Raw genomic sequence first — 144,179 nt, forward strand, 5'->3', positions numbered from 1 at the left:
TCACACGGATATGTGAGTTTTCTGAGATGCTTCCATTCTCATCAGCTATCCAGTACATGGCCATGTCACAGAGCTTGGAGGTGGTACATATCTTGGAAACAAAACCATGAGGCTATTCTGGAGAGTGTCCAGTATTCAGGATGAAAAGAGGAACTTAGGAAGATAATAGGTGTTTCCCATCCATAAGGCAAGCAGCTCTTTATTCTTTAATTTGGCAAGATGAATGCTGGGAAGTTTTCTACTAGACAGGACACAACCATTGATAAATTCGCTTTTCAAATATCTACAAAAAAAAAAAGTATTGAGTGGGATACACAGACATAGAAACACTCGTGTTGTCAAACAACTTTCTAGAAACATTCCAGGGCAAACAAATAATCCGCCTTTCCTACCTATTCTCAGAACATGAGACAAAACCACAAACTCACACCGACACCCACAACGGCACCTCCTTCCCACAAGTATGTCTGTGACTATCCTGAGTGTCCTCTGACTGGTGGGCCATACTATGTTCCCCCAAAATGGCCCATCCTATCTGAGACCTGGTCTTCTTTGCCAACTCTTTGAAGTTGTCAGGAGCCATGGTTGAGCCACTACCTGCTTCGTCAGAAAAGGCCCCTCTTCAGAGCTCTCCTAGCATTTGGCCATCATCACATAAGTAGGTACCAAGAAAGACTGACTCTGTCCTTGGTAAATCCAAACAAGTGAGACCACTGGGACTGTGACTGGGACTGGCTCTGGGTGCCTGACTTCCTGGATCCCAAGTTCAGAGAGTTCCATCAACAAGGAAGTGTGGTAGGTCACTTCCTTCACGAATTGAATGAGGTCACTGCCTTGGCAACCACTTTGTCCTAACAGTTGCTTCCATGGTTCCCATGAGATGGAATCTGCCCATACTTCCTGTGACACTTTCACAAGTTAAAATGGTATATCAACCATAGGCACCCAGGAACAGCTCTCCACACAGGCCTGGTTTGGTCTATTTAATCTACATTAAGAAGAGAGAGGCTTTCATACACATCCCTTCATTTTGACCAAGTTGTTTTACATGGAAGTTGACTTTTGCTCTCTCAGGTCTTTCATAGGTGTCTACATCTTCTTCAGGGATCATTTCTGCATGGAACTTTGAGGTACTCATCAGTTTGAAGATCCCCTATATTCCTGTATTGTAAGACCAACAATGTCCTTGTTCTTCTGTTAAGTTAGATTGAGGAAATATTGCATGGTTAAGGTTAATAACAGGTTCGATTTGGATTAGGAATCATTCTGCGGGATGAATAATGGTATTGGGAACCTGCGATATTTACAAGAATATACAGGTGAAATATAAGTATGAAAACAGAAATCTAGGTAATATTTGAAGTCCAGAAGGACATTGGGTGGCCTGGACACCCTTCCTTTGATCCAGGAGTGATCAAATAGCCCTGCCGCTAAAACTTCCCTGCTTCTCCAATTTGAGGCCTACTGACTGTCAGGTATAGATTCTTTATGATTTGGAGTCATGAGAAAACCCAAGCACCTATTGGCTAGCCTCTGCTGGGCTTTGAGGAACTCATTTGACCCAAAGGATACCTATTCTCACTTGATGGAAGTCAGGAACTGAAAAGGTTTTTCGAACGTTGGAGGAAAAGACCACCAAGAGACTGTCTCATGCCACAGCAAATGGTTTATTGGGGGTCCAGCAGGCTGGGGCTCAAAGCTTACTTCAGAGGAGCAAAGAACAAAGAGCTCCGAAAACAACTTGAGAAGAGATTATATACAATCTTTAGAGAGTGCAGGGACTTTATATACATCATAGCCTCCTTTAGCAAATTATCATATACTGCAGGAAAATCAAATAACAACTCTAAAACATGATTAGCACATTCATTGATGGGAACAGTTCGGGCAGGGGGTGATTGGTCAGGCCTGAGAAGGGGTATACATTTAAACTGATTGGTTGAAGCCCTGAGATGTATACGTGCTGAGATGCACGGTTTCTGGGAAGGGGTTGTTAAGTAACTAGGTGGTCAGGGAAGATTTCAACACATCTAATGGGCAGTTCCGGGAATTGTCTTAACTGACACAGGAATTTCAGGTTCTGAGCGCAGCTTGTAAACTTTATAAAACCTGTTTCTAAACGTCTCAATTTTAATTTCTTTAATTCTTTCATTTCCCACTCCTTTTCCTGACTACATTTAATCTTAAAAGTAATGAATCATAAATATTGTGGGGTCTCACATTCTATTTCCTCCAATGAAGTGTATTTCTGTCTGATTACCATGAGTTTTACCTGCCCAATCTGAGGCTGGAAAAAGGAAACTATGCGGTTAAGCAAACGAGGTCCCACAGTTAGCAACACCATAAGCATGATCAAGGGTCCAGCTAAGGCTGATAGGAGTGTAGTTAACCAGGGGGACTGGGTATATCATGACTCAAACCACACTTGTTGAATCTCCCTTTCTCTCTGGCGCTCTTCAAGGCATTTTCTCAACTTACTCATGGATTCTTTTACAACTCCAGTATGGTCAGCATAAAAACAGCATTCTTGTCTCAGTATAAAACAGAGGCCCGCCTCCCTCATGAAATGGAGGTCTAATCCTCGCCTGTTCTGTAAAACAACTTTTGAGAGACAGGTTAAGGATTCCTGCAAAACTGTGATGGTGGTCTCTAATGTCTTCAAGTCTTGATTTATTGCTGTTTCTAATCGGGCCATTTGTTGTGACCCATGGATCATATCAGCTGTTCCCATACCCACTCCTGCAGCAGCTCCTATCTCCAATAGGATGGCTAGAGTAAGGGACACTGGCTCCTGGAAAAATCGGGTTCTTTGTCTCCCTAGTAGACCTTCAATTAGAATGATTCTGCAACATGATAGAGCACCCTGGGGAGTATCTGCACCATTACACAATAATTTACAGAGCTGTCAAATACCTGGGCTGAAATGCAAGGAGTTCTGAATGTGTGGAGATCAGTACCATAAAGGTTCCTTTAATTAGTTCTCAGGGAATGGAGTCAGCTGTACTCTGGACTGGGGAAGTAGGCAAAGATGAAAACTGGGAAGTATGAGATGGTAGAGAGGTTTTGGTAGATCTAGGCATTGGAGGTTTAGGAGGCTTAATTCCTGACTTGAGGGAATTGGGCCCTATTGCTGTGTAATTTTCTTCCTTTTTTGGCCAGATGGTGAAACAGAGACCAAAGTCATAACCAGGGCCATTAATATAGAATCGCATTCCCCAAGTATTTCCCATAGGCCTTGTTGTTCTGAAGTAGCACCTTCCTTTTGAAGTGAAAGTTATATTGAGAGGGTAACACAGACTATTTTTTCCACAGCGAGTTGTTGACACCACTTGGATAGCGGCACATTTATTGGGATCAATCCAGGTGTCATTTCATCCTACCCGAATCATACTGTCTGGGGAGTTTGGGTTCCACAATGCAGCTCCCGTGTGTTCACAACTCCAAGATCTAAAATAAAAGTCACAGGGTCTTCCAGAGGTTTGGGCCTGTGTGCGACTTCAGAAATCAGCTGGGCACACTTAATAAAAAAGACTGGCTAGTTTACACCTGAGCTGGGGGAGATGACATTCATAATTCATGGCTTATCTTGGTCTATGTTGCCCTGGTTTGGGTTTGAGTGGGATCTGTGTGGGGTCCACTATGTCAGGGAGATCCCAGTCAGAGAGGCCTATGGCAAGATGACAAATGTCCGGGTGGAGAGATGGCCATAAGGGGGCTGTATGTGAAATAGGCCACACTACTTGCCCAGTAGGATTTATAACTTGCCATTGTTGCTGAACAGGCTGATGGGGATTAGGGCTGCTTGTGGTCAGGGGAAGAATCTATAGCCCTACCCACACCACGGACATGCAACTTGAGAGGGTTACCAGTCTGTTCCAGTTTCCAGCCAGAGTCTGGACAGGGCACAGGATTGAGATGGGAGGCATGTATCCAGGAAGTGATCCCATCCACTTTCACCACTGTAGGTGTTATAAGCAGTACCTGGTATGATCACTTCCAGCTGTGTTCCAGGGATGACACCTGATGCTGTCTCACGTAGACGAAGTCTCTCACTTGATATCGATGTGGGGTTTCCTCGTCTCCAGGCTGATAAGCAGTGGCCAACTGTTTCCACAGGTATCGCTGGGTGCTGGGTTTGTTCAAGGGCTTTGAGTCTGTCAAGCAAGGGGGTGTGAAAGGAATCATTAATCTCAGAGTTGGGGTTAGGTCCCTTACTGGAGGAGGGGCACCATAGAGAATTTCATAAGGGGTGAGGTTACACAAAGAGGCAGAGGGGGTATTTCTGGCACGAAAAAGTGCATGAGGTAGGAGCATAGTCCAATTTTTTATACCGGTCTCCAAGCTTAATTTCGTTAAGGTCTCTTTGATGGTTCTATTCATCATTTCTACCCGTCCTGAGCTCTGTGGTCTATAAGCACAATATAACTTCCAATTATTCCCCAGGGTCCTGGAAAATTCCTGACTTACCTGGGCCACGGATGCCGGTCCGTAATCAGACCCTATTACCATAGGCAGGCCGAACCTTGGAAAAATGTCTTCTAGGATCTTTTTGGCCACCATCTGAGCTGTTTGTTTCTTCATGGGGAAGGCTTCGACCCATCCTAAAAAAGTATCAACAATGACTAGGAGATATTTAAGTCCATACCTTGCTGGCTTAATTTCAGTAAAGTCCACTTCCCAGAATTGTCCTGGTCTTGTTCCTCATAAGCGCTTCCCTGCAGGAAGCTTGGATGGGAAAGTATTAACTAATTGGCAGACTTGAAAAGGTCTAGTCACCTGCTCAGCTATTTCTTTCCTCTGTGAGTCAGTCAATAATAAGTCCTTTCTTTGGTCCTTTAAGAGTGCCTATAACTTCTTTGAGCCTAAGTGGTTGAGCTGGTGTACGTCGTTGACATAAAGTGGGCTTTTTGAAATTGTAAACTTGGCTCTGTAGGGTCCCAGAGTTCTGTATCTGTCTCCTCAGATGATAAGTTGCCTGAATGTTCTGGGGCGGGCAAGTCTCCTGATTGTTGTTCCCCCCGGTGTGGAAAAAGTTAACAGAGTCACTCCGTTTAGGGCTGCCAATAAAGCTTCCTCATCTGCCCTTCTGTTTCCAACAGCCATGGGGTCATTTCCTTTCTGGTGCCCTGGACAGTGCACTATTGCTATTTCTTTATGGGCCTGCACTGCTGAGAGAAGGTGGAGGATCTCATCTTTATTCTTTATTTCTTCCTTGGCAGAGGTCAATAGCCCCCATTGTTGGTAAATAGTCCCGTGCATATGAACAATGGCAAATGAATAGTGGCTATCAGTGTATATGGTGGCTCTTTTGCCTGTTGCTAGTTCCAATGCTTTCATAAGGGCAATCAGTTCTGCTTTTTGGACTGATGACCTTTCTGGGAGAACAGAGGATCAAATAAAATTAGTTTTGCTAACTGCTGCTGCTCCAGCCCGCTGCTTACCATCTTGGAGGAAGCTGCTCTCGTCCGTAAACCATACGACTTCAGGGCGAGGCAGTGGCTGATCCTTCAAGTCTCGTCGTATACTGGTTTCCTTGCCAGTATGTGTTGACACTCATGAGTGACGGGTCCTGATGATTCTTCTGGCAGCAGTGTAGCCGGGTTGAGTGGAGCAGGGCGTCCCAGCGTTATTCTGTCTTTGTCAAGCAAGAGGCTCTGGTAGTGGTTAATTCTGGAGTTTGATAGCCACCTATCTGGAGGCTGACAGATGATGCTCTCCAGGGAATGGGGGGCTATAATGTTTAGCTTCTGTCCCAACGTTCATTTATGAGCATCTTCTATCAGAAAGGCTGACGCTGCTATGGCACTTAAGCAATGGGGCCACCCGCTAGCCACTGGGTCTAGTTTTTTTGATAAATATGCTACCGGCTTTTTCCAAGTTCCCAAAGACTGAGTGAGCACTCCCCGTGCTATTCCTTTCTTTTCCTCGATGTAGAGAGTGAAGGGTTTTCTACATCTGGTAGTGCTAAGGCCGGAGCAGATAGCAGCACCTTTTTTTGACATTATCAAAAGCTTGTTGGTGCTCAGGGGTCCATGGAAGTGGGCATCCCCCTTTATCAGCGTGTAAAAAGGGGCAGCCAGAGATGCAAACCCAGGAATCCATAACCTGCAAAAGCTGGCAGTCCCAAGAAACTCTCTGAGTTGTCTCTTATTTGATGGGGGCAGTATCTGCACAACAGTTTCTTTTCTAGGCTCAGGGAGCCATCGTTTGCCACCCCTAAGAGAATAACCCAGGAAGATTACTTCTTGCTGACAAATTTGGGCCTTTTGGCAGAAGCCCTATATCCAAGCCGAGCAAGCTCGGATAATAGTGCTTGGGTCCCAGACTCATAGGTCTCCTTGGTGTCGGCTGCTAGTAGAAGATCATCCACATATTGCAGTAGGGTGACTTTAGGGTGTGCAGTTTTGAAGTCATTGATGTCCCTGTGGAGGGCTTCATCAAAGAAAGTGGGGGATTTTTTGAACCCCTGTGGGAGTCTAGTCCAGATTAGTTGGCCAGATGTTCCAGGTTCTGGGTCTATCCACTCGAAAGCAAACAGCAACTGACAGTCCTTATGTAGAGGTGAGCAGATGTAAGCATCTTTTAAGTCCTGCACAGTGTACCATTTCCGCTCCAGATTCAGAGTACTAAGCAAATTATATGGATTGGGTACTGTGGGGTGAATGTCCTGCACTCTGTTGTTGATCTCTCTTAGGTCTTGAACAGGAAGGTAGTCCCCAGTTTCTGGCTTTCTTACTGGTACCGGGGGGTATTCCAGGCTGATTGACAGGGCCTTAAGACCCCAAGAGCCAGGTATTTATGAATATGGGGCCTTATCCCTTCCTTAGCTTCTTTGCTTAGAGGATATTGTTTAACACTAATTGGAGAGGCAGAGGCTTTTAATTCTCTACTATTGGAGGTTGTTTATGACTAGACCTAACCCAGCAGTTACTGCCCAGGCATTAAGATAATCTTTTATCCATTTCTGGGGTAGTTTGCCTGTTTGATCAGTCCTAGGGGGTGCAAAGAGTTGATGTTCATCTTCTACGGACTTAGTGAAAGACGTGACTATGGGAGTTTATACTGAAGGCTTTAGAAACTCAACTTGGGGAACATCAGGGTTAAAGGTAATTCTAGTCCGGAGTTTGGTAAGCAGATTCCTGCCCATCAATGGGGCCGGGCATTCTGGGATTACTAGGAAAGAGTGGTGGACTTTTTCCCTCTCCGAGGTCCATATTCATCTTAGTTGTCCAAGCCCGATATCTACTGCCATTAGCCCCTTGAACTAGGGACCATTTAATTGATAGGGGGCCCAGTGGGGTCTTAAGGGCTGAGTGTACTGCTCCTGTAATCACTTCAAAGTTCACTGTGTTCCCCTCAACTTCAAATGTTACTCTGAGCTCGAGGAGGGGATCTGAGCCCCGACTTTCCTAGTCCTCTTCTAGAGTCAGCATCGCGGCCTGGCATGGCTGCTTTTTGGGGGGGCACTCTTTGGCGCAGTGTCCTTTTTCTTCACAATATGCACATTGATCTGAGGCCAGGGGCAGCCTTTGGCATGGGCCCAGGTATCCCTTTCTGTCTCCCTGCTTTTTAACTTCTGACCTATTTGCTGCTGTGACCAGAACCTTAGGCAATGCTTTACTCTGCCATTTGCTCCTTTCATCCTCCTTTTGTTCCCTTCCCTTCTCTCTCCTCTATTCTCTTTCCTCCTCAGTTTCTCTCTTATAATATACTTTCTCAGCTTCTCTGACTAAATCTCTTAAGGTCAATATCTTGTAATCCATCTAGACGTTGTAACTTTCTCTTAATATCTAGGGCAGTCTGCTCGATAAAGGCAATTGCACAGGTGCCTTTTGGTCCTCTGCCTGAGGATCAAAAGGAGTATATTTCCTATATGCTTTCATAATTCTCTGCAGAAACATAGAAGGAGACTCATTAGGCCCTTGGATAATCTCTCCTACCTTGGCCAAATTTGTTGGCCCTTTGGCGGCTGCTCGGAGACCCACTATTAGAGAATGGCGAAAAGTGGACAGATGCTACCTACATTCAAAGGTGTTGGGGTCCCAGTTGGTTCGGTTCATGGGCCCATAGGGATGGAAAGGGAGCATCATAGGGGCTTCCGAGTTTTCTATTATCCATCTCCTGCGGATTCCTATAGGTGGCCCAGCTTCCTCCAGGGGAGCAGGGGCTGCTGCTGCTGCGGGGAAGTCCCCTGGAGGGCTTGGGTCTGGCCCAATTGCCTCTAGCGGCGGAGAGGCTGAGTCAGCGCCGGGAGGATCATCAAGAACGTGTTGTTGGTTAGGGAGCAAGGGTAGAGGATAAGCAGGGGGAGGAGTGTCCTGTGACTCAGGGAGAATGGAGGGAAGAGGGGGAGGAGTGGAAGTTTTAAATGATAGGATCATGGTGGAAGGGTTATATGGCTATTTATCTGGGTGTACACGTGGCCCTGGCTGAAAGACATTATCTCTGACTTTTCGGGTTAGAGGGAAGTGGACGGATCCTTCTGGGGGCCATCCGACTCCGAGGATGGGCCATTCCGAAGCACAGAGAGTCTGCCAGGTCCGGCATTTTACTGAAAGAGAAAGATTTTGGGTACTTGAGCGGACATCAGTCCAATGATCAAGGTTAAGGGACAGAGGCATGGAAGTGCTTTGTCCCATAATGTCCCATAATGGGAGTTACTCAAACAGGGACAGTGAATACACAAATGCGACACAGACAAAGACATACAGTAAACGTTTAACATGAGTCCAAGACAAAGATTAGAACTGAGTAACTGGCAAAACCTGATGGGTTAGACAATAAAGACAGACAGTAAACTCAACATGAGTTTCTGACAATGAACAAAACTGAGTAGCCGGCAAAACCTGATGGGCTGGAAAACCGAATCCTGAAGCAAAATATAACCGATTTGAGGAAACTACTATTCCTCGATTTCCTGAGTCCTCTGGAGTGTCCCCCAGGGACGTGGCCTGTGGCTCTGTGACACATCTGTCAACCACCGTCGCAGAGAGCTAATGTTCTTCACCGACAGCCACTTTGCCAAGCCCTAACCTGAAACGCGAAACCAGAAAGAGGCACCTTACTTACCCCAAGAGGAGTCCATTGGGGTCTTTTGTTCGTCACTGCTGGATATCTCAGCTAGAGCCTCCAGATGAAAAGGTGGGCTGTACGTTGGAAGAAAAGACTACCAGGAGAATATCTCATGCAACAGCAAAGGGTTTATTGGGGGTCCAGCATGCTGGGGATCAGAGCTCATTTCCGAGGAGCAAAGAACAAAGAGCCCCAAGAACAACTTGAGCAGATTTTACATACATTCTTTAGAGAGGGCAGGGACTTTACATACATCATAGCTTCCTTTAGCAAATCACCATATACCGTGGGAAAATCAAATAACAACTCTAAAACATGATTAGCACATTCATTGGCGGGAACAGGTCAGGGAGGGGGTGATTGGTCAACCCTGAGAAGGGGTATACATTTAAACTGATTGGTTGAAGCCCTGAGATGTATACGTGCTGAGCTGCACGTTTTCTGGGAAGAGGTTGTTAAGTAACTAGGTGGTCAGGGAAGATTTCAACACACATCTAATGGGCAGTTCCGGGAATTGTCTTAACTGCCACAGGAATTTCAGGTTCTGAGTGCAGCTAGGAAACTTTACAAAACTTGGTTCTTTACGTTACAATTTCAATTTCTTTTATTCTTTCAGAACCTTACAAAGGAACGCGAGAGACTTCATCCACAATGACTGCAATTTTGGCCATTTTGGTTTAGGAAGCAGACATGGGATCTTTCTTTAGATCCATATGGTGCTGATAATCAAAGCCACAGCCTCACACAGGGCCAAGAGGCTGATTAAGACACATCCCTTTCCAAAGCAATTACTTCTCTGAGGTCAGTTACAGAACTCAGTCTCTGAGGGAAATCACACCAGAGTTCAAACCCAGGTGGACCCAGTCATCTCTTCCAAACGCCACACAAATGACCACAATTAAAACCAAAACATTCCCCAAGATCCTCATCTTCTTCAATATATACATTCATCATAACCTCTGGCTGGATGTTTCCATGAATGGCACAGCCTAAGAGAGTTTCCAAAATAAGCTCTCTTGTCCCTCATTTGCCTAACCTCAGAGTGGCCTGGACACCCTTCCAGTGAACCAGGATTGATCACATAGGTCTGCTGTTAATACTGCTCTGCTTCTCCAATTTGAGGCCTACTGACTGTCAGGTATAGTTTCCTTATGTGATTTGGAGTCATGAGGATACCCAATCATCTCTGCAGGGCTTGAAAGAACTCATTTGTCCCAAAGGATCTCTATTCTCACTTGATGGAGGTCAGGAACCTAAAAGAGGAAGGTGAGAGACTTCATACACCATGACTGATATTTTTGCCATTTTGGTTTTGGATGCACACATTGGATTTTTCTTTAGATCGAACAGGCGCTGAGAATCTAAGCCACTACCTCACACAGGGCCAAGAGGCTGATTCAGACACATCCCTTTCCAAAGCATTAAAGCAAACAGCCACAGGTGATGCCCATTCATTACCATTTGAAAACAGTTTTCTTCAGGATTCACAAAGGGGTGGCCTGAGGCAAAGACCTTCATGAAATTCATGGCAACAAGCAAATAGGTTAGCAAAAGGCCCAAATCAGGGTTTCTCCACTGAGACTTTCCTGGTCACCCTGATACCTGATTTTTCTGAGATGCTCGCATTCCCTTCAGCTAGCCAGAACATGGCCATGTCACAGAGCTTGGAGGTGGTATATATCTTGGACACAAAACCATGAGCCTATTCTGGAGAGTGGTCAGAATTCAGGAAGAAAACAGGAATTTAGGAAGATAGTAGGTGTTGCCCATTGATAAGGAAACCTGCAGTCCATTCCTAAAATGGGCAGGATGAATGCTGGGAAGCTTTCTACTAGACAGGACACATCCATTGATGCATTTTTTTTTCTAATGTCTTCAACCACGGACACAATGAGATACACAGACATAGAAACACTCACCTTGTCCAACGACTTTCTAGAAACAGTCCACTCCAAACCAAACATACTGACTTTCCTACCTATTCTGAGAACATGAGACAAATCCACAAACTCACACCCACATTCACAAAGGCACCTCCTTCTACCAAGTAAGTCTGTGACTTTCCAGAGTGTCCTCTGACTGGTGTACCATACTATGTTCCCCCGAAATGGCCTGTCCTGTCTCAGATCTGGTCTCCTTGTCCAACTCTGTGAAGTTGTCAGGAGCCTGGGCTGACCACTACCTGCTTTCTCAGAAAAGGCCCGTCTTCAGAGCTCTACTTGCATTTGGCCATCCTCAAATCATTAGGTATCAAGAAAGACAGACTCTGTCCTTGGTAAATCCAAACAAGTGAGCCAACTGGGACTGGGACTGGGACTGGCTCTGTGTGCCTGGCTTCCTGGATAACAAGTTCAGAGATTTTCATCACCAAAGATGTGACGAAGGCCAATTCTTTCAGGAACGGAATGAGGTCACTGCCTTTGCAACCACTTTGTCCTAACAGTTGCTTCCAAGGGTCACTTGAGATGGAGGCCGCCCCTACTTCCTGTGACACTTTCACAAGTTAGAATGGTATATCAACCATAGGGACCAAGGAGAAGCTCTCCACACAGGACTGGTTTGGTCCATCTTCTTTATATTAAGAGGAGAGAGGCTGATTCAGACACATTGTTTCATCCTGACAAGGTTGTTTGCCATGGAAGATGACTTTTGCTCTCTCAGGTCCTTTATATCTGCCTATATCTTCTCCTGGGATCATTTCTGCATCAACTTTGAGGTTCTCAGCAATTGGAAGATCATCTACATGCCTGTATTGTAAGACCAACTCTGTCTCTGCTCTTCTGTAAAGTTAGATTGAGGGAACAGTGTATGGTTAGGGTTAATACCATATACTATTTAGGTTAGGAATCATTAGACAGTCTGTTGGTTGTCTCTTCCTCCAACGCTAGAATGACTTTTTCATTGGTACAATCATAAGTGTGACCTTTGCTTTTTGTGTCCAGAAAATTACTGTGATAAAATGTATATGTAGATCAGGAGACATGAGTATTTCTTCCACTATTTCTTGTAGCAATAGTTTGAAGACATGTAAATTAGTATTGGGGTACAAATAGGTGTACCCTGTGTCTATGAATATAGAGATAATGCATGAGTAGACCATACTGTGAATAAATAATATAACTGGTTACAACTTTAAAAAATGGATTGAATTGATATCTGAAAATATACAGGAAATCTTATATTGATATACATACATTCATTTCAGCGAATTATACATCTAATGGTAATATTAGGGTTATGGTTTATCATGAAGAGTGTGTGAGTTTTGCTTCAAAAGTGATTATGGAAGTCGAAAATAATGTGTTTGAAAAGAAGTCTCATGAAAAGACCAGTCAAGAAACATGGAGAAATATATGTGTTCTGAAGCAGGAAGTGATTGAAAGCGAAACAAATGCGTATAAATTTACTAACTTCTGGATGAAATATATATCCTATGATGTGCATAAATTAAAGAAATAGTAATGAACCAGTGTTGAATAAAAATTAACATCAAAATATACATCATGTCCCATAGGAATCTACTTGCATTAATGTTAAACTGGGTCAGTTAATGGAGAAATATTAAGATTTGTATGCACCATTCACTGAAGTTAGTTTTCAGAACTAGGAAAAAATATGTATTTCAGGTGAATGAATATTTCTGAGAATAATCTTATGAAAAGTTTACTATAAATCCACATACATGAACATGAATGAATGTATAATATGATGCATATATTTCATATTTTGAAAAATCTGGAGAGTGTATATATATATATATATATATATATATATATATATATATATATATATATATACAAAACACAAACAAAGACATTAAAAAGTAGCAATATATATGCCAATCAAAATTCATCGTGAAATATATATCATCTACAGATCCAAAAATATTAATTTTACTGAACATGGATTTATGTATAATGTTGTTCTACTAGGAAGCTCACTCATAGTTCGAATTTTCAGTTCCAAAAGCATTTAGGAGGAGTTATCTCTTCTCACACTTTGTATCTGCCAAGTTAGCCACCTCATAGGAATGTACGTGTGATACCAGGTAGGATTCTATATGTGCATATGAAAATACATGTTCTGAATAGCCTACAGAGAAAGGGAAACAGAAATTCACATATTTGTTAACTTTCAAAACACATGGAGAACTATTTCAACAAAAAATTGACAAGATTTATAACTCCTACCTTATATCATGCAAAAGGCAAGACCAAATATACACCGTGCCTCCTCTGACTGCTTGTATTTCTTTTCTATTTGGGTTATTTTTCTCCATCATATTAGGATTTGTAGTCAGAGTCTAATAGGGTATGGGTTAGTGTCAGGGATTCAGTATTTCAAATGAAAAATTTGAAAATGAATCCAGTGTCTATGTAAATATGTGCTACACAAAAATCTTTCCACTCTCATCCAGAACAATTCCTTGACAAAACCTTTGCCCTAAGTAAGACACAATTAGAGGAGAAGAGTTAGAAAATCTGTGAATACATATCTGGAATTGAATATGCTCAGGAGTTCACAACCTTGGAAGTGGTAGAGGTGCTTCCAAAAGTAAAGGACACCGTAAACACTCCACAAACATGGAGGTTTACTGGCCTAGAGACTTTTTGAAAAACTGCCTGTGAGGTTGGGCACTTGAAACATATGCTGTTGTCAGGAGTTTTAGCTTCCTTTCTAGTGAGACCATCAAAGCTGGGTCTGCATCAATGAGACCTGGAGGACATGGTTTCTTCTTTTCCAATGAACATGAGGCAGCAGTGCTGAATTCTCTTTGTAGGTAAACTGTGGCCAGTGGGGGCTAAATGTCTCCCCATGTTTTCTGTGAAACCATATGGTCATCCTCCATTTTCGTGGTGTTTCTTGCTGTTGCACTGAGAGTTTTGCATTTGCTTCACGATGTGCAAGGTTTTCAACTGGGACACAGTGCGGGAGGGAGTTCTGTAATGTGTGGAGGGTCAGGGTCTGCAGGAGAATACAAGAACAAGACTTTTATCCCACATAGCTTGCCTCCTTCACCATAGCAACCTGATTCTGAACAATTTACTGAAACCTCTCCATATAACAAGATGCCTTTACATATAAGGGTCTGCTGGCTTCACCATGTCAGTCACAAGCCATTTGGAAGCCAATGGCAGATCCACATGGCCACCCCACAGATGTTTTATCACACACCTGCCCACCATTGCTCTAGGCCCACTACTCAGCAGGATGCAACTTTCTGGCATCTCTGTTAAACACCATTTTTATGAAAACCAGTCAATCAAGGCACTGTCTGGTATAGTCATTGTTGGCAAAAGTATAAACAGCAGCCATAACCTAGAGAAAAATTCCCAACATGGTGCCTACGGACTTCTTCTTCCTACCTTCTTCTTTTCTGCAGTGACGCAAAAAGTTCCCGCCCGTGTGAACTCTCCCGCCTCCTCCAATTTCAAATCTCGCTGGCGGAGAACCTTAGCCCCAATGAGAATTAATTCCTGGGCTCCGGAGCTGATATCTGAAAGAACTTGCCAACAAATGGGTTGCCTGCCATTTATCTAAGCTCTTCCATCTCCCCCTTAGTTCTATATAAGCACACAGCTTTTTGCAATAAAATTGGAATTCTGGTGAAGTGTCTTTGCGTGGGGAGTTCTTTCATTCTGTTGCCCCGTGAGAGGATACGGGTGAGCTCTTTCCAACAAAAGCCCTGTACCCCACTCAGCCGAGACACTCTGCCCTAGTCCGCTCTTTTCAGACCTGGTTTTCTGCACTCACCACTGATCTGATGTAGGTAATCCTCCCCTGACTCCAGCTCGCCAACTCCCTTCGGGCTGCCACTGGTTTTGTGACCGTGATCCTCCTGCACACTCCAGACGCCCGGTAGGGGAGAGGGAATTCCTCTCACTAAGACCTTTACTAGTCGCAGTGGGCCCTCTAGTGTTCCGTTTCCCTTTGGGGCTTGAGGCTTCTGAGTTTACACGAGAGGCTCTGTGGTTCTTCCTGCTCCACTGCCGCTGCTGCTGCTGGCTAGAGTTGCTGTTTCCTGTGGGGCTGCTGTGTCTGGCTGAAGCTGCCTCTATGCTCAGGGAAAACTGAACTCCCAGCCTGGAACTGCATTCTGCCGGAGCCGGAGTTCTGTTTTCATTACTGACTTCTTCTGCTGCGGTTGAAAACTTTCCTGACGTTAGGTTGCCCTTGGCTCCAATCCCTTTTGGTCTCACAGATCGCACTTCACTGGTGACGACCAGGTAGTGCCCTCTGTATTTCCTCGTGATGGCTGGTCATTTTGGGGATGCCCACCTGACGCCCGTTTGCCCTGAGCTTCCTGGAAGCTGTTCAAGCCCGGGTTTTCTCTTTGTCTCTCTCGCTTACTCTTATTCTCTCTCTCTCTCTCTCTCTCTCTCTCTCTCTCTCTCTCTCTCTCTCTCTCTTCCATCTCTCCCTGTGACTATGGGCACCTCTTTGTCTGTACCTGAAGCCTCACCTCTCAAATGTTTAATAAATAATCTGACCACACTCTCCCTCACACCAGACATCAACCCAAACTTCTAATCAAATGCTGTACCCAAGATTGGCCTACATATCCACTGGATAATGGCAATCATTGGCTACCAGAAGGCTCCTTAGATTCAAACCTACTCCGGGACCTTTTTAACTACTGCCAGCATCTGAAAAAGTGGAGGGAGATTCCCTGCATTGAAGGTTTTAGCCTTCACACACAGAACCCTGCTTTCTGCTCCTTTTGCCCTCCCTCTCAGGTCCTCTTTGCTTGCAAACCCCTCTCTTCCCCTACTTCTATTCCTGACTTCACAGATTCTTCCTCATTTGACCTAGCAGATGAACCGCCACCTTATCCCCTAGCCCCATCTACCCCTTCTCTCCCGCTATACCTTCCTCTTCCTCTGCCTGATTCCATGGATCCTCAGCCTTCCATATCATTCCCCTCCCCTCCGCCATCTTCTGCCTGCTCCACCTCTTTCTCCTCCACAAAGACACTCCCTTCCTCTCCCTCTCCTTCCTGTCCACCGCCGGCCTCTTTCAGTCCTCCTGTTACCAGGTCTAAGGGACTCCTTCCCACCCCCAAGACAATCGCACCCCTTCGTGAGGTAGCTGGTCCCGAGGGTGTTATCAGAGTCCACGTGCCCTTCTCCATGTCGGACATTACTCAGCTAGAGAGGAAGTTAGGCTCTCTCACCACTGCCCCACCACTTACATTCGGGAGTTTCAATGGGTCCTGCAAGCATATAGCCTCACTCATCATGACATCTACATCCTCTTGGCCAATACCCTTCTCCCTGAGGAAAGGCAATGGGTCTGGAAGCTAGCCCAAGCCCATGCTGATGAAAATCATAGGACCAATCCTAAGAACCTCACAGGCCCTCATGCTGTCCCAGAGCAGGATCCCCTATGGGATTACAACACCCCTGAAGGCTTACAGTTTCGTGACCTTTTTACATTCTGCCTCTTGGCGGGCCTGAAAAAGGCCACCTGCAAGGCTGTTAACTTTCAAAACGTGCAGGAGGTCATTCAAAGGAAGGAGGAAACACCTTCAGAATTCCTGGATAGACTAACCAAGGCCCTTCTACAGTACACAATCCTCAACCCAGAATCCCCTGATGGCTGTCATGTCTTAATGACATATTTTCTGGCCCAAAGCTACCCCGACATTAAAGCCAAGCTTAAAAAGCTTGAACAGGGCCCTGCTACTCCTCAGACCGAAATCCTCACTGTCGCTTTCAAGGTTTTTCATGGTAGAGAGGATGAAAGTGAACGCCGTAGGCAGAGGGCTGAAAATGCCAAATTCCAAATGTTGGCCCAGGTCATTTAGAGAAGGCCCATCAACACGCCGTCCCAATAAGACACCCCCAGAAGCTTGCTTCAAATGTGGTTAGGAGGGACATTGGGCCAGGGATTGTTCTACGCCGAGGACACCCTCCAACCCCTGCCCAAAAATGCCATAAAGGTGACACTGGAGGGCAGACTGCCCAACAACCTGGAAGGGAGGTTGGTCAGCCGCCCAGCAACCCCAGCCTCTCCTGGGCTTGGCAGAGGAGGATTGATAGAGGCCTGGGCCTCCTCTCCCGACTATTACCATCAAAAAGCAAGAGCCTAGGATCACCTTCCTGGTGGATGGAAGCTTCATATTCTTCCTCTTGGATACTGGTGAGTCATACCACACCCTCAAAAACTCCTATTGTCGGGGTAGGAGGTAAACAGATTTTCCCTCAAAAAGCTTCCCCCCTTATCATGTTATATGCAGGGATCCCTTTTGTCCTTCACACACTCCTTTCTTGTTATGAGCCATTGCCCCATTTCCCTTCTGGGAAGGGGCATACTCTCACTATTAAAAGTCACCATTCACATATCACCCCACACCTCTCCTACCTCTCATTTCCTCATGATGTTCCTAGGGGCAGAAAAACCTCCTTCATGCACTCTCCCATGACTATCTAAACCAGTTAATCCTGAGGTTTGGGACACAACTACACCCTTTATGGCTAAATGCAGTCCTATTCATATTGTCTTACGGTACTCTTCAAGATATATTAGTCAACCACAATATCCACTCAAAACCACAGCCCTCCTCGGATTAGAACCCATCATCCAGGATTTATTATGAAAGGGGTATCTCAGGCCTACACACTCTCCATTCAACACCCCCATTCTGGCAGTTAAGAAACCTAACGGGTCCTACAGGCTTGTTCAAGACCTTCACGTTGTCAACTCCTCTGTGGTCCCCATCCACCCGCTAGATCCCAACCCTTACACCTGCCTCTCTCAGATCCCTGCCACTACTACCCACTTCTCGGTCCTAGATTTAAAAGATGCACTCTTTTCTACTCCCTTGTCATCAGAATCTCAGGATATTTTTGCTTTTACGTGGACTTACCCTCACACCCGCCATTCTCGTCAGCTTACCTGGACTGTCCTCCCACAGGGATTCAGGGATAGGCCCTATCTCTTTGGCCAAGTTCTTTCCTAGGACCTCACATCCTTTCACCCGACCTGTCTTGACTCTACTCTCCTTCAATATGTCGATGACCTTCTTCTATGTAGTCCCTCTTGGGAACACTCTCAATTCCACAATGCCCAGCTTCTTAATTTCCTAGCATACAAGGGGGATATAGGGTGTCTCCCCATAAGGCCCATGTTTCCCAGTTTTCTGTCACCTATCTTGTTTTTTGCCTTACAACCAGGAAAAAGGAAATAACACTGGATAGGATGCAACTCCTCTCTGATCTTCCAGTGCCCTATACAAAAGCCGAAATACTATCATTCCTAGGACTAGCAGGTTATTTTAGGGCCTGGATCCCAAATTATTCTCTTCTAGCCAAACCCTTGTATGACATAGCGAAGGGACCCCCTAGTGAATCTCTTGCCTCCTCCCCCAACTACTACTTCTGTAGGCTTCAGCAACTCCTCTTAAAGGCACCTGCCTTTCACCTTCCTGATCTTTCAAGACCATTTCATCTATATGTCCATGAAAAAAAAGAGCAAGCACTTGGGTCTTAGGTCAAAACTATGGGTCTACATTTGCACCTGTGGCATATATGTCCAATAAAGTAGACCCTACAATCCGTGGGTGGGCCCCTTGCTTAAGAGCTCTGGCTGCTGGACAAATTTTACACAAAGAAGCCTCTAAATTGACTTTGGGGGCCCCTTGAACTATCCACTCCCAGTATCACTTGAAGGATTTTTTAGCTTATAAGGGCCTTCAAACCCTTCCTTCATCCAGAGTTCTGTCGCTCCTCATTTCCTTTCTGGAAAACCCTAATATTACTTTCCTCCCCTGCTCTGCACTGAACCCTGCCTCACTGCTCCCAATGACTCCCACGTCTAACACACCAATTCATAATTGCTTGGAAAACTTAGATGATTTCCTCCCCTGTCATTCTTCCATTTCTGAGGGACCACTCACCAATCCTTACCTTATCTGGTTCACTAACAGCAGTTTCTTTAGGCCGAATGGCACTCATTACTCTGGATACACTGTAGTTTCAGCCACTGAGATTATAGAGGCCAAAGCTCTGCCTTCAGGAACTGCCAACCAGCAGACTGAACTTATAGCAGCCACTCGTGCCTGCCTTCTAGCACAAGGCAAATCCCTCACCCTTTATAATGACTCAAAATATGTCTTCCATATCTTATTATCCCATGCTACAATATGAAAGGAGCGAGGACTACTTACCACCAAAGGTAATGCAATCACTAATTGGGCTCTTATAGCCAATCTGATAGAGGCCTCCCACTTACCCACCCAGTTGGGAGTTGTCCATTGTAGGTCTCATCAGAAGGACGGCTCTCTCATCACTGAGGGCAATGCCAAAGCTTACCAGCCAGCACGAATGGCTGCCACCACTTCCAATTATGGCCCCCCCAGGGGACATATAATGGCCACTTTAGACATCTCATCTAAAGCCAGTACTTCTTCCAGAAAGAACAAGGATCTTTTCAAGTTCCTTCATACTCTATTCCATTCAAATTCTCAGTCTTTGACCCTCTTTTTATAGAGCTTCTTCTCCCTCACCCCCCTCTGACAAAGGCATGCTACAGAATATAGCTTCTAATTGTCAGATCTGTCAGCGGACCAACCCTCATACTCCTTTAAGGCCCAAACCTTTCCCTTCCCACCAAGCCCGGGGACACATTCCCACTGCTGACTGGCAGGTAGACTTCACCAACATGCCCACAGTACGGCACACTAAATACCTCCTTGTCTTTGTGGACACTTTCTCTGTTTGGGTTGGGGCATTTCCCACTTCCAATAAAAAGGCTTACACTGTAGCTTCAATCTTTCTTACAGACATCATCCGCAGGTTTGGTATCCACACTTCCCTATAATATGACAATGGCCCTGAGTTTATTTCTAGGATCACACAAAAGGTGTCTCAAGCCCTGTCCTTCAAGTGGCATTTCCACTGTCCATATCACTCCCAGGCTTCAGGGAAAGTGGAAAGGGTAAATCTTACTCTAAAGGAAGTCCTTACAAAATTGACAATGGAATTAAACTTGGACTGGGTCAAACTCTTTCCCTTAGCTTTGCTTCGAATCAGAGCTCTACCTAAGAAACCATCTTTACTGTCTCCCTTTGAGATAAGGTATAACAGACCTCTTATACCCCCTGGGTTGGTCATTTCACAAGGACCTCTCACCTGAGATTTTTCTTTGCCTCTCTTGTTTCATCTTCACTTGGAACTCTGGAAATATCAGGACTGGCTTCTTCCGGACCCAGTCTCTGCTCCAAACACTCCTCCCTTAACAGCTGGGAGTCTAATCTATTATAATAGCCCAGAGGAGAAAGGGACTCTTGCCGCAAAATGGGAAGGGCCCTATCCTGTCATTCTCTGTACCCCCACCGCCACCAAGCTCTCCTTACCATACAACCGTCTCACCCCTTGGATTCACATATCTAGGTTGAAGCCATATCACCAGGAGGCCCCACCTGCTGACGACAGGACCACCCCAGAGGAACTCTACGAATCACCTCCTGAACCTCCCCTTTACTCCTGCTGTCCACACCCATCTCACCCATTTAAGTTGCGGCTAACACAGTGTTCCCCGCAGAACAATTCCTCTTAAAGAAGGCACAATGAGATTTCTCAACACCCTAGTCTTCTCTAACTGGTTGTTTTTTGTGCTCTGCTTATTTTCTGTGCTCTGTCGGGACTGCTCTTTACACTCCTCTCCTACCATGTATTTTTTCACTCTTCGGGAACAATACTCAGAACATGGCATGCAGAAGGTCCACGCAGTGGATGCAACTACTTGCTTCATCCACAACTGCACCTCAATTTCCCTAAAATTGTCACCTTCAAGGACCTTCGTCCCTGGTAGCTGGAACTGGCCTTTCATTTGCTTCCTTTTTGATCAAACAAAAGACTATTGTCATTGGTGGCCTGAGACATATAATGGGTGCCCCTATAGGTAATGCAGGTTCCATGGTGAACGTGGTAGCTCTTCTTACCACTCACTTGGTTACCCTGAAGTGTGGACTTCTAGTTACATAAAGTGGCATAAAGGGTCTTCATCTGATAACAATGGATGGTATACTTTAGATATACCTGACCCCAAGGCCAAACGTTGGGACTATGTTGAGTTTGGTGTCTATGCTTGGACAACCTCAGCCAGACCCACAATGTGGATGACTGTTGGCCGCACCCTGAGTACACCACCTAAGGCAACCATCCAGGTAGTCGAACACAATAAGGAATCAGAATCAAAACTTCGAGATCTTATCCATAGCTCATCCAAAGAGGATTCAGAGCCTTCACCCCCCTCAGGTCCCCCTCCCACATGGTTCAATTTGCTACACCAAACTCTTTGATTATTAAACTCCACCCCTCTTTCTGTGCCTACTTCTCAGTTCTTTCTCTGTGCTTCACTTAATCGTCCACTTCTAGCAGCGGTCCCATTAGCGGCAGGAAATATTTCAGCAAAAACCTACAATTTCTCTAAGAAAGGACAACTCCTACATGTGACACGTATCCCACAATGGGAAAGTTATTTCACCAATATTTTATTTCCTTTCATCTGTTTCCACCTGACAATAATGAATCCTTTACCCATTTGTTCCTTGAGCTATAGCACCCCATCGAGCCCTGCGTTTATGAAACCTGGATATTTTCTCTGGTGTAATGGATCTTTAAGTACCTCAATGACCAATGTCTCTGGCACCTGTTTCTTGGTTACTGTAGTTCCTCAGCTGTCTTTGTATACTCCCACCAAATTCCGATAGTTGGCCCTACCTTCCCGCACCCGTAGGGCAGTCTTTCTGCCGGTTCTGGTAGGCCTCACATTAACAAACTCAGTGGCGAGTCTTGGACTCTCTGGTGAAGCTATAGGTCATGCTCTATGGGCATCCAATAACCTGCAACAAAAACTGCATGAAGCACTCGATACCACAGCTGAGTCTCTGGGCTCCTTGCAGTGGTGGTTACTTCATTGGCACAAGTGGCTTTACAGAACCGAAGGGCAATTGATCTTCTTACTGCAGGGAAAAGGGCCTACATGCCTGTTCCTCAGAGAGGAATGTTGCTATTATATTAATGAATCTGGGCTAATAGAAAAAAATGCTGTTAAATTGCAGGTATTATTGACCCAATTGCTAAAACCTACCTCCTCCAATTCCATAATGGGATTCTTCCAATCCTCTCTTGCCATGTACTTACTACCTATCTTGGGGCCCCTTATTGGGATGCTCCTTTATTGTGCTCTCTTGCCCTGCATAATGAAGTTCCGTCAAAGCCAACTTGAAAAAAAATTTCTAATCAAACATTCAACTAGCTTTTGCTTAGGCACGCCAGCCTCTGATGACCGATGAACCCCCAACATCTCTAAGAGAACAGTTCATTCAGTGCTGAAGCTCACTACCAGGCACGATGGAATGCAACAGACATCACATGGCAAGAGACAACGAGCTTGGAGAAGCCCTTAATCTGCCATCCTAGATTATTGAGTCTTTATGTCGTTCTAAGCTTCCTCATGGCCCTTGGCCTCTTCTCTGTCAGTCGCCCAACATGGCACTTCTGCCAAAAATTGACTTTTGCTTTAATTTTTATCTTCATTCTGTTTTTATTCGCTCTGATCTTCTTCAGGTGCTGATGATGCCATGTCCAGGCAACGCTTCCAGTATTTCCTAGAGTCTCTGTTACAGGACCAGTGGCTGATACCAACAAACTCCTCCATCCAGGACTGGTTCCATGCCATTGACAACTTGTGGCTTCAGGGAACTTTCATAGATTTCAACCCTACAGAAGTAGCTGTCTATAGCCTTTGGGTTTTCGTTCTGGCTACCATGATATACCCAGACCTGCCACCCCGAGCATTCCTCCACTTCCCTTTCTAGGCCCCTTCAGCACCTTCAAACAGCAGGAAGGAGCTGGATCTGACCAACAGTGCCACACTTCCTAAGAAAACAAAAAGGGAGGAATGATGGAAAAAGTATAAATGGCAGCCATTCCCCAGAGTAAAAACCCCAACATGGTGCCTAAGGACTTTTTCTTCCTACCTTCTTCTTTTCTGCAGTGACGCAAAAAGTTCCCGCCTGTGTGAACTCTCCCACTGGCGCCAATTTCAAATCTCGCTGGCGGGGAACCTTAGCCCCAATTAGAACTAATTCCTGGGCTCCGGAGCTGATATCTGAAAGAACTTGCCAATAAATGGGTTGCCTGCCATTTATCTAAGCCCTACCATCTCCCCCTGAGTTCTATATAAGCACACAGCTAATTGCAATAAAATTGGAATTCTCCCGGCGAAGTGTCTTTGCGTGGGGAATTCTTTCACTCCTGATCAGCAGCAGGACATCCAAAGGTTCTCCAGTGCCACCTGGTCATGGGAATTTTGGAAATTTGATCATATTTCTTTAGTCATTTTTGAAGGATGAAGTTGGAGGCACTGTGGGTTTTAATTCATGCAGGAATCATTATAGGGTGAGGAAGCTCATTTCAATGAAATCTTTGGAGAACTCTCACAGACAAGGCTTCCCAAAGAGTGGCCAAAGGTCACATGAAGCCAGGATCATTGAGGTCTGCAATATGAGGTCCATGTGTGTTTAGACTCTCAACTATGGCTGACAAGTCTTTCAGAATAAAATCATGTGATATCCAGGCTGAGATTCCCAGTGCTCTGTGGAAAGCCACCATGGGCCTCAATCTCAGTTTCTAAGTGCGATTCTCATGCATGGCCTTCTAAAATACCAACACATTTCATGGCAATTCTTCTCTGAGGTCAGTTCCAGAACTCAGTCTCTAAGGGGAATCACACCAGAATTCAAGCCCAGGTGGACCCAGTCATCTCTTCAAACAGCCACACAAATGACCACAATTAAAACCATAACACTCACACATGGTCATCATCTTCTTCCATATAGACACTCATCATAACTTCTGGCTGGAGTTTTCCATGAGGGGTGCAGCCCAAGACAGTGTAACACGTAAGCTCCATTGCCGCTCATTTGCCTAAAGTCAGAGTGGCCTGGACACCCTCCTGTGAACAAGGAGTGATCAAATAGGCCTGCTGTTAATACTGCTCTGCATCTCCAATTTGAGGCCTACCGCATGTCAGGTATAGATTCTTAATATAATTGGGAGTCATGAAAAAACCCAAAAACCTATGGACTAGGCTCTGCAGGGCTTCGAAGAAATCATTTGACCCAAAGGATCCCTATTCTCACTTGATGGGGGTCAGGAACATTACAAATGAAGGCGAGAGACTTCATTCACAATAACTGCTCTTTTGGCCATTTTGGTTTTGGATGCACACATGGGATCTTTCTTTGGATCCATCAGGTGCTGAGAATCTAAGCCACAGCCTCACACAGGGCCAAGAGGCTGATTCAGACACATACCTTTCCAAAGCAATTAAGCAAAAAGCCACAGGTTATGCCCATTCATTTTCATTTGAAAACTGTTTTCTTCAGGCTTCAAAAAGGGGTGGCCTGAGGCAAAGATCTTCCTGACATTCAGGGCAACAGAACAATTGGTAAGAAAAAGGCCCAAAGCAGGGTTTCTCCACTGAGACTTTCCTGGTCACACTGATATCTGTGTTATCTGAGATGCTTGCAATTCCCTTCAGCTATCCTGTACATGGCCATATCACAGAGCTTGGAGGTGGTACATATTTTGGACACAAAACCATGAGCCAATTCTGGAGAGTGGTGAGAATTCAGGAAGAAATCAGGAACTTAGGAAGATAGCAGGTGTTGCCCATGAATAAGGCAAGCCACAGTCCATTCATAAATTGGGCAGGGTGAATGTTGGGAAGCTTTCTACGAGACAGGACACATCAATAGTTGCATTCTTTTTTCTAATGTCTACATCCACGGGTACAGTGAGATACACAGACATAGAAACACTCACTTTGTCAAATGACTTACTAGCAGCAGTCCACTCCATATCAAACAAACCGTCTTTCCTACATATTATCAGATCATGAGACAAAACCACAGAATTACACCCACACCCACAAAGGCACCTCCTTCCCCCATGAAACTCTGTGACTATCCGGAGTGTCCTCTCATTGTTGGTCCATACTATGTTCCCCCGAAATGGCCTGTCTTTTCTCAGATTTGTTCTCCTTTCCTAACTCTGTGAAGGTGTCAGGAGCCAGTGGTGAACCACTACCTGCTTTTTCAGGAAAGGTCACTATTCAGAGCTCTCCTGGTATTTGGCCATCCTCATATTTATAGGTACCAAGAAAGACTGACACTCTCCTTGGTAAATGCAAACAAGTGAGCCCACTGGGACTGCGACTGGAATGGCTCCGCATGCCTAACTTCCTGGATCCCAAGTTCAGAGAGTTCCATCACCAAGGAAGTGAGGTAGGTTCCTTCTTCTGGAACTGAATGAGGTCACTGCCTTGGCAACAACTTTGTTCTAATAGATGCTTTCAAGGGTCCCATGATATGGAGGCTGCCCCTACTTCCTGTGACAATTTTACAAGTAAGAATTGTATATAAACCATGGGCACCCGGGAACATCTCTCCATCTAGGACTGGTTTGGTCCATCTTCTCTACATTAAGAAGAGAGAGGCTGATTCATACACATCCCTTCATGCTGACCAGGCTGTTTTACAGAGAAGGTGACTTTTCTCTCTCAGGTCTTTCAGAGCTGCCTTCATCTTCTCAAGAGATCATTTCTGCATGGACCTGTGACGTTCTCAAGAGGTGGAAGATCCCCTACATTCCTGTATTGTAAGACCAACTCTGTCCCTGCTCTTCTGTAAAGTTAGATTGAGGGAACAGTGTATGGTTAGGGTTAATAACGTGTTTAATTTGGGTTAGGAATCTTTCTGAAGGACAAATAATGGTATTGGGAAACTATGATATTTAAAAGAATATATAGGTGAAATATAAGTATTAAACCAGAAATCTAGGGAAGATATGAAGCCCAGAAGGGCATTGGGCCCTTAATTGGTATACCTATCTTTGAATTATTTTCTGCATAAATGTCTCAGATAAATCAATATACAATGGCATAGGACCTTGTACCTTGGATGATTGAATTTCGAAAAGAACATCCACTCAAAATGGGATAGTCGGTAGGATTAGGAAGATAGTCGGTAGGTTTAGAAAGAAGAGTGAGTATAGGATTTAGACCAATAGTTCTTAAGCAATAGGGTTTCAGGTAGACAGTGAATGTAAATGTCAGCACAAGTGAAGAGTCAGTCACAATAATGAACGGGGGAAAACATGTAGGAAAGCAGATATAAACCAAGACATTACTAAATCAGGCAAAGTATACAGTGAGGGATAGGATTAGACATTTTCAGGAGGCTTGAGGTTGAATATATAATCTTAGGAAGAAACAAATATGTAGTCACCAATAAGATTGACATTTGGAAGCATTAGGCAACCTGGACAAGGAAGTTTTTAGTAATCCATGCTCACTTCCCATTTAGGCTTTGGTACAATCTTAAGGGTGACCTTTGCTTTTTTTGTCCAGAATATTATTGTGATAAAATGTATATGTAGATCAGGTGACATGAGTATTTCTTCCACCATTTTTTTGAGGAATACTTTGAAGACGTATAAATTAGTATTGAGGGTAGAAAGAGGTGTACCCTTTGTGTATGAATATAGAGATAATGCATGAATAGACCTTACAGTTAATAAATAATATAACTGGTTCCACTTTAAATAACGGATTGAATTGATAACTGAAAAAATATAAGAGATCATATATTGATATAGAATCATTCATAACAACTAGTTATACGTCTAATTGTAATATTAAAGTTATGGTTTATCATGAAGAGTGTATGAGTTTTGCTTCAAAAGCGATTATGCAAATCAAAAATAATGTGATTGGAAAGAAGTCTCATGAAAAGACCAGTCAAAAAACATGGAGGAATACATGTTTTTTGAAGCAGAAAGTGATTAAAAGTGAAATAAAAGCCTATAAATTTGTGAACTTGTAGATTAAATATACATCCTACAATGTGCATAAACTGAAGAAATAGTAATGTACCAGTGTTGTATAAAAATGAAATTCAAAATACATATCATGTCCCATAGGAATATACTTGCATTGATGGTAAACTCGGTCAGTTACTGTAGAAATATTAGGAGTTATATGTACCCTTCAATGAAGTTAGTTTTCAGTACTAGGAAACAAATATGCATTTCAGGTGAATGAATATTTTTTGAGAATCATCTTGTGAAAATTTGATTATAAATCCACATACATGAACATGAATAAATTTATGGAGTGTATAATAAGACACATATATTTAATTTTTTGAAATATCTGGAGAGTATGTATATATATATATATACAATACCCACACATAGAATATAAAAAGTGGCAATACATATGCCAATCGAATTACACCGTGAAATATATATCATCCACAGATCCAAAAATATTCATTTTACTGAATATGGATTGATGTATAACTTTTTTCAACTAAGAAGCTCACCCATAGTTTGAATTTTCAGTTCCAACAGCGTTTAGGAAGAGTGATCTCTTCTCACACTTTGTATCTGCCAAGTCATGTAACTCACAAGAATGTACGTGTGATACCAGGTAAGATTCTATATGTGCATATAAATATACATGTGCTTAATAGACTAGAGAGAAAGGGAGACAGGAATTCACATATTTGTTAACTTTAAAAACACATGTAGATCTATTTCAAAAAAAAATTGACTAGATTTATAACTCCTACACTATATAATGCAAAAGGCAAGTCCAAGCGTACAACATGCCTCCCCTGAACTGCTTGTATTTCTATTCTGTTTTTTTTTTTTTCTCCATCATATTAGGATTAGTATTCAGAATCTAGTATGGTATGTGTTAGTGTCAGGGATTCAGTATTTCAAATGTAAAATAGGAAAATGTATCCAATGTGTATGCAAATATGTGCTAAAACAAAATCTTCCCACTCTCATCCAGAACAATTCCTTGACATTACCTTTTCCCCAAGTAAGACACAATTAGAGGAGAACAGTTAGAAAATCTGTGAATACATATCTGGAATGGAATATGCTCAGGAGTTCATAACCTTGGAAGTGGTTGAGGAGTTTCCAAAAGTATGGGACAGGGTAAACATTCTACAAATATGGAGATCTGCTGGCCTAAAGACGTTTTGAGAAACTGCCTCTGAGGTTGGGCACGTGAAATATATGTTGTTGTCAGGAGTTTTAGTTTTTTTTCTAGTGAGACCATTAAAGCTTTGTCTGCATCTATGTGACCTGGAGGACATGGTTTCTTCTTTTCAAATGAACATGAGGCAGCAGTGCTAAATTCTCTCTTTGAAGGTAAACTGTGGCCACTGGTGGCTAAGTGTCATCCCTTGTGGACTGTGAAGCCTTCGGGTCATCCTCCACTTTTCGTGGTGTTCCTCGCTGCTGCACTGGGACTTTGGCATTTGCTTCATGAAACACAAGGAGTTCAACTGGGACACAGTGCTGGAGGCAATTCTGTGACATGTGGTGGGTCAGGGTCTGCAGGAGAATGCACCAAACAGGCTTCTATCCCACATAGCTTGCCTCCTTGTCCTTAGCAACATGATTCTGAACATTGCCCAGAAACATCTCCATATAACAAGATGACTTTACATGGAAGGGTCTGCTGGCTGCACCATGTCAGTCACAAGCTATTTGGAAGCCAATGGCAGATCCACATGGGCCCACCACAGATGTTTTATCACACACCTGCCCACCACTGCTCTACGCCCACTACTAAGAAGGTGCCAACTTCCTGGCATCTCTGTTCAACACATTTTCATGAAACCAAGTCAATCAAGGCACTGTCTGGTACACTCATGATCAGCAACAGGAAATCCAAATGTTATCCAGTGCCACCTGGTCATAGGAATTTCAAAAATTTCATGGTATTTATCTAGGCATTTTTCAAGGATGAAGTTGGAGGCACTGAGTGATTCAACTCATTTAGGAACCATTAAATGGTGAGGAAGCTCATTTCAAAGAAAGCTCTGGAGAACTCTCACAGGAAAGGCCTCCCAGAGAGTGGCCAAAAGGTCACATGAAGCCAGGCCAATTGAGGTCTACAATGTGACGTCCATGGGTGTTGGCACTCTCAACTATGGATGCCACACCTTTCAGAATAAAATCATGTGATATCCTGGCTGAGAATCCCAGGGCTCTGTGGAAAGCAACCCTGGGCCTAGATCTCACTTTCCAAGGGTGATTCTCATGGGTGTACTCCTAAAATCCCAACAAAATTTATGGCAAAACTTCTCTGAATTCAGTTCCAGAACTCATTCTCTAAGGGAAATAACACCAGAGTTCAAGCCCAGGTGGACCCAGTAATCTCTTCCAACCGCCACAAAAATGAACACAATTCAAACCAAAACGGTCCCACATGGCCCTCATCTTCTTTCATATTGACACTAATCATAACCTCTGGCTGGAGTTTTCCATGAGGGGAGGAGTCCATGAGAGTGTCCAAAATAACTCCTTTGACCCTTATTGGCCTAAAGTCAGGATGGTCTGGACACCCTTCATGTGAACCAGGAGTGATCAAATATGCTAGACGTTAATATTGCTATGCTTCTCCAATTTGAGTAAACCTGAATGTTAGATATATTTTTTTTGCGATTTGGAGTCATAAGGAAACACAAGAACCTCTTCAGGTCTTTGAAGAACCCTTTTGACCCAAGGGATCCCTATTCTCACTTGATGGAGTTCAAGAACCTTACAGAGGAAGGCAAGAGACTTCATCCACAGTGACTGCTCTTTAGGCCATTTTGGTTTTGCATGCACACATGGGATCTCTCTTTACATCCATCAGGTGCTGAGAATCTAAGCCACAGCCTCACACAGGGCCAGGACTCTGACTCAGACACATCCCTTTCCAAAGCAATTAAGCAAAGAGCCACAGGTAATGCCCACTCATTTCCATTTCAAAGTTGTTTTCTTCAGGCTTCATAAAGGGGTGGCCTGAGGCAAAGACCTTGCTGACATTCAGGGCAACAGAACAATAGGTACGAAAAAGGCCCAAAGCAGGGTTTCTCCACTGAGACTTTTCTGGTCACACTGATATCTGAGTTTTCTGAGATGCTCACCATTCCTATCAGCTATCCAGTACATTGCCATGTCATAGAGCTTGGAGGTGGTACATATCTTGGACACAAAACCATGAGCCTATTCTGGAGAGTGGCAAGAATTCTGGAAGAAAACAGGAAATTAGGAAGACAGCAGGTGTTGCCCATCGATAAGCCATGCCCTAGTCCATTCATAAATTGGGCAGGATTAATGCTGGGAAGCTCTCTACAAGACAGGACACATCCATTGATGCATTCTCTTTTCTCATGTATACAACCACAGACACAGTGAGATACACAGACATAGAAACACTAGCCTTGTCAAACGACTTACTAGAAATATTTCACTCCAAACAAAAAAACACCGCCTTTCCTTCCTATTCTCAGAACATGAGACAAAACCACAAACCCACACCCACAACCACAAAGTCACCTCCTTCCCCCAAGAATGTCTGTGACTATCCAGAGTGACCTCTGACTGGTGGGCCATACACAGTTCCCCCAAAATTGCCTGTCCTGTCTCAGATTTGGTCTCCTTGGTCACCTGTTTGAAGTGGTCAGGAAACACTCCTGAGCCACTACCTGCTTTCTCAGGAACAGCCGCCATTCAGAGCTTTTCTGGCATTTGGCCATCCTCACATCATTAGGTACCAAGAAAGACTGAATCTGTCCTCGGTAAATCCAAACAACTGAGACCACTGGGACTGGGACTGGGACTGGCTCTGGTTGCCTGGCTTCCTGGATCCCAAGTTCAGAGAGTTCCATCACCAAGGAAGTGAGGTGAGGTCACTCCCTTCAGGAACTGAATGAAGTCACTGCCTTAGCAACCACTTTGTCCTAACAGTTGCTTCCAATGATCCCATGAGTGGGAGGCTGCCCCTACTTCCTGTGACACTTTCACAAGTTAGAATGTTATACCAACCATAGGCACCCGGGAACAGCTCTCCACTCAGGCCTGGTTTGGTCCATCTTCTCTACATTAAGAAGAGAGAGGCTGATTCATACAAAACCCTTCATCCTGACGAGGATGTTTCTAATGGAAAATGACTTTTGCTCTCTCAGATCCTTCATAGCTGCCTACATCTTCTCCAGGGATCATTTCTGCATGGACCTTTGAAGTTCTCAGCAGGTGGAAGATCCCCTACATTCCTCTATTTTAAGAACAACTCAGTCCCTGCTGTTCTGTAAAGTTAGATTTAGGCAACAATATATGGTAATGGTTAAAAACCCTTTTGATTTGGTTTAGGAATCATTCTGCTGGATGAATAATGGTATTGGGAAAATGCGATATTTATAAGAATATAGAGGTGAAATATATGTATGAAATCAGAAATCTAGGTAAGATTTGAAGCCCAGAAGGGCATTGGGCCCTTGTTTGGGATACGTAGGTTTGAATTACGTTCTGCACAAATGTCTCAGATAAATTGATATAAAATGACACAGAACCTTGTACCTTGGATGATTGAATGTAGAAGAGAACATTCACTCAAACAGGGATAGTTTGTAGGATCTGGAAGATAGTCAGTAGGTTTCCGGAGAAGAGTCAGTATAGGATTTCGACCAAATGTTTTTTAGCAATAGGGTTTCGGTCAGAGAGTGAATGTAAATATCAGTACATGTGAATAGTCAGTCACAATGATGAACTGGGAAAAATATGTAGGAAAGCAAATATCAATAGAGAAATCAGGGAATCAGGCAAAGTATAAAGTGAGTGATAGGATTAGACATTTTCAACAGGGTTGAGTTTGAATATATAATCTTAGGAAGAAACAAATATGTAGTCACCAATAGGATTGACATTTGAGAGCATTAGGCAACCTGGACATGGATGTTTTCAGTAATCCTTGTTCACTTTCCATTCAGGCTTTTGTGCAATCATAAGGATGAACTTTGCCTTTTGTGTCCAGAATATTAATCTGTTAATATGTATATATAGCTCAGATAAAATGAGTATTTCTTTTACCATTTCTGGGAGCAAAATTTTTGAAGATGTATAAATTAGTATTGGGGGTAAAAGAGGTGTACCCTGTGTCTATGAATATAGAGATAATGCATGAATAGACCATACTGTGAATAAATAATATACCTGTTTCCACATTAAATAACAGATTGAATTGATATATAAAAATATATAAGAAATCTTATATTGATATACAATCATTCATTCCAACCAGTTATATATCTAATTGTAATTATAGAGTTATGGTTTCTCATGAATTCTGTGTGAATTTTGCTTCAAAAATAATCATGGAAATCGAAAATAATGTGTTTGGAAAATAGTATCATGAAAAGACAAGTCAAGAAACATGGAGGAATACATGTGTTCTGAAGCAGGTTGTGATTGAAAGTGAAACAAATGTGTATAAATTTGCTAACTTGTGGATGAAATATGTTTCCTATGATGTGCATAAACTGAAGAAATAGTAATGTACTAGTGTTGAAAAAAATTAACCTCAAAATACACATCAGGTCCCATAGGGATCTACTTGCATTGCTGTTAAACTGGGTCAGTTACTGTAGAAATTTTAGAATTTTTATGCATTATTCACTGATTTTAGTTGTCAGTACTAGGAAACAAATATGTATTTCATGTGTATGAATATTTCTGAGAATAATCTTTTGAAAATTTCATTATTAATCCACACATATGAATATGAATGAATTTGGGGAGTGTATAATAAGACACATATTTCATAATGTGAAAAATCTGGAGAGTGTATATATATATACATGCACACACACACACAGAGACATTAAAATAGCAGTATATATGCCAATCGACATTCACCATGAAATATATACTATCCACACATACATAAATATATATATGAATGTATATGGATTTATGTATAAGGTTGTTCAACTAGGAAGCTCACCGATAGGTTTAATTTTCAGTTCCAACAGCGTTTAGGAGTAGTGATCTCTTACAATTTGTAACTGCCAAGTCAGCCACCCCACAAGAATGTACGTGTGGTACCAGCTAGTATTCTATATGAGCATTTAAAAATTGATGTGCTGAATAGGTACAGAGAAAGGGAGACAGGAATTCACATTTTTGTTAACTTTAAAAAACACATGGAGAGCAATTTCAACAAAAAAATTGAATAGATTTATAACTCCTACTGTATATAATGCAAAAGGAAAGTCCAACTCTACACCATGACTCCTCTGAACTTCTTGTATTTCTATTCTGTTTGGGTTATTTTTATCCATCTTATTAGGATTAGTAGTCAGAGTCTAGTAGGGTAGGGGATAGTGTCAGTAATTCAGTATTTAGATTGGAAAATTGGAAAATGAATTCAATGTGTATGTAAATATGTGCTACACAAAAATCTTCCCACTCTTATCCAGGACATTGCCTTGACATTACTTTCGTCCGAAGAAAGACCCAATTAAAAGAGAAGAGTTAGAAAATCTGTGAATACATATTTGGAATGGAAAATGTTCAGGAGTTCACAACCTTGGAGTTGGTAGAGGACTTTCCAAAAGTAAGGAAAGGGTAAACACTCCACAAACATGGAGCTCTGATGGCCTATATAGTTCTTGAGAAACTGCCTCTGAGTTTGGGCAATTGAAATATATGTTCTTGTCAGGAGCTTTAGCTTCTTTGTAGTGAGACCATCAAAGCTAGGTATGCATCTATGTGACCTGGAGAAAATGGTTTCTTATTTTCCAATGAACATGAGGCAGCAGTGCTTAATTCTCTCATTGTAGGTAAACTGCGGGCTAAGTGTCTCCCCATATGGACTGTGAAGCCATTTGGTCATCCTCCAGTATTCCTGGTGTTTCTTGTTGCTGCTCTGGGAGTTTGGTATTTGCTTCACGAATTACAAGGAGATCAACAGGGACACAGAGCTGGAGGGAGTTCTGTCACATGTGGTGATTCATGGTCTGCAGGAGAATGCACCAACAAGGCTTCTATCCCACATATCTTGCCCCCTTGACCGTAGCAAACTGATTCAGAACATTGCCCTGAAAACTCTCCATATAACAAGATGCCTTTACATAGAATTGTCTGCTGGCTTCACCATGTCAGTCACAAGCCATTGGGAAGCCAATGGCAGATCCACATTGCCCCATTACAGATGTTTTATCACACACCTGCACACCACTGCTCTAGGCCCACTATTCATTAGGCTCCAACATACTGGCATCTCTGTTCTACACCATTTTCATGAAACCCAGTCAATCAAGGCACTGTCTGGTACACTCCTGATCAGCAATAGGTCATCCAATGGTTCTCCAGTGCCACTTGGTCATGAAAATTTCAAAAATATCATGGTATTTATCTAGCCATTTTTCATGGATGAAGTTGAAGGCGCTGTGGGTTTCAATTCATTCAGGAACCATGAAATGGTGAGGAAGTTCATTTCAATGAAAGCTCTGGAGAACTCTCACAGGCAAAGCTTCCCAAAGAGTGGCCAAATGGTCACATGAAGCCAGGCCCATTGAGGTCTACAATTGAGGTCCATGTGTTTTTTGACACAAAAAAGAGTTCAAGCCCAAGTGGACAAACTCATCTCTTCCAACTGCAACACAATTGACCACATTTGAAAGAAAACACTCCCACATGGCCCTCATCTTCTTCCATATAGACACTCATCATAACTTCTGGTTCGAGGTTTCCATGAGGGGTCACCCCAAGACAGTGTCCAAAATAATCTCCCTTGACCTTCATTTACCTAAAGTCAGGGAGGCCTGGATACCCTTCCTTTGAACCAGGAGTGATCAAATAGGCCTGCCCTTAATACTGCTCTGCTTCTCCAACTTGAGGCTTACTGACTGTCCTGTATAGACTCTTTGTGTGAATTTGAGTCATGAGAAAACCCAAGCACCATAGTCTAGCCTCTGCAGGGCTTTTAAAAACTCATTTGACCCAAAGGATTCCAATGCTCACTTGATGGAGGTCAGGAACCAAAGAGCGGAAGGCAAGAGTCTTCATGCACAATTACTGATCTTTTTGCCATTTTGGTTTTAGATGCACACATGGGATATTTGTTTAGATCCATCAAGTGCTGAGAATCTAAACCACAGCCTCACACAGGGCCAAGAGGCTGATTCAGACTCATCCCTTTCCAAAGCAATTAAGCAAAGAGCCATAGGTGATGCTCATTCATTTCCATTTGAAAACTATTTTTTTCAGGCTTCAAAAAGGGGTAGCATGAGGCAAAGACCTTCCTGACATTCAGGGCAACAGAACAATAGGTAAGCAAAAGGCCCAAAGCAGGGTTTCTCCACTGAGACTTTCCTGTCACATTGATATCTGAGTTTTCTGAGATGTTCGCCATTCCCTTCAGCTATCCAGTACATGGCCATGTCACAGTGTTTGGATTTGGTACATATCATGGACAGAAATCCATGAGCCTATTGTGGAGATTGGCCAGAATTCAGAAAGAAAACAGGATCTTAGGAAGATAGCAGGTGTTGCCCATCCATAAGGCAAGCCACAGTCCATTCATAAATTGGGCAGGATGAATGATGGGAAGCTTTCTACAAGACAGGACACATCCATTGATGCATTTTCTTTGCTATGGTCTACAACCACGGACAAAGTGGGATACACAGACATAGAAACACTCGCTTTGTCAAAAGACTTACTGGAAACAGTTCACTCCAAACCAAACAAACCGCCTTTCCTACCTATTCTCATAACATAAGACAAAACCGCAAACTCACACCCACAGCCAAAAAGGCATCTCCTTAAATCAAGTAGGTCTGTGACTATCAGGAGTGTCTTCTGACTGATGGGCCATACTATGTTCCTGTAAAATGGCCTTTCCTGTCTCAAATCGGGTCTTCATGGCCAACTCTGTGAAGTTGTATGGAGCCATGGGTGAGCCACTACCTGCTTTCTCAGGAAAGGCACCTCTTCTGAGATCTCTTGGTGTTTGGCCATCCTCACATCAGTAGGTACCAAGAAAGACTGACACTATACTTTGTAAAAACAAACAAGGAGGCCACTGGGACTGGGACTGGGATTTTCTCTGCGTACCTAGCTTCCTGGATCCCAAGTTCAGAGAGTTCCATCACCAAGGAAGTGATGTAGGTCACTTCCTTCAGGAACTGAATGAAGTCACTGCCTTGGCAACCACATTGTCTTAACAGTTGCTTCCAAGTGTCCCATGAGATGGAGACTGCCCCTACTTCCTTGACACTTTCCCAAGTTAAAAAGGTATATCAACCATAGGCACCCGGGTACACCTCTCCACACATATCAGGTTTCATCCATCTTCTCTACATTAAGAAGTGAGAGGATGATTCAGACACATCCCTTCATCCTGACCAGGGTGTTTGCCATGGAAGATAAATTTTGCTCTCTCAGGTCCTTCATTGCTGCCTACATCTTCTTCAGTGATTTTTTTCTGCATGGACCTTTGAGGTTCTCAGCAGGTGTAAGATCCCCTACATTCCTCTATTGTAAGAGCAACTCTGTCCCTGCTCTTCTGTAAAGTTAGATTGAGGTAACTGTGTATGGTTAGGGTTAATAATAGGTTAGATTTGGGTTAGGGATCATTCTGCAAGATGAATAATGGTATTGGGAACCTGTAATATTTATAAGAATATAGACGTGAAATATAAGTATGAAAACAGAAATCTAGGTAAGATTTGAAGCCCAGAAGAGCATTGGGGCCTTGATTGGGATACTTAGCGTTGAATCAATTTCTGCACAGATGTCTCAGATAAATCCATATACAATGGCATAAGACTTTGTACCTTGGATGATTGAATGTGAAAGAGAACATCCAGTCCAAAAGGGATAGTCATTTGGATTAGGAAGATAGTCGGTAGGTTTAGAAAGAAGCGTGAGGATAGGATTTGGACCAAAAGTTCTTTACCAATAGGGTTTTGGTTAGAGAGTGATTGTAAATGTCAGAACTTGTGAAGAGTCATTCACAATGTTGAACTGGGGAAATTATGTAGGAAAGCAGATATCAATAGAGACATTAGGAAATCAGGCAAAGTATAAAGTGAGTGATAGGATTAGACATTTTCAACAGGGTTGAGTTTGAATATATAATCGTAGGAAGAAACAAATATGTAGTCACCAATAGGATTGACAGGTGTGAATATTTGGCAACCTTAATATGGATGTTTTTAGTAATCCATGCTCACTTTTCATTTAGGCTTTGATACAATCTTAAGTGTGACCTTTGCTTTTTGTGTGCAGAATATTAATGTGATAAAACTTATATGTAGATCAGGTGTCATGAGTATTTCTTCCACCATTTCTGGGAGCAATATTTTGAAGATATATAAATTAGTATTGGGGGTACAAATAGGTGTACACTGTGTCTATGAATATAGAGATAATGGATGAATAGTCCATACTGTGAATAAATAATATAACTGGTTCCAATTTTAAATATGGTTTGACAAAATTAGAGGAGAAGAGTTAGACAATCTTTGAATACATATCTGGAATGAAAAATGCTCAGGAGTTCACAACCTGGGAGGTGGTAGAAAAGTTTCCAAAAGTAACGAGCAGGGTAAAAACTCCACCAACAATAAACTCTGAGAGCCTAAATACTTCTGTTGAAACTCTATCTGAAGTTGGGCATTTGAAATATATGTTGTTGTCATGAGCTTTAGCTTCCTTTATACTGAGACCATCAAAGTTGGGTCTGCATCTATGTGACCAGGAGGACATAGTTTCTTATTTTCCAATGAAGATAATGCAGCAGTGCTGAATTTTCTCTTTGTAGGTAAACTGTTGTCACTGTGTGCTAAGTGCCTCCCCATGTGGACTGGGTAGCCATTTGGTCATTCTCCACTTTTCGTGGTGTTTCTTGCTGCTGCACTGGGAGTTTTGTATTTGCTTCATGAAATACAATGAGTTCAAGTGGGACACAGTGCTGGAGGGAGTTCTGTCACGTGTGGTGGGTCAGGTTCTGCAGGAAAATGTACCAACCAGGCTTCTAGCCCACATTGCTTGCCCCCTTGACCATAGCAAACTGATTCTGAACATTGCCCTGAAACCTCTACATATAAAAAGATGCCTCTACATACAATGGTCTGCTGCCTGCACCATGTCAGTCACAAGCCATTTGGAAGCCAATGGAAGATCCACATATCTTTACCACAGATGTTTTATTGCACACCTGCACACTACTGCTCTTGGCCCACTACTCAGCAGGCTCCAACTTACTGGCATCTCTGTTCTACATCATTTTCATGAAACCTAGTCAATCAAGGCACTATTTGGTACACTGCTGATAAGCAACAGGACATCCAAAGGTTCTCCAGTGCCAGCTGGTCATGGGAATTTCAAAAATGTCATGGTATTTATCTAGTCATTTTTCAAGGATGAAGTTGGAGGCACTGTGGGTTCCAATTATTCAGGAACCATTAAGTGGTGAGTATGCTTATTTCAATGAAAGGTCTGGAGAACTCGCACTAGCAATGCTTCCCAAAGAGTGGCAAAAAGGTCACATGAACCCAGGCCCATTGAGGTCTACAATGTGAGGTCCATTTGTGTTTTGACTCTCAACTATGGCTGCCAAGACTTTCAGAAAAAAATCTTGTGATATCCTGCCTGAGATAACCGTGCTCTGTGGAAAGTCACCCTGGGCCTAAACCTCAGGCTCTAATTGAGACTGTCATGAGTGGCCTTCTATAATCCCAACACAATTCATGGCAATACTTCTCTGAGGTTAGTTCCATAACTCAGTCTCTAAGGGAAATCACACTAGATTTCAAACCCAGGTGGACCTAGTCATCCCTTCCAACGGCCAAACAAATGACCACAATTAAACCAAAACACTTTCACATGGCCCTCATCTTCCATGTAGACACTCATTATAACCTCTGGCTGGAGGTGTCCATGAGAGGCACAGTCAAAGACAGTGTCAAAACTAAGCTCGTTGCCACTCACTTGTCTAAAGTGGGGCTGGCCTGGACACCCTTCCTGTGAACCAGGAGTGATCAAATAGGCCTGCCCTTAATACTGCTCCACTTCTCCAATTTGAGGCCTACTGACTGTCAGGTATTGATTCTTTATGTGAATTGGAGTCATGAGAAAACCCAAGCACCTATGGGCAAGCCTCTGCAGGACTTGAAGAACTCAGTTGACCCAAAGGATCCCTCTTCTCACTTGATGGAGGTCAGAAACCAAACAGAGGATGGGAAGAGACTTCATCCAAAATGACTGACTTTTTGCCATTTTGGTTTTGGATGCACACATGGGATCTTTATTTAGATCCATCAGGTGCTTAGAATATATTCCACAGCCTCACACAGGCCAAGAGGGTGATTCAGACACATCCCTCTCCAAAGCATTTAAGCAAAGAGCCACAGGTTATGCCCATTCATATCCATTTGAAAACTGTTTTCTTCCGGCTTCACAAGCAGGTAGCCTGTGGCAAAGACCTTCCTGACATTCAGGGCAATAGTACGATATTTAAGCAAAAGGCCCAAAGCAGGGTTTCTCCACTGAGACTTTCCTGTTCACAACAATATCAGTATATTCTGAGATGCTCTTTTTCTCTTCAGCTATTTAATACATGGGGTTGTCACAGAGCTTAGAGGTGGTACAAATTTTGGACAAGAAACCATTAGCCTATTCTGGAGAGTGGCCAGAATTCAGGAAGAAAACAGGAACATTGGAAAGTAGTAGGTGTTGCCCATTCATAAGGCAACCCGCAGTCCATTCATAAATTGGGCAGGATGAATGCTTGGAGGCTTTCTACTCGACAGGACACATCAATAGATGCATTCTCTTTTCTAATGTCTACAATCACGGACACAGTGGGATACACAGACATAGAATCACTCACCTTGTCAAACAACTGTCTAGAAACAGTCCACTCTAAACCAAACAAACCACCTTTCCTACCTATTATCAGAACATGAGACAAAAAGACAAACTCACACCCACATTCACAAAGGCACCTCCTTTTCCCAAGTAGGTCTGTGACTATCCCGAGTGTCCTCTGACTGGTGGGCCATACTATGTTCCCCCGAAATGGCATGTCCTGTGTCAGATCTGGTCACCTTGGACAACTTTGTGAAGTTGTCAAGAGCCAGCGGTGAGCCACTACCTGCTCTCTAAGGAAACGCCCCTCTTCAGAGCTCTCCTGGCATTTGGCCATCCTCACATCAGTAAATCTCAAGAAAGACTGAGTCTGTCCTTGGTAAATCAAAATAAGTTCTACCACTGGGTATGGGACTGGGACTGGCTTTGGGTGCCTGGCTTCCTGGATTCCAAGTTCAGAGAGTTCCATCACCAAGGAAGTGAGGTGAGGTCACATCCTTCAGGAACTGGATGAGGTCACTGATTTGGCAACCACTTTGTCCTAACAGTTGCTTCCAAGTTTCTGATGAGATGGAGGCTGCCCCTACTTCCTGTGAAACTTTCACAAGTTAGAATGGTATATCAACCATAGGCACGCAGAAGCAGCTCTCAACACACGCCTGGTTTGGTCCATCTTCTCTACATTAAGAAGAGAGAGGCTGATACAGACACATCCCTTCATCCTGACCAGGTTGTTTGCCATGGAAGATGACTTTTGCTCTCTCAGGTCCTTCATAGCAGCCTACATATTCTCCAGGGATCATTTCTGCATGCACCATTGAGGTTCTCAGAAGGTGGAAGATCCTCGATATTCCTGTATTTTAAGACCAACTCTGTTCCCGCTCTTCTGTAAAATTAGATTGAGGGAACAGTGTATGGTTATGTTTAATTACAGGTTCGATTTGGGTTAGAATGGAAACTACACAGTTGAGCAAACAGGGTTCTACAGTTAGCAATAATATGAGGATTATTAATGGACCGGCCAGGACGGATAAAAGCGTAGTTAACCAGGAGAATTGTGTGAACCAAGACACAAACCCTCCTTTTTGGGCCACTTTCTCTCGTTGATGCTCTTCAAGGCGTTTTCTTAATTTTCTCATAGATTCTTTTACAACTCCAGGATTGTGGTCATAAAAACAACATTCTTCCTTCAATGCAAGCACAAAGGCCCCCTTCTCTCATGAAGAGGAGTTCCAACACTCGCCTGCTCTGTAAAACAACTTCAGAGAGACATAGGTTACAGATTCCTGTAAAGCTGTGATGGATGTTTTTAATATCTTATGTTTTGGTCTATCGCTGCTTCTAATTGTGTCATTTGTTTTGTCCCATGGGCAAGGGCAGTTGTTCCTGTGCCCACCCCTGAAGCAACTATTGTTAATAATAGGATGGCTAAAGTGAGGGATACAGGTTCCAGGGGGAACCGGGTTGTATGCCCCCCTATTTGAACTTTAAATGAACCTGCATCATGATAGAGCACTCTGGAAAACATCTGCATCATTACATAATTAATCACATCTGTTGACAATTTTATGAAAACATAAACAATGTAAAAGTGTATAGAATTATACTGTTGTAGGGACGGACAAGGCAAGGCTCCTAAGATAGCACCGAAGACAGAAAAACAGTCTTATTTGGTTGCATCCGGATTTACAGGGCATTGCCTCTGTTGTAATCAATTAATCCCCTGAACCCCAAGTTTCGGTAGTTTTAGAATTTGTACCCAACATGTAAGGGAAGGGGCTCAGAAGTCCACAGTCTGCAGAAGTTCACAAAAAGCAGTTTTTGTTTCTGTTTTTTTTTTCTTTCCTCGGTTCTTGGCAAGTTAACTGTTCAAGGACACCTAGGAAGGAAACAGCTTTTTCTCTCTTTTTTTCTCCCTGACAGCTGTCACCACGGAGCCCAGTTGGTAAATTTTTAATCTTAGAAATGTAGCCATCTCTGTGAAGTCCCAGCTCAAGGCCAGAGGCCTTGTTCACATATTTTGTGAAAAACTAGTAAGGGGGTGTCTAGCTTAGGAGTGGTGATTCTTCCAGCCAGTGGCCAAGTAGAACAGGACAACACGAAAAGAGGAAGTTTATCTACATTGAACTCATTCAGAGGGACTCTTTTGCTGAAAGACCTAAAATAAGCCTTGGTGAAGACTTCTGGAGAAGGTCATTTAAGACTTTTCTCTGGGCCTGGTACAGAGGGGAAAGATGGGGTAGTCGAGGCTGAGAGCAGCTCAGTGGATCTGAGAATGATGAAGGAGAGATGTAAAAGAGTAATGGGAAGAGCGTTTGGGATTTTCCTAGAAACAAAAACTTGAGCAGTAGAATGGGTAGAGCAGAGGGGAAGACGGGAGTGAGTATCCCACAAAGCCTGTGAGAGACTTCAAATTTTTAGTAACCTGTTTTCAGTGATCACAAAGCAACTTTAAAGGCCATTTTCATTACATCTTGGATAGTGGTCTGAGGGCTCTTCTCAGCTGGTTTGATCTTTGGGTTTGCTTGTTAGATTACCTGGTGAGACCCAGTGCGGGCACTGTCAAGAGAAGAGAAGAGTGAGTGGGTCGAGGGGTGCCTCAGTACCTGCTACCTCAGCAAGGAGGCAATGGTCTGAGATCTGGCAGAGATTTGGGTTTCTGTTCTAGTAATTGGAGGGGAGAAATCAGGTTGCTGAGGTGGGAATGACAGCAGAGAATCTGGAGCATAAGGCTGAGGGTGAGGAACTATTGGAAAAGCATTGTACAGGATGTGAGAGAAGGAGGGAAAAGGACTCCACATAGGAAAATTTCCTTCCACCCTTTTGAGCACTTGATGAAGTTAAAAAGGTCACGCAGAATTTGAGGATCTAGAGACCCCTCTGTGGGCCATAGTTTTTGGTTGTCTAATTGGTAATATGGCCAATGCTGTGTTCTGAATTTGATGACCAGTTTGGTTCCACTAGGCAGCCCCTGTATGCTCACATCTCCATGACTTACAGAAGAAGTCGGCTTTTCCCACACACAGCCCTGGCTGTTTGTGGCTTTGATAGTTGGCCAGGCAAACATAGTAATCTAGGCTAGCCAACCTGAATCTGGCTCGCGTGTCCCTGCATCCATAATGTTTGTTTCCATTATCTATGGTAGGGAAGGGATTTAATTGAATATTAGTGGGATTCTCTTCATCAAGGATATCCCAATAGGAACGACGTATAGCCAGCTGAAAACTGTCTTGGTGGAGAGATGGCCACCAGGTCCCTAAGGGAGATGTATGCAAGATGGACCATACTTCTTGTCTAGTAGGATTTGTGATCAGCCATCGCTGCTGAACGGGCTGATGAATGTTAGGACTACTGGTGGCCAAGAGGAGAGTCTATAGACTTATCCACATGGCGAATACCTAATTTGAAATGGTTACCAGTCTTTTCCAGTTTCCAACCCGAATCTGGACACGGCGCAGGCTTGAGATGAGAGGCATGAATCCAGGAAGTGATTCCGTCTTCTTTTACCACTGAAAGAGTTTGAAGTAGCACCTGGTATGTTCCTTTCCAGTGGGGTTCCAGGGATGACACTTGATGTCGTCTTATGTAGATCAAGTTTTTTACTTGATATTGATGTGGAGTCCTCTCGTCCCCAGGTTGGTAGGCAGTGGCCAGCTGTTTACACAGGTATTGCTGAGTTCTTCCAAGAGCTTTAAGTCTGTCAAGCAAGGGGGTGTGGAAGGGATCGTTAGGCCTTAGAGTTGGGGTTAGGTCCCTTACTGGAGGAGCAGCACCATAAAGAATTTCATACAGAGTGAGTTTACACAAAGAAACAGAGGGAGTATTTCTCGCATGAAACAGTGCATCAGGCAGGAGAATAGTTCAATCATTTATGCTGGTCTCTAAGCTTAAATTTGTTAAGGTCTCTTTAATGGTTCTATTTATTTTTCTACCTGTCCTGAGCTCTGAGGTGTATAAGCACAATCTAACTTCCAATTAATCCTCAGGGTCCTGGTTAACCCCTGACTTACCTGGGCCATGAACACTGGTCCATTATCAGACCCTATTACTTTAGGCAGACCGTATCTTGGAAAAATATCTTTCAGGATCTTCTTGAAAACTATTTGCGCCATTGTTTGTTTGTTTTTTGTTTTTGTTTTTGTTTTTTTGTGTGTGTTGGGGGGGAAGGCTTCAATCCCTCCTGAAAATATATCTACAAAGACTAGGATATATTTAAGTCCATACCTTGCTGGCTTAATTTCAGAAAGTCCACTTCCCAGAATTGTCCTTGTTTGGTTCCTCATAGGTGCTTTCCTGCAGGAAGCTTGGAAGGGTAAGCATTAACCAATTGACAGACCCAACAGGCTTTTGTTACCCGTTCAGATATTTCCTTTCACTGTGAGTCAATTAGTGGAAAACTCTGTTCTTGATCCTTCAGGAAAGCCTGTAGTTTCTTTGAACCAAGGTGAGTGAGTTGATGTACAATTGTAACGAAGTGCAGGGCTTTCTGAAATTGAAGGCTGGGCTCAGTGAAGTTGAGGCGTTCAGTGTCAGTGTCCTTTGATGTTATCAAAAACTTCCTGGTGCTCAGGGGTCCATTGGAAATGGGGATCTCCCTTTAACAGCGGGTATGAAGGAGCAACTAAGGACCCAAACACAGGTATCCATAACCTGCAAAAGCCATCAGTCCCATGAAACTCTCTGAGTTGTCTCCTGTTAGATGGGGGTGGTATCTGCAAAACGGTTTGTTTTCTGGGCTCAGTTAGCCATCGTTTACTGCCCCTAAGGGAATAGCCCAGGAAGATGACTTCATGCTAGCAAATTTGGGCCTTTTTGGCAGAAGCTCTATACCTGAGTTTAGCAAGGTTGGATAATAGTGCTTGGGACCCAGACTAACAGTTTTTCTTGGTGTTGGCTGCCAGTAGCTTGTCATCCACGTATTGAAGCAGTGTGACTTTGAGGTGCATAGTTCTGAAGTTGTTGAGATCTCTGCAGAGGGCTTCATCAAAGAGAGTGGGGGAGTTTTTGAAGCCCTGTGGGTGTCTAGTCCAAGTTAGTTGACCAGACGTTCTGGTTTCTGGGTCTACCCACTCAAAAGCAAACAGCAACTGACTATCTTTATTCAGAGGCAAGCAAAAGAAAGCATCTTTTACGTCCAGAACAGTATACCATTTCCTCTCAGGGTTCAGAGTGCTAAGCAGATTGTCCGGATTAGGTACCATGTGTTGAATGTCCTGCACTCTGTTGTTGATCTCTCTTAGGTCTTTAACGGGGCGATAGTCCCCAGTTCCTGGATTTTTTTTTTTCTGGTAGCAGGGAAGTGTTCATGGCCGATTGACAGGGCCTTAGGACCCTAAGGCCAGATATTTCTGAATATGGGGCCTTATCCATTTTTACCTTTTTTTTTTTCTTAGAGGATATTGTTTGACATTGATTGGTGAGTCTGAGGTTTTTAACTCCACTGTTATTGGAGGTTTTTTCACGGCCAGGCCTAAACCAGCAGTTTTTGTCCAGGTATCTGGGTAATCTATTATTCATTTCTGGGGTAGCTTGCCTGTTTGATCAGCTTGGGGGGTGTGAAGAGTTGATGTTCATCTTCTACTAACATAGTTAAAGCTGTGAGTATAAGACTTTTTACTGAAGGATTTTGAAATTTCATTTCGGGGACTTCAGGGTTAAAAGTTATTTTGGCCCAGAGCATGGTGAGCAGATCTCTGCCCATTAATGGGTCCAGGCATTCTGGGATAACAAGGAAGAAGTGATGGATTTTTCCTTTCCCCAGGTCCAATGTACTCTTAGTTGTCTAAGCCCGATATTTACTGCCATTAGCCCTTTGAACTACAGACCTTTTATTTGATAGAGGGCCCAATGGGGCCTCAAGGGCTGAGTATACTGCTTCTGTATTCACTTCAAAGTTTACTGGGGTCCTCTATACTTCAAAAGTTACCCTGAGTTAGGGGAAAAGATCTGAGCCCCGACTTTCTTAGTCATCCTCCAGAGTCAGAATGTCTGGCTGGTGTGGCGAAGTAGAAAGATCCTCCTGAGGGCCATCCGACTCCAAAGGTGAATCATTCTGAGACACAGAATCTGCCAGGTCTGGCGTTTTACTGAAAAAGAAAGATTTTGAGCCCTTAAGCAGACTTTGGTCCAATGATCAAGGATCAGGGACAGAGGCATTGAAGTGCTCTGTCCCATTAAGAAAGATACACAGACAGTGAAAGCAAGGATACACGACACAGACAAGACAAGACAATTAAGACAGGGAATGGACATCCAATACTGAAACCAGGACTGAGTAGCTGGCAAAACTCGATGGGCTGCAATACCGAATCCAAAACAAAATGTCACTGAGTCGAGGAGACTATTGTTCCTCGAGTTCCCGAGTCCATTCCCCAGGGACATGGCTTAAGGCTCTATGACATATCTGTCAGCCACCGTTGGAGAGAGCTCACACTCGTCACCAATAGCAATTTTGCCAAGCCCTAACCTGAAAACTGAAACCAGAAAGAGGGGCCTTATTTAACCCAGAGAAGCTTATTGGGGGTCTTTCGTCTGTGGCTGCTGGATCTCGCTGGGGCCACCAGATGTAAAGATCGGGCGAGCGTTGGAGGAGGAGACAACCAAGAGACTGTCTCATGCAACAGCAAAGGGTTAATTGCGGGTCTGGCATGCAAGGGCTCAGTGCTCACTTGAATAGAGCAGAGAGCCCTGAGAACAGCTTGAGAAGTGCTTATATACTTTCCTTGGAGAGGGCAGGGAGGGAAGTTTATTGATGGGTCAGGGTGAGTGGGCGGTTTGCCTGCAAATGGGTGATGGAGTACATTCTGCAGTTTGGCAGTTGGGGAAAACACATTCTGGGACCAAGAATAGCAAACAGTTCTCAAGATTTCAACAGTGTTTTCTTAATCATACAGAAAAACAGCAAGTGACAAGTACCTGTTTTAATAAGCTTTCAATATAAGTATGAAAACAGAAATCTAGGTAAGATTTGAAGCCCAGAAGTTCATTGGGCCCTTGATTGGTATACTTATCATTGAATTACGTTCTGCACAAATGTCCCAGAAATATCGATATACAATGGCATAGGACCTTTAACCTTCTCTGAGGTCAGTTCCAGAACACAGTCTCTAAGTGGAATCACATCAGAGTTCAAGCCAAGTTGGACCCAGTTATCTCTTCCAAAAGCCACACAAATGACCACAATTAAAACCAAAACACCACACATGGCACTAATCTTCTTCCATATAGACACTCATCATAACCTCTGGCTGGAGGTTTCCATGAGTGGTGCAGCCCAAGACAGTGTCCAAAATGACCTCACTTGCCCCTCATTTGCCTAAAGTTAGGGTGGCCTGGACATCCTTCCTGTGAGCCAGGAGTGATCAAATAGGCCTGTTGTTAATACTTCTCTGCTTCTCCAACTTTAGGTCTATTGACTGTGGGGTTTAGATTCTTTAAGTGAATGTGAGTCATGAAAAAACCAAGCACCTATGGCCTAGCCTCTGCAGGGCTTTGAAGACCTCATTTGACCCAAAGGATCCCTATTCTCACTTGATGGAGTTAAGAACCCTACAGTGGAAGGCGAGAGATTTCATCCACAATGACTGCTCTTTTGGCCATTTTGGTTCTGGAGGCACACATGGGATCTGTCTTTGGATCCATCAGGTGGTGAGGATCTAAGCCATCGCCTTACACAGGGCCAAGAGGCTGATTCAGACACATCTCTTTCCAAAGCAATTAAGCAAAGAGCCACAGGTGATGCCCTTTTATTTCCGTTTGAAAATTGATTTCTTCAGGCTTCCCAAAGTGTGGGGCAGAGGCAAAGACATTCCTGACGTTCGGGGCAACAGAAAAATAGGTAAGCAAAGGCCCAAGGCAAGGTTTCTCCACTGAGACTTTCTTGGTCACACTTATATCTGAGTTTTCTGAAATGCTCCCATTCCCTTCAGCTATCCAGTAAATGGACATGTCACAGAGGTTGGAGGTGGTACATATCTTCGACAAAAATCCATGAGCCTATTCTGGAGAGTGGCCAGAATTCAGAAAGAAAACAGGAACTAAGTAAGATAGTAGGTGTTGCCCATTCACGGGTCAAGCGCAGTCCATTCTTAAATTGGGCAAGATGAATTCTGGGAAGCTTTCTTCTAGACAGGAGATACCCATTGATGCATTCTCTTTTCTAATGTCTACAACCACGGACACAGTGGGATAAATAGACTTAGAAACACTCGCATTGTCAAAAAACTTACTAGAAACACTCCACTCCAAACCATACAAACCGACTTTCCTACCTATTCTCAGAACATGAGACAAAACCACAAACCCACACCCACACCCACAAAGGCACCTCCTATTCCCCAAGTACATCTGTGACTATCTGAAATGTCCTCTTACTGGTGGGCCATACTATGTTCCCCCAAAGTGGCCTGTCCTGTTTCAGATCTGGTCTCCTTGGCCAATTCTGTGGAGTTGGCAGGAGCCAGCAATGAGACACTACATGTTTTTACAGGAAAGGCCCCTCTTCAGAGCTTTTATGACATTTGTCCATCCTCACATCAGTAGATACCAAGACTGACTCTGTCCTTGGTAAATCCAAACAAGTGAGACCACTGGGACTGGAAATGGGACTGGCAATGGGTGCCTGGATTCCTGGATCCCAAGTTCAGAGAGTTTCATCACCAAGGAAGTGAGTTGAGGTTACTTTCTTCAGGAATTGAATGACGTCACTGCCTTGGCATTCACTTTGTCCTAACAGATGCTTCCAAGGGTCGCAATGAGAAGGAGGCTACCCCTACTTCCTGTGACACTTTCAGAAGTTAGTATGGTATATCAACCATAGGCACCCGGGAGCAGCTCTCCACACAAGCCTGGTTTGGTCCAATTTCTCTACATTAAGAAGAGAGCGGCTGATTCAGACACAACCCTTCATCCTGACCAGGTTGTTTGCCATGGAATATGACTTTTGCTCTCTGAAGTCCTTCATAGATGCCTACACCTTCTCAAGGTATCATTTCTGCATGGACCTTTGAGGTTCTCAGCAGGTGGAAATTCCCCTACATTCCTGTATTGTAAGACCAACTCTTTCCCTGCTCTACTGTAAAGTCATATTGAGGGAAGAGTGTATGGTTAGGTTTAAAAACATGTTCGATTTGGGTTAGAAATCATTCTGCAGGACGATTAGTGGTATTGGGAACCTGTGATATTTATAAGAATATAGAGGTGAAATATAAGTATGAAAACAGAAATCTAGGTAAGATTTGAAGGTCAGAAGGGCATTGGGCCCTTGATTGAGATACGTAGCTTTGAATTACATTCTGCACACTTGTCTCAGATAAATCTATATAGAATGGCATAGGACCTTGTACCTTGGATGATTGATTGTAGAAGAGAACATCCACTGAAACAGGGATAGTCCGTAGGATTAGGAAGATAGTTGGTATGTTTAGGAAGAAGAGTGAGTATATAATTTGGACCAAAAGTTTTTTAGCAATAGGGTCTTGGTTAGAGAGTGAAGGTAAATATCAGCACATGTGAAGAGGTAGTCACAATAAAGAACTGAGTAAAATATGTAGGAAAGCAGATATCAATAGAGACATTATGAAATCAGGCAAATATAAAGTGAGTGATAGAATTAGACATTTTCAACAGTGTTGAGAATGAATGTGTAATCTTTGGAAAAAACAAATATGTAGTCACCAATAGGAATGACATTTGAAAACATGAGGTAACCCTGACATGGATATTTTTAGGAATCCATATTCACTTTCCATTTATGCTTTGGTAAAATCATAAGTTTGACCTTTGCATTTTGTGTCCAGAATATTACTGTGATAAAAAGTATATGTAGATCAGGTAACGTGTGTATTTCTTCCACTATTTCTGGGAGCCATATTTCAAGACTTATTAATTAGTATTCGGGTACAAAGAAGTGTACCCTGTGTCTATTTATATAGAGATAATGCATGAATAGACAAAACTGTGAATAAATAATATAACTGGTTCCACTTTAAATAATGGATTGAATTGATATCTGAAAATATACGAGAAATCATATATTTTCATAAAATCATTCATTCCAACCAGTTATATATCTAATGGTAATATTAGGGTTATGGTTTATCATGAAGTGTGTGAGAGCTTTGCTTTTAAATTAATTATGGAAATCGAAAATAATGTGTTTAGAAAGAAGTCTCGTGAAAAGACCAGTCAAGAAACATGGAGGAATACATGAGTTCTGAAGCAGGAAGTGATTTAAAGTGAAACAAATGCCTATAAATTTGCTAACTTGTGGATGAAATATATATCCTGTGATGTGCATTAACTGAAGAAATAGTAATATACCAGTGTTGAATAAAAATGAACGTCAAAATACACATCATGTCCCATAAGAATCTACTTGCATTAATGTTAAACACGGTCAGTTACTGTAGAAATATTAGGATTTGTATTCACCATTCACGGAAATTAGTTGTGAGTACTAGGAAAGAAATATGTATTTCAGGTTGATGAATATTTCTTAGAATAATCTTGGGAAAAGTTGTTTATAAAGCCACATACAAGAATATGGATGAATTTAGGGTGTGTACATTAAGACCCATATGTTTCATATTTTGAAAAATCTGGAGAGAATATATATATATATATATATATATATATATATATATATATATATATATATATACACACACACACACACACACACACACACACACACAGACATTAAAATGTAGCTATATATATGCCAATCGTAATTCTGCATGAAATATATATCGTCCACAGATACAAAAATATTCAGTTTACAGAACATGGAAAATCCCAAAGAGTGGCCAAAAGTCACAAGAAGCCAGGCCCATTGAGGTCTACAATGTGAGGTCCATGTGTGGTTTGACTCTCATCTATGGCTGCCAATTCTTTCAGAATAAAATCATGTGATATCCTGGCTGAGATTCCCAGTGCTCTGTAGAAAGACAACCTGGGCCAAGATCTCATTTTCCAAGGGCGACTCTCAAGCATGGCCTTCTAAAATTCCAAAGCAATCCCTAAAATACTTCTCTGATGTTAGTTCCAGAACTCAGTCTCTAAGGGGAATCAAACCAGAGTTGAAGCCCTGGTGGACCCAGTCATCTCTTCCAACCACCACACAAATGACCACAATTAAAACCAAAACACTCCCACATGGCCCTCATCTTCTTCCATAAAGACACTCATCATAACTTCTGGCTGGAGGATTCCATGAGAGGCGCAGCACAAGACAGTGTCCAAAATAATCTCCCTTTCCTCTCATTTGCCTAAAGTCACGGTGGCCTGTACACCCTTCCCGAGAATCAGGAGTGATCAAATAGGCCTGCCGTTAATACTGCTCCAATTCTCCAATTTGAGGCCTACTGACTGTGGGGTTTAGATTCTTTATTTGAATTGGATTCATAAGAAAACCCAAGAACCTATGGGCTAGCATCTGCAGGGCTTTGAAGAACTTATTTGACCCAATGGATCACTATTCTCACTTGATGGAAGTCTGGAACCTTACAGAGGAATGTGAGAGACTTCATCCACAATGACTGATTTTTGGCCATTTTTATTTTGGATGCACACATGGGATCTTTCTTTAGATCCATCAGGTGCTGAGAATCTAAGCCACAGGCTCACACAGGGTCAAGAGGCTGATTCAGACACATCCTTTTCCAAAGCAATTAAGCAAAGAGCCACAGGTGATGCCCTTTTTATTTCCGTTTGACAACTGATTTCTTCAGGCTTCCCAAGGTGTGGGGCAGAGGCAAAGACATTCCTGACGTTCAGGGCAACAGAAAAATAGGTAAGCAAAAGGCCAAAAGCAGGGTTTCTCCACTGAGACATTCCTGGTCACACTGATATCTGAGTTTTCTGAGATGCTCACAATTCCCTTCAGCTATCCAGTATATGGCCTTGTCACAGAGCTTGGAAGTGGTATATATCTTTTACACAAAACCATGAGCCTATTCAGGAGAGTGGACAGAATTCAGGAAGAAAACAGCAACTTAGGAAGATAGCAGATGTTGCCCATCAATCAGGCAAGCCACCATCCATTAATAAAATGTGCAGGATGAATGCTGGGAAGCTTTCTACTAGACAGGAAATATGCATTGATGCATTCTCTTTTCTAATGTCTACAACCACGGACAAAGTGAGATACACAGACATAGAAACACTCGCCTTTTCAAAAGAATTACTAGAAACTGTCCACTCCAAACTAAACAAACTGACTTTCCTACCTATTTTCAGAACATGAGAAAAAACCACAAACTCACATCCTCACCCACAAAGGCACCTCATTCCCCAATTAGGTCTGGGACTCTCTGAAGTGTCCTCTGACTGGTGGGCCATACTATGTTCCCCCGAAATGGCCTGTCCTGTCTCAGATCTGGTCTTCTTGTCCAACACTGCGAAGTTGTCAGGACCCAGCGGTGAACCACTACCTGCTTTTTCAGGAAAGCCCCCTCTTCAGAGTTTTCCAGGCATTTTGCCATCCTCACATCAGTAGTTAGCAAGAAAGAATGACTCTCTCATTGTTAAATCCAAACAAGTAAAACTACTGGGACTGGGACTGGGACTGGCTCTTGGTGCCTGTCTTCCTGGATTCAAAGTTCAGAGGGTTCCATCATTAAGGAAGTGAGGTGAGGTCACTTCCTTCAGGAACTGAATGAGGTCACTGCCTTGGCAACCACTTTGTCCTAACAGCTGCTTCCAAGGGTCTCATGAGATTGAGGCTGCCCCTACTTCCTCTGACACTTTCACAAGATATAGAGGTATATCAACCATAATCACCCGGGAACAGCTCTCCACACATGCCTGGTTTGGTCCATCTTCTCTAGATTAAGCAGAGAGAGGCTGATTCAGACACAACCTTTCATCCTTATCAGGTTGTTTGCCATGGAAGATTGCTTTTGCTTTCTCACGACCTTCATAGCTGCCTACATCTACTCCAGAGATAATTTCTGCATGGATCTTTGAGGTTGTTAGTAGGTGGAAGATCCCCTACCTTCCTCTATTTTAAGACCAACTCTGTCCCTGCTCTTCTGTAAAGTTAGATTGAGGGAACAGTGTATGGTTAGGGTTAATAACATGTTCGATTTGGATTAGGAATCATTCTGCTGGATCAATTATGGTATTGGGAACCTGCGATATTTATAAGAACATAGAGGTGAAATATATGTATGAAAACAGAAACCTAAGTAAGATTTGAAGCCCAGAAGGGCATTGGCCCCTGAATTGGAATACTTATCTTTGAATTATATTCTGCAGCAATGTTTCAGATAAATCGATATACAATGGCATAGGACCTTGTACCTTGGATGATTGAATGTCAAAGATAACATCAAATCAAACAGGGAGACTCGGTAGAAATACGAAGATAGTCTATAGGTTTAGAAAGAAGAGTGAGTATAGGATTTGAAACAAAAGTTCTTTAGCCATAGGGTTTTGGTTAGATAGTGAATGTAAATGTCAGCTCATGTGAAGTGTCAGTCATAATGATGAAATGGGGAAAATATGTAGGAAAGCAGACATCATTCGAGACATTACGAAATCAGGCAAATTATAAATTGAGATATTGGATTAGATATTTTCAACAGGGTTGAGTTTGAATATATTATCTTAGGAAGAAACCAATATGTTGTCAAAAATAGGAATGACTTTTTAGAGCATTCGGCAACATGGACATGGATATTTTTAGTAATCCATGTTCACTTTCCATTTAGGGTTTCGTACAATCAGAAGTGTGACCTTTGCACTTTGTGTCCAGAATATTACGGTGATAAAATGTATATGTTGATCAGGTGACATGAGTATTTCGTCCAACATTTCTGGGAGAAATATTTTGAAAACATATAAATTATATTGGGTTTACAAAGAGGTGTACCCTGTGTTTATGAATATAGACATAATGTATGAATAGACCATACTCTGAATAAATAATATTACTGGTTCCACTTTAAATGATGGATTGAATTGATATCTGAAAATATATAAGAAATCTTATATTGATATACAATCATTCATTCCAACCAGTCATACATCTAATGGTAATATTAGGGTTATAGTTTATCATAAACAGTGTGTGAGTTTTGCTTCAATGTGATTATGGAAATAGAAAATAATGTGTTGGAAAGGAGTCTCATGAAAAGACCAGTCAAGAAACATGGAGGAATGCATGTGTTCTGAAGCAGGAAGTGATTGAAAGTGAATCAAATGCCTATAATTTTGCGAACTTGTGGATGAAATATATATCCAATGATGTGCATAAACTGAAGAAATAGTAACGTACCAGTATTGTGAAAAAATGAACGTCAAAATACATATCATGACAAATAGGAATCTACTTGCATTGATGTTAAACTGGGTCGATTACTGTAGAAAGATTAGGATTTGAATGCACCGTTCACTGAAGTTAGTTTTCAATACTAGGAAACAAATGTGTATTTCAGGTGGATGATAATTTAAGAGAATAAACTTGTGAAAAGTTGATTATAAAACCACATACATGTATATCAATGAATTTAGGGAGTGTATAATAAGACACATATATTTTATGTTAAAAAATCTGGACACATACACACACACACACATACACACACAGACATTAAAAAGTAGCAATATATATGCCAATCAAAATTCATCGTGAAATATATATCATCCACAGATGCAAAAATATTTATTTTACTGAACATGGTTTTATGTATAATGTTGTTCTACTAGGAAGCTCACCCATAGTTTGAATTTTCAGTTCCAACAGCGTTTAATCAGCCAAATCTCAAAACTATACGTGTGATAACATGTAGGATTCTATATGTGCATATAGAAATACATGTGCTGAATAGGCTACAGAGAAAGGGAGACAGGAATTCACATATTTGTTAAGTATAAAAACACATGGAGAACTATTTTAATAAAAAATTGATTAGATTTATTACACCATTCCTTTATCATGCAAAAGGCAAATCCAACTAAACACCATGCCTTCTCTGAACTGCTTGTATTTCTATTCTGTTTAGGTTATTTTTCTCCATCATATTAGGATTAGTATTCAGAGTCTAGTAGGGTATGGGTTAGTGTCAGGGATTCAGTATTTCGAATGGAAAATTAGATAATGAATTCAATGTGTATGCAAATATGTGGTACACAAAAATCTTCCCACTCTCATCCAGAACAATGCCTTGACATTACCTTCATTCTAAGTAAGACACAATTAGAGGATAAGAGTTAGAAAATCAGTGAATACTTATCTGGAATGGAAAATTCTCAGGAGTTAACCACCTTGTAGGTGGTAATGGGGTTTCCAAAAGTAAGGGACATGGTTGATAGATCCAACCTTATATTTAATTAAATTTGGGAGCCATCTTGCCACAAAGACATGAAAAGATAATTTTGGCTTCACTATAAATTACTGTAAAATTTGAACCTGCTTGGAATGCCTGCCTGTGCCTTGAACTCACCCATGCCTGGCTCTGTGACCAGATAGCAGCCTTCTCTGAAACTTTAGTGACACCTCATAAATATTGCACTTCTCTGGCCAGACAACGACCCTCTCTGAGGCTCTAATGGTCCTCATAATTTCTGATGTTGGGGCCAGAAAAAAAAATGTAAACTACCATTAGTGTGATGCTTGTCAAAGATTTGGTATCTGTAAAACCCCTTGTGTGTAACTTCCTGGAATATAAAGCTGGGCTCTAAGAAACGTGGGGTTGCTGTCTTGTTCCCGCCATTTTGGAAGGGAGACAGCCTGGCCAGTTGAAATAATTAGCTTGCATTAATTTTATTTTAATCGGAGTGTGTGGTCTTGTGTCCTGGTCTAACATTTTGTCGTTTCCCAGCGAGATGACACTGCCCAAGCATATCACAAGACCAGACTGCTGGAAATTCTAAAGCTGGCCTTCCATCCAGGGCTCCAGGCTGGAGAGCCACGTTCCAAGACCTTGGAGTGAGCCTTTGGTCCGGGGAGCACTACAGTGAACCACCGAACTAAAACTGTTAGGAAGCACCTGGTGGAGGACGTCTCCATATGTAAGTGGTGACTTTATAACATGTAATATTCGGTTAAGGGAGATCTATTCTGATGACAGAGAGGTGGCCTCGGGAGGCTCACATATACTCCTGTCCGGGACAGTAAGGAGAATCGTTCTTTCCTCTGTTCTGTTCTGTAGGGAATTGCTCTGGAAGGATAGAGAGGTGCCGACGGGCACACACGCACTTGTACCCCTGAGCTTTACCAATACATTGCATTGCTCCTCAGATTTTCTGTTTTGGTGCAGGGTTTCTGGTTTTTTTTTTCTTTTTTTTTTTTGTGTGTGTGTGTGTGTTGTTCTGTGTTCTATATGTTTTTTTTGTTTGTTTGTTCGTTTTTGTGCATTTTGTTGTGTGATTTCTGTGGTAAAAACTTAAGGATATTGGATGTGGAAATGGGTAAAAAAGCAAGTAAGCCTGACACCCATTTGGACTGTGCTTAAAGAAACTGTGATGAACTTTACCACCCTTGGTTAAACAGGATGAGATAAGCCCCTAGCTGGCTGACTGGAGCACACCCACTGCAGAGGGCAATGCCTGCTGGGGATCTTAGAACTGAGTATCTCCCAGGTTAACAACTGAAACTACTTTAAAACCCCTTGTCCCTGCATATCAGGAGAGTCACAAACTTTGGGAAGAGTCCCCTGTGTTTCTCCTTTGTTAGCAAAGCAATAAAACCCCATTTTGCTTTTTCTAAAAACACTGTCCTCATTATTAAATTGGCATTAATTGGCTTCAAGATCAGGACCCGAACTTTAAGTTACAAATTTTGATATACCACCTCCCCCTCCACCCTGGACCTTTTTGAGACCTGACTACTGAAATGTTAGGAGATGGATCCTGCTTGGGTGGAACCGAACCAGAGAAGCTAATCCTGTAAGTAAAAGGAGGGACTGAGGGACTCGCAGCAGCTGCCAAAGCCCTGTTGCTTCAGGGAATTCCCTCCTTCCTTACCTGAACTGTAAGGATTATGCCACCTCTGTCTTCTTATAAAAGAGAAAAAGAAAAAGGGGACACTATATGCAGTAAAGTCACCATGTAGACCCTTGATTTTACATTTCAGGTTGCCCCTCTGTGAAAACATCTCGTTCCCTTGTGGAGACATCTATATTGCCACTGGTGTAGGAGATTTTTCTCTTATCTGCTCTGTTTGAAAGGCTTCTGTCTGTCAGCCATAGTCTGGAGCTCCTTTCTGTCTGTCTTGTGTCTTTGTTTCTGGCCCTTTAAGATATGTGCAATAATGTGTTGATATTATAAATTGTTTCTTGGGAATGATCTTAGCTGAATGTGTGTTTAAATTATGATGTTCTATTGTAACAATCGTATCTGAATGGGTTTTTGAAGCATTGCACAATCTTGCAGTTAAAAGTCAGGATTAGGTAATTGTTTAGTTTATGATTTCAGATAATTCATTCCAGAGAATTTAATAATTAGGATGGAAAACTAAAGAACTCTACTTCCAAGTTGGCAAGTAACTTTCCAATCATTCAGGCTTTTTTTTTCACCAATTTTGAATTGGGTAGCCTGAGAAAATATCACTGTATGTATCAGTGCATTAATTTGGACAAGGATAGTAAATCATAATATGGTTTCTGTTGACAAAAAAGATGTAAAGATATAAAATTTTGTGAGTTGTATCTTAAACATATATCATAATTTTCAACATCCTAACCTGAAAATTATGGTTAAAATGACTTAGGCCTGAGGTGTCTGCTCAGAATAGCAGTTTTTTCCTGCTCTTTCCAGACCTCAGACAGGACTTAGATTGAAATGCAAATGAAAGAAGCCTGCAAGCTGAGTAGCAGACTGATCTGGGGCCTAAGGAAGAAAAAAATGTAAATGATATGGTATTTACAAATTACTGGCCAGTCATTTTTTCTAGGACTTTTACTTTTTTTCCTTAGATTCTGTTTTTTTTTTTTTTTGAGCTCATGATTTTGATCCTGCAGACCTAGGTTAATGTTTATCTGATCAGATCTATCTTTCACCAACTGTGGAGTTTTTGATACATTGCAATGGAGATTTTACGTTCGCAAAGCTACAAGGCCTTTACTATTATTATGTGTTGTATGTCTATATATACGTATTATGTGTTATGTGTTGTATGTCTATATATACGTATGTCCGTATATGATACATGTGATACACAAATTAACATAAAAAAAGGAGCGCTCATAAAAACATATTTTAAAAAGTGGATCCAAAGATCTTCAATTCAAGTCATTTAAATGGTTAAATTGAAATTTGAAAAACAGATAAAAATAAATGTCTTTAAATTTAAGCTTAAGAGTTTTTCTAGGTGTTCAAAAATCTAATAAAATATTAATGTCTATAAAATGTCTAATATGACTTGGTTCTAGGACGTTTCCTTCAACCAAAAAAATGGTTTACACTGTTCAATACATTTGTCTAATATTTTGATAAATTAGTAAAGTAAATATGATATGGGATTACTCATTCATGAGTACTTTTGTTTGATATCTGATTGATTAACTAAGGTCTTTATAAGTTTGTACTAAAGTATGTATAAGATTGTAAAAATCATCATGTGTTAAAGAGACAAAAATTTCTTAAAACATAAGTTTACCAATAACATTGTGTTTATTAAGTTTTATTTTTTCTAGAGCAAGCAACCATAAAAATTAAACAAATGATTAAATAAGAACTGTTGTTTTAGAGCACTGTACTGCCATTTCTTTAAAAGCTTAACTGGGATGATGTAGAAACATCCATGTAATTGTGATGCTATTAATGTGCTTATATCTTCCTGGTATATAAGTCTGTAAGGTAGAAACTTAAAAGAGCATTATATCAAGCTGCTATTCTGAAGTTGTATGGTAAAAATATATATTGGGCATTCATTTACCTGTTACCAATAAGACATGCATAGTTTTATGTTACTTTTTACATTGGGAACAATTTAAATATATTTTTAATTTAATGAGAGCCTAATCTATGTAAAGGTTAAGTACATTCAGCCTTTCTTTAATTCATGTTTTAAATGTGATATCATATTATGTTAGCTAATGTTCATGTGACCTCAAACAATTTATGTAAACTTTGTAAAATGATATTTAAAAAAAAAAAATTCCGCTTTAGAACTAAAACACTTGAGATTTATAAAGAGCCCTGCCTTACCTGAGATAAGGCTCTGTGTTCCAACTTACTACATGTTAGAATAACTATAAAAGCAGTAGGTCAGATTTTATTTCATTTAAAGTTATGTTCAAAAGCTGTTTTTTTTTTCTGTCAAGATTACTAGGATCTCAAACAGGGGATTTAATATATAACTCAGCCAAAAAATTCAGGGTAGGCATTACACGAACTAACTATTTTTACTTTTGTTAATTTTATTTTGAAATTTTCTTATAAGTGATCTAAAGATTCCCTGCTATTGTTTTACAAATGTGTTGCTTTAAGAACACAACATGGGTTTATTCAAGATAATAAGTCATCACCTACAATACAGACAGAATAATACAGATCCCAATTTATTTAAAAAAATAAATAATTATAAAGTTATAGACATTAAAGCCCAGTACTCTTAATGTAAGGTGTTGAAATTTATTTGTTGGATGTTTAAGATTAGGATTTAAAATTAAAGTTAAATGAAAGGGCCAAGAAAACCAATATTTGGCTATTGCCCTCTGAGTCAGTCTAAATCCAGGGAACAGGGTACTTCTCTAAAGAGCTTTGCAACTCTGAGCCACATAACCTCCTGATCAGGGAGATAAAAGAGACCACTGGAGTACAGAAAGCCAATCAGTGCATTTGCTACGAAGAGGAGAGTCATCAGAGAAGGGAGACATCCCTGATGCTTCCAAGGGAAGCCACACGGTCAAGCAAGACCTGGACCCACCTAGCGCAAATGACACTAGCAGAACTGAGAAGCTGCTCTCAAGATTTCCCAAAAATGACTCCCATAAAAGCTCAGCTGACTGTTAACAATAGATAGAAACAAAAGTCAGTTTGACTGCTTCATCTTAAACACTTAGCAAAGACAGTAAATACCAAAATACAGCCATTCCTGTGCATTTTAAATAATAATAATAATAATAATAATATTTTAAGGTATACACTTTATGTTAGCCTCCCAAAATAAGTAAGACTGGAGGTTAAAAAGAAGGATTCTCAGACAAGAATGCCTGATAACCATAAAAAGAGACTATCAAGAGGAGCTTCCAGAGGCCGAAGGTTTTAGTTTAAGGCCTACAGATATTCCTAACCTACACAGGTAGGCTTGGTGTTTGCTAGTACGATTATCCAGCCCTGAGTAACAGAATTAAAAGTTTCTCTATTAGGGAGATAATACTAGTAAAAGGATTTTGCAAGATCAGTGACAATAAATTATTAAACTGTAACTTATGGGGAAGGACAACTGTAACACTAAGTGTTAAATATTAAGTTGACAGTCCTGATAACTGGGGATATTAAAGACTGGTGAGGGAACTTCTATACAGTGACATGTTCCAGCTGCTTCAACATTTATTCAGTACTCATGGTTTTTGTTTCTGTCATAGAAGAATCCATCCTCAGATGCCTTTACAACCTGTTCTTTCCCAACCAGACTTCAAAACAAACTGACTTCTAAAAGGCAACTCATGTCCTTTAACTGAATTCCAAAAGGCAACTCATGTCCCTCATGCCATGCCCCCTCACATCACCCTCTCTCAGCTCAGAAGAAGCCAAAATGTGTGATGCCTCTCTTCTAACAGCAATTAAGCCAAAAGTAAATAGACTATCAATTTAAGTAAATAATTAAGTCAGGTACAATCAGGAATTCAGTTTTGGGTGAGTTTTAAAAATTTGGAGACTGTTACCTGAATGATTAAAATTTCCTCAGTGCTCTTCCTCTACCCTGTCAAAGATTTGAAAGGGACACATTAGAAAAGGGGGGAATGATAGACCCAACCTGATCTTTTATTAAAATTGGTAGCCATCTTGCCACAAAGCCATGCAAAGATAGTTTTGGCTTAACTATAAATTACTGAAATTCTGAACCTGCTTGGAATGCCAGCCAGTGCCTTAAACTCACCCATTCCTTACTCTCTGACCAGATATCAGCCCTCTCTGAAACGTTAGTGACACCTCATAAATATTGGCCTTCCCTGGCCAGAAAACGACCCTCTCTGAGGCTCTAATGGTTCTCATAAATTCTGATGTTGGGGACAGCAAAAAAAAATCTAAACTACCATTAGTGTGATGCTTGTCAGAGATCTGTTATCTGTAACCCCGCTTTTGTGTAACTTTCTGGGCTATAAAGCTGGGCTGTAGGAAAAGTGGGGTTGCTGTATTGTTACCACCATTTTGGGAGGGAGACTCAGCCCGACCAGTGGAAATAATAAGCTTGCTTTAATTTGATTTTAATTGGAGTCAGTTGTCTTTTCTAGCGTCCTAGTCTAACAGGTAAACACTCCACAAACATGGAGCTCTGCCGGCCTAAAGACTCCTTAAGAAACTGCCTCTGAGGTTAGGCACTTGAAATATATGTTGTTATCAGGAGCTTTAGCTTCCTTTCTATTGAGAGCATCAAAGCTGTGTCTGCATCTATGTGACCTGGAGGACATGGTTTCTTATTTTCCAAAGGACATGAAGCAGCAGTGCTGAATTCACTCCTTGTAGGTAAACTGTGGCCACTTAAGGATAAGTGTCTCCCTGTGTGGACTTTGAAGCCATTTGGTCATCCCCCACTTTTCGTGTTGTTTCTTGCACTGGGAGTTTGGTATTTGCTTCACGAAATACAATGAATTCAACTGGGACCCAGTGCTGGAGGGAGTTCTGTCACGTGTGGTGGGTCAGGGTCTGCAGGAGAATGTAACAACCAGGATTCAATCCCATATAGATTTCCCCCTTGACCATAACAAACTGATTCTGAACATTGCCTTGAAAATCTCCATATAAAAAGATGCCTTTATATGGAGAGGTTTCAGACATATAAGATTCTGCTGGATGCACCATGTCAGTCACTAGCCATTTGCAAGCCAAAGTCAGATCCACATAGCCACAACACAGATGTTTTGTCACACACCTGCACACCACCTCTCTAGTTCCACTCTTCAGCAAGCTCCAACTTACTGGTATTTCTGTTCTACACCATTTTCATGAAACCAAGTCAATCAAGGCACTGTCTGGTACACTCATGATCAGACACAGGACATCAAAAAGTTCTCCAGTGCCACCTAGTAATGGGAATGTCAATAATTTTATGGTATTTATCTAGCCAATTTTCAAGGATCAAGTTGGAGGCATTGTGGGTTTCAATTCATTTAGGAACCATTAAACAGTGAGGAAGCTCATTTCAATGAAAGTTCTGGAGAACTCTCACAGCCAATTCTTTGCAAAGAGTGGCCAAAAGTTCACACGAAGCCAGGCCCATTGAGGTCTACAATGTAAGGTTCATGTGTGTTTTGACTCTCAAAAATGACTGCCAAGTCTTTCAGAATAAAATCATGTGATATCCTGGCTAAGATTCCCAGTGATCTGTGGAAAGCAACCCTGGGCCTAGATATCAGTTTCCAAGGGAGACTGTCAGGAGTGGCCTCGTAAAATCCCAACACAATTCATGGCAATTCTTCTCTGAGGTCAATTCCAGAACTCAGTCTCAAAGAGGATCACACCAGAGTTTAAACCCAGGTGGACCCAGTCATCTCTTTTCCAACCACCACACAAATGACCACAATTGAAACCAAAAAGATCCCACATGACCCTCATCTTCTGCCATATAGACACTCATAATAACCTCTGGCTGGAGGTTTCCATGAGGGGCACAGCCCAAGACAGTGTCCAAAATTAGCTTCCTTATGCCTCATATGCCTAAAGTCAGGGTGGCCTGGACACCCTTCCTGAGACCAAGAGTGATCAAATAGGCCTGCCCATAATACTGCTCTGCTTCTCCATTTTGAGGCTTACTGACTGTCGGGTATAGATTCTTTGTGTGAATTGGAGTCATGAGAAAATCCAAGCACCTATGCCCTAGCCTCTGCAGGGCTTGGAAGAACTTATTTGACCCAAAGAATATCTATTCGAACTTGATAGAGGTCAGGACCTTACAAAGGAGGGCAAGAGACTTCATCCACATTGACTCTTCTTTTGGCCATTTTGGTTTTGGATTTACACATGAGATCTTTCTGTAGATCCATCAGGTGCTGAGAATCAAAGCAACAGACTTACACAGGGCCAATGGGCTGATTCAGACACATCCCTTTCCAAGCAATTAAGCAAAGAGCCACAGGTGATGCCAATTCATTTCCTTTTGAAAACTGTTTTCTTCAGGCTTCACAAAGGGCTGGCCTGAGTCAAAGACTTTCCTGACATTTAGGGCAACAGAACAATAGGTAAGCAAAAGGCCCAAATCAGGGTTTCTCCAGTAGACTTTCCTGGTCACACTGATATCTGAGTTTTCTGAGATGCTCCGATTCCCTTCAGCTATCGAGTACATGGGCATATCACAGAGATTTGAGGTGGTACATATCTTGGACACAAAACCATCAGCCTATTCTGGAGAGTGGCCAGAATTCAGGAAGAAAACAGGAGCTTTGGAAGATAGTAGGTGTTTCCCATTTGTAAGGCAAGTCACAGTCCATTCATCAATTGGGCAGGATGAATGCTGGGAAGCTTTCTTCTAGACAGGATGCATCCATTGATGCATTTTATTTTTTAATGCCTACAACCATGGACACAGTGGGATACTAGACATAGAAACACTTGCCTTGTCAAACGACTTATAAGAAACAGTCCATTTTAAACCAAACAATCCACCTTTCCTACCTATTCTCAGAACATGAGAAAAAACCACAAACTAACACCCACACCCACAAAGGCACCTCCTTCTCCAAAGCAGGTCTGTGAGTACCCGGAGTGTCTTCTGACAGGTGAGACTTATTATGTTCCCCCAAAATAGCCTGTCTTGTTTCAGATCTGGTCTCCTTGTCCACCCTGTGAAGTTGTCAGGAGCCAGTGATGAACCACTACCTGCTTTTTCAGGAAAGCCCCCTCTTCAGAGCTCTCCTGGCATTTGGCAATACTCATCGCAGTAGGTACCAAGAAAGACTGATTCTGTCCTTAGTAGAACCAAAAAAGTGTGACCACTGGGACTGGGACTGGGACTGGGACTGGCACTGGGTGCCTGGCTTCCTGGATCCCATGTTCAGAGAGTACCATAACCAAGGAAGTGAAGTAGTTCACTTTCTTCAGGAACTGAATGAGGTCACTGCCTTGGCAACCACTTTGTCCAAACACTTGCTTCCAAGTGTCCCATGAGATGGAGGCTGCCCCTAATTCCTGTGACACTTTCACAAGTTAGAATTTTATATCAACCACAGGCACCTGAACAGAGCTCTCCAAACTGGCCTGGTTTGGTCCATCTTTTCTACATTAAGAAGATAGAAGCTGGCTCAGACACATCCCTTCATCCAGTACAGGATGTTTGCCATGGAAGATGACTTTTGCTCTCTCAGGTCCTTCATAGCTGCCTACATCTTCTCCAGGGATCATTCTGCATGGACCTTTGAGGTTCTCAGCAGGTGGAAGATTCCCTACATTCCTGTATTGTAAGACTAACTCTGTCACAGCTATTCTGTAAAGTTAGATTGAGGGAACTTTGTATGGTTAGGGATAATAACATGTTCAATTTGGGGTAGGAAACATTTTGTGGAATAAAAAATGGTAATTGAATAAAGAAACCATAGAGATCAATAATACAATAAATAACTTAGATTTAATTGATATATACAGAATATACCACCCAACATCAAGCGGATACACTTTCTTCTCAGCAGCACATGGATCCTTCTCAAAAATAGACCATATATTATGTCACAGGGCAAAGCTTAGCAATTACAAAGGAGTTGAGATACTACCATGCATTTTATCTGATCATAATGGAATGAAATTGGAAATCAATAATAAAATGAGAAAGGAAAAACCCTACATCACATGGAGATTAAACAATATGCTACTGAATGAACAAAGGGTTAAAGAAGACATCAAAGAGGAAATTAAAAAATTCTTAGAGGTAAACAAAAACTCAGAAACAACATATCAAAATCTTTGGGACACTATGAAAGCAGTACTAAGAGGAAAATTCATTTCATGGAGTTCATTCCTTAAAAGAAGGAAAAGCCAACAAATAAATGACCTCATACTACACCTCAAAGCCTTAGAAAAAGAAGAACAAATCAGCAGCAAATACAGTAGAAGGCAAGAAATAATTAAAATTATAGCAGAAATAAATGAAATCGAAACAAAGAAACAATCAAAAAAATTGACAAAACTAAAATTGGTTCTTTGAAAAAATAAATAAGATTGATAGACCACTAGCCACACTAACAAAGAGAAGAAGAGAGAGAACCCAAATTACTAGCTTACGGGATGAAAAAGGCAACATCACAACAGACAATTCAGAAATACAGACGATAATTAGAAATTATTTTGAAACCCTATACTCTAATAAAATAGAAGATAGTGAAGGCATAGATAAATTCCTTGAGACATATGAACTACCCAGATTGAATCAGGAAGATATACACAACCTAAACAGATCAATATCAAGGGAGGAAATAGAAGAAGCCATCAAAAGACTACCAACCAAGAAAAGCCCAGGACCAGATGGATATACAGCAGAGTTTTACAAAACATTTAAAGAGGAACTAATACCAATACTCCATAATCTATTTCAGGAGATAGAAAAAGAGGGAGAACTCCCAAATTCATTCTATGAGGCCAATATCACCCTGATTCCCAAACCAGAGAAGGACACCTCAAAGAAAGAAAACTACAGACCAATATCCCTAATGAATTTAGATGCAAAAATCCTCAATAAAATTCTGGCAAATCGTATACAAAAACATATCAAAAAGATTGTGCACCATGATCAAGTAGGATTCATCCCTGGGATGCAAGGCTGGTTCAATATACGGAAATCAATAAACGTTATTCACCACATCAATACACTTAAAGATAAGAACCATATGATCATGTTGGTGGACACAGAAAAAGCATTCGACAAAGTACAGCATCCCTTTATGTTAAAAACATTAGAAAAACTAGGGATAACAGGAACTTACCTCAAAATTATAAAAGCTACATATGCTAAGCCTCAGGCTTGAATCATTCTAAATGGAAAAAAAATGAAGGCATTCTCTTTAAAATCAGGAACAAGACAGGGATGCCCTCTCTCACCACTTCTATTCAATATAGTTCTCGAAACACTGGCCAGAGCAATTAGACAGACGAAAGAAATTAAAGGCATTAAAATAGGAAAAGAAGAACTTAAATTATCACTATTTGCGGATGATATTATCCTATACCTAGAAGACACAAAAGGGTCTACAAAGAAACTACTAGAGCTAATAAATGAATTCAGCAAAGTGGCTGGATATAAAACCAACACGCATAAATCAAAGGCATTCCTATATATCAGCGACAAATCTTCTGAACTGGAAATGAGGACATCTACCCCATTCACAATATCCTGAAAAAAAATAAAATAAAATACTTGGGAATCAACCTAACAAAAGAGGTGAAAGATTTATACAATGAAAACTACAGAACCCTAAAGAGAGAAATAGAAGAAGATCTCAGAAGATGGAAAAATATACCCTGTTCATGGATAGGCAGAACTAACATCATCAAAATGGCAATATTACCAAAAGTTATCTATAGGTTCAATGCAATGCCAATCAAAATCCCAACGGCATTTCTTGTAGAAATAGATAAAGCAATCATGAAATTCATATGGAAAAATAAAAGACCCAGAAGAGCAAAAGCAATTCTAAGCAGGAAGTGTGAATCAGGAGGTGTACCGATACCAGATTTCAAACTGTACTACAAAGCAATAGTAACAAAAACAGCATGGTACTGGTACCAAAACAGGCGGGTGGACCAATGGTATAGAATAGAGGACACAGAAACCAATCCACAAAATTACAACTATCTTATATTCAATAAAGGGGCTAAAAGCATGCAATGGAGGAAGGATAGCATCTTCAACAAATGGTGCTGGGAAAACTGGAAATCCATATGCAATAAAATGAAACTGAATCCCCTCCTCTCGCCATGCACTAAAGTTAACTCAAAATGGATCAAGGACCTTGATATCAAATCAGAGACTATGCGTCTGATAGATGAAAAGGTTGGCTCCGATCTACATATTGTGGGGTCGGGCTCCAAATTCCTTAATAGGACACCCATAGCACAAGAGTTAAAAACAAGAATCAACAAATGGGACTTACTTAAACTAAAAAGTTTTTTCACAGCAAGAGAAACAATAAGAGAGGTAAATAGGGAGCCTACATCATGGGAACAAATTTTTACTCCTAACACTTCAGATAAAGCCCTAATATCAAGAGTATACAAAGAACTCAAAAAATTAAACAATAAGAAAACAAATAACCCAATCAACAAATGGGCCAAAGACCTGAACAGATACTTCTCAGAGGAGGACATACAATCAATCAACAAGTACATGAAACAATGCTCACCATCTCTAGCAGTCAGAGAAATGCAAATCAAAACCACCCTAAGATACCATCTCACTCCAGTAAGATTGGCAGCCATTATGAAGTCGAACAATAACAAGTGCTGGCGAAGATGTGGGGAAAAGGGTACTCTTATACATTGCTGGTGGGACTGCAAAATGGTGAGGCCAATATGGAAAGCAGTATGGAGATTCCTGGGAAAGCTGGGAATGGAACCACCATTTGACCCAGCTATTGCCCTTATCGGACTATTCCCTGAAGACCTCAAAAGAGCGTACTACAGGGATACTGCCACATCGATGTTCATAGCAGCACAATTCACAATAGCTAGACTGTGGAACCAACCCCGATGGCCCTCAATAGATGAATGGATAAAAAAAATGTGGCATTTATACACAATGGAGTACTACGCAGCACTAAGAAATGACAAAATCATGGAATTTGCAGGGAAATGGATGGCACTAGAGCAGATTATGCTAAGTGAAGCTAGCCAATCCCTAAAAAACAAATGCCAAATGTCTTCTTTGATATAATGAGAGCAACCAAGAACAGAGCAGGGAGGAAGAGCAGGAGGAAAAGATTAGCATTAAGCAGAGTCATGAAGTGGGAGGGAAAGGGAGAGAAAAGGGAAATTGCTTGGAAATGGAAGGAGACCCTCATTGTTATACAAAATTACATATAAGAGTTTGTGAGGGCAATGGGAAAAAATAGGGAGAGAAATGAATTACAGTAGATGGGGTAGAGAGAGAAGATGGGAGGGGAGGGGAGGGGGGATAGTAGAGGATAGGAAAGGTAGCAGAATACAACAGTTACTATTATGGTATTATGTAAAAATGTGGATGTGTAACCGATGTGATTCTGAAATCTTTGTAATGTTTTGAATAACCAATAAAAAAATAAAATAAAAAAAAAGAAATTAAAAAAAATGGTATTGGGAACCTGCGATATTTACAAGAATATACAGGTGAAATATAAGTATGAAAACAGAAATCTAGGTAAGATTTGAAGCCCAGAAGGGCATTGGGCCCTTGATTAGGATACTTAGCTTTGAAATACATTCTGCACAGATATCTCAGATAAATATATATTGAATGGCATAGGACATTGTACCTTGGATGATTGAATGTCGAAGAGAACATCCATTCAATAAGGGATTGTCAGTAGGATAAAGAAGATATTCGGTAGGTATAGAAAGAAGAGTGAGTATATGATTTGGACCAAAAGTTTTTTAGCAATAGGGTTTCGCATAGAGAGTGAATGTAAATGTCAGCTCATGTGAAGGGTCAGTCACAATTATGAACTGGGGAAAATATGTAGGAAAGCAGATAACAATATAGAGTATAGGAAATCAAACAATGTATAAAGTGAGCGATAGGATTAGACATTTTCAACAGGCTTGTGGTTGAATATATAATCTTAGAAAGAAAGAATTTTGTAGTCACCAATAGGCTTGACATTTGAGCACATTAGGCAACCTGTACATGGATGTTTTAAGTAATCTATGCTCACTTTCCTTTAAGGCATTGGTACAATCATAAGAGTGAACTTTGCTTTTTGTGTCCAGAATATTACTGTGATAAAATGTATATGTAGATCAGGGGACATGAGTATTTCTTCCACCATTGCTGGGATCAATATTTTGAAACCATGTAAAGTAGTTTGGGGGTACAAATAGGTGTACCCTGTGTCTATGTATATAGAGATAATGTTTGAATAGACCATACTGTGAGTAAATAATGTAACTGTTTCGAACTTTAAATAATGGATTGAATTGATATCTTAAAATATACACAAAATGTTATATTGATTTACAATCATTCATTCCAACCAGTTATATATCTAATAGTAATATTAGGGTTATGGTTTGTCATAAGAGTGTATGAGTTTTGCTTCAAACGTGATTATGGAAATCGAAAATAATGCGTTTGGAAAGAAGTCTCATGGAAAGCCAAGTCAAAAAACCTGGAGAATACATGTGTTCTGATACAGGAAATGATTGAAAGTGAACAAATGCCTATTAATTTATGAACTTGTGAATGAAATATATATCCTATGATGTGCATAAACTGAAGAAATATTTATGTACCAGTTTTGAATGAAAATGAGAGTCAAAACACATATCATGTCTCATAGGTGTCTACTTGCATTGATGTTAAATTAGGTCAGTTACTATAGAAATATTAGGATTTCTTTGCACCATTCACTGAAGATAGTTTTCAGTACGAGGAAACAAATAGGTATTTCAGGTGGATGACTATTTCTGAGACTAATCTTGTGAAAAGTTGATTATATATTCGCATATATGAACATGAATGAATTTAGGGAGTGTAAATAAGACACATATATTTCTTATTTTGAAAAAAATACACACACACACACACACACACACACACACATACACACACACTCACAGACATTAAATCGTAGCAATATATATGCCAATCGAAATACTTCATGAAATATATATCATCCAGAGATCCAAAAATATTCATTTTACTTAATATGGATTAATGTATAATGTTTTTCTACTAGGAAGATCACCCATTGGTTGAATTTTAAGTTGCAACATGGTTTAGGAGAAGTGATCTCTTCTCACAATTTGTATCTGCCAATTCAACCACCTCACAAGAATGTACATGTGATACCAGGTAGGATTCTATATATGCATATAAAAAATACATGTGCTGAATAGGCTACAGAGAAAGGGAGACAGGAATTCACTTATTTGTTAACTTTAAAAGCACATGGAGAATTAATTCAACAAAAATTGACTTGATTTATAACTCCTACCGTACATAATGCAAAATGCAACTCCAAGTATAAACCATGCCTCCTCTGAACTGCTTGTATTTCTATTCTGTTTGGGTCAGTTTTCTCCGTCATATTAGAATTAGTAGTCAGAGTCTAGTAGCGTATGGGTTAGTGTCATGGATTCAGTATTCTGAATGGAAAATTGGAAAATTAATCCTATGTTTATGCAAATATGTGCTACACAAAAATCTTCCCACTCTCATCCAGAACATTGCCATGACATTACCTTCGCCCCAAGTAAGAAACAATTTGAGGAGAAGAGTTAGAAATTCTGTGAATACAAATCTGGAATGGAATATGCTCAGGAGTTCACAAACTTGGAGTTGGTAGAGGAGTTTCCAAAAGTAAGGGACAAGGTAAACCCTCCGCAAACATGGAGATCTTCTGGCCACTGAGGGCTAAATGTCTCCCCGTGTGCACTGTGTAGCCATTTAGTCATCCTCCACTTTTCGTAGTGTTTTTTGCTGCTGCACTGGGAGTTTGGTGTTTGCTTCATGAAATACAAAGAGTTCAACTGGGACACAGAGCTAGAGGGAGTTCTGTCACGTGTGGTGTGTAAGGGTCAGCAAGATAATGCACCAACCAGGCTTCTATCCCATATAGCTTGCCCCCTTGACCATAGCAACCTGATTCTGAATATTTCCCTGAAACCTCTCCATATAAAAAGATACATTTACATATAAGGGTATGCCGGATGCACCATGTCAGTCACAAGCATTTTGGAAGCCAATGGCAGATCCATATGGCTCCACCACAGATTTTATACCACACACCTTCCTACCACTGCTCTAGGCCCACTTTTCAGCAGGCTCCAACTTACGGGCATCTCTGTTCTACACCATTTTCATGAAACCGAGACAATCAAGGCAATGTCTGATATACTCATGATTAGCAACAGGACATCCAAAGGTTCTCCAGTGCCACCTGGTCATGGGAATTTCAAAAATTTCATGGTAATTATCTAGCCACTTTTCAGGATGAAGTTGGAGGCACTGTGGGTTTCAATTCATTCAGGAACCATTAAATTCTGAGGAAGCTCATTTCAATGAAAGCTCTGGAGAATTCTCACAGGCAAGGCTTTCAAAACAGTGGCCAAAAGATCACATGAAATCAGGCCCATTGAGTCTAAAATGTTAGGTCCATGTGTGTTTTGATTCTCAACTATGGCTGCCAAGTGTTTCAGCATAAAATTATGTGTTATCCAGGCTGAGATTCCCAGTGATCTGTGGAAAGCCACCCTGGGCATTGATCTCATTTTACAAGGGCGACTCTCATGCGTGGCCTCCTAAAATCCCAACACAATTCATTGCAATGCATCTCTGAGGTCAGTTCCAGAACTCAGTCTCTAAGAGGAATCACACCAGAGTTCAAGCCCAGGTTGACCCAGTCATCTCTTAAAATCACCACACTCATGACCACAATTAAAACCAAAAAACTCCCACGTGGCGGTCATCTTTTTCCATAGAGACACTCATCATAACCTCTGGCTGGAGGTTTCCATGAGGGGCGCAGCCCAAGACAGTGTCCAAAATAAGCTCCCTTGCCCCTCATGTGCCTAACATCAGGGTGGCCTGGACACCCTTCCTGTGATCCAGGAGTGATCAAATATGCCTGCCCATAATACTGGTCTGCTTCTCCAATTTGAGGCTTACTGACTATCGGGAATAGATTCTTTGTTTGAATTGGAGTCATGAGAAAACCCAAGCACCTATGGGTTAGCTTCTGCAGGGCTTTGAAAAACACATTTTACCCAAAGGATCTCTATTGTCACTTGATGGAGGTCAGGAACCTTATAGAAGAAGGGGAGAGACTTCATCCACAATGACTGCTATTTTGGCCATTTTGGTTTTGGATGCACACATGGGATCTTTCTTTATATGCATCAGGTGCTGAGATTCTAAGCCACAGGCTCACACAGGGCCAAGAGGCTGATTCAGACACATCCCATTCCAAAGCAATTAAGCAAAGAGCCACAGGTGATGTCCATTTGTTTCCATTTGAAAACTGTTTTCTTCAGGCTTCACAAAAAGGTCGCCTGAGTCAATGACCTTCCTGACTTTCAGGGCAACAGAACATTAGGTAATCAAAAGGCCCAAAGCAGGGTTTCTCCACTGAGACTTTCCTGGTCACACTGATATCTGAGTTTTCTGAGATGCTAGCCATTGCCGTCAGCTATCCAGTACATGGCGATGTCACAGAGCTTGGAGGTGGTACATATCTTGGACACAAAACCATGCGCCTATTCTGGAAAGTGGCCAAAATTCAGGAAGAAAACAGAAACTTAGGAAGTTAGTAGGTGTTGCCCATCCATAAGGCAAGCTGCAGTCCATTCATAAATTGGGCAGGATGAGTGCTGAGAAGTTTTCTACTAGACAGGACACATCCATTGATGCATTCTCTTTTTTAATGTCTACAAGCACGGACACAGTGGGATACACACACATAGAAATATTGCATTGTGAAATGACTTACTAGATACAGTCCTCTCCAAATCAAACAAACCGCATTTCCTACTTATTCTCAGAACATGAGACAAAACCACAAACTCACACCCACAACCACAAAGCACCTCCTTCCCCCAAGTAGGTCTTTGATTATCCGGAGTTTTCTCTGACTGGTCAGCCATACTATGTTCTCCCGAAATGGCCTGTCCTGTCTCAGATCTGGTGTCTTTGCCAACTCTTTGAACTAGTCATTAGCAAGTGGTTAACACTACCTGCTTTCTCAGGAAACAACCCTCTTCTGAGCTTTCCTGGCATTTGGCCATCCTCACTTCAGTAGGTACCAAGAAAGACTGACTCTGTCCTTAGTAAATCCAAACAAGTAAAACCACTGGGACTGGGACTGGGACTGGCTCTGGGTGCCTTGATTTCTAGATCCAACGTTCAGAGAGTTCCATCACCAAGAAAGTGAGGTGAGGTCACTTCTTCCAGGAACTTAATGAGGTCACTGCCTTGGGAACCACTTTGTTCTAACAGTTGCTTCTAAGTGTCCCATGAGATGGAGGCTGCCCAAATTCCTGTGACATTTTCACAAGTTAGAATGGTATATCAACCATAGGCACCCGGGAACAGTGCTCCACACAGGCCTGGATTGGTCTATCATCTCTACAGTAAGAAGAGAGAGGCTAATTCAGACACAACCCATCATCCTGACCAGGTTGTTTGCCATGGAAGATGACTTTTGCTCTCTCAGGTCGTTCATACTTGTCTACATGTTTTCCAGGGAAAATTTCTGCATGGACCTTTGAGGTTCTCAGTAGGTGGAAGAACCCCTACATTCCTGTATTGTAAGACCAACTCTGTTCCAGCTCTTCTGTTAAGTTAGATTGAGGGAACTGTGTATGGTTAGGGTTAATAACATGTTTGATTTGGGTTAGGAATCATTCTGTGGGATGAATAATGGTATTGGGCACCTATGATATTTATATGAATATATAGGTGAAATATAAGTATGAAAACAGAAATCTAGGTAATATTTGAAGCCCAGAAAGGCATTGGGCCCTTGATTGGGATACTTAGCTTTGAATTTTGTTCTGCACAGATTTCTCAGATAAATCGATATACAATGGCATAGGTCAGTGTACATTGGATGATTGAATGTCTAAGAGAACATCCAGTCAAAAAGGGATAGTCATTTGGATTAGGAGGACAGTCTGTAGGTTTCAGAAGAAGAGTGAGTACAGGATTTGGACCGAAAGTTCTTTAGCAATAGGGTCTCGGTTAGAGAGTGAATGTCAATGTCAGCACTTGTGAACGGGCAGTAACAATGATAAACTGTGGAAAATATGTAGGAAAGCAGATATCCATAGAGATATTGGGAAATCAGGCAAACTATAAAGTGAGTGGTAGGATTAGACATTTTCAACAGGGTTGAGGTTGAATATATAATCTTAAGAGGAAACAAATATATAGTCACAAATAGGATTGACTTTTGAGAGCATTAGGCAACCTGGACATGGATATTTTTAGTAATCCATGTTTACTTTCCATTTAGGCTTCAGTAGAATCATAAGTGTGACCATTGCATTTTGTGTCCAGAATATTACTGTGATAAAATGTATATGTAGATCAGGTGACATGAGTATTTCTTTCATCATTTCTGGGAGCAATATTTTGAAGACGTATGAATTATTATTGGGGGTACAAAGAGCTGTACCTTGTGTCAATGAATATGGAGATAATGCATGAATAGACCATACTGGGAATAAATTATATAACTGGTTCCACTTTAAATAATCAATTAAATTGTTATTTGAAAATATATAAGAAATCATGTTTTGATATACTGTCATTCATTTCAACCAGTTATACATCTAATGTTATTATTATGTTTATCGTTAATCATGAAGGGTGTGTGAGTTTTGCTTCAACAGTGATTATGGAAATCGAAAATAATGTGTTTGGAAAGAAGTTTCATGAAAAGACCAGTCAAGAAACCTGGAGGAATACATGTGTTCTGAAGCAGGATTTGATTGAAAGTGAAACAAATGCCTATTAATTTGTGAACTTGTGGATGATGTATATATCCTATGATGTGGATAAACTGAAGTAATAGTAATGTACTAGTGTCGAATAAAAATGAGGCTGAAAATACAAATCATGTCCGATAGGAATCTAACTGCATTGATGTTAAACTGGGTCAGTTACTGTAGAAATATTAGGATTTGAATGCACCATTCACTGATGTTATTTCTCAGTACTAGGAAACAAATAAGTATTTCAGGTGGATGAATATTTCTGAGAATAATCTTGTGAAAATTTGATTATAAATCCACATACATGAACATTAATGAAGTTTGGGACTGTATATAAGACACATATTTTTCATATTTTGAAAAATCTGGAGACTATGCGCACACACACACACACACACACATACACAGAACACCCACAGAGACATTAAAATGTAGCAATACATATGCCAATGGAAATTCATCATGAAATATATATCATCCACAGATGCAAAAATATATATCTTACAGAACATGGATTAATGTATAATTTTGCTCTACTAGGAAGCTCACCCATAGATTGAATATTCAGTTCCAACAGAGTTCAGGATGAGTGATCTCTTCTCTCAATTTCTATTTGCCGATTAAACCACCTCACAAAAATGTACGTGTGATACCAGTTAGCATTCTATATGTGCATATAAAAATACATGTGTTGAATAAGCTTCAGAGAAAGGGAGACAGAAATACACATGTTTTTAAATTTGAAAACACGTGGAGAATTATTTAATTAAAAATTGACTAAATGTATAACATCTAAAGTTTATCATGGAAAAGGCAAGTCCAAATATACACCATGCCTCCTTTGAACCGCTTGTATTTCTATTCTGTTTGGGTTAAGACACAATTAGAGTAAAAGAGTTAGAAAATTTGTGAATACATATCAGGAATGGAAAATGCTCAGGAGTTCACAAACTTGGAAATGGTTGAGGGGTTTCCAAAAGCAAATGACAGGGTAAACACTCCAGAAACACAGATCTCTTCTGGACTAAAAACTTTTTGAGAAATTGCCTCTGAGGTTGGGCACTTGAAATATATGTTGTTGTCAGAAGTTTGAGCTTTCTTTGTAGTGAGACCATCAAAGCTGGATCTGCATCTATGTGACGTGGAGGACATGGTTTCATATTTTCCAATGAACATGAGGCAGCAGTGCTGAATTATCTCTTTGTAGCTAAACTGTGGCCACTGTGGGCTAAGTGTCTTCCCGTGTGGACTGTGAAGCCATTTGGTCATCCTGCACTTTTCGTGGTGTTTCTTGCTGCTGCACTTGGAGTTTGGTATTTGCTTCACGACATACAAGGAGTGCAACTGGGACAAAGTGCTGGAGGGAGTTCTGTAAATTGTGGTGAGTCAGGTTCTGCAGGAAAATGCACCATCCAGGCTTCTATCCCTCATAGCTTGCCCCATTGCCCCCTTTTCCATAGCAACCTGATTCTGAACATTCCCCTTAAACCTCTCTATATAACAAGATTCCTCTACATAGAAGGGTCTGCTGGCTGCACCATGTCAATCACAAGCTATTTGGAAGCCAATGGCATATCCACATGGCCCCACCATAGATGTTTTGTCACACACCTGCCCACAATAGCTCTAGACGCACTACTCAGCAGGCTCGAAATTACTGGCATCTCTGTTCCACACCAAGAACCTCACCCCCCCACACTGGTGCATAGGCCTATCCACAAGTATGGCTGTATGCTGGATTGGTAGTCAGTGAAGGGTATGATCCAATTGCAGTGGTATCAACCTAAGACAGGAGGCTGACGCCTAGAGGTCAGTTTATCCCATGATGGGTAAGATCCATATGTTGAATTGGACAACCTACCAGGTACGGTCCTTAAGCCACATTGCTTGTTGTTTAATTAATCAGAAGGGGGGAGATGCTGAGGGCCATTGCTAAGTAAGAATGACGCATGGCATGACCCAGGTCATTTGCAGTGTCATTGCGTGTAAGGTGACCTTGTTCAAGGACCAGGGCGGATTCAGGTTTAGGGTGTATCCTGCTGGGATTAGGGAGAATCCCGCTCCTTGGGTTTAGGGCGGTTCCAGGATTAAGGTGTACCCTGCTGGGAATAGGGTTTATCCTGCTGCCTCAGGGATGCCCGCTCCTTGAGTTCCTCTTGAGTTCTCGTGGGATTCACAGAGGTTTTGGGATTCAGAACATGATTTGGGCCCAGAACGTGAATTCCCCCAGAACGTGTTTGTAGGTTGCCAGTGTGAGTTTGGGAATAAAGAATTGCTGTTTGAATCTTCAGGCTGTGAGTGGCTCGTGATTTTGTGCCCAGCTAGTCTGCGGCAGCCCATAGATAATGCAAGTCTCTGTGCATTCATAAATTGTGCAGGATGAATGCTGGGAAACTTTCTACTAGACTGGACACATCCTTTGATGCATTCTTTTTTTTAATGTCTACAACCACGGACACAGTGGGATACACAGATATAGAAACACTCGCCTTGTCAAATCACTTATTAGGAACAGTTCACTCCAATCCAAACAAACCGCCTTTCCTACCTATTCTCAGAACATGAGACAAATCCACAAACACACACCCACACCCACAAAGGCACCTCCATACCCAAAGTAAGTCTCTGACTATCGGGTGTGTCCTCTGACTGGTGGGCCATACAATGTTCCCCTGAAATGGCCAGTCCTGTCTCAGATCTGGTTTCCTTGGCCAACTATGTGAAGTTTTGAGGAGCCAGGAGTGAGCCACTACCTGCTCTCTCAGGAAAGGCCACTCTTCTAAGCTTTTCTGGCATTTGCCCATCCTCACATCAGTAGGTACCAAAAAAGACTGATTCTGTCCTTGGTAAATCCAAGAAGTGAGACCACTGGGACTGGGACTGGGACTAGATTTGAGTGCCTGGCTTCCAGGATCGCAAGTTCAAAGAGTTCCATCACCAAGGATGTGAAGTGAGGTCACTTCGTTCAGGAACTGAATGAGAATACTTCCTTGGCAACCACGTTGTCCTAACAGTTGCTTCCAAGGGTCCCATGAAATGGAGGCTGCCCCTTCTTCCCGTGACACTTTCACAATTTAGAATGGTATATAAACCATTGGTAACCAGGAACATCTCTCCACACAGGCCTGGTTTGGTCCTTCTTCTCTACATAAAGAAGAGAGAGGCTGATTCAGACACATCCCTTCATGCTGACCAGGTTGTTTGCAATGGAAGATGACTTTTGCTCTCTCGGTTCCTTCATAGTTGCCTACAGCTTCTCCAGGGATCATTTTTGCATGGACCTTTGAGTTTCTCAGCTGTTGGAAGATCCCTTACATTGCTGTATTGTAAGACCAACTCTATCCCTGCTCTTCTGTAAAGTTAGATTGAGGGAACAGTGTATGGTTACGGTTAATTACAGGTTTGATTTGGATTAGGAATCACTCTGCTGGATGAATAATGTTATTGGAAAACTGCGATATTTACAAGAATATATAGGTGAAATATAAGTATGAAAACACAAATATAGGTAAGATTTGAAGCGCAGAAGCGAATTGGGCCCTTGATTGCGATACTTAGCTTTGATTTTTTTTCTTCACAGATGTCTCAGATAAATTGATATACAATTGCATAGGACCTTGTACCTTGGATGATTGATTTTCAAAGAGAACTTCCAGTCAAAAAGGGATAGTCAGTAAGATTAGGAAGATAGTTGGTGGTTTATTAAGGAGACTGAGTATAGGATTTGGACCAAAATTTCTTTAGCTATAGGGTTTCGGGTATAGAGTGAATGTAAATGTCAGCACATGTGAAGAGTCAGTCACAATGATGAACTGGGAAAAATATGTAGGAAAGCAGATATCAATAGAGACATTAAGAAATCTGGCAAAGTATAGTCGGTAGTGAAATGTTAATAAAATAGGTACTTGTCACTTCCTGTTATTCTGTATGCTTAATAAAACACTTTTGAAATCTTGAGAACTGTTTGCTAATCTTGTTTGCAGAATGTGCTGTCCCCAACTGCCAAACTGCAGAATGTACTCCCTCACCCATTTGCACGCAAACCGCTCACTCTCCCGGACCCATCAATAAACTTCCCTTGCTGCCCTTTTCAAGGAAAGTATATAAGCTCTGCTTAAGCTGTTCTCAGGGTTCTCTGCTCTATTCAAATGAGCTCTGAGCCCCAGCATGCTGGATCCCCAATAAACCCTTTGCTTTTGCATGAGACAGTGTCTTGGTTGTCTCTTCCACCAACGCTCACCCTCCCTTTACATATTTAGGTTCCACCGAGATCTGGCAGTGGCGGATGAGAGACCCCAACGGGCTCCTCTCGGGGTAAGTAGGGCGCCTCTTTCTGGTTTCAGGTTTCATGTTAGGGCTTTGTAAAATGGCTGTCGATGAAGAGCATGAGTTCTCTCCGATGGTGGCTGACAAACGTGTCACCAGAGCCACAGGCCACGTCCCTGGGGGACGCCACAGAGGACTCGGAAAATTGAAAAACAATAGTCTCCTCGACTCAGTGATATTTTGTTTCAGATTCAGTATTGCCAGCCCATCGGATTTTGCCGGCTACTGAGTCCTGGTCTCAGTGTTGGACGTCCATTGCATGTCTTTATTGTCTTTTCTTGTCTGTGTCGTGTGTCGTTGCTTTTACTGTTTGTGTATCTTTCATTATGGGACAGATCACTTCAATTCCTCTCTCCCTGACCCTTGATCACTGGACCAAAGTCCTCTTAAGGGCTCAGAATCTTTCTTTTTCAGTAAAACGCTGGACCTGGCAGACTCTCTGTGCCTCAGAATGGCGCATCTTTGGATTTGGATGGCCCCTAGAAGGATCTTTCTACTTCCCACTATTTTAAAAAGTCAGAGATATTGTCTTTCAGAGAGGGCCACATAGCCATCCGGATCAACAGCCATATCACTTAACTTGGCAGGACCTCTGCAAATCTTCTCTTTCATGGGTATAGCCTTTCCTTGCCCCTGCTCCCGCTCCTACTCCTTCTCCCACGATCTCTCAAGCCCTCTGCTTCTCCTTCTCCTCCACCCTCTGTTCTTCCTGAGTCACAAGATTTGACTCTACTGGACTCTCGTCCCCCTTCTTATCCTCTGCCCTCTTCCCCGAACCCCCAACACACTCGAAGTGATTCCCCTGCTGCTGACTCAGCCTCTCCGCCATTGGAGGAAGCTAAGCCAGCCCAGCGCCCTCCAGAAAACTCCCCTGTGGCACTCACAGCCCCTCCTCCCCTGGAGGAAACTGGCCCGGCTAAAGGAACTCACTGTCGGCAAATGATTGAAAACCCTGGAACTCCCGTGTTGCTCCCCCTCCATCCCTATGCTCCTGCCTTATGCACTGTTTCATGCAAGAAATACTCCCTCTGTTTCATTGTGTAACCTCACCCCCTATGAAATTCTCTATGTTGCCCCTCCTCCAGTAAGGGTCCTACCCCAACTCTAAGACCTAACGATCCCTTCCACACCCCCTTGCTTGACAGACTTAAAGCTCTTGAAAGAACGAAGGGATACCTGTGAAAACAGATGGCCACTGCCTACCAACCTGGGGAGCTGCTCTCAGCCCTGCCTTCCCAGACTTCCCCCCTGTGTACCAGGCCCACAGAAAAGTCTTAACTGACCTTCTCCAGAAGTCTTCATGATGGCTGACATTAGGACTTTCAGCAAAAGAGTCCCTATAAAAGAGTTCACTGTAGATAAACTTCCTCTTTTCCTGTTGCCCTGGTCTACTTGGCAACTGGCTAATAAATTCAGCACTCCTGATCTAGACACACCCTTAGTATTTTTTCACAAAATATGTGAAAAATGGCCTCTGGCCTTAGCTGGAGCTTCACGGAGATGGCTACATTTCTAAGATAAATAAGTTACAAACTGGGCTGCATAGAAACAGCTGGCAGGGGAAAAAAAAGAAAGGGAAGCAAAAGCTCTCCCCCACCCAGGTGTCCTTTAAAAGTTGACATGCCCCGAACTGAGAAAAAAACAGAAACAAAAACTGCTTTTTGTGACCTTCTGCAAAAACTGCTTTTTGTGACCTTCTGCAGACTGTGAACTTCTAAGCGCCTTCCCTTACATGTTGGGTACAAAATTCTGAAACTACCTAAACTTGGGTTTCAGGAAATTAATTGATTACAACAGAAGCAATGCCCTCTGAATCTGGTTGCAACCAAATAAGACAGTTTCTGTGTCTTTGGTGCTATATTAGGTGCCTTGCCTTGTCCGTCCCTACAACAGTATAATTCTATATACTTAAACATTGTTTATGTTTTCATGAAATGGTCAACAAATGTGATTAATTGTGTAATGGTGCAGTTGTTTCCCAGAGTGCTCTATCATGATGCAGGTTCATTTGAAGATCAAAGAGGGGGGCATAAAACCCGGTTCCACTGGGATCATATATCCCTCACCTTAGCCATTCTATTACGAATAGGAGTTGCTGTAGGGTTGGGCACAGGAACCACTGCCCTAGTCGATGGGACACAACAAATGACACAATTAGAAGCAGCAATAGATCAAAACTTAAAGATTTTAGAAACCTCCATCACAGCTTTCCAAGAATATTTAACCTCTGTCTCTGAAGTTGTTTTACAGAACAGTCGAGGGTTGGACCTCCTCTTCATGAGAGAAGAGGGCCTTTATGCTGCATTGAGGGAAGAATGTTGTTTTTATGTCGACAATACTGGAGTTGTAAAAAAAACTATGAGTAAATTAAAAAGACGCCTTGAAGAGCGTCAACGAGAGAGAGAGAGGCCCCAAAAGGGTGGTTTGAGTCTTGGATTACACAGTCCCCCTCTTTAACTACGTTTTTATCAACCCTGGCCGGTCCAATAAAAATTCCCATATTATTGCTAACAATAAAACCCTGTTTCTTCAACCGTGTAATTTCTTTTCTCCAAACAAAACTGGACAAGTTAAACTTATGGTAATACCCCACTACCAGACATAGAATGTGACACCCCCCCAACGGTCACTTTTATGATTAAAAGTAGCCAGAAGAAGAAGTGGGGAATGAAAGGCTGATAAAATATGTACTTGTCACTTTCTGTTTTTCTGTATGCTTAAAAAAAACACTGTTGCAAACTGTTTGCTAAACTTGTTCCCAGAATGTGCTGTCCCCAACTGCCAAACTGCAGAATGTACTCCCTCACCTGTTTGAATGCAAACAGCACACTTGCCCTGACCCATCAATAAATTTCCCTCCCTGCCCTCTCCAAGAAAAGTATATAAGCTCTGCTTAAGCTGTTCTCAGGGCTCTCTGCTCTACTCAAGTGAGCTCTGAGCCCCAGCATGCTTGACCCCCAATAAAACTTTTGCTGTTGCATGAGATGGTCTCTTGGTTGTCTCCTCCTTTAACACTTGCCCGACCTTTACTCGGATGACTGAATGTAGAAGAGAAAATCCATTCAAAAAGTGATAGGCAGAAGGATTAGAAAGATAGTCAGTAGGTTTAGGAAAAAGAGAGAGTATAGGATTTGGAACAAAAGTTCTTTAGCAATAGGGTTTCGATTAGAGAGTCAATGTAAATGTCAACACAAGTGAAGAGTCAGTCATGTAGGAAAGCAGATATCCTTAGAGACATTATGAAATCAGGCTAAGTGTAAAGTCAGTAATAGGATTAGACATTTTCAACAGGGTTGAGTTTGAGTATATAATCTTAGGAAGAAACAAATATGTAGTCACCAATAGGATTGACATTTGAGAGCATTAGCACAGCCCAAGACAGTGTCCAAAATTAGCTCCGTTGCCCCTCATTTCCCTACATTCATGGTGGCCTGTACACCTTTTCTGTGTACCAGGAGTGATCAAATAGGCCTGCTCTTAATACTGCTCCACTTCTCCAATTTGAGGCCTACTGAGTGTCGGGTACAGATTCTATATGTGAATTGGAGAGATGAGTAAAACCAAGCACCTATGGGATAGCCTCTTAATGGCTTTTAAGAACTAATTTGACCCAAATGATCTCTATCTCACTTGATGGAATTCAGGAACATTACAGAGAAAGGCAAGAGACTTCATCCACAATGACAGCTTTTTTTGCCATTTTGGATTTGGTTGCACACATGGGATCTTTCTTTAGATCCATCAGGTGCTGAGAATCTAAGCCAAAGAATCACACTTGGCAAAGAGGCTGATTCAGACACATCTCTTTCCTAATTAATTAAGAAAAGAGTCACAGATGAAGCCTATTCATTTCCATTTGAAAACTCTTTTCTTCAGGCTTCACAAAGGAGTGGCCTGAGACTAAGTCGTTCCTGACTCTCAGAGCAACAAAACAATATGTAAGCAAATGGCCCAAAGCAGGGTTTCTCCACTGAGACTTTACTGGTCACACTGATATCTGAGTTTTCTGACATACTCGCCATTCCCTTCAGCTATCTAGTACATGGCCATGTCACAGAGCTTGGAGGTGGTACATAACTTGGAAAAAAAATCATAAGCCTATTCTGGAGAGTGGCCAGAATTCATGAAGAAAACATCAAGTTAGGAAGGTAGCAGGTATTGCCCATCAATATGACAAGCCACAGTCCATTCATAAATTTTGCTGGATGAATGCTGGGAAGCTTTCTACTAGACAGGACACATCCACTGATGCATTCTCTTTTCTAATGTCTACAACCACGGACACAGTGTGATACACAGAAAAAGAAACACTGCCCTTGTCAAATGACTTACTAGAATTAGTTCTCTCCAAACCAAACAAAAGGCCTTTCCTACCTAATCTCAGAACATGAGACAAAACCACAAACCCACACCCACACCCACAATGGCACCTCCTCCCCCCAAATAGGTCTGTGACTATCTGGAGTATCCTCTGAATGATGGGCCATACTATGATCTCCGAAATGTACTGTCCTGTCTCACATCTGGTTTCCTTGGCCAACTCTGTGAAGTTGTCAAGAGCCAGGAGTGAGCCACTACCTGATTTCTCAGAAAAAGCCCCTCTTCCGAGCTTTCCTGACAATTGGCCTCCTCACATTAGTAGGTACCAAGAAAGACTGACTCTGTCCTTGGTAAATCCAAAAAAGTGAGACCACTGGGACTGGGACTGGGACTGGCTCTGGGTGCCTGGCTTCCTGGATCACAAGTTCAGAGAGTTCCATCACCAAAGAAGTGAGGTGAGGTTACTTTCTTCAGAATGAATGAGATCACTGCCTTTGCAATCACTTTGTCCTATCAGTTGCTTCCATTGGTCCCTTGAGATGGAGGCTGCCCCTACTTCCTGTGACACTTTCACATGTTAGAATGGTATAACAACCATAGGCACCCAGGAACAGCTACCAACATAGGCCTGGTTTGGTCCATCTTCTCTACATTAAGAAGAGATAAGTTGACTCTGACACAACCCTTCATCCTGACCAGGTTGTTTCCCATGGAAGATGACTTTTGCTCTTTCAGGTCTTTCATAGCTGTCTACATCTTCTCCAGGGATCATTTCTGCATGGAGCTTTGAGGTTCTCAGCAGATGGAAGATCTACTACATTCCTGTATTAGAAGACCAACACTGTCCCTGATCTTCTGTAAACTTAGATTGAAGGAACAGTGTATGGTTAGGGTTAATAACAAGTTCCATTTGGGTTAAGAATCATTCTGCTGGATCATTAATGTACTTGGGAACTTGCGAAATTTATAAGAATATAGAGGTGAAATATATGTATGAAAAAAAAAATCTAAGTAATATTTGAAGCCCGGAATGTCATTGGGCCCTTGATTGGTATATTTAACGTTGAATTACGTTCTGCACAGGTTTCTCAGATAAATCGATACACAATGGCATAAGACATTGTACCTTGGATGATTGAATGTAGAAGGGAACATCCAGTCAAAAAGGGATAGTCAGTAGGATTAGGAAGATAGTCAGTAGGTTTAGGAAGAAGAGTGCGTATTGGATTTGGAACAAAAGTTTTTCAGCAATAAGTTATTGATTAGAGTGTGAATGTAAATATCAGCACATGTGAAGTGTCAGTCACAATGATGAACTGGGGAATATATGTAGGAAAGCTGATAGCAATAGAGACATTATGAAATCAGGCAATGTATAAAGTGAGGGATAGAATTAGACATTTTCAATAGGGTTGAGTTTGAATATATAATCTTAAGAAGAAACAAATATGTAGTCAGCAATAGGATTGACATTTGAGAGGATTATGCAACCTGGACCTGGATGTTTTTAGTAATCCATGTTTAGTTTCCATTTAGGCTTTGGTACAATCGTAAATGGGAACTTTGCATTTTTTGTCCAGAATATTTCTGTGATTAAATGTATATGCAGATCAGGTGACATGAGTATTCCTTCCACAGTTCCTGGGAGCAATATTTTGAATACGTATAAATTAGTATTGGGGGCACAAAGAGGTGTACACTGTGTCTATGAGTATAGAGATAATGAATGAATAGAACATACAGTGAATAAAAATATAATGGGTTTTACTTTAAATAATGGAATGAATTGATATCTGAAAGTATATTAGAAATCTTATATTGGTATACAATCATTCATTCCAACCAGTTATACATCTAATGGTAATATCAGAGTTATAATTTATCATGAAGGGGATGTGAGTTTTGCTTCAAAAGTGATTATGAAAATCGAAAATAATGTGTTTGGAAAGAAGTCTCATGAAAAGACCAGTCAGGAGACAAGGAAGAATACATGTGTCCTGAAGCAGGAAGTGATTGAAAGTGAAACAAATTCCTGTAAATCTGCGAACTTGTGGATGAAATATATATCCTAATGTGTGCATAAACTGAAGAAATAGTAATGTACCAGTGTTGAATAAAAACGAACATCAAAATACAAATAATGTCCCATAGGAATCTACATGCATTGATGTTAAACTGGGTCAGTAACTGTATAAATATTAAGATATGTATGCACCATTCACTGATGTTACTTTCAGAACTAGGGTTATTATTATTTTTAAATTTTAATTTTCATTTTTTTATCATTATTATTTTTTTAAAAAATATTTCCTTCTTTATTTTCTATTTTTTTTCTTTTGTCTTTTCATTTCTTTTCAATTTTCTTATTCCCTCTTCCTTGAATTCTACCTGCCTACTCTCATTCTCTTTAGTGACTTTTTTTTCCTTCTAATATCTTTCCTTCCAAGCATGAAATAAATTTATAAGAGTAAACAGTAACTCCACAGTCAAACAAAACAAGAAGTAACAAGAGAAGCATAAACAAGCAGGAAAGACAAGGAGTACAAACAATGAAGGACAGCCTAAATATTCAGAAGGATCTAGAGTCTTCAGAAAAATGGTCATATAAAGAACTCTAGGAATACCTTAGACAGATGGAATGGAACCTTAAAGAGGATATGAGACAGCAAATCCAAACAGTGAAAGAACAAATTGAAAATGAATTACATAAACAGATAAAAAAGAAGATAAGCATCTTTATCAGGAGATAGAGATTATAAAAAAAAATCAAACAATCATTCTAGAAATGAAGGAAACGATAAACCAAATTAAAAACTAAACTGAGAGTATCATTAAAAGAGTGGAGCAAGTAGAAGCCAGAACGTCAGATAATGAAGACATAATATATCATCTTGAAAAGAGTCTAGCCAACTCAGAAAGGCTGATAAAAAATCACGAGAAAAACATCCAAGAGATATGGGATAACAAAAAAAAAAAAAAAAAAAAACCTTACGAGTCATCGGGATAGAGGAAGGTACAGAGATTCAAACCAAGGGAATGAGTAACCTGCTGAATGAAATAATTACAGATAACTTTCCAGAAATAAAAAAGGAAACGGATATACAAATTGTAGATGCATAGAGGACACTGAGCACACAAAATCACAGTAGACCAACGCCAAGACACATTGTTATGAAGACATCCAATATACAGAACACAGAGAAAATATTAAAAGCTACAAGAAAAAGAAGGCAAATTACATTCAGGGGTAAACCAATAAGGTTAACAAGAGATATTTCATCACAGACGATGAAAGCGAGAAGATCCTGGAACAACGTATTTCTAACACTGAAAGACAATGGATGCCAACCAAGAATTCTGTATCCAGCAAAATTAAGCTTCAGGTACACAACAAAATAAAAATCTTTCATGATAAATAAAAGCTAAAAGAATTTGCAGCCAGAAAACCAGCATTGCAAAGCCTCTTGAGCAAAACACTACACAAGGAAGAAATAAAAAACAACAACCAAAATCATCAGTGGGATGTGCCTTGGTAATGACAGAGGGGGGGGGGATATAATTATGGAGAAACAATCTAAATTTAAAAAAAGATAAATAATCAAACATGGCTGGCAGTACAAACCATACATCAGTAGAAACTCTAAACGTTAATGGCTTAAACTCTCCAATAAAGCAATATAGGCTGCTAACTTGGATTAAAAAAACAAATCCAACAATATGCTGCCTCCAGGGGACACATCTGACGGGAAAAGACATACACAGGCTGAAGGTGAAAGGTTGGGAAAAAATATACCACACTGTCTTCGCAAACAAGCAGGGGTGGCCATCCTCATATCGAATAAAATCGACTTCAAGACTAAGTTAATCCAAAGGGATAAGGAAGGACATTATATACTGTTAAAAGGAACCATTCACCAACAACATATAACAATTATCAATATTTATGAACCAAATAATGGTGCTGCAATATTCATAAAACAAATTCTTCTCAAGTTCGAGAATCAAATAGACCACAACACAATAATCATGGGTGACTTCAACACACCTCTCTCACCATTGGACAGATCCTCCAAACAAATGTTGAATAAAGAAATTATAGATCTCAATATCACAATCAATAACCTCGACTTAACTGACATATAAAAATATATCAACCATTATCAAGTGGATATACTTTTTTCTTAGCAGCACATGGATCCTTCTCAAAAATAGACCATATATTTTGCCATAGGGAAACCCTCAGTAAAGATAAAGGGGTGGAGAGAATATCATGCATTTTATCTGATAATAATGGAATGAAACTGGAAATCAATGATAAAAGAAGGAAGGAAAAATCCTATATCACATGGAAAACGAACAATATGTTACTGAATGATTAAGGGGTTACAGACATAAAGTTCTTCTGACATCAAGGAGGAAATCAAAAAATTCTTAGAGATAAATGAAAATACAGACACAGTTTATCGGAATCTATGGTCACAAGGAAAACAGTGTTAAGAGGGAAATTCATTGCCTGGAGGTCATTCCTCAAAAAAAAAAAAAAAAGAAAAACCAACAAATTAATGAGCTCACACTTTATCTCAAAGCCCTAGAAAAGGAAGGACAAAAGAAAAGCAAATGCAGCAGAAGGCAAGAAATAATTAAAATCAGAGTGGATATCAACGGAATTGAAACAAAAGAAACTATTTAAAAAATTAACAAAACTAAAAGTTTGTCCTTCGAAATAATAAACAAGATTGACAGACCCTTAGCCATGCTAACAAAGAGAAGAAGAGAGAGAACTCAGATTACTCACATATGGGATGAAAAAGGCAATATCACACCAGATGCTTCAGAAATACAGAAGACAATTAGAAATTATTTTTAAAACCTATATTCCAATGAAATAGAAGATAGTGAAGACATCGATAAATTTCTTAATACATATGATTTGCCCAGATTGAGTCAGGTGGATACACACAATTTGAACAGACCAATATCAGTGGATGAAATTGAAGAAGCAATCAAAAGACTACCAACCAAGAAAAGCCCAGGACCGGATGGGTATACAGCGGACTTTTACAAAACCTTAATACCAATACTTTTCAAGTTATTTCAGGAAATATAAAAAGAGGGAGCTCTTTCAAATTCATTCTATGAGGCCAACATCACATTGATTCCGAAACCAGACAAGACACCTCAAAGAAAGAAAACTACAGACCAATATCCCTGATGAAACTAGATGAAAAAATCCTCAATTAAATTCTAGGGAATCGGATACAAAGGCACATCAAAAAAATTGTGCACCATGATCAAGTAGGATTCATCCCTGGGATGCAAGGATGGTTCAATATATGGACATCAATAAATGTTATTCACCACATCAATAGACTTAAAGATAAGAACCATATGACCATCTCAATAGACACAGAAAAAGCATTCAACAAAGTACAGCATTCCTTTATGTTCAAAACATTAGAAAAACTAGGGACAACAGAAAATTACCTTGACATTGTAAAAGCTATCTATGCTAAGCCTCAGGCTAGCATCATCCTGAATGGAGAAAAATTGAAGACATTCCCTCTAAAATCTGGAACAAGACAGGGATGTCCTCTCTCACCACTTCTATTAAATATAGTTCTTGAAACAGTGGCCAGAGCAATTAGACAGACGAAAGAAATAAAAGGCATAAAAATTGGAAAAGAAGAACTTAAATTTCACTATTTGCGGATGACATGATTTTATACCTAGAAGACCCAAAAGGGTCTACAAAAAACTACTAGAACTAATAAATTAATTCAGCAAAGTGGCAGGATATAAAATCAACAAGAATAAATCAAAGGCATTCCTGTATATCAGCGACAAAACTTCTAAAATGGAAATGAGGAAGAACACTCCCTTCACAATATCGTCAAAAAAAATAAAATACTTGGGAATCAACCTAACAAAAGAGGTGAAATATTTACACAATGAAAACTACAGAACCCTAAAGGGAGAAATAGAAGAATATCTTAGAAGATGGAAAAATATACCCTGTTCATGGATAGGCAGAACTAACATCATCAAAATGGCAATATTACCAAAAGTTCTATATAGTTTTAATGCAATGCCAATTAAAATCCCAAAGGAATTGATTGTAGAAATAGATAAGGCAATCATGAAATTCATATGGAAAAATAAAAGACCCAGAATAGCAAAAGCAATTCAAAGCAGGAAGTGTGAATCAGGTGGTATAGCAATACCGGATTTCAAACTATATTACAGAACAATAGTAACAAAGACAGCATGGTACTGGTACCAAAACCGGCGGGTGGACCAATGGTACAGAATTGAAGACACAGAGACCAATCCACAAAGTTACAACTATCTTATATTTGATAAAGTGGCTAAAAGCATGCAATGGAGGAAAGATAGCATCTTCAACAAACGGTGTTGGGAAAACGGGAAATCCGTATGCAAGAAAATGAAACTGAACCCCCTCCTCTCACCATGCACAAAAGTTAACTCAAAATGGATAAAGGACCTTAATATAAAATCACAGACTCTGCGTCTGATAGGAAAAAAGTTGGCTACGATCTACATATAGTGGGGTCGGCCTCCAAATTTTTCAATAAGACACCCATAGCACAAGAGTTAATAACAAGAATCAACAAATGGGATTTACTTAAACTAAAAAGTTTTTTCACAGCAAGAGAAACAATAAGAGAGGTAAATAGGGAGCCTACATCATGGGAACTAATCTTTACTCCTCACACTTCAGATAGAGCCCTAATATCCAGAATATACAAAGAAATCAAAAATTTAGACAATAAGATAACCAATAACCCAATCAACAAATGGGCCAAGGACCTGAACAGAAACTTCTCAGAGGAGGACATACAATCAATCAACAAGTACATGAAAAAATGCTCATCATCTCTAGCAGTCAGAGAAATGCAAATCAAAACCACCCTAAGATACCATCTCACTCCAGTAAGATTGGCAGCCATTATGAAGTCAAACAACAACAAGTGCTGGCGAGGATGTGGGGAAAAGGGTTCTCTTGTACTTTGCTGGTGGGACTGCAAATTGGTGCAGCCAATTTGGAAAGCAGTATGGAAAATCCTGGGAAAGCTGGGAATGGAACCACCATTTGATCCAGCTATTGCTCTTCTCGGACTATTCCCTGAAGACATTAAAAGAGCATATTACAGGGATACTGCCACATCGATGTTCATAGCAGCGCAATTCACAATAGCTAGACTGTGGAACCAACCCAGATGCCCTTCAATGGATGAATGGATTACAAAACTGTGGCATCTATACACCATGGAGTGTAACGCAGCACTAAAAAATGACAAAATCATGGAATTTCCAGGGAAATGGACGGCACTTGAGCAGATTATACTTAGTGAAGCTAGCCAATCTCTAGAAAACAAATACCAAATGTCTTCTTTGATATAATGATAGCAACTAAGAATAGAGCAGGGAGGAAGAGCAGGAAGAAAAGATTAACATTAAACAGAGACATGAGGTGGGAGGAAAAGCGAGAGAAACAGGGAATTGCATGGAAAAGGAGGGAGACCCTTATTGTTATACTAAATTACATATAAGAGGTTGTGAATGGAATGGAAAAATAAACAAGCTGAGAAATAAATTACAGTAGATGGGGTAGAGAGAGAAGATGGGAGGGGACGGGAGGGGGGATAGTAGAGGATAGGAAAGGGAGCAGAATACAACAGTAACTGATAGGGCATTATGTAAAAATGTGGATGTGTAACCCAGGTGATTATGCAATCTGTACTTGGGCTTAAAAAAGGAGTTCATAACTCACTTGAAGCTAATGTATGCTAATGTATAAAATATAATATGTCAAGCAAGAGCTTGGTAAGGTTTTGAACAACCAATAAAAAAAAGAAAAAAAAAAGAAAAAATTAACAAAACTAAAAGTTGGTCTTCTTCGAAAAAATAAATAAGATCAACAGACCCTTGGCCATGCTAACGAAGAGAAAAAGAGACGGAACACAGATTACTAACATACGGGATGAAAAAGCCAATATCACAACAGATGCTACCGAAATACAGAAGACAATTAGAAATTATTTTTAAAACCTATATTCCAATAAAATAGAAAATAGCGAAGACATCGATAAATTTCTTAAGACATATGATTTGCCCAGACTGAGTCAGGAGGATACACACAATTTAAACAGACCAATATCAATGGATCAGATTGAAGAAGCAATCAAAAGACTACCAACCAAGAAAAGCCCAGGACCGGATGAGTATACAGCAGAGTTTTACAAAACCTTTAAAGAAGAATTAATACCAATACTTTTCAAGTTATTTCAGGAAATAGAAAAAGAGGAAGCTCTTCCGAATTCATTCTATAAGGCCAACATCACCCTTATTCCGAAACCAGACAAAGACACCTCAACGAAAGAAAACTTCAGACCAATATCTCTGATGAACCAAGATGCAAAATCCTCAATAAAATTCTGGCGAATCGAATACAAAGGCACATCAAAAAAATTGTGCACTATGATCAAGTAGGCTTCATCCCTCGGATGCAAGGATGTTTCAATATATGGTAATCAATAAATGTTATTCACCACATCAATAGACTTAAAGATAAGACCCATATGATCATCTCAATAGACACAGAAAAAGCATTCAAAAAGTACAGCATCCCTTTATGTTCAAAACATTAGAAAAATTAGGGATAACAGAAACTTACATCAACGTTGTAAAAGCTATCTATGTTAAGCCTCAGGCTAATTTTCTGAATCGAGAAAAATTCAATGCATCCCCTCTAAAATCTGGAACAAGTCAGGGATGCACTCTATCACCACTTCTATTCAATATAGTTCTCGAAACACTGGCCAGAGGAATTTAGACAGACGAAAGAAATCAAAAGCATAAAAATAGAAAAAGAAGAACTTAAATTATAACTATTTGCTGGTGACATGATTCTATACATAGAAAACCCAAAAGGGTCTACAAAAAATTACTAGAACTAATAAATGAATTCAGCAAAGTAGCAGGATATAAAATCAACACGCATAATTCAAAGGCATTTCTGTATATCAGCGACAAATCTTCTGAAATTGAAATAACCCTTCTGAAAAACAGTCCATTCAAAACATCTCACAAAACTCAGATATCAGTGTGACCAGTAACGAATTATATATCAGCGACAAATCCTCTGAAAGGGAAATGAGGACAACCACTCCATTCACAATATCTTCAAAAAAAAAAAACAAAATACATGGGAATCAACCTAACAAAAGAGGTGAAAGAGTTATACAATGAAAAGTACAGAACCCTAAAGAGAGAAATAGAAGAAGATCTTAGAAGATGGAAAAATATACTCTGTTCATGGATAGGCAGAACTATCATCATCAAAATGGCGATATTACCATAAGTTCTCGATAGTTTTAATGCAATGCCAATCAAAATCCCAATGGCATTTCTTGTAGAAATAGATAAAGCAATCATGAAATTCATACGGAAAAATAAAAGACCCAAAAATACAAAAGCAATTCTAAGCAGGACGTGTTAATCAGGCGGTATAGTAATACCAGATTTCATACTATATTACAGAGCAAAAGTAACAAAAACAGCATGGTACTGGTACCAAAAGAGGCGGGTAGACAAATGGTACAGAATACAGGACACAAGAAAGCTACAACTATGTTATATTTGGTAAAGAAGCTAAAAGCATGCAATGGAGGATGGATAGCATCTACAACAAATGGTGTTGGGTAAACTGGAAATCCATCTGCAACAAAATGAAACTGAATCCCCTCCTCTCGCCATGCACAAGATTTTACTCAAAGTGGATCAAGGAGCTAGATATCAAATCAGAGACTCTGCATCTGTTAGAACAAAAACTGGCTCCGATTTACATATTGTTGGGTCGGGTTCCAAATTCCTTAATAGGACACCCATAGCACAAGTGTTAATAACAAGAATCAACAAATGGGACTTACTTAAACTGAATTTTTTTTCTTAGCAAGAGAAACAATAAGAGAGGTAAATAGGGAGCCTACATCATGGGAACAAATTTTTACTCCTCACACTTCAGATAGATACCTAATATCCAGAGTATACAAAGAACTCTAAAAATTAGACAATAAGATAACAAATAACCCAATCAACAAATGGGCCAAGGACCTAAACTGACACTTCTCAGAGGAGGACATACAATCAATCAATAAGTACATGAAAAAAATGCTCACCATCTCTAGCAGAGAAATGCAAATCAAAACCACCCTAAGATACCATCTCACTCCAGTAAGATTGGCAGCCATTATGAAGAGAAACAACAACAAGTTCTGGTGAGGATGTGGGGAAAAGGTTACTCTTGTGCATTGCTGGTGGGACTGCAAACTGGTGCACCCAATTTGGAAAGCAGTATGGAGAATCCTGGGAGATCTGGGAATGGAACCACCATTTGATCCAGCTATTGCCCTTCTCAGACTATTCCCTGAAGACCTTAAAAGAGCGTATTACAGGGATACTGCGACATCGATGTTCATTGCAGCACAATTCACAATTGCTGGACTGAGGAACCAACCCAGATGCTCTACAATAGATGAATGGATAAAAAAAAATGTGGCGTTTTTACACCATGCAGTATTACTCAGCACTAAAAAATGACAAAATCATGGAATTTGCAGGGAAATGGATGGCACTAGAGCAGATTATTCTTAGTGAAGCTAGCCAATCACTGAAAAACAAATACCAAATGCCTTATTTGATATAATGAGAGCAACTGAGAACAGAGCAGGGAGGAAGAGCATGAAGAAGAGATTAACATTAAACAGAGACTTGAGTTGGGGGGGAAGGGAGAGAAAAGGGAAAATGCATGGTAATCGAGGGAGACCCTCATTGTTACACAAAATTACATATAAGTGATTGTGAGGGGAATGGGAAAATAAACAAGGAGAGAAATGAATTACAGTAGATGGGGCAGAGAGAGAATATGGGAAGGGATGGGACGGGGGATAGTAGATGATAGGAAAGGTAGCAGAATACAAAAGTTACTAATAGGGCATTATGCAAAATGTGGATGTGTAACCGATGTGATTCTACAATCCGTATTTGGGGTAAAAATGGGAGTTCATAACCCACTTGAATCTAATGTATGAAATATGATATGTCAAGAGCTTTGTAAGGTTTGAAAAACCAACTAAAAAAATAAAATAAACTGAAATAAAATAATTGAAAAAAAAACACATGGAGAACTATTTCAACACAAAGTTGACTATATTAATAACTGCTACCTTATATAATGCAAAATGCAAGTGCAACTATACACCATGCCTCCTCTGAAATGCTTGTAATTGTATTCTGTTTGGGTTGTTTTTCTCGATCATATGAGGATTAGTAGTCAGAGTCTAGTAGGGTATTGGTTAGTGTCAGGGATTTAGTATTTCAAATGGAAAATGGGAAAATGAACCCAATGTGTGTGCAAATATGTGCTACACAAAAATTTTCCCACTCTCATCCAGAACAATGCCTTGAAATTACCCTCGCCCCAAGTAATATATCTTTAGAAGTGAAGAGTTAGAAAATCTAGGAATAAATGTCTGGAATAGAATATGCTCAAAAGTTTAAAACCTTGGAGGTGGTAGAGTACTTCAAGAATCAACAAATGGGACTTACTTAAACTAAAAAGTTTTTTTCTCAGCAAGAGAAACAATAAGAGAGGTAAATATGGAGCCTACATCATGGGAACAAATTTTTACTCCTCACACTTCAGATAGAGCCCTAATATCCAGAGTATACAAAGAACTCAAAAAATTAAACAATAAGAAAACAAATAACCCAATCAACAAATGGGCCAAAGACCTGAACAGACACTTCTCAGAGGAGGACATACAATCAATCAACAAGTACATGAAAAAATGCTCACCATCTCTAGCAGTCAGAGAAATGCAAATCAAAACCACCCTAAGATACCATCTCACTCCAGTAAGATTGGCAGCCATTATGAAGTCGAACAATAACAAGTGCTGGCGAAGATGTGGGGAAAAGGGTACTCTTATACATTGCTGGTGGGACTGCAAAATGGTGAGGCCAATATGGAAAGCAGTATGGAGATTCCTGGGAAACCTGGGAATGGAACCACCATTTGACCCAGCTATTGCCCTTCTCAGACTATTCCCTGAAGACCTCAAAAGAGCGTACTACAGGGATACTGCCACATCGATGTTCATAGCAGCACAATTCACAATAGCTAGACTGTGGAACCAACCCCGATGGCCCTCAATAGATGAATGGATAAAAAAAAAATGTGGCATTTATACACAATGGAGTACTACGCAGCACTAAGAAATGACAAAATCATGGAATTTGCAGGGAAATGGATGGCACTAGAGCAGATTATGCTAAGTGAAGCTAGCCAATCCCTAAAAAACAAATGCCAAATGTCTTCTTTGATATAATGAGAGCAACCAAGAACAGAGCAGGGAGGAAGAGCAGGAGGAAAAGATTAGCATTAAGCAGAGTCATGAAGTGGGAGGGAAAGGGAGAGAAAAGGGAAATTGCTTGGAAATGGAAGGAGACCCTCATTGTTATACAAAATTACATATAAGAGTTTGTGAGGGCAATGGGAAAAAATAGGGAGAGAAATGAATTACAGTAGATGGGGTAGAGAGAGAAGATGGGAGGGGAGGGGAGGGGGGATAGTAGAGGATAGGAAAGGTAGCAGAATACAACAGTTACTATTATGGTATTATGTAAAAATGTGGATGTGTAACCGATGTGATTCTGAAATCTTTGTAATGTTTTGAATAACCAATAAAAAAATAAAATAAAAAAAAAGAAATTAAAAAAAATGGTATTGGGAACCTGCGATATTTACAAGAATATACAGGTGAAATATAAGTATGAAAACAGAAATCTAGGTAAGATTTGAAGCCCAGAAGGGCATTGGGCCCTTGATTAGGATACTTAGCTTTGAAATACATTCTGCACAGATATCTCAGATAAATATATATTGAATGGCATAGGACATTGTACCTTGGATGATTGAATGTCGAAGAGAACATCCATTCAATAAGGGATTGTCAGTAGGATAAAGAAGATATTCGGTAGGTATAGAAAGAAGAGTGAGTATATGATTTGGACCAAAAGTTTTTTAGCAATAGGGTTTCGCATAGAGAGTGAATGTAAATGTCAGCTCATGTGAAGGGTCAGTCACAATTATGAACTGGGGAAAATATGTAGGAAAGCAGATAACAATAGAGAGTATAGGAAATCAAACAATGTATAAAGTGAGCGATAGGATTAGACATTTTCAACAGGCTTGTGGTTGAATATATAATCTTAGAAAGAAAGAATTTTGTAGTCACCAATAGGCTTGACATTTGAGCACATTAGGCAACCTGTACATGGATGTTTTAAGTAATCTATGCTCACTTTCCTTTAAGGCATTGGTACAATCATAAGAGTGAACTTTGCTTTTTGTGTCCAGAATATTACTGTGATAAAATGTATATGTAGATCAGGGGACATGAGTATTTCTTCCACCATTGCTGGGATCAATATTTTGAAACCATGTAAAGTAGTTTGGGGGTACAAATAGGTGTACCCTGTGTCTATGTATATAGAGATAATGTTTGAATAGACCATACTGTGAGTAAATAATGTAACTGTTTCGAACTTTAAATAATGGATTGAATTGATATCTTAAAATATACACAAAATGTTATATTGATTTACAATCATTCATTCCAACCAGTTATATATCTAATAGTAATATTAGGGTTATGGTTTGTCATAAGAGTGTATGAGTTTTGCTTCAAACGTGATTATGGAAATCGAAAATAATGCGTTTGGAAAGAAGTCTCATGGAAAGCCAAGTCAAAAAACCTGGAGAATACATGTGTTCTGATACAGGAAATGATTGAAAGTGAACAAATGCCTATTAATTTATGAACTTGTGAATGAAATATATATCCTATGATGTGCATAAACTGAAGAAATATTTATGTACCAGTTTTGAATGAAAATGAGAGTCAAAACACATATCATGTCTCATAGGTGTCTACTTGCATTGATGTTAAATTAGGTCAGTTACTATAGAAATATTAGGATTTCTTTGCACCATTCACTGAAGATAGTTTTCAGTACGAGGAAACAAATAGGTATTTCAGGTGGATGACTATTTCTGAGACTAATCTTGTGAAAAGTTGATTATATATTCGCATATATGAACATGAATGAATTTAGGGAGTGTAAATAAGACACATATATTTCTTATTTTGAAAAAAATACACACACACACACACACACACACACACACACATACACACACACTCACAGACATTAAATCGTAGCAATATATATGCCAATCGAAATACTTCATGAAATATATATCATCCAGAGATCCAAAAATATTCATTTTACTTAATATGGATTAATGTATAATGTTTTTCTACTAGGAAGATCACCCATTGGTTGAATTTTAAGTTGCAACATGGTTTAGGAGAAGTGATCTCTTCTCACAATTTGTATCTGCCAATTCAACCACCTCACAAGAATGTACATGTGATACCAGGTAGGATTCTATATATGCATATAAAAAATACATGTGCTGAATAGGCTACAGAGAAAGGGAGACAGGAATTCACTTATTTGTTAACTTTAAAAGCACATGGAGAATTAATTCAACAAAAATTGACTTGATTTATAACTCCTACCGTACATAATGCAAAATGCAACTCCAAGTATAAACCATGCCTCCTCTGAACTGCTTGTATTTCTATTCTGTTTGGGTCAGTTTTCTCCGTCATATTAGAATTAGTAGTCAGAGTCTAGTAGCGTATGGGTTAGTGTCATGGATTCAGTATTCTGAATGGAAAATTGGAAAATTAATCCTATGTTTATGCAAATATGTGCTACACAAAAATCTTCCCACTCTCATCCAGAACATTGCCATGACATTACCTTCGCCCCAAGTAAGAAACAATTTGAGGAGAAGAGTTAGAAATTCTGTGAATACAAATCTGGAATGGAATATGCTCAGGAGTTCACAAACTTGGAGTTGGTAGAGGAGTTTCCAAAAGTAAGGGACAAGGTAAACCCTCCGCAAACATGGAGATCTTCTGGCCACTGAGGGCTAAATGTCTCCCCGTGTGCACTGTGTAGCCATTTAGTCATCCTCCACTTTTCGTAGTGTTTTTTGCTGCTGCACTGGGAGTTTGGTGTTTGCTTCATGAAATACAAAGAGTTCAACTGGGACACAGAGCTAGAGGGAGTTCTGTCACGTGTGGTGTGTAAGGGTCAGCAAGATAATGCACCAACCAGGCTTCTATCCCATATAGCTTGCCCCCTTGACCATAGCAACCTGATTCTGAATATTTCCCTGAAACCTCTCCATATAAAAAGATACATTTACATATAAGGGTATGCCGGATGCACCATGTCAGTCACAAGCATTTTGGAAGCCAATGGCAGATCCATATGGCTCCACCACAGATTTTATACCACACACCTTCCTACCACTGCTCTAGGCCCACTTTTCAGCAGGCTCCAACTTACGGGCATCTCTGTTCTACACCATTTTCATGAAACCGAGACAATCAAGGCAATGTCTGATATACTCATGATTAGCAACAGGACATCCAAAGGTTCTCCAGTGCCACCTGGTCATGGGAATTTCAAAAATTTCATGGTAATTATCTAGCCACTTTTCAGGATGAAGTTGGAGGCACTGTGGGTTTCAATTCATTCAGGAACCATTAAATTCTGAGGAAGCTCATTTCAATGAAAGCTCTGGAGAATTCTCACAGGCAAGGCTTTCAAAACAGTGGCCAAAAGATCACATGAAATCAGGCCCATTGAGTCTAAAATGTTAGGTCCATGTGTGTTTTGATTCTCAACTATGGCTGCCAAGTGTTTCAGCATAAAATTATGTGTTATCCAGGCTGAGATTCCCAGTGATCTGTGGAAAGCCACCCTGGGCATTGATCTCATTTTACAAGGGCGACTCTCATGCGTGGCCTCCTAAAATCCCAACACAATTCATTGCAATGCATCTCTGAGGTCAGTTCCAGAACTCAGTCTCTAAGAGGAATCACACCAGAGTTCAAGCCCAGGTTGACCCAGTCATCTCTTAAAATCACCACACTCATGACCACAATTAAAACCAAAAAACTCCCACGTGGCGGTCATCTTTTTCCATAGAGACACTCATCATAACCTCTGGCTGGAGGTTTCCATGAGGGGCGCAGCCCAAGACAGTGTCCAAAATAAGCTCCCTTGCCCCTCATGTGCCTAACATCAGGGTGGCCTGGACACCCTTCCTGTGATCCAGGAGTGATCAAATATGCCTGCCCATAATACTGGTCTGCTTCTCCAATTTGTGGCTTACTGACTATCGGGAATAGATTCTTTGTTTGAATTGGAGTCATGAGAAAACCCAAGCACCTATGGGTTAGCTTCTGCAGGGCTTTGAAAAACACATTTTACCCAAAGGATCTCTATTGTCACTTGATGGAGGTCAGGAACCTTATAGAAGAAGGGGAGAGACTTCATCCACAATGACTGCTATTTTGGCCATTTTGGTTTTGGATGCACACATGGGATCTTTCTTTATATGCATCAGGTGCTGAGATTCTAAGCCACAGGCTCACACAGGGCCAAGAGGCTGATTCAGACACATCCCATTCCAAAGCAATTAAGCAAAGAGCCACAGGTGATGTCCATTTGTTTCCATTTGAAAACTGTTTTCTTCAGGCTTCACAAAAAGGTCGCCTGAGTCAATGACCTTCCTGACTTTCAGGGCAACAGAACATTAGGTAATCAAAAGGCCCAAAGCAGGGTTTCTCCACTGAGACTTTCCTGGTCACACTGATATCTGAGTTTTCTGAGATGCTAGCCATTGCCGTCAGCTATCCAGTACATGGCGATGTCACAGAGCTTGGAGGTGGTACATATCTTGGACACAAAACCATGCGCCTATTCTGGAAAGTGGCCAAAATTCAGGAAGAAAACAGAAACTTAGGAAGTTAGTAGGTGTTGCCCATCCATAAGGCAAGCTGCAGTCCATTCATAAATTGGGCAGGATGAGTGCTGAGAAGTTTTCTACTAGACAGGACACATCCATTGATGCATTCTCTTTTTTAATGTCTACAAGCACGGACACAGTGGGATACACACACATAGAAATATTGCATTGTGAAATGACTTACTAGATACAGTCCTCTCCAAATCAAACAAACCGCATTTCCTACTTATTCTCAGAACATGAGACAAAACCACAAACTCACACCCACAACCACAAAGCACCTCCTTCCCCCAAGTAGGTCTTTGATTATCCGGAGTTTTCTCTGACTGGTCAGCCATACTATGTTCTCCCGAAATGGCCTGTCCTGTCTCAGATCTGGTGTCTTTGCCAACTCTTTGAACTAGTCATTAGCAAGTGGTTAACACTACCTGCTTTCTCAGGAAACAACCCTCTTCTGAGCTTTCCTGGCATTTGGCCATCCTCACTTCAGTAGGTACCAAGAAAGACTGACTCTGTCCTTAGTAAATCCAAACAAGTAAAACCACTGGGACTGGGACTGGGACTGGCTCTGGGTGCCTTGATTTCTAGATCCAACGTTCAGAGAGTTCCATCACCAAGAAAGTGAGGTGAGGTCACTTCTTCCAGGAACTTAATGAGGTCACTGCCTTGGGAACCACTTTGTTCTAACAGTTGCTTCTAAGTGTCCCATGAGATGGAGGCTGCCCAAATTCCTGTGACATTTTCACAAGTTAGAATGGTATATCAACCATAGGCACCCGGGAACAGTGCTCCACACAGGCCTGGATTGGTCTATCATCTCTACAGTAAGAAGAGAGAGGCTAATTCAGACACAACCCATCATCCTGACCAGGTTGTTTGCCATGGAAGATGACTTTTGCTCTCTCAGGTCGTTCATACTTGTCTACATGTTTTCCAGGGAAAATTTCTGCATGGACCTTTGAGGTTCTCAGTAGGTGGAAGAACCCCTACATTCCTGTATTGTAAGACCAACTCTGTTCCAGCTCTTCTGTTAAGTTAGATTGAGGGAACTGTGTATGGTTAGGGTTAATAACATGTTTGATTTGGGTTAGGAATCATTCTGTGGGATGAATAATGGTATTGGGCACCTATGATATTTATATGAATATATAGGTGAAATATAAGTATGAAAACAGAAATCTAGGTAATATTTGAAGCCCAGAAAGGCATTGGGCCCTTGATTGGGATACTTAGCTTTGAATTTTGTTCTGCACAGATTTCTCAGATAAATCGATATACAATGGCATAGGTCAGTGTACATTGGATGATTGAATGTCTAAGAGAACATCCAGTCAAAAAGGGATAGTCATTTGGATTAGGAGGACAGTCTGTAGGTTTCAGAAGAAGAGTGAGTACAGGATTTGGACCGAAAGTTCTTTAGCAATAGGGTCTCGGTTAGAGAGTGAATGTCAATGTCAGCACTTGTGAACGGGCAGTAACAATGATAAACTGTGGAAAATATGTAGGAAAGCAGATATCCATAGAGATATTGGGAAATCAGGCAAACTATAAAGTGAGTGGTAGGATTAGACATTTTCAACAGGGTTGAGGTTGAATATATAATCTTAAGAGGAAACAAATATATAGTCACAAATAGGATTGACTTTTGAGAGCATTAGGCAACCTGGACATGGATATTTTTAGTAATCCATGTTTACTTTCCATTTAGGCTTCAGTAGAATCATAAGTGTGACCATTGCATTTTGTGTCCAGAATATTACTGTGATAAAATGTATATGTAGATCAGGTGACATGAGTATTTCTTTCATCATTTCTGGGAGCAATATTTTGAAGACGTATGAATTATTATTGGGGGTACAAAGAGCTGTACCTTGTGTCAATGAATATGGAGATAATGCATGAATAGACCATACTGGGAATAAATTATATAACTGGTTCCACATTAAATAATCAATTAAATTGTTATTTGAAAATATATAAGAAATCATGTTTTGATATACTGTCATTCATTTCAACCAGTTATACATCTAATGTTATTATTATGTTTATCGTTAATCATGAAGGGTGTGTGAGTTTTGCTTCAACAGTGATTATGGAAATCGAAAATAATGTGTTTGGAAAGAAGTTTCATGAAAAGACCAGTCAAGAAACCTGGAGGAATACATGTGTTCTGAAGCAGGATTTGATTGAAAGTGAAACAAATGCCTATTAATTTGTGAACTTGTGGATGATGTATATATCCTATGATGTGGATAAACTGAAGTAATAGTAATGTACTAGTGTCAAATAAAAATGAGGCTGAAAATACAAATCATGTTCGATAGGAATCTAACTGCATTGATGTTAAACTGGGTCAGTTACTGTAGAAATATTAGGATTTGAATGCACCATTCACTGATGTTATTTCTCAGTACTAGGAAACAAATAAGTATTTCAGGTGGATGAATATTTCTGAGAATAATCTTGTGAAAATTTGATTATAAATCCACATACATGAACATTAATGAAGTTTGGGACTGTATATAAGACACATATTTTTCATATTTTGAAAAATCTGGAGACTATGCGCACACACACACACACACACACATACACAGAACACCCACAGAGACATTAAAATGTAGCAATACATATGCCAATGGAAATTCATCATGAAATATATATCATCCACAGATGCAAAAATATATATCTTACAGAACATGGATTAATGTATAATTTTGCTCTACTAGGAAGCTCACCCATAGATTGAATATTCAGTTCCAACAGAGTTCAGGATGAGTGATCTCTTCTCTCAATTTCTATTTGCCGATTAAACCACCTCACAAAAATGTACGTGTGATACCAGTTAGCATTCTATATGTGCATATAAAAATACATGTGTTGAATAAGCTTCAGAGAAAGGGAGACAGAAATACACATGTTTTTAAATTTGAAAACACGTGGAGAATTATTTAATTAAAAATTGACTAAATGTATAACACCTAAAGTTTATCATGGAAAAGGCAAGTCCAAATATACACCATGCCTCCTTTGAACCGCTTGTATTTCTATTCTGTTTGGGTTAAGACACAATTAGAGTAAAAGAGTTAGAAAATTTGTGAATACATATCAGGAATGGAAAATGCTCAGGAGTTCACAAACTTGGAAATGGTTGAGGGGTTTCCAAAAGCAAATGACAGGGTAAACACTCCAGAAACACAGATCTCTTCTGGACTAAAAACTTTTTGAGAAATTGCCTCTGAGGTTGGGCACTTGAAATATATGTTGTTGTCAGAAGTTTGAGCTTTCTTTGTAGTGAGACCATCAAAGCTGGATCTGCATCTATGTGACGTGGAGGACATGGTTTCATATTTTCCAATGAACATGAGGCAGCAGTGCTGAATTATCTCTTTGTAGCTAAACTGTGGCCACTGTGGGCTAAGTGTCTTCCCGTGTGGACTGTGAAGCCATTTGGTCATCCTGCACTTTTCGTGGTGTTTCTTGCTGCTGCACTTGGAGTTTGGTATTTGCTTCACAACATACAAGGAGTGCAACTGGGACAAAGTGCTGGAGGGAGTTCTGTCAATTGTGGTGAGTCAGGTTCTGCAGGAAAATGCACCATCCAGGCTTCTATCCCTCATAGCTTGCCCCATTGCCCCCTTTTCCATAGCAACCTGATTCTGAACATTCCCCTTAAACCTCTCTATATAACAAGATTCCTCTACATAGAAGGGTCTGCTGGCTGCACCATGTCAATCACAAGCTATTTGGAAGCCAATGGCATATCCACATGGCCCCACCATAGATGTTTTGTCACACACCTGCCCACAATAGCTCTAGACGCACTACTCAGCAGGCTCGAAATTACTGGCATCTCTGTTCCACACCAAGAACCTCACCCCCCCACACTGGTGCATAGGCCTATCCACAAGTATGGCTGTATGCTGGATTGGTAGTCAGTGAAGGGTATGATCCAATTGCAGTGGTATCAACCTAAGACAGGAGGCTGACGCCTAGAGGTCAGTTTATCCCATGATGGGTAAGATCCATATGTTGAATTGGACAACCTACCAGGTACGGTCCTTAAGCCACATTGCTTGTTGTTTAATTAATCAGAAGGGGGGAGATGCTGAGGGCCATTGCTAAGTAAGAATGACGCATGGCATGACCCAGGTCATTTGCAGTGTCATTGCGTGTAAGGTGACCTTGTTCAAGGACCAGGGCGGATTCAGGTTTAGGGTGTATCCTGCTGGGATTAGGGAGAATCCCGCTCCTTGGGTTTAGGGCGGTTCCAGGATTAAGGTGTACCCTGCTGGGAATAGGGTTTATCCTGCTGCCTCAGGGATGCCCGCTCCTTGAGTTCCTCTTGAGTTCTCGTGGGATTCACAGAGGTTTTGGGATTCAGAACATGATTTGGGCCCAGAACGTGAATTCCCCCAGAACGTGTTTGTAGGTTGCCAGTGTGAGTTTGGGAATAAAGAATTGCTGTTTGAATCTTCAGGCTGTGAGTGGCTCGTGATTTTGTGCCCAGCTAGTCTGCGGCAGCCCATAGATAATGCAAGTCTCTGTGCATTCATAAATTGTGCAGGATGAATGCTGGGAAACTTTCTACTAGACTGGACACATCCTTTGATGCATTCTTTTTTTTAATGTCTACAACCACGGACACAGTGGGATACACAGATATAGAAACACTCGCCTTGTCAAATCACTTATTAGGAACAGTTCACTCCAATCCAAACAAACCGCCTTTCCTACCTATTCTCAGAACATGAGACAAATCCACAAACACACACCCACACCCACAAAGGCACCTCCATACCCAAAGTAAGTCTCTGACTATCGGGTGTGTCCTCTGACTGGTGGGCCATACAATGTTCCCCTGAAATGGCCAGTCCTGTCTCAGATCTGGTTTCCTTGGCCAACTATGTGAAGTTTTGAGGAGCCAGGAGTGAGCCACTACCTGCTCTCTCAGGAAAGGCCACTCTTCTAAGCTTTTCTGGCATTTGCCCATCCTCACATCAGTAGGTACCAAAAAAGACTGATTCTGTCCTTGGTAAATCCAAGAAGTGAGACCACTGGGACTGGGACTGGGACTAGATTTGAGTGCCTGGCTTCCAGGATCGCAAGTTCAAAGAGTTCCATCACCAAGGATGTGAAGTGAGGTCACTTCGTTCAGGAACTGAATGAGAATACTTCCTTGGCAACCACGTTGTCCTAACAGTTGCTTCCAAGGGTCCCATGAAATGGAGGCTGCCCCTTCTTCCCGTGACACTTTCACAATTTAGAATGGTATATAAACCATTGGTAACCAGGAACATCTCTCCACACAGGCCTGGTTTGGTCCTTCTTCTCTACATAAAGAAGAGAGAGGCTGATTCAGACACATCCCTTCATGCTGACCAGGTTGTTTGCAATGGAAGATGACTTTTGCTCTCTCGGTTCCTTCATAGTTGCCTACAGCTTCTCCAGGGATCATTTTTGCATGGACCTTTGAGTTTCTCAGCTGTTGGAAGATCCCTTACATTGCTGTATTGTAAGACCAACTCTATCCCTGCTCTTCTGTAAAGTTAGATTGAGGGAACAGTGTATGGTTACGGTTAATTACAGGTTTGATTTGGATTAGGAATCACTCTGCTGGATGAATAATGTTATTGGAAAACTGCGATATTTACAAGAATATATAGGTGAAATATAAGTATGAAAACACAAATATAGGTAAGATTTGAAGCGCAGAAGCGAATTGGGCCCTTGATTGCGATACTTAGCTTTGATTTTTTTTCTTCACAGATGTCTCAGATAAATTGATATACAATTGCATAGGACCTTGTACCTTGGATGATTGATTTTCAAAGAGAACTTCCAGTCAAAAAGGGATAGTCAGTAAGATTAGGAAGATAGTTGGTGGTTTATTAAGGAGACTGAGTATAGGATTTGGACCAAAATTTCTTTAGCTATAGGGTTTCGGGTATAGAGTGAATGTAAATGTCAGCACATGTGAAGAGTCAGTCACAATGATGAACTGGGAAAAATATGTAGGAAAGCAGATATCAATAGAGACATTAAGAAATCTGGCAAAGTATAGTCGGTAGTGAAATGTTAATAAAATAGGTACTTGTCACTTCCTGTTATTCTGTATGCTTAATAAAACACTTTTGAAATCTTGAGAACTGTTTGCTAATCTTGTTTGCAGAATGTGCTGTCCCCAACTGCCAAACTGCAGAATGTACTCCCTCACCCATTTGCACGCAAACCGCTCACTCTCCCGGACCCATCAATAAACTTCCCTCGCTGCCCTTTTCAAGGAAAGTATATAAGCTCTGCTTAAGCTGTTCTCAGGGTTCTCTGCTCTATTCAAATGAGCTCTGAGCCCCAGCATGCTGGATCCCCAATAAACCCTTTGCTTTTGCATGAGACAGTGTCTTGGTTGTCTCTTCCACCAACGCTCACCCTCCCTTTACATATTTAGGTTCCACCGAGATCTGGCAGTGGCGGATGAGAGACCCCAACGGGCTCCTCTCGGGGTAAGTAGGGCGCCTCTTTCTGGTTTCAGGTTTCAAGTTAGGGCTTTGTAAAATGGCTGTCGATGAAGAGCATGAGTTCTCTCCGATGGTGGCTGACAAACGTGTCACCAGAGCCACAGGCCACGTCCCTGGGGGACGCCACAGAGGACTCGGAAAATTGAAAAACAATAGTCTCCTCGACTCAGTGATATTTTGTTTCAGATTCAGTATTGCCAGCCCATCGGATTTTGCCGGCTACTGAGTCCTGGTCTCAGTGTTGGACGTCCATTGCATGTCTTTATTGTCTTTTCTTGTCTGTGTCGTGTGTCGTTGCTTTTACTGTTTGTGTATCTTTCATTATGGGACAGATCACTTCAATTCCTCTCTCCCTGACCCTTGATCACTGGACCAAAGTCCTCTTAAGGGCTCAGAATCTTTCTTTTTCAGTAAAACGCTGGACCTGGCAGACTCTCTGTGCCTCAGAATGGCGCATCTTTGGATTTGGATGGCCCCTAGAAGGATCTTTCTACTTCCCACTAATTTAAAAAGTCAGAGATATTGTCTTTCAGAGAGGGCCACATAGCCATCCGGATCAACAGCCATATCACTTAACTTGGCAGGACCTCTGCAAATCTTCTCTTTCATGGGTATAGCCTTTCCTTGCCCCTGCTCCCGCTCCTACTCCTTCTCCCACGATCTCTCAAGCCCTCTGCTTCTCCTTCTCCTCCACCCTCTGTTCTTCCTGAGTCACAAGATTTGATTCTACTGGACTCTCGTCCCCCTTCTTATCCTCTGCCCTCTTCCCCGAACCCCCAACACACTCGAAGTGATTCCCCTGCTGCTGACTCAGCCTCTCCGCCATTGGAGGAAGCTAAGCCAGCCCAGCGCCCTCCAGAAAACTCCCCTGTGGCACTCACAGCCCCTCCTCCCCTGGAGGAAACTGGCCCGGCTAAAGGAACTCACTGTCGGCAAATGATTGAAAACCCTGGAACTCCCGTGTTGCTCCCCCTCCATCCCTATGCTCCTGCCTTATGCACTGTTTCATGCAAGAAATACTCCCTCTGTTTCATTGTGTAACCTCACCCCCTATGAAATTCTCTATGTTGCCCCTCCTCCAGTAAGGGTCCTACCCCAACTCTAAGACCTAACGATCCCTTCCACACCCCCTTGCTTGACAGACTTAAAGCTCTTGAAAGAACGAAGGGATACCTGTGAAAACAGATGGCCACTGCCTACCAACCTGGGGAGCTGCTCTCAGCCCTGCCTTCCCAGACTTCCCCCCTGTGTACCAGGCCCACAGAAAAGTCTTAACTGACCTTCTCCAGAAGTCTTCATGATGGCTGACATTAGGACTTTCAGCAAAAGAGTCCCTATAAAAGAGTTCACTGTAGATAAACTTCCTCTTTTCCTGTTGCCCTGGTCTACTTGGCAACTGGCTAATAAATTCAGCACTCCTGATCTAGACACACCCTTAGTATTTTTTCACAAAATATGTGAAAAATGGCCTCTGGCCTTGAGCTGGAGCTTCACGGAGATGGCTACATTTCTAAGATAAATAAGTTACAAACTGGGCTGCATAGAAACAGCTGGCAGGGGAAAAAAAAGAAAGGGAAGCAAAAGCTCTCCCCCACCCAGGTGTCCTTTAAAAGTTGACATGCCCCGAACTGAGAAAAAAACAGAAACAAAAACTGCTTTTTGTGACCTTCTGCAAAAACTGCTTTTTGTGACCTTCTGCAGACTGTGAACTTCTAAGCGCCTTCCCTTACATGTTGGGTACAAAATTCTGAAACTACCTAAACTTGGGTTTCAGGAAATTAATTGATTACAACAGAAGCAATGCCCTCTGAATCTGGTTGCAACCAAATAAGACAGTTTCTGTGTCTTTGGTGCTATATTAGGTGCCTTGCCTTGTCCGTCCCTACAACAGTATAATTCTATATACTTAAACATTGTTTATGTTTTCATGAAATGGTCAACAAATGTGATTAATTGTGTAATGGTGCAGTTGTTTCCCAGAGTGCTCTATCATGATGCAGGTTCATTTGAAGATCAAAGAGGGGGGCATAAAACCCGGTTCCACTGGGATCATATATCCCTCACCTTAGCCATTCTATTACGAATAGGAGTTGCTGTAGGGTTGGGCACAGGAACCACTGCCCTAGTCGATGGGACACAACAAATGACACAATTAGAAGCAGCAATAGATCAAAACTTAAAGATTTTAGAAACCTCCATCACAGCTTTCCAAGAATATTTAACCTCTGTCTCTGAAGTTGTTTTACAGAACAGTCGAGGGTTGGACCTCCTCTTCATGAGAGAAGAGGGCCTTTATGCTGCATTGAGGGAAGAATGTTGTTTTTATGTCGACAATACTGGAGTTGTAAAAAAAACTATGAGTAAATTAAAAAGACGCCTTGAAGAGCGTCAACGAGAGAGAGAGAGGCCCCAAAAGGGTGGTTTGAGTCTTGGATTACACAGTCCCCCTCTTTAACTACGTTTTTATCAACCCTGGCCGGTCCAATAAAAATTCCCATATTATTGCTAACAATAAAACCCTGTTTCTTCAACCGTGTAATTTCTTTTCTCCAAACAAAACTGGACAAGTTAAACTTATGGTAATACCCCACTACCAGACATAGAATGTGACACCCCCCCAACGGTCACTTTTATGATTAAAAGTAGCCAGAAGAAGAAGTGGGGAATGAAAGGCTGATAAAATATGTACTTGTCACTTTCTGTTTTTCTGTATGCTTAAAAAAAACACTGTTGCAAACTGTTTGCTAAACTTGTTCCCAGAATGTGCTGTCCCCAACTGCCAAACTGCAGAATGTACTCCCTCACCTGTTTGAATGCAAACAGCACACTTGCCCTGACCCATCAATAAATTTCCCTCCCTGCCCTCTCCAAGAAAAGTATATAAGCTCTGCTTAAGCTGTTCTCAGGGCTCTCTGCTCTACTCAAGTGAGCTCTGAGCCCCAGCATGCTTGACCCCCAATAAAACTTTTGCTGTTGCATGAGATGGTCTCTTGGTTGTCTCCTCCTTTAACACTTGCCCGACCTTTACTCGGATGACTGAATGTAGAAGAGAAAATCCATTCAAAAAGTGATAGGCAGAAGGATTAGAAAGATAGTCAGTAGGTTTAGGAAAAAGAGAGAGTATAGGATTTGGAACAAAAGTTCTTTAGCAATAGGGTTTCGATTAGAGAGTCAATGTAAATGTCAACACAAGTGAAGAGTCAGTCATGTAGGAAAGCAGATATCCTTAGAGACATTATGAAATCAGGCTAAGTGTAAAGTCAGTAATAGGATTAGACATTTTCAACAGGGTTGAGTTTGAGTATATAATCTTAGGAAGAAACAAATATGTAGTCACCAATAGGATTGACATTTGAGAGCATTAGCACAGCCCAAGACAGTGTCCAAAATTAGCTCCGTTGCCCCTCATTTCCCTACATTCATGGTGGCCTGTACACCTTTTCTGTGTACCAGGAGTGATCAAATAGGCCTGCTCTTAATACTGCTCCACTTCTCCAATTTGAGGCCTACTGAGTGTCGGGTACAGATTCTATATGTGAATTGGAGAGATGAGTAAAACCAAGCACCTATGGGATAGCCTCTTAATGGCTTTTAAGAACTAATTTGACCCAAATGATCTCTATCTCACTTGATGGAATTCAGGAACATTACAGAGAAAGGCAAGAGACTTCATCCACAATGACAGCTTTTTTTGCCATTTTGGATTTGGTTGCACACATGGGATCTTTCTTTAGATCCATCAGGTGCTGAGAATCTAAGCCAAAGAATCACACTTGGCAAAGAGGCTGATTCAGACACATCTCTTTCCTAATTAATTAAGAAAAGAGTCACAGATGAAGCCTATTCATTTCCATTTGAAAACTCTTTTCTTCAGGCTTCACAAAGGAGTGGCCTGAGACTAAGTCGTTCCTGACTCTCAGAGCAACAAAACAATATGTAAGCAAATGGCCCAAAGCAGGGTTTCTCCACTGAGACTTTACTGGTCACACTGATATCTGAGTTTTCTGACATACTCGCCATTCCCTTCAGCTATCTAGTACATGGCCATGTCACAGAGCTTGGAGGTGGTACATAACTTGGAAAAAAAATCATAAGCCTATTCTGGAGAGTGGCCAGAATTCATGAAGAAAACATCAAGTTAGGAAGGTAGCAGGTATTGCCCATCAATATGACAAGCCACAGTCCATTCATAAATTTTGCTGGATGAATGCTGGGAAGCTTTCTACTAGACAGGACACATCCACTGATGCATTCTCTTTTCTAATGTCTACAACCACGGACACAGTGTGATACACAGAAAAAGAAACACTGCCCTTGTCAAATGACTTACTAGAATTAGTTCTCTCCAAACCAAACAAAAGGCCTTTCCTACCTAATCTCAGAACATGAGACAAAACCACAAACCCACACCCACACCCACAATGGCACCTCCTCCCCCCAAATAGGTCTGTGACTATCTGGAGTATCCTCTGAATGATGGGCCATACTATGATCTCCGAAATGTACTGTCCTGTCTCACATCTGGTTTCCTTGGCCAACTCTGTGAAGTTGTCAAGAGCCAGGAGTGAGCCACTACCTGATTTCTCAGAAAAAGCCCCTCTTCCGAGCTTTCCTGACAATTGGCCTCCTCACATTAGTAGGTACCAAGAAAGACTGACTCTGTCCTTGGTAAATCCAAAAAAGTGAGACCACTGGGACTGGGACTGGGACTGGCTCTGGGTGCCTGGCTTCCTGGATCACAAGTTCAGAGAGTTCCATCACCAAAGAAGTGAGGTGAGGTTACTTTCTTCAGAATGAATGAGATCACTGCCTTTGCAACCACTTTGTCCTATCAGTTGCTTCCATTGGTCCCTTGAGATGGAGGCTGCCCCTACTTCCTGTGACACTTTCACATGTTAGAATGGTATAACAACCATAGGCACCCAGGAACAGCTACCAACATAGGCCTGGTTTGGTCCATCTTCTCTACATTAAGAAGAGATAAGTTGACTCTGACACAACCCTTCATCCTGACCAGGTTGTTTCCCATGGAAGATGACTTTTGCTCTTTCAGGTCTTTCATAGCTGTCTACATCTTCTCCAGGGATCATTTCTGCATGGAGCTTTGAGGTTCTCAGCAGATGGAAGATCTACTACATTCCTGTATTAGAAGACCAACACTGTCCCTGATCTTCTGTAAACTTAGATTGAAGGAACAGTGTATGGTTAGGGTTAATAACAAGTTCCATTTGGGTTAAGAATCATTCTGCTGGATCATTAATGTACTTGGGAACTTGCGAAATTTATAAGAATATAGAGGTGAAATATATGTATGAAAAAAAAAATCTAAGTAATATTTGAAGCCCGGAATGTCATTGGGCCCTTGATTGGTATATTTAACGTTGAATTACGTTCTGCACAGGTTTCTCAGATAAATCGATACACAATGGCATAAGACATTGTACCTTGGATGATTGAATGTAGAAGGGAACATCCAGTCAAAAAGGGATAGTCAGTAGGATTAGGAAGATAGTCAGTAGGTTTAGGAAGAAGAGTGCGTATTGGATTTGGAACAAAAGTTTTTCAGCAATAAGTTATTGATTAGAGTGTGAATGTAAATATCAGCACATGTGAAGAGTCAGTCACAATGATGAACTGGGGAATATATGTAGGAAAGCTGATAGCAATAGAGACCATTATGAAATCAGGCAATGTATAAAGTGAGGGATAGAATTAGACATTTTCAATAGGGTTGAGTTTGAATATATAATCTTAAGAAGAAACAAATATGTAGTCAGCAATAGGATTGACATTTGAGAGGATTATGCAACCTGGACCTGGATGTTTTTAGTAATCCATGTTTAGTTTCCATTTAGGCTTTGGTACAATCGTAAATGGGAACTTTGCATTTTTTGTCCAGAATATTTCTGTGATTAAATGTATATGCAGATCAGGTGACATGAGTATTCCTTCCACAGTTCCTGGGAGCAATATTTTGAATACGTATAAATTAGTATTGGGGGCACAAAGAGGTGTACACTGTGTCTATGAGTATAGAGATAATGAATGAATAGAACATACAGTGAATAAAAATATAATGGGTTTTACTTTAAATAATGGAATGAATTGATATCTGAAAGTATATTAGAAATCTTATATTGGTATACAATCATTCATTCCAACCAGTTATACATCTAATGGTAATATCAGAGTTATAATTTATCATGAAGGGGATGTGAGTTTTGCTTCAAAAGTGATTATGAAAATCGAAAATAATGTGTTTGGAAAGAAGTCTCATGAAAAGACCAGTCAGGAGACAAGGAAGAATACATGTGTCCTGAAGCAGGAAGTGATTGAAAGTGAAACAAATTCCTGTAAATCTGCGAACTTGTGGATGAAATATATATCCTAATGTGTGCATAAACTGAAGAAATAGTAATGTACCAGTGTTGAATAAAAACGAACATCAAAATACAAATAATGTCCCATAGGAATCTACATGCATTGATGTTAAACTGGGTCAGTAACTGTATAAATATTAAGATATGTATGCACCATTCACTGATGTTACTTTCAGAACTAGGGTTATTATTATTTTTAAATTTTAATTTTCATTTTTTTATCATTATTATTTTTTTAAAAAATATTTCCTTCTTTATTTTCTATTTTTTTTTCTTTTGTCTTTTCATTTCTTTTCAATTTTCTTATTCCCTCTTCCTTGAATTCTACCTGCCTACTCTCATTCTCTTTAGTGACTTTTTTTTCCTTCTAATATCTTTCCTTCCAAGCATGAAATAAATTTATAAGAGTAAACAGTAACTCCACAGTCAAACAAAACAAGAAGTAACAAGAGAAGCATAAACAAGCAGGAAAGACAAGGAGTACAAACAATGAAGGACAGCCTAAATATTCAGAAGGATCTAGAGTCTTCAGAAAAATGGTCATATAAAGAACTCTAGGAATACCTTAGACAGATGGAATGGAACCTTAAAGAGGATATGAGACAGCAAATCCAAACAGTGAAAGAACAAATTGAAAATGAATTACATAAACAGATAAAAAAGAAGATAAGCATCTTTATCAGGAGATAGAGATTATAAAAAAAAATCAAACAATCATTCTAGAAATGAAGGAAACGATAAACCAAATTAAAAACTAAACTGAGAGTATCATTAAAAGAGTGGAGCAAGTAGAAGCCAGAACGTCAGATAATGAAGACATAATATATCATCTTGAAAAGAGTCTAGCCAACTCAGAAAGGCTGATAAAAAATCACGAGAAAAACATCCAAGAGATATGGGATAACAAAAAAAAAAAAAAAAAAAAAACCTTACGAGTCATCGGGATAGAGGAAGGTACAGAGATTCAAACCAAGGGAATGAGTAACCTGCTGAATGAAATAATTACAGATAACTTTCCAGAAATAAAAAAGGAAATGGATATACAAATTGTAGATGCATAGAGGACACTGAGCACACAAAATCACAGTAGACCAACGCCAAGACACATTGTTATGAAGATATCCAATATACAGAACACAGAGAAAATATTAAAAGCTACAAGAAAAAGAAGGCAAATTACATTCAGGGGTAAACCAATAAGGTTAACAAGAGATATTTCATCACAGACGATGAAAGCGAGAAGATCCTGGAACAACGTATTTCTAACACTGAAAGACAATGGATGCCAACCAAGAATTCTGTATCCAGCAAAATTAAGCTTCAGGTACACAACAAAATAAAAATCTTTCATGATAAATAAAAGCTAAAAGAATTTGCAGCCAGAAAACCAGCATTGCAAAGCCTCTTGAGCAAAACACTACACAAGGAAGAAATAAAAAACAACAACCAAAATCATCAGTGGGATGTGCCTTGGTAATGACAGAGGGGGGGGGATATAATTATGGAGAAACAATCTAAATTTAAAAAAAGATAAATAATCAAACATGGCTGGCAGTACAAACCATACATCAGTAGAAACTCTAAACGTTAATGGCTTAAACTCTCCAATAAAGCAATATAGGCTGCTAACTTGGATTAAAAAAACAAATCCAACAATATGCTGCCTCCAGGGGACACATCTGACGGGAAAAGACATACACAGGCTGAAGGTGAAAGGTTGGGAAAAAATATACCACACTGTCTTCGCAAACAAGCAGGGGTGGCCATCCTCATATCGAATAAAATCGACTTCAAGACTAAGTTAATCCAAAGGGATAAGGAAGGACATTATATACTGTTAAAAGGAACCATTCACCAACAACATATAACAATTATCAATATTTATGAACCAAATAATGGTGCTGCAATATTCATAAAACAAATTCTTCTCAAGTTCGAGAATCAAATAGACCACAACACAATAATCATGGGTGACTTCAACACACCTCTCTCACCATTGGACAGATCCTCCAAACAAATGTTGAATAAAGAAATTATAGATCTCAATATCACAATCAATAACCTCGACTTAACTGACATATAAAAATATATCAACCATTATCAAGTGGATATACATTTTTCTTAGCAGCACATGGATCCTTCTCAAAAATAGACCATATATTTTGCCATAGGGAAACCCTCAGTAAAGATAAAGGGGTGGAGAGAATATCATGCATTTTATCTGATAATAATGGAATGAAACTGGAAATCAATGATAAAAGAAGGAAGGAAAAATCCTATATCACATGGAAAACGAACAATATGTTACTGAATGATTAAGGGGTTACAGACATAAAGTTCTTCTGACATCAAGGAGGAAATCAAAAAATTCTTAGAGATAAATGAAAATACAGACACAGTTTATCGGAATCTATGGTCACAAGGAAAACAGTGTTAAGAGGGAAATTCATTGCCTGGAGGTCATTCCTCAAAAAAAAAAAAAAAAGAAAAACCAACAAATTAATGAGCTCACACTTTATCTCAAAGCCCTAGAAAAGGAAGGACAAAAGAAAAGCAAATGCAGCAGAAGGCAAGAAATAATTAAAATCAGAGTGGATATCAACGGAATTGAAACAAAAGAAACTATTTAAAAAATTAACAAAACTAAAAGTTTGTCCTTCGAAATAATAAACAAGATTGACAGACCCTTAGCCATGCTAACAAAGAGAAGAAGAGAGAGAACTCAGATTACTCACATATGGGATGAAAAAGGCAATATCACACCAGATGCTTCAGAAATACAGAAGACAATTAGAAATTATTTTTAAAACCTATATTCCAATGAAATAGAAGATAGTGAAGACATCGATAAATTTCTTAATACATATGATTTGCCCAGATTGAGTCAGGTGGATACACACAATTTGAACAGACCAATATCAGTGGATGAAATTGAAGAAGCAATCAAAAGACTACCAACCAAGAAAAGCCCAGGACCGGATGGGTATACAGCGGACTTTTACAAAACCTTAATACCAATACTTTTCAAGTTATTTCAGGAAATATAAAAAGAGGGAGCTCTTTCAAATTCATTCTATGAGGCCAACATCACATTGATTCCGAAACCAGACAAGACACCTCAAAGAAAGAAAACTACAGACCAATATCCCTGATGAAACTAGATGAAAAAATCCTCAATTAAATTCTAGGGAATCGGATACAAAGGCACATCAAAAAAATTGTGCACCATGATCAAGTAGGATTCATCCCTGGGATGCAAGGATGGTTCAATATATGGACATCAATAAATGTTATTCACCACATCAATAGACTAAAAGATAAGAACCATATGACCATCTCAATAGACACAGAAAAAGCATTCAACAAAGTACAGCATTCCTTTATGTTCAAAACATTAGAAAAACTAGGGACAACAGAAAATTACCTTGACATTGTAAAAGCTATCTATGCTAAGCCTCAGGCTAGCATCATCCTGAATGGAGAAAAATTGAAGACATTCCCTCTAAAATCTGGAACAAGACAGGGATGTCCTCTCTCACCACTTCTATTAAATATAGTTCTTGAAACAGTGGCCAGAGCAATTAGACAGACGAAAGAAATAAAAGGCATAAAAATTGGAAAAGAAGAACTTAAATTTCACTATTTGCGGATGACATGATTTTATACCTAGAAGACCCAAAAGGGTCTACAAAAAACTACTAGAACTAATAAATTAATTCAGCAAAGTGGCAGGATATAAAATCAACAAGAATAAATCAAAGGCATTCCTGTATATCAGCGACAAAACTTCTAAAATGGAAATGAGGAAGAACACTCCCTTCACAATATCGTCAAAAAAAATAAAATACTTGGGAATCAACCTAACAAAAGAGGTGAAATATTTACACAATGAAAACTACAGAACCCTAAAGGGAGAAATAGAAGAATATCTTAGAAGATGGAAAAATATACCCTGTTCATGGATAGGCAGAACTAACATCATCAAAATGGCAATATTACCAAAAGTTCTATATAGTTTTAATGCAATGCCAATTAAAATCCCAAAGGAATTGATTGTAGAAATAGATAAGGCAATCATGAAATTCATATGGAAAAATAAAAGACCCAGAATAGCAAAAGCAATTCAAAGCAGGAAGTGTGAATCAGGTGGTATAGCAATACCGGATTTCAAACTATATTACAGAACAATAGTAACAAAGACAGCATGGTACTGGTACCAAAACCGGCGGGTGGACCAATGGTACAGAATTGAAGACACAGAGACCAATCCACAAAGTTACAACTATCTTATATTTGATAAAGTGGCTAAAAGCATGCAATGGAGGAAAGATAGCATCTTCAACAAACGGTGTTGGGAAAACGGGAAATCCGTATGCAAGAAAATGAAACTGAACCCCCTCCTCTCACCATGCACAAAAGTTAACTCAAAATGGATAAAGGACCTTAATATAAAATCACAGACTCTGCGTCTGATAGGAAAAAAGTTGGCTACGATCTACATATAGTGGGGTCGGCCTCCAAATTTTTCAATAAGACACCCATAGCACAAGACTTAATAACAAGAATCAACAAATGGGATTTACTTAAACTAAAAAGTTTTTTCACAGCAAGAGAAACAATAAGAGAGGTAAATAGGGAGCCTACATCATGGGAACTAATCTTTACTCCTCACACTTCAGATAGAGCCCTAATATCCAGAATATACAAAGAAATCAAAAATTTAGACAATAAGATAACCAATAACCCAATCAACAAATGGGCCAAGGACCTGAACAGAAACTTCTCAGAGGAGGACATACAATCAATCAACAAGTACATGAAAAAATGCTCATCATCTCTAGCAGTCAGAGAAATGCAAATCAAAACCACCCTAAGATACCATCTCACTCCAGTAAGATTGGCAGCCATTATGAAGTCAAACAACAACAAGTGCTGGCGAGGATGTGGGGAAAAGGGTTCTCTTGTACTTTGCTGGTGGGACTGCAAATTGGTGCAGCCAATTTGGAAAGCAGTATGGAAAATCCTGGGAAAGCTGGGAATGGAACCACCATTTGATCCAGCTATTGCTCTTCTCGGACTATTCCCTGAAGACATTAAAAGAGCATATTACAGGGATACTGCCACATCGATGTTCATAGCAGCGCAATTCACAATAGCTAGACTGTGGAACCAACCCAGATGCCCTTCAATGGATGAATGGATTACAAAACTGTGGCATCTATACACCATGGAGTGTAACGCAGCACTAAAAAATGACAAAATCATGGAATTTCCAGGGAAATGGACGGCACTTGAGCAGATTATACTTAGTGAAGCTAGCCAATCTCTAGAAAACAAATACCAAATGTCTTCTTTGATATAATGATAGCAACTAAGAATAGAGCAGGGAGGAAGAGCAGGAAGAAAAGATTAACATTAAACAGAGACATGAGGTGGGAGGAAAAGCGAGAGAAACAGGGAATTGCATGGAAAAGGAGGGAGACCCTTATTGTTATACTAAATTACATATAAGAGGTTGTGAATGGAATGGAAAAATAAACAAGCTGAGAAATAAATTACAGTAGATGGGGTAGAGAGAGAAGATGGGAGGGGACGGGAGGGGGGATAGTAGAGGATAGGAAAGGGAGCAGAATACAACAGTAACTGATAGGGCATTATGTAAAAATGTGGATGTGTAACCCAGGTGATTATGCAATCTGTACTTGGGCTTAAAAAAGGAGTTCATAACTCACTTGAAGCTAATGTATGCTAATGTATAAAATATAATATGTCAAGCAAGAGCTTGGTAAGGTTTTGAACAACCAATAAAAAAAAGAAAAAAAAAAGAAAAAATTAACAAAACTAAAAGTTGGTCTTCTTCGAAAAAATAAATAAGATCAACAGACCCTTGGCCATGCTAACGAAGAGAAAAAGAGACGGAACACAGATTACTAACATACGGGATGAAAAAGCCAATATCACAACAGATGCTACCGAAATACAGAAGACAATTAGAAATTATTTTTAAAACCTATATTCCAATAAAATAGAAAATAGCGAAGACATCGATAAATTTCTTAAGACATATGATTTGCCCAGACTGAGTCAGGAGGATACACACAATTTAAACAGACCAATATCAATGGATCAGATTGAAGAAGCAATCAAAAGACTACCAACCAAGAAAAGCCCAGGACCGGATGAGTATACAGCAGAGTTTTACAAAACCTTTAAAGAAGAATTAATACCAATACTTTTCAAGTTATTTCAGGAAATAGAAAAAGAGGAAGCTCTTCCGAATTCATTCTATAAGGCCAACATCACCCTTATTCCGAAACCAGACAAAGACACCTCAACGAAAGAAAACTTCAGACCAATATCTCTGATGAACCAAGATGCAAAATCCTCAATAAAATTCTGGCGAATCGAATACAAAGGCACATCAAAAAAATTGTGCACTATGATCAAGTAGGCTTCATCCCTCGGATGCAAGGATGTTTCAATATATGGTAATCAATAAATGTTATTCACCACATCAATAGACTTAAAGATAAGACCCATATGATCATCTCAATAGACACAGAAAAAGCATTCAAAAAGTACAGCATCCCTTTATGTTCAAAACATTAGAAAAATTAGGGATAACAGAAACTTACATCAACGTTGTAAAAGCTATCTATGTTAAGCCTCAGGCTAATTTTCTGAATCGAGAAAAATTCAATGCATCCCCTCTAAAATCTGGAACAAGTCAGGGATGCACTCTATCACCACTTCTATTCAATATAGTTCTCGAAACACTGGCCAGAGGAATTTAGACAGACGAAAGAAATCAAAAGCATAAAAATAGAAAAAGAAGAACTTAAATTATAACTATTTGCTGGTGACATGATTCTATACATAGAAAACCCAAAAGGGTCTACAAAAAATTACTAGAACTAATAAATGAATTCAGCAAAGTAGCAGGATATAAAATCAACACGCATAATTCAAAGGCATTTCTGTATATCAGCGACAAATCTTCTGAAATTGAAATAACCCTTCTGAAAAACAGTCCATTCAAAACATCTCACAAAACTCAGATATCAGTGTGACCAGTAACGAATTATATATCAGCGACAAATCCTCTGAAAGGGAAATGAGGACAACCACTCCATTCACAATATCTTCAAAAAAAAAAAACAAAATACATGGGAATCAACCTAACAAAAGAGGTGAAAGAGTTATACAATGAAAAGTACAGAACCCTAAAGAGAGAAATAGAAGAAGATCTTAGAAGATGGAAAAATATACTCTGTTCATGGATAGGCAGAACTATCATCATCAAAATGGCGATATTACCATAAGTTCTCGATAGTTTTAATGCAATGCCAATCAAAATCCCAATGGCATTTCTTGTAGAAATAGATAAAGCAATCATGAAATTCATACGGAAAAATAAAAGACCCAAAAATACAAAAGCAATTCTAAGCAGGACGTGTTAATCAGGCGGTATAGTAATACCAGATTTCATACTATATTACAGAGCAAAAGTAACAAAAACAGCATGGTACTGGTACCAAAAGAGGCGGGTAGACAAATGGTACAGAATACAGGACACAAGAAAGCTACAACTATGTTATATTTGGTAAAGAAGCTAAAAGCATGCAATGGAGGATGGATAGCATCTACAACAAATGGTGTTGGGTAAACTGGAAATCCATCTGCAACAAAATGAAACTGAATCCCCTCCTCTCGCCATGCACAAGATTTTACTCAAAGTGGATCAAGGAGCTAGATATCAAATCAGAGACTCTGCATCTGTTAGAACAAAAACTGGCTCCGATTTACATATTGTTGGGTCGGGTTCCAAATTCCTTAATAGGACACCCATAGCACAAGTGTTAATAACAAGAATCAACAAATGGGACTTACTTAAACTGAATTTTTTTTCTTAGCAAGAGAAACAATAAGAGAGGTAAATAGGGAGCCTACATCATGGGAACAAATTTTTACTCCTCACACTTCAGATAGATACCTAATATCCAGAGTATACAAAGAACTCTAAAAATTAGACAATAAGATAACAAATAACCCAATCAACAAATGGGCCAAGGACCTAAACTGACACTTCTCAGAGGAGGACATACAATCAATCAATAAGTACATGAAAAAAATGCTCACCATCTCTAGCAGAGAAATGCAAATCAAAACCACCCTAAGATACCATCTCACTCCAGTAAGATTGGCAGCCATTATGAAGAGAAACAACAACAAGTTCTGGTGAGGATGTGGGGAAAAGGTTACTCTTGTGCATTGCTGGTGGGACTGCAAACTGGTGCACCCAATTTGGAAAGCAGTATGGAGAATCCTGGGAGATCTGGGAATGGAACCACCATTTGATCCAGCTATTGCCCTTCTCAGACTATTCCCTGAAGACCTTAAAAGAGCGTATTACAGGGATACTGCGACATCGATGTTCATTGCAGCACAATTCACAATTGCTGGACTGAGGAACCAACCCAGATGCTCTACAATAGATGAATGGATAAAAAAAAATGTGGCGTTTTTACACCATGCAGTATTACTCAGCACTAAAAAATGACAAAATCATGGAATTTGCAGGGAAATGGATGGCACTAGAGCAGATTATTCTTAGTGAAGCTAGCCAATCACTGAAAAACAAATACCAAATGCCTTATTTGATATAATGAGAGCAACTGAGAACAGAGCAGGGAGGAAGAGCATGAAGAAGAGATTAACATTAAACAGAGACTTGAGTTGGGGGGGAAGGGAGAGAAAAGGGAAAATGCATGGTAATCGAGGGAGACCCTCATTGTTACACAAAATTACATATAAGTGATTGTGAGGGGAATGGGAAAATAAACAAGGAGAGAAATGAATTACAGTAGATGGGGCAGAGAGAGAATATGGGAAGGGATGGGACGGGGGATAGTAGATGATAGGAAAGGTAGCAGAATACAAAAGTTACTAATAGGGCATTATGCAAAATGTGGATGTGTAACCGATGTGATTCTACAATCCGTATTTGGGGTAAAAATGGGAGTTCATAACCCACTTGAATCTAATGTATGAAATATGATATGTCAAGAGCTTTGTAAGGTTTGAAAAACCAACTAAAAAAATAAAATAAACTGAAATAAAATAATTGAAAAAAAAAACACATGGAGAACTATTTCAACACAAAGTTGACTATATTAATAACTGCTACCTTATATAATGCAAAATGCAAGTGCAACTATACACCATGCCTCCTCTGAAATGCTTGTAATTGTATTCTGTTTGGGTTGTTTTTCTCGATCATATGAGGATTAGTAGTCAGAGTCTAGTAGGGTATTGGTTAGTGTCAGGGATTTAGTATTTCAAATGGAAAATGGGAAAATGAACCCAATGTGTGTGCAAATATGTGCTACACAAAAATTTTCCCACTCTCATCCAGAACAATGCCTTGAAATTACCCTCGCCCCAAGTAATATATCTTTAGAAGTGAAGAGTTAGAAAATCTAGGAATAAATGTCTGGAATAGAATATGCTCAAAAGTTTAAAACCTTGGAGGTGGTAGAGTACTTCAAGAATCAACAAATGGGACTTACTTAAACTAAAAAGTTTTTTTCTCAGCAAGAGAAACAATAAGAGAGGTAAATATGGAGCCTACATCATGGGAACAAATTTTTACTCCTCACACTTCAGATAGAGCCCTAATATCCAGAGTATACAAAGAACTCAAAAAATTAAACAATAAGAAAACAAATAACCCAATCAACAAATGGGCCAAAGACCTGAACAGACACTTCTCAGAGGAGGACATACAATCAATCAACAAGTACATGAAAAAATGCTCACCATCTCTAGCAGTCAGAGAAATGCAAATCAAAACCACCCTAAGATACCATCTCACTCCAGTAAGATTGGCAGCCATTATGAAGTCGAACAATAACAAGTGCTGGCGAAGATGTGGGGAAAAGGGTACTCTTATACATTGCTGGTGGGACTGCAAAATGGTGAGGCCAATATGGAAAGCAGTATGGAGATTCCTGGGAAACCTGGGAATGGAACCACCATTTGACCCAGCTATTGCCCTTCTCGGACTATTCCCTGAAGACCTCAAAAGAGCGTACTACAGGGATACTGCCACATCGATGTTCATAGCAGCACAATTCACAATAGCTAGACTGTGGAACCAACCCCGATGGCCCTCAATAGATGAATGGATAAAAAAAAAATGTGGCATTTATACACAATGGAGTACTACGCAGCACTAAGAAATGACAAAATCATGGAATTTGCAGGGAAATGGATGGCACTAGAGCAGATTATGCTAAGTGAAGCTAGCCAATCCCTAAAAAACAAATGCCAAATGTCTTCTTTGATATAATGAGAGCAACCAAGAACAGAGCAGGGAGGAAGAGCAGGAGGAAAAGATTAGCATTAAGCAGAGTCATGAAGTGGAAGAGAAAGGGAGAGAAAAGGGAAATTGCTTTTAAATGGAAGGAGACCCTCATTGTTATACAAAATTACATATAAGAGTTTGTGAGGGAAATGGGAAAAAAATAAGGAGAGAAATGAATTACAGTAGATGGGGTAGAGAGAGAAGATGGGAGGGGAGGGGAGGGGGATAGTAGAGGATAGGAAAGGTAGCAGAATACAACAGTTACTATTATGGTATTATGTAAAAATGTGGATGTGTAACCGATGTGATTCTGAAATCTTTGTAATGTTTTGAATAACGAATAAAAAAATAAAATAAAATTAAATAAAATAAATAAATAAAGAAATAAATAAATAAAAACAAAAGTAAGGGACACGGTAAACACTCCACGAATATGGAGCTTTGCTGGCCTAAATACTTCCTGAGAAACTGCTTCTGAGTTTGGGCACTTGAAATATATGTTGTTGTCAGGAGCTTTAGCTTCCTTTGTAATGAGACCATCAAAGCTGGGTCAGCATCTATGTGACTTGGAGGACATGGTTTAATATTTTCCAATGAACATGAGGTAGCAGTGTTGAATTCAATCTTTGTAGGTAAACTGGGGCCACTGGCGGCTATGTGTATCCCCGTGGGAATTCTGAAGCCATTTGGTCATCCTCCACATTTTATAGGGTTTCTTCCTGCTGCACAGGTAGTTTGGTATTTGATTCTCGAAATACAAGGAAGTCAACTGAAACACAGTGCTGGAGGGAGTTCTGTCACGTGTGGTGGGTCAGCGTCTGCAGGAGAATGCACCAACCAAGGTTCTATCCCTCATAGCTTGCCCTTTGACCATAGCAACCTGATTCTGAACATTGCCCTAAAACCTCTCCATATAACAAGATGCCATTACATACAAGGGTCTGCTGGCTGCACCTTGTCAGCCAAAAACCATTTGGAAGACAATGGCTGATGTACATGGCCCCACCACAGATGTTCCATCATACACCTGCCCACAACGTCTATAGGCCCACTACTCACCAGGCTCCAACATACTGGCTTCTCAGTTATACACCATTTTCTTGAAACCCTGTCAATCAAGGCAGTTACTGGTATACTCATAATCAGCAACAGAATATTCAAAGTTCTGCAGTGCCACCTCTTCATGAAAATTTTAAAAAAATTTATGGTATTTATCAAACCATTTTTCAAGGATGAAGTTGGAGGCAATGTGGATTTCAGTGCATTCAGGAACAATTAAATGTTGAGGATGCTCATTTCTCTGAAATCTCTGGAGTTCTCTCAGAGGGAAGTTTTCCCAAAGAGTAGCCAAAAGGTCACATGAAGCAAGGTGCATTGAGGTCTACGATGTGAGGTACATGTTTGTTTTGACTCTCAACTACAGCTGCCAAGTCTTTCAGAATAAAATCATGTGATATCCTGGCTGAGATTCCCAGTGCTCTGTGAAAAGCCACCCTGGGCCTAGATCTCAGTTTCCAAGTGCGAATCTCATGCTTGGCCTCCTAAAATCTGAACAAAATTTATGGCAATACTTTCCTGAGGTCAGTTCCAGAACTCAGTCTCTAAGGGGAATCACACTAGAGTTCAAGCCCAGGTGGACCCAGTCATCTCTTCCAATCGACACACAAATGACCACTATTAAAATCAAAACACTCCCACATGACCCTCATCTTCTTCCATTTAGACACTCTTCATAACTTCTGGCTGGAGGTTTCCATGAGGGGCTCAGGCAAAGACAGTTTCCAAAATAATCTCCCTTGCCCCTCATCTGCCTAAATTAAGGGTGGCCTGGACACCCTTTCTGTGAACCAGGAGTGATCAAATAGGCCTGCCATTAATACTGCTCCGCTTCTCCAATTTGAGGCCTACTGACTATGGGTTTTAGATTCTTTATGTGACTTGGAGTCATGAGAAAACCCAAGCACCAATGGGCTAGCCTCTGCAGGACATTGAGGAACTCATTTGACCAAATGATCCCTATTCTCACTTGATGGAGGTCAGGAAACTTACCGAGGAATGCGAGAGACTTCATCCACAAGGACAGCTCTTACGGCCAATTTCGTTTTGGATGTACACATGGAATCTTTCTTTAGATCCATCAGGTGCTGAGACTCTAAGACAAAGCCTCACGCATGGCCAAGAATCTGAATAAGACACATCCTTTTCAAAGCAATTAAGCAAAGAGCCACAGATGATGCCCATTCAATTCCATTTGAAAACTCTTTTCTTCAGGCTTAACAAAGGGGTGGCTTGAGGCAAAGACCTTCCTGACATTCAGGGCAACAGAACAATAGGTAAGCAGAAGGCACAATTCAGGGTTTCTCCAATGAGACTTTCCTGGTCCAAGTGATTTCTGAGGTTTCTGAGATGCTTGCCATTTCCTTCAGCTATCCAGTACATGGCCATTTCACAGAGCTTGGAGGTGGTACATAACTTGGACACAAAACCATAAGCCTATTATGGAGAGTGGCCAGAATTCAGGAAGAAAACAGGAACTTAGGAAGATAGCAGGTGTAGCCCATCGATAAGGGAAGTCACAGTCCATTCATAATTTGGGCAGGATGAATGCTGGGAAGCTTTCTACTAGACAGGACACATCCATTGATGAATTCTCTGTTCTAATGTCTACAACCACGGACACAGTGGGATATACAGACATAGAAACACTCGCCTTGTCAAAGGACTTACTAGAAAAGGTTCACTAAATCCAAACAAACCGCCTTTCCTACCTATTCTCAGAACAAGGGAAAATCACAAAACTACACCCACACCCACAAAGGCACCTCCTTACCCCTAGTAATTCTGAGAATATCTGGAGTGTCCTCTGACTTGTGGGCCATAGTATGTTCCATCAAAATGGCATGCCCTGTCTCAGATCTGTTCTCCTTAGCCAACTCTGTGAAGTTGTCAGGAGCCAGCAGTGAGCAACTACCTTGTTTCCCAGGAAAGGCCCCTCTTAAGAACTCTCTTGGCATTTTGCCATCCTCACATCAGTAGGTACCAAGAAAGACTGATTCTGTCTTTGGTAAATACAAACAAGTGAGAACACTGGGACTGAGACTGGGACTGGCTCTTGGTGCCTGCCTTCCTGGATCCCAAGTTCAAGAGTTCCATCAACAAGGAAGTGAGGTGAGGTCACTTCCTTCAGGAAATGAATGAGGTCACTGCCTTGGCAACCACTTTGTCCTAACAGTTGCTTCCAAGGGTCCCATGAGATGCAGGCTCCCCCTACTACCTGTTACAATTTCACAAGTTAGAATGGTATATCAACCATAGGCACCCGGGAACAACTCTACACACAGGCCTGGTTTGTTCCATCTTCTCTACATTAAGAAGAGAGAGGCTGATTCAGACACATCCCTTCATCCTGACCAGGTTGTTTTCCATGGAAGATGACGTTTGCTCTCTCAGGACCTTCATAGCTGCCTACATATTCTCCAGGTATCATATCTGCATGGACCTTTGAGGTTCTCAGCAGGTGAAAGATCCCCTACATTCCTGTATTGTAAGACCAAGTCTGTGCCTGCTCTTCTGTAAAGTTAGATAGAGGGAAGATGATATGGTTAGGATTAATAACTTGTTCGATTTTTGTTAGGAATCATTCTGCTGGATGAATAATGGTATTGGTTACCTGCAATATTTATAAGAATATAGCGGTGAAATATTGTAATGATCAGGTCAGCATAGGAGGAAGAGACCACCAAGAGACTGTCTCATACAACAACAAAGGTTTTATTGTGGGTCCAGCATGCTGGGGCGCAGAGCTCACTTCAATAGAGCAGAGAGCCCTGAGAACAGCTTAAGCAGAGCTTATGTACTTTCCTTGGAGAAGGCAGCGATGGAAGTTTATTGATGGGTCAGTGCGAGTGGGCGGTTTGCTTTTCAACCGGGTGACTGAGTACATTCTGCAGTTTGGCAGTTGGGGACAGTTCTCAAGATTTCAACAGTGTTTTGTTAAGCATACAGAAAAACAGGAAGTGACAAGTACCTATTTTATTAACCTTTCATTCCCCACTTATTCTTCTGCTAGTGGGGTATATTGTTGTCTGATTACCATAAGTTTAACTTGTCCAATTTGAGCTTGGAGAAAGGAAACTACATGGTTGAGCCAACAGGGTCCCACAGTTCGCAATAATATAAGGATTATTAATGGACTTGCCAGGGCTGATGAAAGCATAGTTAACAAGAGGGACTGTGTGAACCAAGACTCAAACCACACATTTTTGGCCTCTGTCTCTCGTTGACACTCTTCAAGGCGTTTTCTTAATTTACTCATAGATTCTTTTACAACTCCAGTATGGTCAGCATAAAAACAACATTCTTCCCTCAATGCAGCACATAGTCCCCCTTCTATCATGAAGAGGATGTTTTAATCCTCGCCTGTTCTTTAAACAACTTCAGAGAGAGAGGTTAAAGATTTCTGTAAAGCTGTGTTGGTGGTTTTATTGTCTTTAAGTTTTGGTCTATTGCTGCTTCTAATTGGAGCATTTGTTGCATTCCATGGACTAGGGCAGTGGTTCCTTTGCCCACTCCTGCAGCAACTCCTCTTCCTAATAGGATGGCTAAAGTGAGAGATACAGGATCCCGGTGGAACTGGGTTTTATGCCCTCCTATTTGATCCTTAAATGGACCTGCATCATCATTGAGCACTCTGGGAAACATCTGCACCATTACATAATTAATCACATCTGTTGACCATTTCATGAAAACATAAACAATGTTTAAGTATATAGAATCTTTCTGTTGTAGGGATGGACAAGGCAAGGCACCTAAGATAGCACCAAAGACAAAGAAACAGTCCTATTTGGTTGCAAACAGATTTAGAGCGCATTGCTTCTGTTGTAATCAATTAATCCCCTGAACCTCAAGTTTAGGTAGTTTCAGAATTTCTACACAACATGTAAGGGAAGGGGCTCAGAAGTTCACAGTCTGCAGAAGTTCACAAAAATTAGTTTTTGTTTCTGTTATTTTTTCCTCTGTTCTGGGCAAGTTAAATTTTCAGGGACACCTGAAATGGGGAGAGCTTTTTTTTCTCCCTGACAGCTGTTACCATGGAGCCTAGTTGGTAACTTCTTTATCTCAGAATTGTAGCCATCTCTGTGAAGTCCAACTCAAGGTCAGAGGCCTTGTTCACATATTTTGTGAAAAACTAGTAAGGGTGTGTCTAGCTTAGTAGTGCTGATTTTTTAGCCAGTTGCCAAGTAGACCAGGGCAACACGAAAAGAGGAAGTTTATCTACAGTGAACTCTTTTATAGGGACTCTTTTGCTGAAAGTCCTAAAGTCAGCCATGATGAAGACTTCTGGAGAAGGTCATTTAAGACTTTTCTGTTGGCCTGGTACAGAGAGGAAGACGTGGAAGGCAAGGCTGAGAGCAGCTCCGTGGATCTGAGAATGAGGAAGGAGAGATGTAAAAGAATATTGGGAAAGGGGTTTGAGATTTTCCTAGCAACAAAAACTTAAGCACAAGAACAGGTAGAGCAGAGGGGACGATGGGAGTGAGTATCCCAAAAAGCCTGTGAGAGACTTTAAATTCTTAGTCACCTGTTTTCAGTGATGACAAAGCAACTTTAAAGGCCATTTTCATTACATCTTGGATAGGGGTCTGAGGGTTCTCCTAAGCTGGTTTGAGCTTTGGGTTAGCTGCTAAGAGGACCTGGTGGAACCCGTTGCGGGCACTGACAGGAGAAGAGAGGAGTGTTTGGGTGGAGGGGTACCCCCTACCTCAGCAAGGGGGTTTCCGTTGTCTAATTGGTAATATGGCCAATGCTGTGTACTGAATTTGATGAGGAGTTTGGATTCCACCAGGCAGTCCCTGTATGCTAACATCCCCATGACTTACAGAAGAAGTCAGCTTTCCCCCACACAGCCGAGGCTGTTTGTGGCTTTGATAGTATGCTGGGCAGACATAGTAATCTAGGCTAGCCAACATGCATTTGGCTCGCGTGTTCCTACATCCATAATGTTTGTTTCCATTATCTATGATACGGAAGGGATTTAATGGAATTTTAGTGGGATCCGCTTTATCAGGGATATCCCAAAAGGAAAAACCTATAGCCAGCTGACAAATGTCTGGGTGTTGAGATGGCCACCAGGTCCCTAAGGGGGCTGTATGCGCGATAGACCATTCTTCTTGTCAATGAGGATTTGTTATCAGCCATCACTGCTGAATGGGCTGATGAGGGTTAGGACTACTGGTGGCCAAGGGGAAGTCTATAGCCTTATCCACACGCCGAATATGCAATTTGAAAGGTTTACCAGTCATTTCCAGTATCCAGCAAGAGTCTGGACAGGGCGCAGGCGTGAGATGAGAGGCATGGATTCAGCAAGTGATTCCATCTACCTTTACCACTGTAGGTGTTATAAGTAGCACCTGGTATGATCCTTTCCAGTGGGGTTCCAGGGATGAAACCTGATGTCGTCTTATGTAGATGAAGTCTCTTACTTGATATCAATGTGGAGTCCCCTCATCCCCAGGTTGTTAGGCCATGGCCAGCTGTTTTAACAGGTATCACTGAGTTCTTTCAAGAACTTTAAGTCTGTCAAGCAAGGGGGTGTGTAAAAGATCGTTAGGTCTTAGAGTTGGGGTTAGGTTCCTTACTGAAGGAGGGGCACCACAGAGAATTTCACAGGGGGAGCGGTTACACAAAGAAACAGAGGGAGTATTTCTTTCATGAAACAGTGCATAATGCAGGAGAATAGTCCAATCTTTTATGCAGGTCTCTAAGCTTAACTTAATTATGGTCTCTTTAATGGTTCAATTCATTTTTTCTACCTGTACTGAGCTCTGAGGTCTATAAGCATAATGTAACTACCAATTAATCACCAGGGTAATGGTTAACTTATGACCTATCTTGCCCATGAACGCCGGTCCATTACCAGACCCTATTACTGTAGGCAGGCCATATCTTGGAAAAATATCTTTCAGAATAATCTTGACCACCATTTGCGCCATGTTTTTTTTTTTCTTTTCTTTCTTTTTTTTTTTTTGTTGGGAAGGCTTCAATCCATCCTGAAAATGTATCTACAAAGACTAGGAGATATTTAAGTCCATAACTTGCTGCCTAATTTCAGTAAAGTCCACTTCCGAGAATTGTCCTGGTCTGGTGCCTTGAAGGTGCTTTTCTACAGGAAGCTTGAAAGGGTAAGCATTAACCCATTGATGTTACACTTGCAGCCCCACCCCTTGTCCCTTTTAAGCCCCAGTGCTGTGGTAAACTGGTGGCTAAGACCTCGGGTGGCTAGACCTTGGGGGAGTCACTTCTGGGGAACAGGACCTGGCTGGTAGACTGTCAGGAGGAAGGGGGTTAAGAGCTGGAGAAGTGAAATGGCTCTGGACTGACAAGTCTGAGAGACCCCCAGGAGATGCCCTACAGAGACAGCTCTTGGCTGGTAGAGAGCAGACGCTCCTCTTGGAGGGCACAGCACTGCCTACTGGAAGAGAGGAAGGTGGATCTCTAAGACTTTAATTTTTTTTTTTTGGTGTTTTTTTTTTTGTTGTTGTTGTTGTTTTGTTGCTGTTGTCGATATTTTATTCTCTCCTTCTTCTCTCCCTGTTCCTTTCTCCCCTTTTCCTTCTCTCTGTCTACCCCATTTCAAGTTTTATTGTTCTTTTTATTCCCCTCTAATCTATCTCTACCTCTAACCTTTTTTCTTTTTTTAACAGCACCCTCATTCCCCTAACCCCCTAACTCTCATCCCAAGCATTACATCTTCCATTGCGTGTAATTGTCTAAATGCAAATAGGTGAATGTCTCGAGGCTGTCTATAAGACTCATAAATACCTAGCTACTATCAGCACCCTGATCCAATTGCCTGGTAGTATCCACCTTCAGTGGAGCAATCTTCTAAAGTAGCCAAGACATACTAACCATCGTACCACCAGAGCACCCAACCTAAACATATAGTCCTAAGAACAAACAGCAAAACATTATATGCATACAGAACCTAGAAGCCTTATATGAATTGAATGAATCAGCTGTAAAGTACAACAAAGCCCAACATACCTAGGCATAATCTCCCACCACAAAAGAGAGACAACAGAGATATACAAAGCCAAAACAAATGTATAGGAGAAAGCAGTTACTAAGCAGTCAAACAGAGCTGGAAAGCAACGTGAACAATATGAAAAAACAAGGAAAAAAAGGGTTACAAACAATAGAGGACAACCTAAATTTACAGGAGGGCCTAGAAGAAACAGAATCATGGACAGGGAAAGAAATCAAGGCATACCTAATTCAGATGGAACGGAATATTAGAGAAGACATGAGACAGCAAATCCAAGCATTGAAAGGATATTTTGAAGAGGAACTAACCACACAAATTCAATCCGCAAAGAATGAGCTTTATCAGGAGATAGAGGTGTTAAAAAAATCAAGCTGCAATCATAGAAATGCAAGAAACCGTAAATCAGATTAAAAGCGCTAATGAGAATATTACAAACAGACTGGATCAAGTAGAAGTCAGAACATCAGATAATGAAGACAAAGTTTATCAAATTGAAAAGAATATAGTCAAGACAGAAAAGATGCTGAAATCTCAAGAGCAATCTATCCAAGAGATATGGGAGCTCATCAAAAGACCTCATCTGAGAGTCATTGGGATAGAAGAAGGCACAGAGAATCAATACAAAGGAATGGATAGCTTATTAAATGAAATAATTCTAGAAAACTTCCCAGAGATGAAAGATGGAATGAATTGCCAAATCCTGGAAGCTTACAGGACCCCAAACATCCAAAACCATAATAGACCAACTCCAAGACACATAATTATGAAGATAGCTAACATACAGGACAAGGAGAGAATACTAAAAGCTACGAGAGAAAGGAGGCAGATTACATTTAGGGGTAAACCAATTAGGTTAACGACTGATTTTTCATCACAGACTTTGAAAGCGAGAAGATCCTGGAATAACGTATTTCAAACACTGAAAAATAATGGATTCCAACCAAGAATCCTGTATCCAGCAAAACTGAGCTTCAGATTTGACAATGAAATTAAAATATTTCACGATAAACAAAAGCTAAAAGAATTCGCAGCTAGAAAACCAGCACTGCAAAGTATGTTGAGCAAAATATTACAAGAAGAGGAACTGAAAAATAGCGCCCAAAATTAACAGTGGGAGGTATCTCAGTAAAGGGGGAGAAAAATAACCAAAGAGGGAAAACTAACCAATCTAAAATAAATAAATAAATAAACATGACTGGAAGTACAAACCATATTTCAATTGTAACCTTAAATGTTAATGGCTTAAATTCACCAATCAAGAGACATAGGCTAGTAACCTGGATTAAAGAAACAAATCCAACAATATGCTGCCTTCAGGAGACTCACATGATAGGAAAAGACATACACAGACTGAAGGTGAACGGGTGGGAAAAATCATACCACTCACATGGCCCTCGGAAGCAAGCAGGAGTGGCCATTCTCATGTCGAATAAAGTCAACTTCAAACCTAAGGTAATCAAAAGGGATAAAGAAGGACACTATATACTGTTAAAAGGAACCATCCAGCATCAAGACATAACAATTATCAATTTGTATGCACCAAACAATGGTGCTGCAACGTTCATAAAACAAACTCTCCTCAAGTTCAAGAGTCAAATAGACCACAACACAATTATTATGGGGGACTTCAACACACCACTCTCGCCATTGGATAGATCCTCTAGACAAAAGCTGAACAAAGAAGCTATAAAACTCAATAACACAATCAATAACCTAGACTTAACCGACATATATAGAATTTATCAACCGTCATCAAGTGGATACACATTCTTCTCAGCAGCACATGGATCCTACTCAAAGATAGACAACATATTATGCCATAGGGCGACTCTCAGTAAATATAAAGGTGTGGAGATAATACCATGCACCATATCTGACCATAATGGAATGAAACTGGAAATCAATGATAAAAGAAGGAAGGAAAAATCCTGCATCACCTGGAAAATGAACAATATGTTACTGAATGATCAATGGGTTACAGAAGACATAAAGGAGGAAATCAAAAAATTCCTAGAGATAAACGACAATACAGACACAACATACCGGAATCTATGGGACACAATGAAAGCAGTTTTAAGAGGGAGATTCATTTCCTTGAGTTCATTCCTCAAAAAAAGAAAAAAACCAACAAATAAATGAACTCACACTACATCTTAAAACCTTAGAAAAGGGAGAACAAAACAACAGCAAATATAGCAGAAGACAAGAAATAATTAAAATCAGAGCGGAAATCAACGAAATTGAAACAAAAAAAACCATTGAAAAAATTGATAAAACTAAGAGTTGGTTCTTTGAAAAAATAAATAAGATCGACAGACCCTTTGCCATGCTAACGAAGAGAAGAAGAGAGAGAACACAAATTACTAACATACGGGATGAAAAAGGCAATGTCACAACAGACACTACAGAAATACAGAAGATAATTAAAAAATATTTTGAAACCCTATATTCCAATAAAATAGAAGATAGTGAAGATATCGATAAATTTCTTAAGCCATATGATCTGCCCAGATTGAGTCAGAAAGACAGTCACAATTTAAACAGACCAATAACAAAAGAAGAAATTGAAGAGGCCATCAAAAGACTACCAACTAAGAAAAGCCCGGGACTGGATGGGTATACAGCAGAGTTCTACAAAACCTTCAAAGAAGAATTAATTCCAAAAGTTTTCAAGCTATTTCAAAAAATAGAAAAAGAAGGAGCTCTTCCAAATTCATTCTATGAGGCCAACATAACCCTGATCCCAAAACCAGACAAAGACACTTCAAAGAAAGAAAACTATAGACCAATATCTCTAATGAACTTAGATGCAAAAATTCTCAATAAAATCCTGGCGAATCGAATGCAAAAGCACATCAAAAAAATTGTACACCAAGGTCAAGTAGGATTCATCCCTGGGATGCAAGGCTGGTTCAATATACGGAAATCAATAAATGTTATTCACCACATCAATAGACTTAAGGATAAGAACCATATGATCATCTCAATAGATGCAGAAAAAGCATTTGACAAAGTACAGCATCCCTTTATGTTCAAAACACTAGAAAAAATAGGGATAACAGGAACTTACCTCAACATTTTAAAAGCTATATATGCTAAGCCTCAGGCTAACATCATTCTAAATGGAGAAAAACTTAAGGCATTTCCTCTAAAATCTGGAACTAGACAGGGATGCCCTCTCTCACCACTTCTATTCAATTTAGTTCTTGAAATGCTAGCCAGAGCAATCAGACGGACAAAAGAAATTAAAGGCATAAAAATAGGAAAAGAAGAACTTAAATTATCGCTATTTGCGAATGACATGATAATATATTTAACAGACCCAAAAGGGTCTACAAAGAAACTGCTAGAGTTAATAAATGAATTCAGCAAAGTGGCAGGATACAAAATAAACGTGCATAAATCAAAGGCATTCCTGTATATCAGCAACAAAACTTCTGAAATGGAAATGAGGAAAACCATTCCATTCACAATAGCTTCAAAAAAAATAAAATACTTGGGAATCAAACTAACAAAAGAGGTGAAAGATTTATACAATGAAAACTATAGAACCCTAAAGAGAGAGATAGATGAAGATCTTAGAAGATGGAAAAATGTACCCTGTTCATGGATAGGCAGAACTAACATTATCAAAATGGCGATATTACCCAAAGTTCTCAACAGGTTTAATGCGATCCCAATCAAAATCCCAACGGCATTTCTTGTAGAAATAGATAAAGCAATCATGAAATTCATATGGAATAACAAAAGACCCAGAATAGCAAAAACAATTCTAAGCAGGAAGTGTGAATCTGGAGGCATACCGATACCAGAGTTCAAACTGTACTACAGAGCAATAGTAACAAAAACAGCTTGGTACTGGTACCAAAGCAGGCAGGTGGATCAATGGTACAGAATAGAGGACACAGAAACCAATCCACAAAATTACAAATTTCTTATATTTGATAAAGGGGCTAAAAATATGCAATGGAGGAAGGATAGCATCTTCAACAAATGGTGCTGGGAAAATTGGAAATCCATATACAACAAAATGAAACTGAATCCCTTTCTCTCGCCATGCACAAAAGTTAACTCAAAATGGATCAAGGAGCTTGATATCAAATCAGAGACCCTGCACCTGATAGAAGAAAAAGTTGGCTCCGATCTACATATTGTGGGGTCAGGCTCCAAATTCCTTAATAGGACGCCCATAGCCCAAGAGTTAATAACAAGAATAAACAAATGGGACTTACTTAAACTAAAAAGTTTTTTCTCAGCAAGAGAAACAATAAGAGAAGTAAATAGGGAACCTACATCCTGGGAACAAATCTTTACTCCCCACACTTCAGATAGAGCCCTAATTTCCAGAATATACGAAGAACTCAAAAAATTAAACAATAAGATAACAAATAACCCAATCAACAAATGGGCCAAGGACCTGAACAGACACTTCTCAGAAGAGGACATACAATCAATCAATAAGTACATGAAAAAATGCTCACCATCTCTAGCAGTCAGAGAAATGCAAATCAACCACCCTAAGATACCATCTCACTCCAGTAAGACTGGCAGCCATTAGGAAGTCAAATAACAATAAGTGCTGGCGAGGATGTGGCGAAAAGGGTACTCTTATACATTGCTGTTGGGACTGCAAATTGGTGCGGCCAGTATGGAAAGCAGTATGGAGACTCCTGGGAAAGCTGGGAATGGAACCACCATTCGACCCAGCTATCGCCCTCCTCGGACTATTCCCTGACGACCTTAAAAGAGCATACTATAGGGATACTGCCACATCAATGATCATAGCAGCACAATTCATAATAGCTAGATTGTGGAACCAACCTAGATGCCCTTCAATAGATGAATGGATAAAAAAATGTGGCATCTATACACAATTGAGTATTATGCAGCACTAAAAAATGACAAAATCATGGAATTTGCAGGGAAATGGATGGCATTAGAGCAGATTATGCTAAGTGAAGCTAGCCAATCCTTAAAAAATAAAAGCCAAATGTCTTCTTTGATTTAAGGAGAGCAACTAAGAACTGAACAGGGGGAAAGAGCATGAGAAAAAGATTAATATTAAACTGAGACGAATGAAGGGAGGGAAAGTGAGAGGGAATGGAAATTGCATGGAAACGAAAGGAAAACCACATCGTTATACGAAATCACATATATGAGGTTGTGAGGGAAAATGGGAGGGAGGGAGAGAATGGAACAACAACAGACGAGGTAGAGAGGGAAGATGGGAGGGGAGAGGAGGGGGGATAGTAGGGGATAGGAAAGATAGCAGAATACAACAGTCACTGATATGGCATTATGTAAACATTGTGAATGTATAACTGATGTGATTCTGCAATTTGTATTTGGGGTAAAAATGGAAAAGCATAACTCACATGAATCAAATGTATGAAAGATGAAAAAAATAAAAAAAAATAAAAATTAAAAAATTAAAAAATAAAAAAAAACCATTGATGGACCTGACAGGCTTTTGTTACCCATTCAGATATTTCCTTTTGCTGTGAGTCGGTTAGTCGAAAACTCTGTTCTTGATTCTTCAGGAATGCCTGCAGTTTCTTTGAACCAAGGTGAGTGAGTTGCTGTACATTTTCTACTGACATTGTTAGAGCCGTGACTATAGGAGTATTTACTGAAGGATTTAGAAATTCCACTTGGGGGCCTTCAGGGTTAAAAGTTATTTTGGCCCAGAGCTTGGTGAGCAGATCTCTACCCATCAATGGGGCTGGGCATTCTGGGATTACTAAGAAAGAGTGATGGATTTTTCCTTTCCTCAGGTGCATGGTCCTCTTAGTTGTCACAGCCCAATATTTACTGCCCTTAGCCCATTGAACTAGAGACCTTTTATTTGATAGAGGGCCCAATGTGGCCTTAAAGGCTGAATATATTGCCCCTGTATCCACTTCAAAGTTTACTGGGGTCTCCTCCACTTCTAAAGTTTTTTACTTTCACTGTGAGTTGGTTAGTTGAGTTGGTTAGACTTCATCCACAATGAGTTCTCTTTTGGCCATTTTTGTTTTGGATTCACACAAAGGATCTGTCTTTAGATCCATAGGGTGCTGAGAATCTAAGCCACAGCCTCACACAGGGCCAAAATGCTGATTCAGACACATCCCTTTCCAAAGCAATTAAGCAGGGAGCCACAGGTGATGTCCACTCATTTCCATTTGAAAACTGTTTTCTTCAGGCTTCACAAAGGTGTGGCCTGAGGCAAAGACCTTCCTCACATTCAGGGCAACAGAACAATAGGTAAGAAAAAGGCCCAAAGCAGGGTTTTCCCACTGAGACTTTACTGGTCACACTTATATCTGAGATTTTTGAGATGCTCCCATTCCCTTCAGCTGTCCAGTACATGGCCATGTCACAGAGCTTGGAGGTGGTACATATCTTTGACAAAAAACCATGAGCCTATTGTGGAGAGTGGCCAGAAGTCAGGAAGAAAACAGGAACTTAGGAAGATAGCAGGTGTTGCCCATTGATAAGGCAAACAGCAGTCCATTCATAAATTGGGAAGGATGAATGCTGGGAAGTTTTCTACTAGACAGGACGTATCCATTGATGCATTCATTTTTCTAATGTCTACAATCACGGACAGAGTGGGATACACAGATATAGAAGCACTCGCCTTGTCAAACGACTTACTGGAAACAGTCAACGCCAATCTAAAGAAACTGCCTTTCCTACCTATTCTCAGAACTTGAGACAAAACCACAAAACCACACCCACACCCACAAAAGCACCTCCTTCCCCCAAGTAGGTCTGTGACTCTCAAGAGTGTCCTCTGACTGGTGGGCCATACTATGTTCACCGGAAATGGCCTGTCTATCTCAGATCTGGTCTCTTTGGCCAACTCTGTGAAGTTGTCAGAAGCGAGCGGTGAGAAACTACCTGCTTTCTCAGGAAAGGCCCCTCTTAAGAGCTTTCCTGGCATTTGGCCGTCTTCACATCAGTAGGTAACAAGAAAGACTGACTCTGTCCTTGGTAAATCCAAACAAGTGAGACTACTGGGACTGGGACTGAGACTGGCTCTGGGTGCCTGGCTTCCTGGATGCCAAGTTCAGAGAGTTCCATCACCAAGGAAGGGAGGTGAGGTCACTTCCTTCCTGAACTAAATGAGGTCACTGCATTGGCAACCACTTTTTCCTAACAGTTGCTTCCAAGGGTTCCATGAGATGGAGGCTGCCCCTACTTCCTGTGACACTTTCTCAAGTTAGAATGGTATATCAAACATGAGCACCCGGGAACAGCTCTTTACACAGGCCTGGTTTGGTCCATCTTCTCTACATTGCGAAGAGAGAGGCTGATTCAGACACAACCCTTCATCCTGACCAGGTTGCTTCCCATGGAAGATGACATTTGCTCTCTCAGTTCCTTCATAGCTGCCTACATCTTCTCCAGGTATCATTTCTGCATGGACCTTCAAAATTCTTAGCATGAGTAAGATCCCCTACATTTCTATGTTTAACACCAACTCTGTCCCTGCTATTCTGTAATGTAAGATTGAGGGAACAGTGTATGGTTAGAGTTAATAACAGATTCGATTTCGGTTAGGAATAATTCTGCAGGGTGAATTAAGGTATTGGGAACCTGCAATATTTACAACAATATATATATATAAATAAAACATAATTAAGAAAAGAGAAATCTATGTAAGATTTGAAGCCCAGAATGTCATTGGGCCCTTGATTAGGATACGTAGCGTTGAATTAGGTTCTGCACAGATGTCTCAGATAAATGGATATACAATGGCATACGACCTTGTACCTTTGATGATTGAATTTAGAAGAGAACATCCAGTCAAAAAGTGATAGAAGTTAGGATTAGGAAGATAGTCGGTAGGTTTAGGAAGAAGAGTGGATATAGAATTTGGAACAAATGTTCTTTAGCAATAGGGTTTTAGTTAGAGAGTAAATGTATGTGTCACCACATGTGAAGATTCAGTCACAATGATGAACTGTGCAAAATATGAAGGAAAGAAGATATCAATAGAGACATTACAAAATCAGGCAAAGTATAAAGTGAATGACAGGATTAGACTTTTTCAACAGGGTTGAGTTTGAATATATAATCTTTGGAAGAAACAAATATGGAGTCACCAATAGGATTTTCAAATGAGAGCATTAGGCAACCTGGACATGGATGTTTTTTGTAATCCATGTTCACTTTCCATTTAGGTTTGGTACAATCATAAGTGTGACATTTGCTTTTCGTGTCCTGAATATTATTGTGATGAATTGTATATGTAGATAAGGTGACATGGGTATTTCTTCCACCATTTCTGGGAGCAATATTTTGAAGACGTATAAATTAGTATTGGGGGTACAATGAGGTGTACCCTGTGTCTATGAATATAGAGATAATGCATGAATAGACGATACTGTGAATAAATAATATAACTGATTCCACTTTAAATAATGGATTGAATTGGTATCTGAAAATATATAAGAAATCTTATATTGATATACATTCATTCATTCCAACCAGTTGTACATCTAATGTTAACATTAGTGTTATGGATTATCATGAAGGGTTTGTGAGTATTGCTTCAAAAGTGATTATGGGAATCGAAAATAATGTGTTTGGAAAGAAGTCTCATGAAAAGACCCGTCAAGAAACCTGGAGGAATACATGTGTTCTGAACAGGAAGTGATTGAAAGTGAAATCAATGCAAATAATTTTGCGAAATTGTGGATGAAATATATATCCTATGATGTGCATAAACTGAAGAAATAGTAAAGTACCAGTGTTGAAATAAATTAATGTCAAAACACACATCATATCCCATCGGAATCTACTTGCATTGATGTTAAACTGGGTGAGGTATTGTAGAAATATTTGGATTTGAATGCACCATTCACTGAAGTTAGTTGTCAGTACTAGGAAACAATACGTATTTTGGGTGGATGAATATTTCTGAGAAAAATCTTGTGAAATGTTGATTATAAATCCACACACATAAACATGAATAAATTTATAGAATGCATAATAAGACACATATATTTCATATTTTGAAAAATCTGGAGAGTGTGTGTGTGTGTTTGTGTGTATATATATAACACAGACATTAAAAATTAGCAATATATATGCCAATCGAAATTCATCTTGAAATATATATTATCCACAGATCCAAATATATTTATTTTACTGAACTTGGATTTATGTATAATGTTGTTCAACTAGGAAATTCACCCATAATTTGAATTTTCAGTTCCAAAAGCGTTTAGTAGGAGTGATCTCTGCTCACAATTTGTATCTGCCAAATCAGCCATCTCAAAAGAATATACATGTGATACCACATAGGAATCTATATGTGCATATAAAATTACATATGCTGAATAGGCTACAGAGAAAGGGAGACAGGAATTCATATATTTGTTAACTTAAAAACACATGGAGACATATTTCAACAAAAAATTGACTAGATTTATAACAGCTACACTTTATCATGCAAAAGGCAAGTAAAACTGTACACCGTGCCTACTCTGAACTGCTTGAATTTTCAATCTGTTTAGGTTATTTCTCTCCATCATATTAAGATTAGTAGTCAGAGTCTATTAGGATATGGGGTAGTGTCAGGGATTCTGTATTTCCAAAAAAAAAAAAATGGAAAATGAATCCAATGGGAAGGCAAATATGTGCTACAAAATAATCCTCCCACACTCATTCAGAACAATGCATTGACATAACCATTACCCACAGTGAGACACAATTAGAGGAGAAGAGTTTGAAAATATCTGAATATATATCTGGAATGGAACATGCTCAGGAGTTCACAACCTTGGAGGTGGTAGAGGAGTTTCCAAAAGTAAGGGACAGTGTAAACAGGCCACAAACATGGAGCTCTGCTGGATTAAAGACTTCTTGAGAAACAGCCTCTGAGTTTGGGCACATGAAATATATGTTGTTGTCAGGAGCTTTAGCTTCCTTTGTAGTGAGACCACCAAAGCTAGGTCTGCATCTATGTGACCTGGAAGATATGGTTTCTTATTTTCCAATGAACATGAGGCAGCAGTGCTGTATTCTCTCTTTGAAAGCAAACTGTGGCCATTGGGAATTAAGTGTCTCCCCCCTCGTGGACTGTGAAGCCATTTGGTCATCCTCGAATTTTCCTTTTGTTTATTGCTGTTGCACTGGGAGTTTGGTATTTGCTTCACGAAACACCAGGAGTTCAACTGGGACACAGTGCTGGAGGGAGTTCTGTCACGTGTGGTGGGTCAGGGTCAGCAAGAGAATGCGACAACCAGGCATCTATCCCATATAGCTTGCCCCCCTTGACTATAGCAACCTGATTCTGAACATTGCCCTGAAACCTCTGTATATAACAAGATGCCTTTACTTATAAGGGTCTGCTGGTTGCACCATGTCAGTCACAAGCCATTTGAAAGCCAATGGCAGATCCACATGGCCCCACCACAGATGTTTTATCAGACTCCTCCCCACCACTGCTCTAAGCCCACTACTCAGCAGGCTCCAACTTACTGGCATCTCTGTTCTACACCATTTTCATGAAACCCAGTCAATCAAGGCACTGTTTGGAACACTCATGATCAGCAACAGGAGACCCAAAAGTTCTCCAGTGCCACCTGTTCATGGTAATTTCAATAATTTCATGGTATTTATGTATCCATTATTCAAGGATGAAGTGGTAGGCACTGTGGGTTTCAATTCATTCAGGAATCATTAAATGTGAGGAAGCTCATTTCAAAGAAAGCTCTGAAAAACTCTCACAGGCAAGGCTTCCAAAAGAGTGGCCAAAAGGTCACATGAAGCCAGGCCCATTGAGGTCTACAATGTGAGGTCCATGTGTGTTTTGCCTCTCAACTCTTGCTGCCAAGTTTTTCAGAATAAAATCATGTGATATCCTGGCTGAGATTCCCAGTGCTCTGTGGAAAGCAACCCTGGCCCTACATCAGTTTCCAAGGGCAACTCTCATGAGTGGCCTCCTGAAATCCCAACACAATTCATTGCAATACTTCTCTGAGGTCAGTTTCAGAACTTAGTCTCTAAGGGGAATCACGCCAGAGTTCAAGCCCAGGTGGACCCAGTCATCCCTTGCAACCCGCCACACAAATGACCACAATTAAAACCAAAACCCTCCCACATGGCCCTCATCTTCTTCCACATAAGCACTCATCATTAACTCCGGCTGGTGATTTTCATGAGGGGCGCAGCTCAAAACAGTGTCAAAGATAATCTCCCTTGCCACTCATTTACCTAAAGTCAGAGTGGCCTGGACACCCTTCCTGTGAACCAGGAGTGATCAAATAGGCCTGCCATTAATACATCTCTGCTTCGCCAATTTGAGGCCTACTGACAGTCAGGCATAGATTCTTTATGTGATTTGGAGTCAGGAGATACCCCAAGCACCTCTGCAGGGGTTTGTAGAACTCATTTGACCCAAAGGATCCCTATTCTCACTTGATGGAGGTCAGGAACCTAACAGAAGAAGGCAAAAGACTTCATACACAATGACTGATCTGTTTGCCATTTCGGTTTTGGATGCACATATAGGATCTTTATTTAGATCCATCAGGTGCTAAGAATCTAAGCCACAGCCTCACACAGGGTGAAGAGCCTTATTCAGACACATGCTTTCCCAAAGCATTTTAAGCAAAGAGACACAGGTGATGCCCATTCATTACCTTTTGAAAACTGTTTTCTTCAGGCTTCACAAAAGGGTGGCATGAGGCAAAGACATTCCTGACATTCAGGGCAACAGAACATTAGGTAAGCAAATGGCGCCAAGCAGGGTTTCTTCAATAAGACTTTCCTGCTCACACTGATATCTGAGTTTTCTGAAATGCTCCCATTCCCTTCAGCTTTCCAGTACATGTCCATGTGACAGAGCTTGGAGGTGGTACATATCTTGGACACAAATCCATGAGCCTATTTTGTAGAGTGGACAGAATTCACAAAGAAAACAGGAACTTAGGAAAATAGCAAGTATTGCACATCAATAAGGCTAGTCACACTCTATTCATAAATTGGGCAGGATGAATGCTAGAAAGCTCTCTATTACACAGGAAACATTCATTGATGCATTCTCTTTTCTAATGTCTACATCCACAGACACAGTGGGATACACAGATATAGAAACACTTGCCTTGTCAAATGACATTTTAGAAACAGTCCAGGCAAAAGAAAACAAACCACCTTTCCTACCTATTCTCAGAACTTGAGACATAACCACAAACTCACACCCACACCCACAAAGGCACCTCTTTCCACCAAGTAGGTCTGTGACTATCTGGAGTGTTCTCTAACTGGTGGGCCATACTATCTTTCCCAGACATGGCCTGTCCTGTCTCACATCTGGTCCCTTGGCCAACTCTCTGAGGTTTTCAGAAGCCAGGGGTGAGCCACTACCTGCTTTTTCAGGACAGGAGCCTCTTCAGCGCTTTCCTGGCATTTGCCCATGCTCACATCAGTAGGTACCAAGAATGACTGACCCTCTCCTTGGTTATTCCATTCAAGTGAGCACACTGAAATTGGGACTGGGTCTGGCTCTGGATGCCTGGCTTCCTGGATCCCAATTTCAGAGAGTTCCATCAACAAGGAAGTGAGGTGAGGTCACTTCCATCAGGAACTGAATGAGGTCACTGCTTTGGTAACCATATGTCCTAACAGTTGCTTCCAAGAGTCCCATGAGATGGAGGTTGCCC

The sequence above is a fragment of the Callospermophilus lateralis genome, unplaced genomic scaffold (assembly GCF_048772815.1).
Source record: "Callospermophilus lateralis isolate mCalLat2 unplaced genomic scaffold, mCalLat2.hap1 Scaffold_43, whole genome shotgun sequence".
In the NCBI taxonomy this organism is placed as follows: Eukaryota; Metazoa; Chordata; class Mammalia; order Rodentia; family Sciuridae; genus Callospermophilus; species Callospermophilus lateralis.